The following is a 144,179-nucleotide window of genomic DNA, read 5'->3' as shown; positions in this document are numbered from 1 at the left end:
ACAACTTGTTGATTTCATTATATATACATATATTTTAAGTTAACCTTTTTATAAGTCAAAGTTATTGTGAATTTTTGACCAATACAATCTAATGCTACAAAGAAATAAACTTAGTTATTTTTAAGAAACTAAACTTACTTTCAGATCACTCAAAAACTGGGATATAAAGAGGGACCCTGTCTAAATTTTGGTTTAGTATTGCTAGAAAATGATAAATTTGCTAAGAATTGTGATGTTGCTTAACTTTTGGGAAACCGCTTATGTATGATCTTCATCCCTCCCTCCCTTCCTCAACTCCCCTCTCCTGGAATAGATGATAGATAATCAAGTTGAAAACCCTCTTTCCCCAACTTCCAACTGAAGGAATGATGCCCTGATCAATTAAGATTTGATTTACTGTGAAAGTCTTAAAACTACCTAGTCTCCTTGCCAGATACTTCACATTGTCTTCAAAATCTTCCTAACAATTCAGTGTGGAGTAGGTTTAGTACTTTAATTTTGAAGCTAGCAGAGGAAGATTCAAAGAACTTAAATTTAAGCAATGGTTCTTACCTGGGGTGCAACTTAATTTATTTCCTTTGTAGTCTTACGCATTTTCCTTTATGCATGCAAAATCATTCTTAGAAAGCTTCAATATAGCTGAGATTCAAGCCCAGATCTGTCTGGTTCTGAAGTTTGTATATGCTCATTTCTCTTATACCATATTGGTGGGAAAACCCTCATCCAAATCTGGGTTGGGTTTGAGGTTGATGTGATGTAGGACAGAAGAAAGACTAGCCAGTTTAGGGGAGATATCACAAGATCTGGATTCCATGTCAAAGGAAACTGAAAGGAAAATGGGCAGTTTCTGAACACCTCTCTGAAGGACGGTTTGACTGCCATGATGGACGGGATACACAGAACCAAGGAGAGACAGTACATAGGGCCTTGTCATACAGTAGATACCTGCATACTTGCACTTAGTCTTTAATAATGGCAATGTTAAAATTAGCCTGCTATACCAAAGTACGCAGCTTCTCAGGAAAAGTTGCCTTGGGAGTTAGGGATGCACATTTTGAGTGGGTCTTAAATTTCATTGATTTAAAAGATTGGTATTCTATAGCCATAAAACTGGAGAAAGTTTGGGATGAGGCTGGGGTATATCAGTTGGGAACTTCCTGCCTTCTAAGTGGATGAGAAACAAGTTAGAGCCCAATTCAGAGAGAAATTTATTCCTTTAGCAAGTATTTGAGTACTGACTGGGGACTGGATACCAGTGAAGTAAAAATGGTAAGTAAAAGCAGATACAGTCTTGACTAATTAGAATTTATAGTATGTCCCTCAAATAACCACAGATAAATAATTCACAATGTGGGTAAGCACTAGGAAGGCAAAGTATGGGGTTTTGAGTGCAACTAGCAAGAGGACCTCTCTTGGGAGAGAGAAGGGCTCTTTGGTAAGGGAAGGCTTCTTTGAGGAAAGGATTTTTGAATTGGGTTCTGACAGATGAATGGAAGGTAACTAAATGTTTTTTTTTTAATTAAAAGGTTAAAAAGGGAGATAACAGTTGTCTATGAAATTATGAACAGCGTTCATAGGTTAACTCTTTGAAACCAAAAATGAGAGGCTTCTTTAGTAGGAGGAGGAATTTAAAATCGAATGAAAATAGTGGTTTTTTTTTACACCAACTACAGAGGGACTTTATTGTGTATCAGTTAAAATACAGTAACATGTAAAAGATTAAAAAATTAAGGGGTAGCATATTCATAATGAGTTAAGGAAGCTAGGGTGTTTTGGTGACCTTTGAGGTTTTGTGAATGATTCCTATTTCTTGGTTACTATCAGAGACACACTTTTTGATTGAATTCTTTTCTTTTTGTCTTAAAATACACAATTGTAAGGACTTTTAGCTTTAAGGTTAAAAGGTGTTTTGGCAGGCCAGAGCCAGAAAACTTCAAAATTATTTGGAAAATGGTAAAGAGTAGTTTAACTTTCCTGTAAGAGGCTAGAAGTAGTTTAGGAAAACTCTGGGGTCATTTATCAATTGTTTCTATATTTAGTGTAAACTAGTCTTCAGACTCCAAACTGAAGTAAATTTCCCAGTTTATTCAACTTGAAGGGGCATTGAGGAAGTGCTATTAGACTAAATCCTGCTGATACCTGAGGGACTTAAAAGCAAGAGGTAGATTGTGGTGGTGGGTCCTCTTAAGCCCACAGACAACGTCAACAGAGATTTACAATGCCATGCAGTAAGCACTTCTTTTGGGTTTCACATTTCTGTCTTTGAATTCTCACACTCTGAAATCTACTTAACATACATAAAACTTATTGGGGGTTCTTTGCTGAATGGGCTTCCCAGAGTTTACTTTGAGGATAGAGACTGGCTTCCAAAGCCCTTGACTTCTGCTTCCCAGAATGGTTTGGGAGCCAAAGCTTGTTTAGACTAACCTTTCTGGGTAGTTTGTGGGCTATGAAGGGAAGTAAGAGAGCAGCAAAGGGAAACGGCACATTCAGATAAAAGATTTGAATAAAATAGTATGGTATAATTCAACCTTGGGCATTTTTCATGTTCATTTTTGTTAATCAAATCTGCTTTTATCCCAAATCTGTCTGTCTAGGTGTGTGTGGAGTTTGACGGGGAATCTTGGAGGAAGAGAAGGTGGATAGAAGTCTATAGTCTTTCAAGGAGAGCATTTTTAGTAGAGCATAACTTGGTTTTGGCTGAACGAAAGCCTCCTCAAATTTCTGAACGAATTGTTCAATGGCCTGCCATTGTGAGTAAAACTCAGACTTACTGAACTCATAAGAAAGAGGGTATTTCATTCAATATGAGTGACACGAGGAAAGTACATATGTAACGCATATATTTGTCCACCACTCTGGAAAATGATAATATAGATATATGATAATGTAAAAGAGTCAGAGAGCACCCAGGATCTCCTGTGCTAGGAGTTCTGCAACTCTGGGCCCTTGACTGTCTTGAGCCTAAGTTTCTTCACTTCAAAAATGGGGATGGAGGTAATGTGGGGAGTATCTAGGTCAGAGGTCAGAAACCAGCTATATACAGATATACAGATCTGTTTGGTTTGACCCTTACAGTGTTTTAAAAAATTCTCTATTAACTTTCTACCTTAAAAAATGTGGAGAGTACACCCATAACACTAGATTTCTAGTTTTTCTAGAATAATCTGCAAGATATGACAATACTGGAGCCTTGTAGCATTTCCTTATTGTGACAGTAGGCTGAAGCTAAATAATAGCTATTGCCTGGCCCCTGATGGCTTCCAGTCTTGGTCTCATGGTCTCTAAGATTCTCTCTGGCTCATAATATTCTTTGGCTCTAAAGATACTGGCAGTCAGTATATGACTGTGCCATTTCTACTTTGTAAGTCTGGTGCTGTTAAAGGAGAAGAATGGTCACTGTGTCTAGAGGGGACAGTTCAGACTTTATGAGACATGAGCTGGGCTTGAAGGAGGAAAACACCAGATTTGGGTAGTCAGAAAGGCAATAAGGATGATTGAAAGGCTGACCAGATTGCGAAGGGCCTTGCGTGCTATGCTGGCTAAGTTAAGATCTTGCCCATGGGAGAGAAGACCTGCTGGCGGGTTTTGAGTGATTCAGGGTTGAAGTTAGAGTTGTATTTTGCTCTTTGTATTCCTCCCACCCCCACCCCAGCTATTAAAAATTTGCTAAAAGCATGGTCCTGTCTCCCCAGGAAAATGTACATATAATTTTTGCATAAATTTTGGGAAGCCCTGCATCTGTGGGCCTGGACCTATATGTTATAATGACTCCCAGTGTCATTCTGTATCTAGTTTAAATTTCTGATTTTGGTTGGAATTGTGTGATATTGTTGTATAAATACTTGTTATTTAGATACTGGCAATAAATAAAAACCTTAATGGCTTTTATATCTGTGTGTGTGGAAAATCGCCAGTCCCTATTTTCAGAATTGTGCTAATGGTTATGATGCCAAAATATTTTCTTTTATTTTGTTTTAGATGTACAAACCGCTGTTGGACAAAGCTGGTTTGGGATCCATAACATCTATTCGCTTTCTAGGAGATCAACAAAGAATATTTCTTTCTAAAGACCTTTTGAAGCCCATACAGGTAAAACATAGAAACAATATTGAACTCTCAAAATGGGAATACAAACTCCTTTAACTTAAGAACTACAATATTGATGTTGATCACTCTAATTCACATGCATAACAGAGACAAGGACTCACTCATCCCATCAGTAGTTAGGCATCATCCATCCCTCACTGTTAGCCTTGGCTTGGTGCTGTCTGTCTGGGGTTGGAAGGACAAAGATACTACAATTGATGGTGTGTGTGTGTGTGTGTGTGTGTGTATGGAAACACCTAGATGATAAAAAAAAATTTAGATTGGCTAACATGCATATATCTACATATATGTCCTCATTATTTATAGATTATATATTTGGGGATTTGGCTAGTTGTTTAATTACAAAGTCAGTACTTTGGTACTTTCACAGTCATTTGCAAATGTGAAGAATGTTGAAAAATTTTAATTGCCTGACACATGTTCCCAATAATATTCTGCCGCCTTGTTTAAACTCTCCTCCTGTAAACAAGAGTCCTTTTCCAGATGTATTTAGTGCTGAATTTTTGTGCTTTCTGTTGGTGATTTCAGTGTTTTAAATAGCCCCACGGTAGTGAAGTGCTGCCTAGTGTCCTAAATGATAAACTTCATTCAGCCATGTATTGCAGTGTTCTGGGTCATGAGTTCAAGGTTAATAATGCAGCAATATATACTAAATAATGTGTCTTTCAACAGAAGCACACATAAAACAAGCTTATATATTGATTGGTTGATGAAATTATGACCAGAGGCTCAGAGGAACGTAACTCTATCTTTCCCCAAGGAGCAGTGGTTCATATTAATTAATTCAGTGTTCACGGTGACTTAATAGAACATACCTAGCATGAATAATGAGAATTGAGTGTGTGTATTCTTCAGTTTGCCAGACTAGCTTGTAAAACTCCTACCTTTTCCTTCACAACATTTAGACTCTTGGGTTGTGCTCATCTGTGATTTTTTTCTTACTATGAAAATGTTGGGAGGGAGGGGAAGAACACAGATTATCTCCAGATTGTCTTGGGAATAATGTCAGTTTTATTATTATATTCATCTTTTAGATGTTATTTATGAAGCTTAAAAAATCCCCTTTATCTACTTTTGTGACCTGACTCATTTTTGTGGTCTGTAGAACAATTAAGGCAGTTTAGAGCTAATGGTCATTGCCATTGATGGGCCAATATTGGAAAACCCAAGACACTAGCTTTCTCTGTACTCATCTCATGTTCATTTCCATGTCCTGCAAGTGAGTGAAAACCAGGTTCACACTTGAACTTCATTTTACAATGTTTAAGTAAATGAAACAGAGGAAGATACTTTTACTTAAGCTAGTTCCAGACAGTGGTTACCTTCACATGTCAACTAGGCATCTGGATATTTTTCCTTCCTTAAAGGAAGAACTGCTTGCTTTTGAAGACTAAGGAACATGTAGGAGAGGTTGGATATCTTGCTTCACTGAGTGATAGAGTAGTTTTTACTTCTTAGCATTGTTTTCTTCACAGTTCTGTTTTATGTATTTCATGTTTCCAAGCTTTTCAATTAAAATAGAACTCAATTTTGTTTCGAGAAACGTCTTTATTAGTAAGTTTTTAATTGTTATCAGAGAATTGCACCATAGGCTGTCAATGAGAATGTTGTTAATAGTGTATTAATTGAGGGAAACTATGATGTGTGCTCTTGACTTTTACTTGTTGGTAATAGTGGCCAGAGTATGGTGTTAGGGCATTCTCTGTAGATAGGGACGATCACATCAGACTTAAATGGTATGAAACTATGTGGGCACATGTGATTACTACAATAGGACACTTGTCCTGAATAATGCACAGAGAACCTGAAAATCATTTGGCATATGCAGAAGGTGGAATAGAAACTTAAAGGCTCTTTTGGATTGAATTTGGTGCAGTTATTTGTAGGTAAGAAAAAAGAGAAAGTATCCAGATTGGCTCTCTGGTACTTTTGATGAGCCCTAAAACTCTCCCAGGCTGAGTAGAATTATTTTACCTTACTTAAGAGCCCCGTGGACTCTCCCCATTAACATGCTGTTTTATCTTAGAGTAGGAGCTGAAGAATACATTTACAGTTTTTGAAATTGGAGTAGCATGAGAAAAACCCACCCACCCATGGCCTATTCTGGTAGTTGATGTTGAGCTCTCATGAAGACCTTAGGTTAAATCTAATGTTACTTGGCTGAAGAAGTGTGTTTTCCAGCATAGTCTCTAAAAAACTACTCTTCCCAATGGGAGAAATGGATGAACTCTTTCTGGGCATTATGTATCTATTTCTCAGTGGCAGAAAAGCAGGAAGGCCTGATAATGGAAGAGCTTCTGTGCTCTGTGTAGTCTGAGTTTGGCAGGGTATTCCTATTGACAGTTTCTGTACACACTTATTTGTAACTGAGTGTACACACGAAGCCAGAAGATTATGGAATAGTGCCCAAAATGGAGCTGCTACCAGGAATTGAGTGTTTCAAAACTGGCTTGCTGAAGATTTAGGCTATTCATTCACATTTGTCTCTCCTCATACTCCCATTTACCTTTGTAAGATGAATGCATTTGGGATTCTAGTTAGGTTAAATGAATCTGTGTGAAATGATTTGTTATAAACAGCAATTTCAGTGAATTGATACTACGGGTCTCTGTGTTTCTATATGTATGTCTTTTGCCCCTTCGATTTGGATTTGAGATTTCTCTAATCCCTAGTGTTGGGGATACAGAGTGTTTTTGACATGGAACGACCAGCTAGTTTGTTTGCTTATGTGTCCCAGACTCAAAATTTAAAATGTAAATTTTAAAACTATGCTTTGAGCCATTCTTAGTATTTGTCATGCTGTTAGAATGGGGGGCCTTCACTTGAGCCTGGCTTACACCTGTGGTCATTTGATGCTTTCCTACTGTGTGGCCTGTCCAGTTCATTGGGGTTGTAATGGTTTGGTGCCATTAAATAGCTAATGATACTATTTTAACCCCGCTGATGATAAACTGATTGAAATATCCACTGGAATTGAAGTAACTCATTTGTTACCTTAAAATGTAATGATCTTCCATTTTTCAGGATGTGAACAATCTTAGACTTTCCCTTATGGATAATCAGAACATCAGTAAAGAATTTCAAGCTTTGATTGTGAAACACTTGGATGAAAGCCATCTTTTACAAGGTATGTGGATTATCTATTGGTGATAGTTCATGAGTTGATCAGTGTTTAGCTTATAAGCATCTCATTTTAGCCCTTTTCATTCATTCTGTCACTGAAATTTCTAATTTTTTAGAAATTCCTTTGCTGATTCCCCATGCAACTAGGTGATTGAAGGACTTGTTATATTCTATAATACATTCTAAAGCCTCTGGAATTTGGAAAGCTCAGGGATTGTGTGAAAACTGTTAAAGTAAAGTAGATACCTTAAAAGCTTTGCTGTGTTTGAAATTTCAATCTTATAAAATTGGTAAATTGTTAATTTGGTAATCCTGATATTCCCACTTAACTATTGCTGAGATTCTTGGTCAAATTCGCAGACTTAGCAAATTCTGGGACCCTCAGTTTGAATCCTCTAAAACTGCACAGGACAGTGTGTTAGGTCTCAGTGAGTTATCAGTATTACTTTATCTGATACAAATGCTAGAATAAATATATTGTCACTCTGAGTCAATAGGAAAATGAAGCTTAAAGGTAAAAAGTTTGAATTTTCTCCTAGCTTTGCTGAAAAATGTCTGTCTTCTTGTGTCTTTATTAATACATTTTATTGTTTACTTTTGTCTACTGCATTTTTTAGAGAATAGGGGAAAGATTATCTTGTTAATATGTGTTGGGTTGTAATGCAAATTGCTCTAAGGATTTTCTTTTCTTTTTTTAGGTGACAAAAACTTAGTTGGTTCAGAAGTAAAAATTTATAGCTTGGACCCATCTACTCAGTGGTTTTCTGCAACCATTGTAAATGGAAACCCAGCATCAAAAACTCTTCAAGTCAACTGTGAGGAGGTAAAGATGATGATAAATGCATGTAAGACAGCTTGACAGGAGAGCATTATCAAAAGGAATTATGATACAGGCCTGAGCACCTTTATTATTTTCTATTAAAATATTAGAATAGAAAGAAATACTGCAACTGTCTTAAAAATAAATTATTTTTAAGTTGTTCCTATTGTTACATTAATAGGGCTAATTTCTGGGTATGTTCCTGAGCATTCTTAAATTTTCTGGTATCCTTTACTTATTTTTAAGATCCCAGCACTGAAAATTGTTGATCCATCACTGATTCATGTTGAAGTTATACATGGTAATTTTGTGACATGTGGTAAGATACTAAATATTGCTTGATTAAAACCTTTGTTCACCTTTTTGTTTTTCCCCTTTCTCCTCACGTTAATAAAAATGGGAGCAAACTCACCTATTTTTAAATATTTTAGGTAATTCTACAAGAATTGGAGCCGTGAAACGCAAGTCTTCTGAAAGTAGTGGAAGCCTGGTTTCCAAACAAGCAAAATCTTGCTCTGAGGTAACCTTGATTTGTTTTTGCATTTGTGTAATGCTTTCCTTATCTCTAACAGTATATGGCCAGGTTGTCTAGTGGTTTTAAAGTTGTCTACTGTGCTCTGCTGTGCTGTCTTGTCTGCTCTTCTTTGCTAATTCCAGATCTTGGCCATAATTTCTACATTCAAGCAGATGGAGATAATATAAGTTTTCTAGTTCACTATTTCTTTGTAAAAAATGTTTTATTTTTTATGTTTGCTGAAAATTCTCAGTAGATTGATGATTTCACCATATGGAGATGTTTTTTTTTTTATTTTTTTTATTTTTTTTATTTTTTATTGAAGGGTAGTTGACAACAGTATTGCATTACATTAGTTTCAGGTGTACAACACAGTGATTCAACATTTATATACATGATAATTCTAGGTACCAGGTATCACCATACCAAGTTGTTACAATATTTTGACTATATTCCTTATGCTATACATTACATCCCGGTTACTTATTTATTTTACAATTGGAAGTGTGTTTATATATATATATATTTTGTGAGGGCATCTCTCATATTTATTGATCAAATAGTTGTTAACCACAATAAATTTCTGTATAGGGGGGTCAATACTCAATGCACAATCATTAATCCACCCCAAGCCTAATTTTCATCAGTCTCCAATCTTCTGATGCATAACGAACAAATTCTTACATGGAGTACAAATTCTTACATAGTGAATAAGTTACATGGTGAACAGTACAAGGGCAGTCATCACAGAAGCTTTCGGTTTTGTTCATGCATTATGAACTATACACAGTCAGTTCAAATATGAATATTCATTTGATTTTTAAACTTGATTTATATGGAGATGTTTTTGAAGGTAATTTGAGTTGTGTTTATCAAATTGGAAGAATGCCTGGCATGAGAAGAGGGGAAGAACCTTAGAATTCTGAGTAGATTTAGTGTTGAAACAGAACTTCAACATCCTCAATAGAGAGGTTTGATTGGTCATTTGTGATGGGGTAAACAAACATTACTAGTGCTTTGAGGGAAGTTGCTGGTGTGCCACTACTTTCTGCCCAGAAAAGTATAGGCCTCTATGAATGCCACTGCAAGTTCAAGTACTAAATTTAATTCTTTTTTGAAATAAGATTTAGGTGAAGAAACTTAAAGCTGTTTCAAAATAGGATTTAGATAGGAAACTTAAGGCTGTTCTCTTTTAGGTGAGTCAGATCTTCAGGACCTATTCCAGTAAAAATAACTTTTTCGCAACTTACATATCCAGATGCACTTGTGTTACATGGATAGTTTCCTCTGTTATAAACACCTTTATGATGCTGTGCTCCAGGCTGCAACTGAGAATTTTAAAACTGACCAAGTTGATATTAAGATTGCTGGCAGCGCTTTAGAGGGAACCTTGGGATCTGGTGGAGCAAGGCAAGGAGAAATGGCATGGAAGTGGGCCAGGGTCGATGAATGAATCTAGGGTTCTGGGTCAGGGCAGACTGGACTATGACATCACCCAGCACCAAAGCAAGCCCTGTGCTACACAAATATGTATTAAGAATCTGAGGAGCTAGGATGATTGTCTTTCCTGAATGGTAAGCCTATGTACAGGCAACAGGAATTTGATACTTAACCAAAAAGTTTTGTAAACCGAGGTATCTAAAACCTCTGTCTTTCAAGTGTATAAGCCTTTCCTCACACAGGAAAGAATGAAGAGGTGATTACTGGAAGTATATATTACCAACTTGCACTGTTGCCTTGAGGTTTACAGAGGGTCAGTAATGTGGTAAGGACCAAGAAGTGAGGATGCCAAGCAAGTAATAATTGCATCTTAGAGTTAAGCTTTCAGAGGAGATGGTCAAGTAATCCACAGTGTTAGAAACGGAGAGAAACAGTGGATTAATAACCTGTCAGGTATGGCATTGGTTACTTTGTTAGTGATCTTGGGTAGAGGTACCAAAGGCCAGTTTGGAGAAGCTGCTTGGGTATTGGCTGTCATGGAGAATGCACCAGTGTAGTGTGATGAAAAGGAGGGGCACCTGAGGTTGTATGGGGGAAAGGGCCATGAAATAAGAATTGGCATTCTGATGGATCGTGGAGGAATCAATCTGGGGTACAGTCAGGCCTGGGAGACCTTCTGTGGAGGAAGGTCAGGACAGGTAATTGAGCAAGTGATTTTATAACATTTAAGGAGGTGCTTGTGAAGTGTGTTGACATACACATATCTAAGTGACCCTGTCTGTGAGATCCACTCTTTTGAGTGTCAGGGAGCATGACTCTGTCAGCTTATGGTCCAGCTCAGTAGGTTTGTGGGCTACTAGCTGATCACTGGGCACAGTAGAAGCTATTTTTTTTAAAAGCCTGAGCTTTGACTGGCAGATAAATCCATTAACCTATTTGATCCTTAACTTCTGCATCTAAAATGAGGAACTAAATTTGATGTTTTTAAAATGTCCGTTTCAGCTCTTAAGCCCTATACTAGTCATCTTCTAGTTGGAGATTGTAGATGTTATCTGTATTGGCTCTTTTATAACCTCCTTGAATATTTTTCCATATCAATAAATATTCTTCTTTATCCTGGGTGATTCTTATACTCAGGCAAGTTTTGGAAACACTGGCCTGGCCTAGATGCTTAAGAGAGGTGAAGAGGTAAAGGAAGAAGTAGGGAAAGAGAGTTCATTTAAATGAGTGAAAGGTGAGTACAGTAACACACGTGGTGCGTGTCTCATTGTGTTTGCACCTCCCACATGTGCTGGGCTGGCACAGAGCTTACTTTCAGGGTGGTCTTTGGATGACAGGCATTTGGGTTTAGATGAGACTTGATTGCCTGATGAATACTTTTGGATAAGACGAACCTGTTTGCCAGCACTGTCTGGCTCCTTGAAGGTCTTCTCTGCCTAGCAGACTATTCCTCAGAGTTAGGATGTTGCTTGGTTAATTGGGAGAGTCTGCCGAGGACTGTGAGCCAGCAGTGTCCTTTTTAGAATACCATCATACACTCAATTATATTATCTCCGTCTGCTGGCAGGGAGGAACTATTGCCATGACTGGTATAGAAGACCTTCAGGGAAAACTCTCCAGGTAAGAAGAAACTTTGACCCTTGTTAAGTCAGAGGCCAGTGCAGTGTGTGCACAGGAAGATGGGTTTTGGAATCGGAGCCCTACCCCTGTTGAGTTTAACCCTTAGGAAAGGTATAGAGTGATAAACTTCAATTTCTTAAAGGAAAAGCCTCCTAAGTTATGCTAACTCTAACATGGAGTGACTGAACTGAAACATTTCCTTAGTTTTCTGCTTTGAGACAGAAAATCTATGTGCCAGTACTGTGGTAAAGCACAGCCCTCTGAAGTATGCTGCATTACTTTCATTTTACATTTGAGGAACTGAAACTTAGGCTGAATAACAGATACACTAGGAAGTGTCAGAGACCGATGCAAACCAAGGTCTAACACCAAAACCCAATCAATACTCCTCTAACTACTGTGCTCTTGTTGCCACCCCTCCTCATCTTTTCCTTGGGATGGTAAGTCACTGTTGTAAAAACAGCAGAGTCCTCCTTCCCTCCATCCCTCTTCTAGCAGATACTTAGTGAATTATTTAGAGTGTGCTAGATATTGGTGAGCATTATTGCGTGGCCCTTAGGGTAACTCATAAGACTTAAAACTGTTTCAAAGCATTAAGTGCTAACAGCATTCATTCATGCATGCATGCATTCCAGCAGTCTTATGTACCGAGCATCTACTGTGTGCTTCGTAAGGTAGAACAGTATAAACACAGTAGCAGGTCTCTGCCATTGGAATGCATGTTTCATTGTGAGGAGACTGATGATAAAAAAGCAGTTTCAGTAAAGGTACTTTCACATTGTGATTGTGCAGTGAAAGTTATAAATACGCCAGTAGGCTGAAGAGTAAGGGGGTGGTTTGTGGGGCATGGCAAACCACATTTGGAAAGAGTGATCAGTGATTCTGAGGAGGTAATAGTTGAGCAGGTTTGTAGGGGAGGGGATGGAACCAGACAGGCACATGAGAACTATCCAGACAGAGGGAGTAGCAAGTATAAGGGCACAGGCAGGAGAGAGCTTAGAACATTTGAAGTCCAGAAAGGTAGCTGTTTGTAGTTGGAACACTGTGAACAAGCAGCATGAGATGCTTGGAGGAGGAGGCTGGCAGAGACCAGACCACATAGAATTCTTGTAGGCAGTGGAGAGCCTTGATCTGATTGATTTTATATTTTATAAAGATTGCTGTTTGGTAGAATTAATTTTGGGTAGGAGGCAGAAAATTCAGGCAAAAATGGGAGGAAGTGAGGCCAGTTAGGAAATACACAGTAGCCTCAGGGAAAGGTGGTAGTAGTGGTGGCATGGAAAGAAATGAGTAGAGTCTGCAGAGATTTTGGAAATAGAGGCAGGATTTACTGGTTACTGATTGGATGGGAAGTGAGTTGGTGGGGTTCTTAACTCAGGCAGCTCAATGGCTATTGTACAGAATAAAATTTCTGCCTAGGTGCTAAGTTTCCTAAGGAACTCTCGGGAGAGTAACTTACAGAAAGGTACATTGTGTTAGTGCACTAGCTCTAACTATAATTCAGAAGGTGCTTAGTAGAAGTGAGCCTTAATTAGCATTTTGAAAAGACTTGGCAGTTAAAACTTTGTGAGGCTTTTAATAGGTGATTACCAGAGAATTGTAAAGTAATTCGAAAAGGACTTCAGGAATAAACTTACCTAATTTTCTCATTTTGAAGATTAGGAAACTGAGGCCCAGAGAGGTAAAATTGATTTTCCTGAGGATATTCTTAGAATAGCTGAAGGCTTCCTCCCAAGAATTCTTCTGGGGAACATTAAGCTAGTACCTAACCAAAATTAAGTTGACTAAAATGTTACAACACATGATCAGATAATTTAGTTCTTCCAAACAGTTTGAAGCTTGCCAAAACTTTGATAGTGATAAAGTAAATTCTTATTTTTAAGATATTTCTCTTCAGCCTATGTTAGACAGTTTTCTCAAGGCTACCAGAGTAAATGTCTGAGAAAAAGATTCATGGGTAGACTGTATAAATATGCAGAATTGTGAGGTTTTAAGAACTTGCTAAAGGGAAGTCTACATCAGATTTTAGAAACTAATAGCTAGAAGATGAAGAACCTTTGAAGGTTCTTCAGGTTTAGATTTGGTGGTGAGGTAAACGTAGAGGTTGTGGTGTGAAAGGGGCAATTGAGAAGGTATGTGACTTAGTTGCAGCACATATGAAGGGGCTGGTGAAGGTGGTGAAGGCATTTCACCTGGTTTTGCCATAGACTAGTTGTCTGGAGTTGTTTAACCTCTTCCTTTTTTTCCATGGTGGGAAGTTTATTTTTGTCAGTAGCATAAACTGGGAAGAAGTAGACCCATTATTTATAAAAACAAAACTACATGAAAAGGGAAAAGGACAAAGTGTCCCAACTTTGTCCTACAGCCTGTCATGACTTGGTATTTTTCATAGTTTGGGATGACCTTTGTGACTTGGTGAGCCATATATGAGTGAAAACTGTGTCCTCCACCTTTAGTGCCTTGTAAAGCCTTATCTGGGTACCCAGTAGGCATCACTGCCTGTGAGAGTCCTATGTGGTCTGGTCTCCTGCCAGCCTCCACAATAAATGTGGTGGGCACTCAAATCATGTTAAATTGAATGTGTGTGAAGCTGCCACCATTTGAAGACTGTCGGTTAAAAGCTCATTTCTGTGCATAGCATCATCAAAGTACTTGCCACGTGGCTTCATTTTCCTGGCATAAAGATTCAGAGGTCTGTAAAAGATCAGCCTGTGATCTTCATAGGAAGACTCAGGTTTTGTGAAAAGCTGGAGTGACTTATTTAACAGCCTTTAGGTATAAATCCTTAATCTTGTGATTTATGACTTGTTCTCCTGTCTTGTTCCTTGTATTTGGTGATGGTATTGTGCTTGTTCAGTACTAAGCCAAGCAAATAAACTTGACTCTTGCTAACACTTTATAATTCCCCAACTAGGGACTTTCCTTTTACTGTCTCTTGGTTTGGTATCTTTTAGGCTTCTCCCATGTGTCCTGTGCAGTCTGTTCCCACAACAGTTTTTAAGGAGATCCTGCTCGGCTGTACTGCAGCAACTCCGCCTAGTAAGGACCGAAGACAACAGAGTACTCCTCAAGCTGCCAACTCCCCACCTAACTTTGGAGCAAAAATTCCTCAAGGGTAAGTAGTTGTTTGTTAAAGAATTTCATCAAAATGCTAAGAATTATTCTGGCTATGGTTCATCCTGTCTGAGCTTAAATTGCTCAGGTGTCAAGACTTAGCTACATTCAGTGTTTCACAGTAAACTAAGTAGCTAAAATTTGGCGTAATGACCTGCTGTTTTTTGTATTTCAGGTTGTCCAAGGAAGTTTTTCATTGTTTCCAGATTAGTCAGGTCTCTTCAAAAGTGAAAAGTATAGTAGGCATACAGAACATAGGAAACATTAAAGAAGTGAAGGGGGTGTGAGGTAAGAGCAGCTTGTTGACTTGATATAGTGAGAATAGTAAATTGAAATGCCAGACAGTTGAAGAATAGATGTCTGCTTTCAAGGAGAAGGGAGCAAATTGGTTGTATGTGGAAGATTGACGTCAGTGCGGGTATGGAGAAGAGGGAGACATGGTTACAGTGAGTGGTTTTCATCAGCCCAGATACCAAATATAGGTGAGAAATGCAGTGGTAGAGAAAATACTGTCAGAAAGGAAATAATAGCGAGAGGAGGTTTAGTTACTAATTTATAGATGATGAAAATAAGTAAGAAATGTAGTTGAACTGGAGATTTGAAGTGGTTACAAGGTTAAAGAAGAATTTAAGGGAAAGATCTCTTTTAGGAGGGGTGGTGGCCTGGGCAGGCAGTTGATAAAGACTAAAGATATGGGTCAGAGAGACTGTTTGGTTTGGGAGACTACTACAACAAGGTGGGAGTGTGGTTGAGCACACTGATTCACTGGGAGGGAGCTGGGCTGCTGGGATAGAGCTTGGAGGATGGCCACAGAGCAGTCAGGCAGAAAGAGGAGCATCTTCAGAGTAGAAAGAAGGAACAATAAGGAGCTCAGTGAAAGCGAAGCCTAGGTGTGTAATATGAGCACTTAAATGAGAAATTCTTCTCAAGGATGAAATCCTTTGTTAGAGGCAGGAAAGGGGAACTTTGTTTTTCTGGGGAAAGAACTTCAGGATGCGTTTCAGAGGAACAAAAGTTCTTTAGGGATACCCCTAATAAGTTAGGGCATTTGGGGAATACCAAGTCATTCTGTGAAATAATTAGTCAGCTCTTCTCTTTGCTTTGGGTCCTGATCACTGCCAGAGAGGGAGATGACCCAGTGTTAGGGCTGGTTACACAAACCTTGTTCATAGCCAGGCAGGGTTTTGTGTTGTGGCCGGTTTTGGTTTCCCATGATACTGATTTGTTTTGAGGAAAAGTATGGTTCATTATGCTGTAAGAAGTAGAACTAAGTCAAAGCAGTTAAGGATCTATGAGAACATGCAGATTGAGCATTTAAGTATTTTTGCAGAGCCAGTGACTGATTACTTTTAGACTTTAAACTCTAGCTTATGGAAACTATCCTGAATTCTCTAATATAAGCAATTTTCTTTTCTTTTTTCATACTGGCTGCCTTAGGGAACCAGACAATTGTTTTTAGAAAGGAGGGGAGAGAGGCAAGAGCCCTATAGATACTAGTGTTCCATATTATCTTTTTCAGATGTCATAAACAGATTTTACCAGAAGAACTTTCTTCCTGTCTAAATACAAAACCTGAAATACTGAGAACAAAACCAGAGGTTGTCTGCAAAATGGGGTTGCTCTCTTCAAACTCCTCTCAGATTGGAACTGGAGAATTGAAAACCCTGAGTGAACCAAAAGGTAGCTGTACCCAGCTGAAGACAAACACGGATCAGGAAAACAGATTGGAATCTGTTCCTCAGCTATCGAGTGGCCTCCCTAAGGAGTGCTTACCTACTAAGGCAGCTTCTACAGCAGAATTGGAACTTGCCAATACTGAACTGCAGAAGCATCTAGAACGTGCACCTTCTGCATCTGATGTCCTTTCAAATAAACCAGAAGAAAAAGCAGATGTCAACAGAAATAGTCCTCGTGGTTGTGCAGTAAAAAAGGTAGAACCCTCAATTTTAGGTTGCCTGCGATCACAGAATTTAAAGGAATCTTCAGTAAAAGTAGACAGTGAAAGCTGTTGTACTAGAAGCAACAATAAAATCCAGAATGGTGAGTGTTTCTGTATATCTTTATTAGTAGAAGGTAAGCAGTAGTAGTGGGTACATATATAGCTTCTCCTTACCTTATGAGAAAAATAATAGGAAAATGTAGAAAAAGTTTATACAATCAGAAAAGTTCAAAGAAGAAAGGAAAATCCCACAATCTCAGAAATGGTTTCTGTTAATATTTTGGTGGAACTGGTTCCATGTATAACAGATCAACTGTATCACACAAATGCGTTCATACCAATAATTTTACTCTGTGAATTAGTGTAGGTGTGTTATCAACATTTTAAGGCTCAAGGATTCCATTATATGCATTTACCACATGACTTAACTGGTTCTTATTAGATGGGTAGGTCTCAATTTTGGTTGTAAGAAAATAATTTTGAAACAGAATTTAAAGTACTCTGATGATTACCTTCAGCTCATCACTGATCTTTCTGTAACATCCAGATTGGAATGGAAGAGGTGATTGATACTTTATTCAGTTTAGATCTGAAACTTTTTTTAAGATAGAGAATTATAAATCACCATCTCCAGAAAAGGGACTTTTTGTTAAAGAATTTAAGGATAGGGCTGAAACACCAGGCAGAGTTTCTCTGCTTAAGGGGAGGTTCCACTGCACTACAGTTTAAAACTAAGTACTCTTACAGAGAAAATGGTACCCTGTATTTCATACTACTTACATTCAATTTGAGATGTATTCCAATGATGGTAGTTAGTAGAATTAGTAAAACTAAATGGCTTCATTATGTCAAAAGGTTTGAGGCTTAAATTGATATAGCTGTTAATTTGCATAAAATTGCGTAAGATTATACTGTTCCTGAGGAGTTATGTAACTCCCAAAAGAAACTGAATATTCATAACCATATCCCTGCTCTGTTTCTTCATTTCTTTTGAGTATTCAGCCTTCACATTCAGCTAGTTTTTGAGGCAAACTAATATGTGAAGAAACATTAAAAATTCTGGATCAGTAAGCACATTGTGGGTACATAGGTGAGTTACAGAGTGCAGCTTTGTCTCACTTAATATGTTGTGCAGCTATGCCCCAACTAAAATGATTTTAAGGGAAAAACTTACTAGTGTCCTCCTGATGCATGTTATCTACTGGGACTTTTGACTGAGGAGTGAGAGTGATCAGAGGCCTACCAGGATCTCCGCGCTGTTTCCACTAGTGTTGCTTGTGGGGTGGAAAGACTCAGCTGATTGCTGTTCCTCGTGCCTTTGTTGCACTTAGGGGCTAGAAAACAAAAGCAAGCTGGAGTTGAAGAGCTGCCTTTTTTCTGTTGGATATATGTGTGTCTCCTCAGAAGTTGGCATTGCTTTTTTCTCTTGGCTCTGCTCTGAATTGAGAGAATCTTTGATGAGTCAACTATTGCTCTCCTTATTAAAGAGCTAGCTTTATAGTTCAACTTGCTTATTTCTAGATATTTCCTCTTTTAAGCCAGGGCAGAACAGATAAGATAACCTTTGGAGGATTTTGCCCATCATCTTTGAAAAACCTGATCTACATCAAAGGATGATGTTTTTCCAATATCTGAGAAAATAAGATTCCATCCTTGAACTAGTGAGCTCTTTAGTTTTCCCTCCTTTCTTACTTCACCTTCTCGTTCACTATAACAATCAGAATGTTCAGGGATCAAGGGATGGCGGCCTGACAGCATCCCTGTAGCATCTTATAATGTACCGTAGTCCTGCTGTAAAAAATGGAAGATTGGAACAATTCTAAGGTAATTACTAAAGATAGTTTATTTAAAGCTGCCTTGGTTTTGAGATCTTCTAATTTATTGCAAGGCTGTGAGGCTCTCCCACCTGGTTCTCAAGTGGTTCCTCAAAAATTGTTCTTTGCTTTTGTTTTTATTTGCCTAAGAATCCTTTGGATACCAAGAAAAAGTCTTTTCTATATATTGAATACTTTATATGAAGTATTTCTCAAGGCTCTTGGTTTACAGATAGGTTCCTTTCTGCATTATTTGGCAGACAGTGGTTGCTCTTTCCTGTCACATCCCTACATTTCTTCCTCTTTTTTTTTTAAGGATGAAACCATGTTAACACTTCCTCTTAAGTTCACCTGCCGGTTACGAACTAAAACTTTAAGTACTGCATTTACTTAGAATCATAATCCTGTTTCTAGCCACCGCTTTTAATCCTGAATGGAACAGATAGGTAAAGGAAATTGAGGACATGTCAAGGGTTAAATAATATCTCTTAGCAGCATCTAGAAGATAGTTCTTTTTTAATAAATCAAGGGGCCTGTACAGGAAAGCTATTTGGTTTTTATTATATGTAGAACAGTTAGTTTTTTAAGAATGCTTTAGAAAACACATCTTAAGCCAGTCTTTTTTGAGTGTGAAAAGTGACAGAATTGCCTTTCACACAGTTCTCTGTGCATTGAGGTGAACCCATTTTTGTGCATTGCTAATGCTACAGCAAGTGTGACATTTCTGACTTAGAAAAAGTCTTCCTAAAATAATAATCTAGGGCTCTGAATAGAAGTATATGCTAACTTGAAACTGTAAATCTGGTTGTTGAATTTGGGGTTTTTTTTTTTTTTTGAGAGGGCATCTCTCATATTTATTGATCAAATGGTTGTTAACAGTTAACAACAATAAGAATTTGGGGTTTTATGTTGCCAAGTGGATTTACCAAATGAGAATTATTTTATAAGGAGATTTAAACTTTCCAGTTGTTCTGACAGTTGTCTTCTGTTAGGCCATTTTTAGAAATTATAGTTGAACCAGTAGTTGATAAGAGGAATTCTCCCTTTGAGGAAACTGGCCTTTTAGATAGAATTTAGCCAGACATTGATATTAATTTTAAAAACCTGAGGTCCCATTTCCTCAATCGTTTGTTTTCCTAGCCCCATCCCGGAAGTCGGTTTTGACAGACCCAGGCAAACTCAAGAAGCTACAGCGGAGTGGTGAGGCCTTTGTGCAGGATGACTCTTGCGTGAACATTGTTGCACAGCTGCCCAAGTGCCGGGAGTGTCGCTTGGACAGTCTCCGCAAGGACAAGGAGCAACAGAAAGACTCTCCTGTGTTTTGTCGCTTCTTTCACTTCAGGAGGTAAGATGTTTTGGGAAAAGCTCAGATAATCTTGGTCCTATAACATCCTTTTTCCCCCTTCTATCAACAGTAAATTTAGAAGTAAAAAGAAATGAGATTGAATTTTTAATCTGTGGGTTTGGGAATCTAGATCTTACTACATATTATTTGCTTCTTATTCTCCTTTTCAGTTTTTTTAAGGAAAGAAGCTTACACAATACAAACTTCTGTTTCTAACAATAGGCATTATAGAAAAATGCACCTGAAACCACTAGAAACAACTGTGGTTAACTTTTCAATGCATCTTAATGTTTATATGGTTGTAAATATATTCTAGCATATGTAGTTGGTGTACTATATACAGTTTTTAATCTCATCTCTCTAATACTTCCCCAGTAATAGTAGGAACCATCTGCTCATATTAACTTTTTTTTTCAGATAGTTTTGAATAACTATTTAAGAGCCCATTATAACAGTGTTTGAAAATTCACTTAACCAATTCCCTTGTTGGTGGTAAGATTATTTGTATTTGTTGCCACTAAAAGTAATATATAAACGGTTATCTCCTCGTCTACATCCGACTGTTTACTTTGGAAGGGTTAGTGGAAGTGGCATTACTGGCCAGAAGGGGTGAGTGTTTTAGGGCTTTGATACGTACGTTCTGCCAAATGGCCCTGCACGGCTGCCAGCCCCATGTCCATGTCCACTGCCAGGGTTCATGCATTCCTGTCACTTGTGGGCCTTTGCCATCAGGAAGAGGTGTACCTTTACAAAAAGCTTTTCTAATTCTATAGGTAAAAACTTTCATTTTTACACTGTATTTTTTCAGTCCAATTAATTTTCTTTAAATTGTTCTATCACAAGTGAAGAAAAAGGCAGCCTTCTGTTTCTCATACCTTCATGAATCGTGGTGGTCTGCATGTGGATGGACTTCAGATATGACTTACTTTCTCAGAAAGCTAGACACTTTGAGGCTCAACTTGTTCTAATCATAAATGGAAGTTTTAACTTCAGTTGCTTTCCATTCTCTTCCTCCGTTTTAGTTTTATCAAGATTAAAGATTGCTAATTAACTGAATTTATGCTAGTATTTTAGGTCATTATTTATATCTGTCCTGGTAACTTTCAGATGCAGGCTTATTTAATAAACTACAGTTCTTTAGATGTTAAGTTTGCTCCATTTCCTGAGTCAATTGTGAAAGCACCACAATTGTGTGTCTGGCATTTGGAGCTGTGGTAACCGCTAACATGTTAACACACCCATAAATTAATACATATTCTGAGTAACACCTGGCCCAGAAAAAGGTTTCTCAATAAAGGTTGGCTCTGTTTTACTTCCTTTCTAGAGAATTGTGTTTGTTTGTTTGTTTTTACTGAGGGAAAAGTATGTTAAGATTTGTGGACACTTCTATATATTTTGAAGGGCACACAATGGTTAGGCTTTGTACAGATGTATGTCTCTGTGATTGGCCTGATTTCACATTCTGGCTTCTTGGCTGTGAAAGGTGTAACTGGACTGTGTGAGAGATTGGTTTGGGTTTAGGCTGCAGAGGTATTTTAGGGAGGGGAGAATTAGTTTTTTTTCCTTTTGAATATTACTAGAGCTTTTTATTATTATTATTATTATTAAGGTACTATTCATATACACTCTTATGAAGGTTTCACATGAAAAACAATGTTACTACATTCACCCATATTATAGAGTTCCCCCCCCATATCCCATTGCAGTCACTGTCCATCAGTGTAGTAAGATTACTAGAGCTTTTTTTAAACTGCTATTTTGTAACTGTCTAGAAATCATTGATTTTATGACTCGACTATTTTTCCATTTTTGACCTATTTGAAGGGGAAAGTGCCTTTGCTTAATGCTACTTACATAGTAGAAACTGAAACAAACTTAACTTCTTTGTTAAAAAGAATATCATAGTTTAAACAGCCTTTTTTTCCTGATGTTTAGAGTAAAGATTGAGGCTGTCATTGACTTCCTTGTTAGCTTCTCCAGAAATTCTCCTGCAGATAAAATAGGAAGGAGTAGGGCTTCAGTGGTAAAGCTCAGTTGCCAGATCCTGTTTGCCATGTTCTCCCTCTTTAAAATGGCTTCCAAGTTCATTTTTTAGTATTATGACTCTTTCTAATTTGGGCTATTAGTTTAAAAACTTGCATCTCTCCTTTGGACTGCTTGGAATGAATTTTGCATCTATTCAATTCCCAGTGTCTTTCTAGTTCATTCTACACTCTCATAGACAAACAGGTTTTTCTGAAATACAATTTCATGTGTGTCCCATGTGCTCAGACTTCTGGTAGCTGCCCAGTGACTAGTGAAGAAGTCAAGGTCCCTGCATTTTTCTTGCTTTTCTATGAAATATTGTATCCTTGCCATGCCATCTCTCACCTAAGGTCTACCTTTTCTTGCAAGGCCAAACTTAGTTACTGTCTCTACCATGAAGTCTTCTTCATATTAGCCCTACAAAATTCATCTTCAGCACTTTCTTCTTTGGTTCTTGTGATTGTTAGTGGTAATTAAATCACAGGTAATTTTTGATACCTGTCATATCCTTCTTCATTGTGTTTTTGATGTCTGCTTCTCTGTCTCCAACTAGATTGACATACATTTGTTGTGTTTTAAAATATTCAGAACTAATACATAGCTTAGAGAAAACACTCAAGTGTCAAAGGTACTGAAATAAAATGCTGAGAATGTATCCTGCCTTTTGTTCCACCTTCTAAGTTACTGAGGCCCATCTTAATGCTGCCTCTCACCTCTGAAGCTTACACAGTCATTTGCAGCTAGGATTCACGTGGGTGCCGAATATGTTGTGGGTCTGTGTGGTCATGGCTTCAGTGGCCATCTGGGGTGGTTAGCCTTCCCATTATTCTTGAAGCAGTAGTTGTATTCAAATCTGATCAGATTGTCTGTCACCTTCTATTTGTTATCAGTTTACTTCTGTGGTGACTTGTGATTGTCCTTTGCTATTAAATATCCAAGTCCTGGAAGATTCAACAACCGTCCCTGGAGACAGTATGATTGGGTCTTGGCTTGAGTGCATAGGCTTCCTTCACCCTTTTCACTTTCTCTGGCATGTATTTTAAGGGAAAACTAGGAAGTTTTTTTTTCTTTCTTTCTACTAACATTGTCAAGTAACAATTGGCTGTAAATAGCTACCATGAGTATAGAAAACTGGGAAAAAGTTTGCTGATGTAAATAGCAACTGAATATGTAAATCAATTTTGTGTGTGTGTATAACATACTTTTTTCTCTTCTACTTCCTCTTAGGTTACAATTCAACAAGCATGGTGTGTTGCGTGTAGAAGGCTTCTTAACACCAAACAAGTATGACAGTGAAGCAATTGGCTTGTGGTTGCCGTTAACCAAAAATGTTGTGGGGACTGATTTGGACACAGCAAAATATATCCTGGCCAACATTGGAGACCACTTCTGTCAAATGGTGATTTCTGAAAAGGAGGCTATGTCAACTATTGAGCCACACAGTAAGAGCATCTCTTAGGGGGTAGGATTTTTGAGTCCAACTTGATTTTTGCTCCTAAGTGACACCCAAGTCCTAAATGCATGGGTTTCATTTTCACCCAGAAGTTTAGATGACTTTGGTATAATGAGGTTGCATTTTTCCTTTTGTAAAAGATCTTGCCTATTGGGCTTAGAGTCAGTCACCTATCTCTGGAGTTTATTTTGGGGCAGTTACTAAAGGAATAAAAATTCTTTTTCGTTAAGGAAAGTAAAGATGGGATCATGGTAGAATTTGCACAGCCTTATCAGCAGGGTGGGTTCACCAGAAGCGGATGATGCCTCAGGTTAACTTAACATAAAGGTTCTTGATCAGGAATACAATTCAAAGAAAATAAGAAGGAACAGACTCTTTCTAGACTCACTGAACCAGAGACTGGGGAATAGGGTCTCAGGCATTAGAATGGGAATAAGCTCAGATGAAAAGCATTCTGTTAGAGTCAAGATTTTAAGGGAATACTTGGAGGTTTCAGCTGGGTATGTGTGGAGTCCTTCACCTTCTGAGAGCGCTATCACAGTGATCTGGAGCCCAGTAAATCACAGTGATCCTTGTGGCTTTCACATTAGAGTGAGATCTCCTTCATGACATCTCAAGGTCATATCTGGGAGGACAGCACATCTCGCTGTCTAAGTGTGTGCATCTGTAGAAGTGAGATGTCAAGCCAGAAGCACCAAGGGGCATCTGTCTTTAAGTCTCGTATTTTCTTCCATGGTTTTTGTTTTTTCAGAATGGTTGCAAGTTAAAAGTGAAGCCTTTGCATTCCCTGGTAGAAATCTTTTCATACTTTGCACAAATATGTTTCAGCACAATCATCTGCACACATACTAGTCTTAGAAACTTTGGCTGTAGGTACCAGAAGCTAACTGAAGCTAACTTAAGCACAAAAATAGTTGATAGTGATGGATACTGTTACATCTCAGAATCCAAGGAATGGGAAGTGTGGCATTCCCAGGAAGATGAATTCAGGGCTAGGTGGGGGATGGGATCATGAGCCTCGGTGGGGTGCCAAAGTTATAAACGTGAAGCAAAGAGCAGCTTTAGAATCACTCCATTCTGTTGGGAGTAGTGAAGATTCATATAAAACAAGAGTCTATTAAAGTTGTTCCTGTAATCTATTTAGGACAAGTGATGCTGGTTTTCCATTTTCAGTAGAGATACAAAGTTTCCTTATTATATACACTTAAGTAAAAGTAGTAGATTTAAAGAAAAACTTTTAAGTAACTGGTGTAGAGGTAGTAGATTAATGATTGGAATGTAGAAACACTTCTTTGGAATATATATTAGTCACTTCACTCCTGAGCCAGCAGAGTTGTTTTTAAATTGCTCAAGGTGAGTAGTCTGAAAAATTTCTTTTTCCGTACAGAAGGCAGTATACCTAGTTGCCTTTTAAGAGTATAGTTAAGAAAATCTGTCCTTGAAAATTTAAATGTGATTAACCTTTCTTCCTCGCATGTTTGATTATCCTGTTCCTCTGTTTCCTCTGTGACAAGCTGATCAGTTGGAAAGAGGAACTCACTGTGAATGATACTGAAAGATGCCACCACAGGTGTTCCTCGGGCTTATACCCTCTGCTCCTGAGATTAGGAAGCAGGTCTCAACCTTTAGATGTTGATTCTGTCTTATCAAAGACATCATTAAATGGGTGGCTGAGCGATCTAAGAATACTCTGTAATAAACAGTCTTATCCAAATGACCAGGATGAAGTTTATGAAATCTCGTCTGTACAGTGTCTAAAGCGCTCCATATTGTACATGTTGTAATGAAATGGAGTAATCCACCCTGAGTGGGTCCAGGGCATCTGTGAATGACCTGACACACTCTATGCTGGATGTTTGTATATCTGAGTCAGTTTTTTTTGCCTTTGGCCAAAGAATGGTCCTTGTTGCCTCCAGATTCCGCAAGGGGCTCGTGTCCCAAAAGGTGAAGAACCACTTCCGTGTGACACCTGTGCCTGCACTCCAGCTCATGTAACCACTGCTGCGTTTCCCATTGGTTATTTTCAATTGGACTTAACTATGCACCGGTGGTGTGCAGAGCTTGTTGGCGGGGCCGGGGGTGGTGGCAGGGCATAGCCCAAGTAGGGATTCTGCTTGTGTGGAGCTCAGTTCCCTAGGTGGAAATTAGACTGCATCTGACTCTGTATAGTGGGAAGAGGCTCCAGTCCAAAGTACGAATATAAGTTGATAGGAGTGCTGAAGGAGTCCAGGGGAGCTTCACAGTAGGGGTTCGGGGGGATGTTGAGATTGGCTGTGAGGTAGATCAGTTAATAGGACTCCAGTGAGAAGGAGGAATGATATCAACTCCCCTCCCAACTCATGCTTTATTTCAGAGGCCCTCTCCTCCCCAAGACTAAGTGATTTATTGATTTTTATAGGACAGGTTGCTTGGAAACGAGCTGTCAGAGGTGTTCGAGAAATGTGTGACGTGTGTGACACCACCATCTTCAACCTGCACTGGGTGTGTCCTCGGTGTGGGTTTGGAGTATGTTTGGATTGCTACCGGATGAAGAAGAAAAATTGCCAACAGGGTAAGAACCAATTTGATTCTCCTCAGAGCCCCTCACACACTTACATTCAGCCTTGCATTGATTTGTGGTGGATAGATTTCTGAAGCATTTTGGCCCAGAGTCCACGAAGAGCAGTTACTACAGATGGGCTCTTTGCAGGTGCTGCCTACAAGACTTTCTCTTGGCTAAGATGTGTGAAGAGCCAGATACATGAACCAGAGAACCTAATGCCCACACAGATCATTCCTGGAAAAGGTATTTCATGTGGTGCAACGGTAGTTTCCCGTGTTTTGGTTACCTCAGAGGGGCTGGTGGTTTGGTTTTGCTTTAATGGTATATAGTTACTTGTTAACTTATTTTAGTATATACTATAAATTGTCCAGAAATGTATCAAATTATGCCCCCAGAACTTCTTGATTGGTGTCTTGTAAATAGTTTTGTGAAAGGAAAGAACATGATGCATGTGGGGGAGGCATGCTAGGTTGAAAAGGTGTAAGCAGTATATGCTGCTAAAAACAGTAATCCTATTGGAAATACCAGCTTCTCCTTTGGAATGCTGCAGTGAAAGTACCTAATATCCTTACTCAGATGTTTGCCCTTTTTTAAGCCCTGTATGATGTTGGAGACCTTGTTCATTCCATAAGAGCAAAATGGGGAATAAAGGCAAATTGTCCCTGTTCAAGCAGGCAGTTCAAGCTCTTTTCAAAGCCAGCCTCAAAGGAAGACGTAAAACAGGTATTATTACTCTTTATGCTAGATTCAACAGTTTTATGATTGTTATCTGTTGTCAAATAACCGAAGGATTTCTGTAGTGCATTTGAAAGGATGTGGGGACAGTTGTCAGTGGAGAGAGAGATTCCTTTCGTTTCATGTGATACACATAGGCCTGTTGACTCTTCTCACGTTATTTTTGTGGACTTCTCTATAGCCTCTTTTAATACATTTTTAACTTCTGTTTATCGAAAAAGGAAAATCTCTTCTTTACAGTCTGCCTAATAAGTTGCTCTCAAATTTGTATGGGTTTTTAAAATTTCTTAGGTTTTGCAGTTGAAATATTGCAGGTTAGCTTTACAATTTTTTGAATTACTGAATATATTTTACTTATAATGCGTATGAAGAGTTGAAGGAAACAGTACTGAAATGACCCTGTATGTAGTCATCACTTGACTTAAAAAATGTGCGTTTCCATCATGCTTGGACTTCCTTTTTCCTGCCAGCATCCCCTTCATCTGCACCATCGAATCCACCCCCAAGACTGCCTTCCTGTCCCTCACCCCAGTAATCATTATCCATTGTGGTTGTAATAATCAGAAATTCTTTGGTTTTCATACATCTCAGGGGTCAAAGGCAGCATGGATAGAAGAGTTGGGATCTTTGGAGTCAGAACTAAGTTTGAATTCTTTTTTACTACTTTCCGTGCATAACTTTGGCTTAAATAAACTGATTTATATGTGCTTCAGCTTCTTCATAAGTAAAAGAGGAATGATAAAACAGTATTGATAATTGGGTATCACAGAATTATATCACATGTAAAGGGAGGGTTGGGACCACAACAGGAATTAGGTTATTCTTTTTCCATCTTAAGTATGTGTAAACTTATCAGCTGAGTCGTCAAAGCAGTTTTTTATGTAACAGAAAAATGAGTTGTGTGCCCTGTCCCTTTTTTTTTTTCAGTTTATGTTTGAGTTCTTTTAAGAGCTGTTAATCACATTTTAAAGTATACTATACTATGCTAACTCAAAATAACATTTTCTTTTCTCTGCCTCCCATTTCCTTCTGAAATCACAGCTGTACCTTTCCTGCCCTGCCTCATTTCTTCTTTGAGCAGCCAGATTTGAGTGCCTATTTAGGGTACTGTGAGTTCACAGGGAAGAGAGGCCTTAAGCTGGTCATGTTAAAGTAACCTAGTGGGTGGAGTGGTAGGGATGTGTGTGAGCATCCCTGTGTAATTTTTCAGCTTGTATAAAATTCTCCTTTTGCACTCAACACAGATTTCCTTAGCTGGAGAAAAGCCTACTCTTGGTGCACTGAACCCCTCAGTGACGGAGCCAGTGGCTCTAGGTGGAGAAGCTGCCTCCAAGCCAGCCAGCAGCACGAAGCCTGCCTGTGCAGCTAGTACATCTCCTTTAAACTGGCTGGCAGACCTAACCAGTGGGAATGTCAACAAAGAAAACAAGGGTGAGTATTGCCTGCTTTCCTGTGGGTCACTGAGAACTTGGACTGTTTGCAGAGGGGCTTGGTAACTTCAGTTGCCGTGAGAACAGAGTAGTTAGAAGGCTCGTTAGAATGGGTTCCCTGTAAACGCCCTGAGAACTGGCATGAATGCGGTTGTTTTCAAGATGCAGCACCAGAGAAGACTTCTGCTGTTAGAATCCTAGGTAAGGCTGAGATTGTTTTTAGTAAGAATGGAGTGGACTGAGATTTGTTCATTTCAGTAAGTGATTTTTTTGCCTTTCTCTACTTACCTGTGTACAGTTCCTGTTTTGTCCAAATTGGAATGTTCTGGCTTCTGTTATTTTTTTTTCATCTCTGCTGTTGTCTTGGGATGTGGAATTAGGTAGGTGGATGAGAATTTAAGTGATTTGCTTTCTGGCTGTCTTATAAAGAAGAATTACAGGTCAATTTCATTCATGCAAAGATCCTAAGCAAAATTTCAGTGGATCGAATTAAACATATAAATGAAGGAATTACACAGCATGATCAAGCAGGGCTTCAGAAATGCAGGAGTAGTTTTTAAAAGAGAAGTGTCTGTGGCAAGACACAGAAAAGTAGTAAAATTCAATACCTTTTCATGATAAAAAGCAAAAAACAAACTTAAATTAGGAACAGAACGGAATGTCCTTACCTGTTGAGTTTCTACAATAAAAAAGATAGCAAACATCATAAATAATGACTGAATATTTTTAATAGGTTGAGTGTTTTGTTTTTTTAACAGTTCTCTGTTCAGGAGATGAGGATGTCTATCTCACTGCCTCAGTGAACTGTGTGAGAAATCCTGCAGCAAGGCAGACAGACAAAAATGTTAGGATTGGAAAGAAAGAGAAAGCTATTGACAACTTTATCAGCAGTAGATGATCTGATTATACACGTGAGAAATCTAAAAGAATCTATGTTTAATAGAAACATCTATCAAGGTTGCTAGTTACCTTAATGTTAATTTACAAAAATCAGTTGTATCTTGTATAGCAGGAACAAATAGAAAATATAGGTCTAAAAAATATTATTCACTGTAGTACCATCTTAGATATTGGATATTTATAGTTTTAATGCCTGTTGGAAATCCTTGTCTACATCAATAATGTCAGTCGTGTTTATCCTCTTTTGTTTTTTGGTTCCAGTAAATGAAAACCAAGTTCCTAGTAAGGAAAATAATAAAAGCCTAGTAAGGGATTTGCCTTTCAGAATGCTTTTCCATCTGGATGTTTTGGTTTTGTTCTTAGAGAAACAACCAACGATGCCAATTTTAAAGAATGAAATCAAATGCCTTCCACCCCTGCCCCCTTTGAGCAAATCCAGCACAGTCCTCCACACCTTTAATAGCACAATTTTGACACCTGTAAGCAACAATAATTCTGGTTTCCTCCGAAATCTGTTGAACTCCTCCGCGGGAAAGGTATGCTTTGTTTTACTGTTTGTACTTACCTTGTAAATATGGGTAGAGGCAGAACAGGAAGAAACTAGAGAAATTGAAACAGTAGAGAGAAGGATATGAGTCCCCTGCTTTCCTTCTTTGGAACAGAAAGCTGTGTCATTGGCAGGTGGGCTTCATAGGATTGTAGTACTGGGCTGGGCCATTTTCTCCTGTACACCTTTTCCTATAGCCACTTCTATGTTTTGTGATCAGGTGGGGGAAAGGAATGAACTTACCCACTGTCTAGGTCCTCGCTTAGACTGTCTCTGGGATATGTAATGTGTACTCATCCTACTGTTATAGGAATGGATTCCCGGATGGTAGAGAATGACATATTTAAGTCTTGTGTTCTTTCTAAAATTCAGACAGAAAATGGACTCAAGAATACACCCAAAATCCTTGATGACATCTTTGCCTCTCTGGTGCAAAATAAGACCTCCTCTGATTTATCTAAGAGGCCTCAAGGACTGACGATCAAGCCCAGCATTTTGGGGTTTGACACTCCTCACTATTGGCTGTGTGATAATCGCTTGCTGTGCCTGCAGGATCCCAACAACAAGAGCAACTGGAATGTGTTTAGGGAGTGCTGGAAGCAAGGGCAGGTGAGAGGGGCCTCCGTTCCCACAACCCAATTCAGATCCTCTTTCTTGGCTCCTTTAGTGAATTTCTGAGAACCTTCCACCCCCCCGCCCCCTCCCAATTACAAGACGTATATACTATATCTCTTTTGTGTGTGTGCTTTTTTGTTTATGGTGAATACAGTTAGGGCAAAACATGGTTGTGAGTCTTACTTCTACAGTAGACATTCCTGAGCTCTTTTCCAGTAAGGTTTGGATTGCTGCTCACCCTTCATCATTGGATTTTGATGAGAGCATTCTGGGCTGAATGATTGTTGTGTGATATACCCCTACTTCTCCAGTTGAGGTTTGTCTTGGCTGATGGGGTTGGGGGATTAGACAAATATAAAAATCATGCATCCCTCTTCCATGAGTTAAAAACCTTGTGCTGAAGGCTATTTCAGGTGGGCTAGAGCTATATGGCGTCATCTTGGAATTGGTGTGTAATCTCTGAAGGGGCCTGCTTTACAAGGGACAGCATCTTTTGATCTTAAGTTTTGGTTCACAGTGTAGGAGATGCATGACTTTATAGGCCTGCTCCCCTGCTTTCTTGTTTTGGTTTTTGTTTTGTGGATCTTTGTTTGGCTTCTCTCCTGGGCCAAATGGAGTCCTCACTAAAGGAACGCTTTACTCTTAGACAAGGCCAGAACTTGAAGAATTGCTAAATAGAAAAATACATATATTTAACAGAAAAAAATTCTGAATTTTTTTCAGCCCTTTGTACTAATAAAGTTTGCTCATGACAACAGTAATAGACTAAATACAGTCCACCAACATGTTTTGTTGGGGTTACATAATGTTTAAGAAAAATCAAACTGGTTGCCAGTAGCCAGGCTATTTCACATAATGATCAGGATTTCTGGCTTGCCTTGGCTAACCAGAAGATTTGGCAACCTCACATCTATTTCTGCCTGGCACCATCAGACCCTCTTTGGACAGGACATGCCCACCACCCTGCTCTCTCTGCCACGACCCCCGCCTAGCCCTGAGCCTCAGTGTGGGTGTTTTGTGAGAATGAGGATCTGAGTTGGAAGGTGTGACCCTAGCGCCTGGAAGCTTACAGATGTACTTTGAGAGCAGATGAATGGTAAAGACAAAAAATGCTATGGCAGCTTAGAGGACTAAGCAGTCCCTTTGGGATCTGAGACTGAGGGCCAGCCACAGAGGAAATTCAGCAGCTGTTTGAAAAGTGGCTGCTACAGGTGTGAGGACTGAGCTGGGCAAGATCAAACTAAAATCTTCATCCTGAATCTTTTCAGCCAGTGATGGTGTCAGGAGTGCATCATAAATTGAACACTGAACTTTGGAAACCCGAGTCCTTCAGGAAAGAGTTTGGCAATCAGGAAGTCGACCTAGTTAATTGTAGGACCAATGAAATCATCACAGGAGCCACAGTAGGAGACTTCTGGGATGGATTTGAAGATGTTCCAAGTACGTATTCAAGACCTTTGGGGTTGAGGGTGTGAAGGAAGGGGGCACAGGAGTAACCGGAGTCTGAGGCCCTTCAGGCAGCAACAGCATTTTCCATGATTTGGAGTCTACATTTAGTGTCTTACATCCTCTTCCCTTTCCTTCTCCAAAGTTCATGCGTTTGAACTAAGGCACATTCACCTTGTAGTACCTAGAGAGCTGAGGTTTGGTTATCTGTTCTTTGGGTGGCCCCACGTCCATCATGACAGAAATGCTGTGCTTGCACTTGAGTCCAGATTGGGCCGGGGGCACAGCACGAGGAGAGCCAGGGCTTGTAAATCAAGGCTGGTGGCTTTTCATGTCTTACCTTCATATATCCTTGTAATTTCTTTAAATTTTAACTATTGTTAACAAGAGAAGCAGATCTGAAGGCATCCAGGGAGCATGAGTTCATTTAACACAGGGTATCCTGGCCACTGCCTACTGCCTCCTTATCTGCTCAAGGGAGATTGTGGAGCAGCCAGTTCACACTGGGCCCTGGGGGCTCACATTGGCACCACACCTGCCCCCCAGCCCCAGCCCCACTGGAGGGTTTGGCAGTTCATTCTTTAGACTCTCAGTAATTCTCACTCATTCATCACTCATTCTTTTCAGACATACTTCCACCTTTTAATCTCCTGCTTCCTCATTCCTTGTTACCCACATTTACAGGTTATGGCCTGTACTTAAATTAGAGTTAACTCTTATGTGAGGCATGATGGCATTTTCCCCAAGTAGATGCTGGGATGGAGTTTCAGATGGAAGATGTTTACCCTAGAAACAATACCTGTGACATGAAGGCAGAAGCAGGAGCGGGCGGCAAGCAGAGGCAGCCGCAGTGCACACTCCGCAGAGCCTCGGGCAGCCTGGCGGGGAGCACTGGAGCAAGCAATGCCCCGCAGTGTCTCAGACTGGCTGACGTGGGAAATGTCGGGGCCTTGATTGCCCTACCTCTCTCAGTCTCTAGACCTGGTGCCCCAGGAAGGAGGTGACCTGACAAGGCAGCTTTCTGTAGCCAAGGTGGACCCTAAAACCTGTTGGGCAGCAGGGCCTTTGAAGGGAATCTGGCAGCACGGCTACCACAGTGTGCTTTCCAGTTAAGGCCTGGGTTCAAAGCTTGACTCTTGATACGTTCTTGCATATATGAGCTTGGTGACTGACGTTTGCTGGGGTACATCTCAGGGCTGGTGCACCCACTGCAGCTTGTCTTCTCTGTGCTGCTGATTCTCCGTGCATATGCAGCATACCTCCCGCAGTGACATGCTGCTGGGGTTCTTCTCTTTGCTGCCTCCTAGACTGTGTATCTGCTTAAACTAGGTTATGAGACTACTTGATTGACTAAAACATGATATAAATACTATTCCTCCAGAGTACAAGGTCTGAAATCAAACGTAGGTTCCGTTTCCAGTTCTGCCACTTAATAGCTAAATGACCTTAGGCAGTTGACAATTTCCTCATCCAAAAATGGAAATACTAAATAGTGCCTAATCTCATTGGGATATTGGGTGTAGTTCTAAAGATTAAATGGTGAAAACAACGAGCAGATACTGGAACACATCGAGAAATGAAGTCACAGTTGTCATTACTGTTAATCATAATTGTCAGCATATCTTTTTTAATGAAGGCTCATCGATTCTCAGTTCCCTGGCATTGCCTGCAACGGGTACCATTTCTGTTAGAAGAAAACAGTTCGGCCTGACCCCAGTGGGCCCTCTTGGCCCTAGTTGTCTCTGGACAGAACATCAGGTAGTGTCTTGCTCAGAGACTGAAAAAAGTCATTTCTGTTTCATGCTTTCCTCAGAAAACCAGGTTTACTAAACATCAGTGGCCTTTGATTGTTAAAGTGAATTGCTCATTTTAGTTGGTGAGCTGCTCACTCCTTCCAGAACACTGTATAGACAGAGGACACCAGACCTAAGAGGGACAACTGTCAGAACACCACCCGTGTTGTGTGTAAAGGGACAGAGAGAGCACCTGAAATCTCAGAGAACAGGTAGCAGTTTAATAATAAGCATCTAGAAAAGACAGCACTTTAAGACAAATTAGTTGGTGATCTTTATTTTTGCTACCCCTTGCTGCCTCCTGGGTACAAATGAATTTATTGGCACTGCAGAAATAAAATGGTTGGCAGTTGCTCAGAGGGGACTATTAAAGAAAAATATTTGCATGCTAAATGCATCAGCGTATGAGCTTTTTTCCAAGGTAAGTACATGTTACTTGCACTGTAAGGCATAAAATGCTAATTGCCACTTATTTTGGTCTGTTTCTGAGTTGTGAATAGTAACTATTCAGTAATTACGGCTATTTTTCAGACCGCTTAAAAAATGAAAAAGAACCAATGGTGTTGAAACTGAAGGACTGGCCACCAGGAGAGGATTTTAGAGATATGATGCCTTCCAGGTATGTTTACGGAATGGGGAAGAGATGATTTTGTCTTAACTTAGTAAGATGAATTCCTTTTGAGGTGACAATAGTTATACCATAGTTTTAATGGTGCTGGTTTTTCATCTCTAGTCTATAATCACTGGAGATGTGTATTTTTAAATGAGATAAAGAAGTTACTGACTTTCAGATGGGACAGACTAACGAAAGCTCCAGCCATTTCCACTGTAGTGCTCTGCCAGAGAAGAGGCCAGCTCAGACGTGCAAGCTCTGATTGGGAGGCAGCAGTGGGATCAGGTACTGCAGGGTTCAGTGTGATGGAGTGATACTGCATTAGACAACAAGACAGCTGAATTGGTAGATCAGAACTAAAGAAAAATGTATCCTTGAGTATCACCTACCAGGAATTTATTGCTCAAACCTTTTGTCTAAAATTATTTTGATACACATGTTCTGTAGGAAAGAAAGAAGACATCTTTGTTTATAACTACTATAATTCTTATCTTAAATATTGTTAATGACCACTGTGTCTACCTTCGTCAATGCATATATTTGTGTTTGTTCCTTTTGATGTAGAAAGAACAAAACTAATTACACAATGATGGATTAGAAAGGCATGCTTTGTTTGTAAAGTTTTTGTTCTCTTGTCCTAGGTTTGATGATCTGATGACCAACATTCCACTGCCTGAGTACACAAGGAGGGATGGCAAGCTGAACTTGGCGTCAAGGCTCCCAAACTACTTTGTTAGGCCCGATCTGGGTCCCAAGATGTATAATGCTTACGGTAAGGAAGAAATGGCTAACTTGAGAAAAACATAACAAATAAAGCAAGTCAAAATGTTTGGAAAATTGATTTTAGAGGAGGGAGAGTTGGAAAAACCCATATTTCTAACACTTTACACAGCAGGAGGCTTCACTTTTGCATATTTCCTTTCATTCCATGGCGTAGGTGTGTATTTCCTTCCCTTATTTGTAGGTGTAGGCGATGTACAATTCTTAATTTTTCTCTTTTCTACACCTGATAGTATATTGTAAAATTTTACATGTTGCTTAATGTTTTTTAGTATGATAATTTTTAATGACTTCATGGTACATCATCAAATGAATGTAATTGATCATTTAATGTTGCTGGACATTTAGGCCAACCTGCTAGCAGCTATTTTAACATCCACACTTAAATTCAGTGTTGTGTGTGTGGGTAGTAGTTACTTAAGTTAGTATTGAAAGGGACATGACATACTAAACTGTCCAACAAGGAAAATTGCTTGGGATAGAAATTGGTTTCCACAATTTCCAGAGTAGTCTTCCATCATTATTACTGTGACCTTGACCAATTTTATGTAGGGTCTTTATTTCAGGTCTCAGTTACAGTAGGCTGTTTTAAAGGAATTACTGATGAACTGATTGATGATCAAGTTTCAGTTGTTTGGATCATTCAGTGAATTTGATTTAGTCTTTTACACTATTTGGCCTCTATTTTTCCAGTCCTTTTAGAAATTTAGAAATTGCTCCTTTGATTTTATTCCTTCCAGAAGTACTCCCACCTTTGAGGCAAGAGGGCGACAGCCCTACTGAGGAAAGGAGAGTCTTACGAGTCTGCCGTGTTCTCCAGAGACTGTTGGGGGAGAGGAGGAGTGAGGGCTGAGACCTCAGCCCCACAATTCCTCTTTTAGATGGAGTGCGGTCAGGGAACGTGACGAGAGGGGAATTTATGTTGGGAAGCTCTCACGGTCTCGATGTCCCTGATCATTTTTCCAGGGCAGACAGAGAAGTGGTGTGTGGGAAAGAGGGCATGGCAGGCAGGCAGGCAGGCAGGCATCCCCTTGCCTTTCCCTTTGCTTTCCAGGTCTCAGTTTAGAAAGCCCTTGCGTATACTGTGGGTCTCCAGTATATTCCCTTGCTGAGTTCTCGTCCCTTGAGCCCTTGATTCAAAGCAGCTACATGGCCAGTATCTCGGCATATTCTCTTCACGATGGGGATTTACTGTGAACTTACATAAATCATTTTTTCACTGAAGTAAATCATGTAATGTTGCATAGTGGTTAGCCCTGCTTTGTAGAAATCAGGACTTTATAGGGTAGAAGTGGTTATCTAAGATGTTTTAAAAACAGTCTGGTTTAAATAGCTTGGCAGCAAATCTTTCTCCCAAGACACCAATAGATAGATGGCAGTGTTACTCTATAAAAGCGTATGACAAAATTGTTTCATCTAGAATAAGCAGGTAAGGATTGAAAATAATGCAGATATGTTTATCTTCAAGCACCTTATACCTTATTATAAACATCATTAAAGAGTGGTCATTGTACCAAGGTTGGATGGTTGAGCTGTGGTTCCTCTGTCAGACCAAGTGGAGTGAGTGAAAGGCTCTTTAGGGAGATGATAGTCGATCTCTCTCCATTTCCACCACCATCACCACCACCACCACCACCACTAGTTTTATAAATGGGGACCAAGACTTCAGGACATTAGAAGGGACACTGACCAGCTCAGGATCTCTTTAAGGGGCAGGTAGGGGCAGCTGTGGGACTAGGACTGGGGCCTCCTGGTTTCCAGGCTAGAGTCAGGCTCCATATTCCCCCACCAACCCCAGTGCTATGCTGCCAGGTAGCCCCAACTGGTCCAGGTTTTGTCTGTGTTGTTTGTTCAGGAATTTCTATTTTCTGGACATCTTTTCCCTGAGACCATTATATTTTTGTAACCTGGGTTCCATCTGATTTGAGGCCCCCTCTGTGTAGAGATGGGTCTCATGAGTGTTCAAGCGCCTGCGCTGGGGTTGGGGGGATTTCTGTAGGTGCTGTTCCCTTCTGTCTTTGCCACAACTCTTGTTCCTCAGCCTGGCTCTGGCCGGACCAGCAGGCAGCCTCTCTTGAGGCTCTGAGGCCTGGGCACCTTTCCTCACACTTTCCCGTCTCTGTCCCTTCCTTGCTCCCTCAGTGGTAACCGCCATCCTGCAGTTTGTGCTTGTTACTCCTTTAGGTTTATAATGTTGCCATATATATTTGTATTCTTGAAGAATTTTCTTTCAGTTTTTAAATAGAATCAGACTTTGGGATAGTCATCCATGCTGTTGTATGTAATTGTTTATTGCATTCATTTTCCTTCTATAATGTTACTGGACTTTTTTCTTAAGCGTTACTTGTTATAAATAGAAATATTTTTCAGAATATACAAATAGAAATATTTTCCAAGTGTACTCAAAATTTGAGAGTCTAGTACCGTGATCCCCCATATACCCATCACGCAGTTACAACAGCTGCCAATTTTTTTGCCATGATTGTTTCCTTATTCCTTCCCTTTCTATTTTTCCTTTGCCATTTTAAAGAAAATCTCATATATCCTATGGCTTTACCCTAATAACTAGGGCTGATATTTCAGCAAATTGGTAAGCATATAGGGCCCTTGGACCACAGCCCTGGGTTGCAGTTCTAGGTGTCCTCCTGCGTACAGCTGCTCCTGTAGCCATGGGCCCCTGCGAGCTGGGGAGAGTCCCTTGGCGTCCTTCAAATAAGATTTGGCTGTTTCAGGGCCTGGCAGGTTAGAAAATGGCCTATGCCTGCCTCCCACAAGCTATGTTTCCCTCTGCTGCCCAGTCAAGAAGTAGAATCCTCATGGCGGGCTGGGCTGTCCAAGGTGGCTGCAGGGCTTGGTGAACTGCAGGGTGACCCCTGAGGAAGGTGAGCCTTCTTCTGGGGTAAGAGATTAGAGCCTCAGACTGAGCACCAGCAGGCACCTAGTGTCTGACTCACCCCTTTGCTTCACAGCTGAGAGATCCAAGGAACGCAGGAGGTAGGGATCCTCTTACTAAGTATGTAACTGTGTGGTGCCCCAGTTTTATGTATGTGAGGGGAGTTTCTATTAGACTCTCCTCTTGAGTGGACCCTAGAGCTCTCCTAGGCTGTGACAGCCGAAAGCTTGAGCTTACTGGTTGAGTACAAATGTCTTTTTGCCAGATCCAGCTTAAGTGGTCTGCTTTATCATTCCTGAGTCCTGCTTTCTAGTTTTTGGCATTTGAATATTTACTTTTTTATTGCCAATACATTGATTTATTACTTTTTCTTTCCAATAATTTCATCCAGGAACTTTTATTTCTCAGCAGGAGGGTCTGTCAGGAACCACGAACAGAAGACCTAGTATTAGAAGTTGATTTCTAATTCTTATAATTATTTAATAAAATATTGTTTTAAAGTTGAAAGGATAAAATAATTTAATAGTAAATATTCTTCCCTTACTTTCACATGATAAGAGAGGGAACTTTTAAATTTTGTGGCCAGGTATCCCCCAGAGTATGTGGAGAAGTTTGCCAACCTTTGTCTCAGTAAATTTAAGGAGTTTTCTGTTTGCAGGATTAATTACCCCAGAAGATCGGAAATATGGAACAACAAATCTTCACTTAGATGTGTCTGATGCAGCTAATGTCATGGTCTATGTGGGAATTCCCAAAGGACAGCGTGACCAGGAAGACGGTAGGGTGCTGAGCATGCAAGTGGGGCTTATACTTTGAGCTGGGAGACCATGGGCTCACATGTGCTTTTTCTCATTCCAGAAGTCCTTAAAACTATCCAAGATGGAGACTCAGATGAACTCACAATAAAGCGATTTATTGAAGGAAAAGAGAAGCCAGGAGCCCTCTGGCACATATATGCTGCTAAGGACACAGAGAAGATACGAGAATTCCTTAAAAAGGTGTGCTCCTTACTCATGGCATGTGAAGAGAGGCTTGGAGAATAGCAACCTGAAAAACTATGTCAAGAACTGATGAGCTTGCTAGGGAATGATACAATCTCAAAAGTTAAATCCATGCATGTTGGGTTGGATAGGCTGAAGTTGGTCGCTAAGGACCAAAGGTTTCTAAATGATTAGGCTCATAACTCTGCAAAGAGGCAGCCTTGTCTTTTGTGTTTAACATTATAATGCATATGGAGATTTTTGTGTTTTACCTTCAGGTTAGTTCCCCTGATCATTTTGTTAGCATCCTTTTGTTTTTCTTACTACCTTGAAAATCTAAGCAGTACAGAAGTTGATGTATCATTCATCGCCCTGATGGCTGTGTTCTGAGTGAATTACTGAGGTGTTTTTTGCCTGCTCCCACCTCAGTCCCCACACCCCCATGTCCCCACATTCCCACATCCCAGCAGTAGTAGGTCAGGTCAGCCTCAGGCCTGCTTGTGACCGTTAGCTTGTGAAGGGTCATTGGAAAGGGATGTGGAGGTTTAAAGATTCCCAGGTTTCTACTAGTTGGCTGGCTCGTCAGCAAGGGCTCTGTGTGGAAGTTCCAGGCAACTAGAAAGATAGATGTATTCAGGTTTGTACCTGTTCATCACTGAGGCTGCTGACTGCAGCCAGGTATATGTGGCTGACCATGAGGAATGGATGTGAACACTCCTGACTTGTTGTCTGGTACCAAGTTGGTTCTTAATCAGCATTTGTTTGAATCAAATGTTTCTGGCTAAGAATCATTTTACTCTTCCAGAAAGCCTGCTGATCATCATAGTATGTTCCTTTGATGGTGTCATCTTGAGTCTGTCCTGCCACATACTGGGTCTAGAATAAACAAGCTTAATCCACAGCTATCTTTGGAACTGTTTCATAATTCTAGTTGTTAAAGGGATCCAGGGTTTTAAAAACTGCAGGTCTAAATACAGCAAGTCGGTTTCAAAGGAGCTTAAGCCTACTTAAACTCAAAAGTCTAGAGCAAACTGTCCAATACAGCATTTACAAAATAGGCAGATTGCCAGTCATGGTGAGGAAGCCACATTTTCTTTCAGTCTCCTGTTGGTTCATTTAATTAATGTCTTTGAATACTACATGTTTCTTTCTGCCATCAGGAGCATGTGTTAGAGAAGGCTTGACATTTACTGACTGCACACGCTCTTGAGGGGGCAAAATGCCCTCATTGGGCCTCAGCATGTTGCTCATTTCTGTAATATTTTGAATGTATTCTAGGTGTCAGAAGAGCTAGGTCAAGAAAACCCAGCAGACCATGATCCCATTCATGATCAGAGCTGGTATTTAGACCGATCACTAAGAAAGCGTCTTCATCAAGAATATGGAGTTCAAGGCTGGGCAATTGTACAGTTTCTTGGGGATGTCGTATTTATCCCAGCAGGAGCTCCACATCAGGCAAGAATCATTACTTTATTCTTTATTCTCTTTACACTGCGAACTTTCATGCATGCTACTGATGTGGCTTGGTGTTTTCCAGGTTCATAACTTATATAGCTGTATCAAAGTGGCTGAAGATTTTGTTTCTCCAGAGCATGTTAAACACTGCTTCTGGCTTACTCAGGAATTCCGTTATTTGTCACAGACTCATACCAATCATGAAGATAAATTACAGGTAAAACTAGCCGATTCTTGGCATTCTCTGACTCTGGCTTAATGGCCCGTTACTGACTTACAAAGTCAGTGAACTTGGCTGTATACACCTGGTACAGTGTGTTGATGAACTGGCTTTATGTCTGGTTGCACTTTCCATTTAGGCAAATGAAGAACAGAGAAAAGTGTCACCTTGGTTAGTTATTATTTAAACTCTGTAAGGGACTGGGCATAGTCAGTATTCAGGGTATTAACTTCATACATGTTAAGCCCAAGCCTCCTTTGCTCATTTTCTCTATTCCGTGATGCTACATGGCCCCAAAGTAAAGTAAAGTTCACTATAACAAAAAATATAAAGACAGCCACCATGAACAAGAGTCAACAGGAACCTCCTATTGAACCTCCATATTAAACCTGCAAAGTTTACAGATTCCGGAATGATCCAATACTTGATATTCTGAAATGTTTAATATGGTTAGTATTGAAAATGAATAGATCTGACTTCTGATGCTGGCTTAGCTGGCAGACAGAAGTCTCAAATGGAGACCTGTAGTGCTGTAATGTTCTCGGCCTTGTGTGGAGCAGAATAGGCTCTTTTGGATCCAAAGATCACTGAGAGGGTGGATTTTTTTTAGAGGCTTTCCTTAGTGAATTATGTAACATACAACTTCATGTTTGGAGAAATAAGGGAATATATAAACACTGAAAAATAAAACTGTACCCTGGGACTTGCGTCTGCCTGCAGTAACCAGTGGTGGGGCCGTGTAGCATCATGGAATAGAGAAAATGAGCAAAGGAGGCATGGGCTTAACATGTATGAATACTGGTCAGGAATTACCCAGGGGCTTTTCAAGTATTGACAATTCACATTGAATATGGAGTTTTAAATTCTGAGAGAATGGTGATAAAATTGGTAGGGGAAAAGTTTGTTCTTAGTGACATTTTAGATTTAACAGCAATCATATTTTCTCCCTTTCTTTCAGGTAAAGAATGTTATCTACCATGCAGTAAAAGATGCTGTTGCTATGTTGAAAGCCAGTGAGTCCAGTTTTGGCAAACCCTGAGGGTCCCAGAGACGCCGTAACCCCTGCACATTGGAAGTGAATTACTGGCAGCTGTTAAAACTCTTGAGGCAGGATTCCTGTGGACTTCGAGATTTATGTTACCTCATCTTCTTTTTTAAACTGTACCCAACTGGTAAAAGGGTACTCTGTCTAATGTATATATCGAGTGTTTACAGACACTAAATGTGTATATGTAGTAACTATTTACATAATATGCATCCTTAAACTGTGACTTCTCACCTAGTGCAGAACTTCTATCAAGCTGTAAAAAACAAAACCATATCAGCTTTGTTATTCCCCAGCTGTTTGGTTGGAGAGCTTAGTTTTATAACTACTAGGAATCTCACCGTGCAGTTTCTTTGGGTTGTGTTTTGTTTATGTCTGTCTGAGTAACCTCTCCCCCCACCCTTTAGAGTTCAGAAGACAATGGAGGGAATGACAGCTAACAATGCAGTTCCTACTGTATTGCATTAGGACTGGCATATAGCAGAAATCAACTACTGTATAATTCTTGGGGTTAACCTCTTTAGTTAAATGGAATCTAATTTAAATGAAGCTTTGCTTATTTTAAGTGTTAAGCATTTTACATTAAAGTATTCATATAATATGTTGACTTGGTCTATTGGCATTAAACATCTGGTTGTGGATTCAGCGTACCTTTCATCAAAGGTTATAAATGTAAGAGATTGCCTTGGAAGCTTTCTTAAAAGCAAAGAAATTAGATGCTGTAGTGATATCTGAGTGATTATTACAATGCTGACATGCAAAGAATTTTCTCCCTAGCCAACTGGAAGCCCTGTTGTACTTTTGCAAAGAAATATCACCAATTAACTAAATTTAGAAATGGGCATTAACCAGAAAAATAAATAGTGACTAGTTAAATGGTTCTAAATGGTAAGAGATAGAAATACTTTGTCTCTCTCTTCTGGCCTTTATTTACAAAGGAAAATGAGATTATTAGAAGTTTTAGAACAGTAGTATATAAAATAGTCATTTCTATGAAGAAGAAAATTCATAAAGAAGCCACTTGTGTGTAGCTCCTTGATTGTCCTAGACAGCTTTAGCTGTACTGAAAGGAATTAAATTAAAATTAAGTAGAATGGACACAGCCTCAGCTGGGTTGTTACCTGTGGGCTCAGAGTAGAAGGTGAAGAGGTCGCTGCCAAATGCCAGTCTCCTTCAAGCAAAAACCTTTAAGGCTTAACATTCAAAAACAACAAATTTTCCTGAAAGAGAAATACCTGCCTATCTCAGTGGAAAACCTCTTCCTCGGAAATTTCTTAACAGAATCTAAGGAGGTTTGGCTCAAGAATTGACACTGTTGCTCAGAAATACCCACTAAGCCTAAAGAGTAGGAAAAACTTGTATCTTCTTTAGAGGGAACAACCTTCAAGCCAGGCCTCAAAGGAGTCCCACAGGCAGTTCCAAGGACAGTTTCTCACAATAAAGTTCACTTTAACAACAAATATAAAGACAGCCACCATGAACAAGAGTCAACAGGAACCTCCTATTGAACCTCCATATTAAACCTGCAAAGTTTACAGATTCTGGAATGATCCAATACTTGATATTCTGAAATGTTTAATATGTTTAAAGAAATCAGAGTTTAGGAATATGAAAGAATGAATATCAGAAATGTCCAGATTTTTGAAAGAAGCTAAATAGTATTTGTAGAAATGAAACAGTTAAAATTACAAATGCAGCAGATGAGTTAAAAAACTTATTTTATGAACCAGGAAATTGGTAACAATATACAATATAGCACTGAATAACAGGAAATTCATGTTAACTCAGGGCACACAAAAAAATTAAAGGTTTGATAGGCAGTGAGTAAGAATAGTGGAGGATGGTGGTCTTCAGAGACTGAAAGTTTTCATGTGCTGATCAGATTGAAGAAACCCAGCCTTATCAAGCAAGATAAAATCCTCACCTCCATAGTATTTAATAGTAGTAAAAGAATCCCCCCAAACAAATAGGTGCTTAAAAGCAATTAGGCAAAATATCTTCAACAGAGTGCCAGACTAACCCAACAGCCAACTTCTTCAACACCCAACAGTGGAAGTCCAAAGAAAAGCAGACGCCATTCTTACTGTGCTGGAGAACACGAGAAAGCAAAAGTCTAGACCCAGCAAAATTCTTTGCCCTATTCTTCATGGACACTTTCAGACAAAAAAAGTTTATTTTAAGACTCTTGCTGAAGGAACTTCAAGGGATATCCTTAGCAAAGAAAATTAACCCCTCATCGTACAAGAAAAAATTGTGTACCAGGGAAGTTGAAAATTCCTGGATAACTTAACTACAGTGATATGAAACTTTTTAGAAGTCTGGGTAAAAGGTCCTCAAAAAGTTAAACACAGAATTATATGATCCAATTCACTCCTAGGTTTACACTAAAGAGAATTGCAAAGCAAGGATTTAAATATATTTGTACACTCACATTCATAGCAGCATTCACAAGAACCAAAGGTGAAAGCAACCCAAATGTCTTTCAAATGATAAATGGATATACAAGATGTGGCATATACATACAATGGAATAGTTTTCACTCTTAAAAAGGAAATTCTGAGACATGCTACAACATGAATGAATTTTGATGACATGCTAAGTAAAATAAGCCAAACACGAAAGGACAAATTGTATGATTCCATACATGAGGAATAGTCCTATTCTTAGAATAGTGGAATTTCGTAGAGACAGAATTATGGTTGCTGAGGCTGGGAGGCAGGGGGAAGGGGAGTTAGTGTTGCATGGATAGAGTTTCTGTTCATGATGAGATGTTCTGGAGATGGATAGTGGTGATGGTTGCACAACATTGTAAGTATACTTACTACCGTGAATTATGTACGTAAAAGTGGTTAAAATGGTCAACTTTGTTTTGTATGTTTTACAAAAATAAACCAAAATAGGAAAAGCCTTTGTAATTGAATGAGAAAATGACATTCTTTTTTTTTTTTAATTGTTTAGAAGGAATGAACAACTGGCACTTTTCTAAATACTCCAGTTGCAAGTAAAAGAAGGTCTGATGGGATTAAATAAGACTCAGTTATATACATGGAATATATACATATTTATGGAAGATACAGTTTGACTCTAGATTAAAAGTATAGAAAAAAATTAGACCATACAAACACTTATCATATGAAAGCAAAAGTATGGCTATGTTAATATCAAAATGATTTTAATATAAAGGGTATTACCAGAGAGAAAGTTTTGTCATGAAAGAATCAACTCACAGGAAGATAAAATAATCTTAAATTAGGTATGTACCTAATATGAAGAAAAATTTGACAGAATTCAAGGGGAAAATAATACACAGTCATGGAGATTCTAAGCAGCCTTTCTATAACTGATAAAATAAGTAAGACATAAACCCAATACAAAGTATTTGTACCTGTCAAACAAATTGATCAAATTGACATTGATAAGAGCACTAAGGGCCAATGACTACAAAGTACATGTTCCTTTCAAGTGCACATGGATTTACCTGGAAAGCATACCATCGACAAAAAAAACAACGGTAAATTTCAAAAAATTATGTAAGTTGAAATCATGTAGAATGTGTTCTATGACAATGGAATTTAATCATTAATAACAAAGATAACTATAAATTCCCAGATGTTGAGAAATTAAGCAATGCACTTCTAAGTAACCTATTGATCAATGAAGAAATCACAATAGAAATTAGGTATTTGGAACTGAATAATAAAAACATACTTTGAAATGGTGGGGTTCACTTATAACAGTGCTTTATAGGAAATGTACGGCTTTAAATGTATGCATAAGAAAAAGAAGGCTTAAATTTACATGTGTTGTAAGTAATATATTTTGGAGGTATTTAGATCTTTGTTAATGAATGATACTGGTCTGTAATCCTGAGCTGTCCTTATAATATCCAGTTGTCCCAAATTATAACCTCCTAAAACAAGTGTTCATGTAATCTCTGCAAATATATATATATATATATATATATATATATATATGTAATACTTATTTTTAAATGGTTAGTAGAAGCGTTTAATTAAAATGTGGGGTAAGAAGATTTTAAACTGGATCCAGTTTAACAAACATAGGACTACTAAGATTTCATATTTTTATTTGGATTTAATTTTATCTTAGTTGTGGGCTTGTCATCTATGACCTTAGTTGTGTTGATACACATTCACTCTATACTCACTTTTTAAAATTGTAAATGGATGTTGAATTTTGCCATATGCTTTTTCTGAATACAGAGATGATCATACAATTTTTAGCCTTCATTTTGTTAATGTACTATATAATACTGATTGGTTTTAAGAGGTCAACCATCCTTGCATGCCTGAATAAACTGCATTTGATCATGGTGTATGACCCTTTTAATGTACTGTTGCATTAAGTTTCCTAATATGTTGAGGATTTTTGCTATGTTCATCAAGGATATTGGCCTGTATTGTTTGGGTGGTTCCTTGTCTGGTTTGGGCATTCAACTAATGCTGGTGTTATAAAATGAGTTTGGAAGTGTCTCTCTCTTCTAATTTTTGGGAGTTTGAGGATTGATATTATTCTTTGAATGTTTGATAGAAATCACCAGTGAAACCATCTGGTCCTAGAATGTTGTTGTTGGGAGATTTTTTATTACTAATTTGATCTTACTAGTAATTGGTCTGCTTAGATTTTCTATTCATGACTCAGTTTTGGTAGGTTGTATGTTTCTAGGAATTTATCCATTTCTTATAGGTTCCCAAATGAGTTGATGTGTACTTGTTCATAGTAGTCTCTTAGGATCCTTGTGTTGTATCATTTGTAATATCTGTTTCATTTCTGATTTGATTTATTTGAATCCTCCCTTTCTTGGTGAGTTTAGTAAAATATATGCCAACTTTGTTTATCTTTTAAAAGTAGCTTTAGGTTCATTGATTCTTTCCATTGTCTTTTAGTCACTTTTATTTCTGAACACTCTGATCTTTGTTCCTTTCTTCTAACTTTGGGTTTCATTTGTTCTTTTCTTAGTGCATTGAGGTATAATGCTGGGTTGTTTGAGATCTTGCCCTTGTATTTTGATGCATTTATCACTGTGAACTTAGAACTGGTTTTCCTGCATCTCCTAAGTTTTGGTACATTGTATTTCCATTTTCATTTGCTTCATGGTGTTTTCTGATTTTCTGTTTGATTTCTTCTATTACCCATTGTTTAGTAGCATATTTAATCTCCACATATTTGTAAATTTTCTAGTTCTTATACTTGATTTCTAGGTTCATATCAATGTCATCAACAAAGATGTTTACTATCAGATTTCAGTCTTACTAAATTTATGAAGACTTGTTTTGTGGCCTAACACATGATCTACCATGGAGAATATTCCACTGGCACTCAAAAAGAATGTGTATTCTGTTGCTTTTAGGCAGAATGTTCTTTATATATATATCCATTAGGTCCATCTGCCTCAATGTGTTGTTTAAGCCCCACAACACCCCAATTTTCTGTTAGGTGGATCTGTTTGTTGGTGTAAGCAGGATATTAAAGTTCCTTAATACTATCATTTGGATTAACCACTTCATTGAGTAATACCCTTCTTTGTCTCTGATTATAATGTTATTGTATATTTTGACATGGTAATTATATTTGTATTCTGTGTATGTGTGTGTAAAGGGTAATGTGACCCTGTGGAGTTAAACCCAGAAATGCAGTATTGGTTTAATGTTTAAAAATCATACTGAGAGTTTGAGGGATTAAAGATGGCATCATGAGAGGTGAGACAAAAACCTCCTCCCAAAGCCACATATAATATGAAAATATAACAAATATATCAAAACCTGAAAGAGCAACAGGAAAGAAGGCTGCAGCAGACTGTCTATACCTGGGGAAACCAGCAGACCTCAAGGAAAAGGGTAAGGTACCAAAGCCGTGATCCAGAGGGAACCTAGCCCTTTCCCCACCCCAGCTCCCTGGAGGGAGGAAGAGAAACAGCAGGGAAGGGGTGGAGGCCTACGACTGCTAAACACCCAGCAATGGAGATCTGCCCTGAGAGCATGAACCTACATTACATGGTATTCTGGAAATTAGTGGGGTTGGAAAGTTGAGACAGGCCAGAATACTTTGAGACACTGAGATCCCAGCCACTTATGGTAAATAAGGACCCACACCCGGCCGCTCTGGGACAAAAGAAAGGCGGGCAGTCTGAGACACTTCTAACAGCAAGAAGGCTGCTAAAGGAGAAAGCATTGCACAGAGCTTGCTGCTCACAAGAAAGGACAGGTGGACCAAATTGTCTGGGCATGCTCTACCCAGCAGCTTGGGAACTTGAGGAGCTTCAGGTGCTCCATCCCCCTGGGGACATCTCCAAGGCCCCCAACCATGATAGGTAGCCTGCTGAACCTTTCTTCTAGCTCACATCAGCTCACAAACCATTGCCCAAGGCCAGGCAAAGGGCAGCCCTGCTTATGGCAGCTACAAGTGCAAAGCATAGATGCTTCTCCCAGCATGCTCGGCCCACTGGGCCTGGTAATGGAGACAGGCACTACAGCCGGGAAGCAGGAAAGACCTCACCACCTAACAGGCACCAGCACTTCTCCCCTCCTACCCGCACCATAGATCCAGAGGTTGAGCAGCTCCAGAGAGTATACAGCTTCTGGACACTAGAGGGTGCCACCTACAAATATGAAACATTAAAGGAACCTGGTTCAAACCAAAATCCCACAAACACCAGAAAGAGGGCAAGTGAAACTGAACTCATCAACCTTCCTGAAACAGATTTCAAAATAAAAACCATAAACATGCTCACAGCGCCACAGGAAAATATTGAAGAACTCAGGGATGAATTCAGGAATGAGATACAAATATTAAAAGAATACAGTATCGGAAAAGAAACATATAATGGAGGAATTTAAAAGCAGATTAGATGACAGTAAATGAAATTAGAGAAGAGGAATACAAAGAAGCTGAGTCACAGAGAGAAAAAAGAATCTCTAGGAATGAAAAAATATTAAGAGAACCGTGTGACCAAACACAACAATGTTCGCATTATAGGGGTATCAGAAGAAGAGAAAAAGGGATTGAAAGTGTCTTTGAGGAGGTAATTGCTGAAAACTTACCCAGGCTGGGGAAGGAGATAGTCACTCAGGTCATGGAGGTGCACAGATCTTCCAACACAAGGGACTCAAGGAAGGCAACACCAAGACATATAATAATTAAAATGGCAATGATCAAGAATAAGGACAGACTATTAAAAGCAGCCAGAGAGAGAATTAAGATCACATACAAAGGAAAGCCCATCAGACTATCATCAGACTTCTAAACAGAAATGGTACAGGCCAGAAGGGAGTGGCATGATATACTTAATTGCAATGAAGCAGAAAGGCCTTGAACCAAGAATGCTCCACCCGGCAATATTATCGTTTAAATTTGAAGGAGGGATTAAACAATTTCCAGATAAACCAAAGCTGAAAGAATTTACCTCCCACAAACCATCTCTACAGTATAATTTAGAGGGACTGCTATAGATGGAAGTGTTCCTAAGGTTAAAGAGTTATCACCAGAAGAAATAAAACCTTAGTAAAGAAAGTAATAAACCAATTAATTAGTTAGCAGATGTAACTCAAGTCAACCACTCCCAAAGTCAAGTCAAGGGATAGATAGACAAATGATACCTAATATATAAAGAATGGAGAAGGAGGAAAAAAAAAAAGAACCTTTAGATTGTGTTTGTAATAGTATACTAAGTGGCTTAGACTGTTAGATAGTAAGGAAGTTACCCCTGAAACTTTGGTAACCACGAATCTAAAGCCTGCAGTGGCAATAAGTACATATGTATTGATAATTACCCTAAATGTAAATGGACTGAATGCATCAATCAGAAGACAGAGTCACTGAATGGGTAAAAAACCAGACCCATCTACATGCTGCCTATAAGAGACTCACCGTAAACCCAAAGACATACACAGACTAAAAGTGAAGGGATGGATAAAGATATTTCATGCAACTAATAGGGAGAAAAAAGCAGGAGTTGCAATACTTGTATCAGACAAAATAGACTTCAAAACAAAGTGACAAGGACATTACATAATGATAAAGGGGTCAATCCAACAAGAAGATATAACCATTATAAATATCTATGCACCCAACACAGGATCACCTACATATGTGAAACAAATACTAACAGAATTAAAGAGGGAAATAGAATGCAATGCATTCATTTTAGGAGACTCCAACACATCAATCACTCCAAAGGACAGATCAACCAGACAGAAAATAAGTAAGGAGACAGAGGCATTAAGCAACACATTAGAACAGATGAACCTAACAGACATCTACAGAACTCTACACCCCAAAACAGCAGGATACACATTCTTCTCAAGTGCACATGGAACATTTTTAAGAATAGATCATATACTAGGGCACAAAAAGAGACTCAGTAAATTCAAAAAGATTGAAATTGTACCAACCAGCCTCTCAGACCAAAAAGGTATGAAACTAGAAATAAATCACGGAAAGAAAACAAAAAATCCCACAATCACATGGAGGCTTAACAACATGCTGTTAAATATTATCAATGGATCAGTGGCCAAATAAAAACAGAGATCAAGCAATATATGGAGACAAATGAAAGCAATAATTCAACACTGCAAAATCTGTGAGATGCAGCAAAGGAAAGGGAAGTATATTGCAATACAGGCCTACCTCAGGGAAGAAGAACAATCCCATATGAACAGTCTAAACTCACAATGAAACTAGAGAAAGAAGAAAAAATGAGGTCCAAAGTCAATAGAAGGAGGGGCATAATAAAGATTAGAACAGAAATAAAATCAAGAATAAGACAATAAAAAGAACCAATGAAAGCAGGAGCTGGTTCTTTGAGAACATAAACAAAATAGATAAGCCCCTAGAGAGATTTACCAAGAAGAAAAAGAGTCTACACAAATAAACAGAATCAGAAATGAGAAAAGAAAAATCACCACAGACACCACAAATACAAAGAATTAATAGAGAATACTATGAACAATTATATGCTAACAAACTGAATAACCTAGAAGAAATGGACAACTTTTTAGAAAAATATGACCTTCCAAGGCTGACCCAGGAAGAAACAGAAAATATGAACAGACCAATTACCAGCAATGAAATTGAACTGGTAATCAAAAAACTACCTAAAAACAAAACTCCTGGACCAGATGGCTTCACCGCTGAATTTTACTAAACATTTAGTAAAGACCTAATACCCATCCTTTTTAAAGTTTTCCAAAAAGTAAAAGAGGAGGGAATACCTCCAAACTCATTCTGTGAGGCCAGCATCACTCTAATACCAAAATCAAAGATACCACAATAAAAGGAAATTACAGACCAATATCACTGATGCACAGATGCAGCAATAATCAACAAAATACTAGCAAATTGAATTCAAAAAGACATCAAAAAGATCATCCATCATGATCAAGTAGGATTTATTCCAGAATGCAAGGATGGTACAACATTCGAAAATCCATCAACACCATCCACCACATCAACAAAAAGGACAAAAACCACATAATTATCTCCATAGATGCTGAAAAAGCATTTGACAAAATTCAACATTCATTCATGATAAAGACTCTCAACAAAATGGGTATAGAGGGCAAGTACCTCAACATAATAAAGGCCGTACATGATAAACCCACAGCCAACATCATACTTAACAGCAAGAAGCCAAAAGCGTTTCATCTAAGATTGGTAACAAGACAAGGATACCCACTCTCCCAACTTTTATTCAACGCAGTACTGGAGGGCCTAGCCACAGCAATCAGACAACACAAAGAAATAAAAGGCATCCATATTGGCAAGGAAGAAGTTAAACTGTCACTGTTTGCAGATGAAATGATATTGTCCATAAAAACCCTAAAGACTCCAAAACTACTAGAACTAATATCTGAATTCAGCAAAGTTTTGCAGGGTACAAAATTAATACACAGAAACCTGTTGCATTCCTATACACTAACGATGAACTAGCAGAAAGAGAAATCAAGAAAACAATTCCATCAAAAAGAATAAAGTACCTAGGAAAAAACCTAACCAAGGAAATGAAAGACCTATACCCTGAAAACTACAAGACAGAGAAATTAAGATACCAATAAATGAAATACATACCATGCTTATGGATAAGAATTAATATTGTCAAAATGGCCATCCTGCCTAAAGCAATCTACAGATTCAGTGCAGTCCCTATCAAACTACCAATGGCGTTCTTCAACAAACTGGAGCATATAATTCTAAAATTCATACGGAACCACAAAAGACCCTGAATAGCCAAAGCAATCCTGAGAAGGAAGAATAAAGCTGGGGTGATTATGCTCCCCAACTTTAAGCTCTACTACAAAGCTACAGTAATCAAGACAGTTTGGTACTGGCACAAGAATAGACCCATAGATGAGTGGAGCAGAATAGAGAGTCCAGATATTAACCCAAGCATATATGGTCAATTAACATAGGATAAAGGAGCCATGGATATACAATGGGGAAATGACAGCCTCTTCAACAACTGGTGTTGACAAAACTGGACAGTTATATGTAAGAGAATGAAACTGGATTATCGTCTAACTCCATACACAAAAGTAAATTCAAAATGGATCAAAGACCTGAATGTAAGTAAAAAACCATAAAACTCTTAGAAGAAAACATAGGCAAAAATTTCTTGAATATAAACATGAGCAACTTTTTCTTGAATGCATGTCCTCGAGCAAGGGAAACAAAATTAAAAATGAACAAATGTGAGTACATCAAGCTAGAAAGCTTCTGTACAGCAAAGAACACCATCAGTAGAACAAAAAGGCATCCTACAGTAAGAATATATTTGAAAATGACATATCCGACAAGGGGATAACATCCAAAATATATAAAGAACTCACACACCTCAACACCCAAAAAGTAAATAACCCGATTAAGAAATGGACAGAGGATATGAATAGACAGTTCTCCAAAGAAGAAATTCAGATGGCCAACAGGCACATGAAAAGATGCTCCACATCACTAATCATCAGGGAAATGCAAATTAAAACCACAATGAGATACCATCTCACACCAGTAAGGATGGCCAACATCAAAAAGACTATGAAGAATAAATGCTGGCGAGGGTGTTGAGAAAGGGGAACCCTCCTACACTGCTGGTGGGAATGTAAACTAGTTCAACTATTGTGGAAAGCAATATGGATGTTCCTCAAAAAACTAAAAATAGAAGTACCATTTGACCCAGGAATTCCACTCCTAGGAATTTACCCAAGGAAAATAAGATCACAAATTCAAAAAGATATATGCACCCCTATGTTTATGACAGCACTATTTACAATAGCCAAGATAAGGAAGCAAACTACGTGTCCATCAGTAAATTAATGGATAAAGAAGATATGGTACATATACACAATGGAATACTATTTGGCCATAAGAAGACAACAAATCGTACCATTTGCAACAAGATGGATGGAGCTATAGGGTATTATGCTCAGTGAAATAAGCCAGGCAGAGAAAGACAAGTATCAAATGATTTCCCTCATTTGTGGAGTGTAATAATGAAGCCAAACTGAAGGAACAAAACAGCAGACTCAAAGACTCCAAGAAGGGACTTGCAGTTACCAAAGGGGAAATGTCTGGGAAAAAAACACAATAAGGAAGAAAAAGTAACCTCAGTATACAGAAAGAAGAGAGTAATAAAAATAAAAGCAGAAATTAAGAAATGGAAATAATAAAAAGCTGACTTTGAAAATTAGTAAAAACTGGGAAGACTGATGAAAAAAGTGCAAATGAACAAAATTAATAAAAATCCATTATAAATATAGTCGAGATTTTAAAAAATCATTAGTGAATATTATATAAAAATTTAAAAATGAACAATATAGAAAAATTATCAAAATTGAAAATCTGAATATTATTAAAATAATTGAATTGTTAATAAAAAATCCCTGCACCACTCATACCCTCCAAAAGGTACCAGGCACAGACGATTTTACAAGTGAGTTTGTGCCAAACAGAAAACAGTCAATTTTTACTTTATGCAAAGTAGTCAAGAGGAGAGAAAACTGAAAACTCACTGGATTTTGTAAGACTAGTACAGTTGAGCCCCAAATCTGACAAGCACAGTATAAGAATAGGAAACTAGAGGCCAGTATTAAACTTTTATGCATACTTGGAAAAAGATAAGATGTTGGCATATTGAAGTCCAACACTGTATTAAAAAATGGAATGTCATGTCCAAAACAAACTGAGGAATATATTGCTAGTTTCATATCATATTTATCCTATTAACAGGTGAAATAACCATGTGGTTGTCTCAAATATTCAAAAATAATAATTTAGTAAAATTAAACATTTATAAATTAATTTTCATAAAAAATATCAAAATGTGCTACTTTAACCATTAAAAAAATTTTTGGTATCATTAATATACAATTACATGAGCAACATTGTAGTTACTATATTCACACATATAATCGAGCCCCCCACCCCCAACCCCATAGCAGTCACTGTCCATCAGCGTAGTAAGATGCTATAGAGTCACTACTTGTTTTCTCTGTGCTATACTGTCTTCCCCGTGATCTCCCTACATTATGTGTACTAATCATAATACCCCTTAATCCCCTTCTCCCTCCCTCCCTACCCATCTTCCCCAACCTCTTCCCTTTGGTAACCGCTAGTCCCTTCTTGGAATCTGTGTGTCTGCTGCTTTTTTCCTTCAGTTTTGCTTCGTTGTTCTACTCCACAGATGAGTGAAATCATCTGATACTTGTCTTTCTACGCCTGGCTTATTTCACTGACCATAATACCCTCTAGCTCCATCTGTATTGTTGCAAATGATAGGATTTGTTTTCTTTTTATGGCTGAATACTATTCCATTGTGTATATGTACCATATCTTCTTTATCCATTCATCTACTGATGGACACTTAGGTTGCTTCCATTTCTTGGCTATTGTAAATAGTGATGCAGTAAACATAGGCGTGCATACGTCTTTTCCAAGCTGGGATCCTGCATTCTTAGGGTAAATTCCTAGGAATGGAATTCCTGGGTGAAATGGTATTTCTATTTTTAGTTTTTTGAGGAACGTCCATAGGTTCCCCTTTCTCTGCATCCTCGCCAACATTTGTTGTTGTTTGTATTTTGGATGGTGGCCTTCCTAACTGGTGTGAGGTGATATCTCATTGTAGTTTTAATTTGCATTTTACTTTAACCATTTTTAAGTGTACAATGAAGTGGCATTCATAAGTCTGTGTAACCATCACCATCATCTACTTCTAAATCTTTTCATCACCTCAAACACAAACTTTACCCATTAAGAAATAACTCATTTTTCTCCCCAGCCCAATAGGTCTCTAACCCATTAATAGATTTGTATATTCTAGGTACTTCATAAAATTGAATCATACAATATTTGTCCTTTATTATCTGGTTTACTTCACTTAGCATAATGCTTTCAAATTATGGCTGAAAATTATTTCAGTGTTTGTGTGTGTGTGTGTGTGTGTGTGTGTGTGTGTGTGTGTGTACACCCACATTTTGTAAATCCATTCATCTAGTGATGGGTATTTGGGTCATTTTCACCTTTTAGCTATTGTGAATAATGATGTTATGAACACTGATGTACAACTTTCTGGGTCCCTGTTCTCAACCCTTTGGGGAATATACCTGGAAGTGGTATTTGTAGGTCATATGGTAATTATATACTTAACTTTAAAGTATATCCTCCTAGTAGGTGTGAAGTGTGCTCTCACTGTGGATTGATTTACATCTCCCTAATGATGTTGAGCATCTTTTCATGTGCACATTGTCCATTTAAATATCTTTGGAGAAATGTCTGTTCAAGTCCTTTGCCTATTATTTATTTATTTATTTATTTATTTATTTTGGTATCATTAATCTACAATTACATGAAGAACATTATGTTTACTAGGCTTCCCCCTTCACCAAGTGCCCCCCACATACCCCTTCACAGTCACTGTCCATCTGTGTAGTGAGATGCTATAAAATCACTACTTGTCTTCTCTGTGTTGCGCAGCCCTCCCTGTGCCCCCCCACGCACTATACATCTTAATTGTAATGCCCTCATTCTTTTTCCCTGCCCTTATCCCTCCCTTCCCACCCATCCTCCCCAGTCCCTTTCCCTTTGGTAACTGTTAGTCCATTCTTGGGTTCTGTGATTCTGCTGCTGTTTTGTTCCTTCAGTTTTCCTTTGTTCTTATACTCCACATATGAGTGAAATCATTTGGTACTTGTCTTTCTCTGTCTGGCTTATTTCACTGAGCACAATACCCTCTAGCTCCTTCCATGTTCTTGCGAATGGCTTTGCCTATTTTTTTTAACTGGGTTGTGTTTTTGTTGACTTACAAGAGTTCTTTATATACTGTGGACATTAAACCCTTACAGATATTATTTGCAAATATTTCTTCCATTCTATGGCATTTCTTTTCACTCTGATAGTGTCCTTTAATGCAATTTAAAAAAATTTTAATGGTCTAATTCATCTCTTCTTTAATTTTTGGCTGTGCTTTTGGGGTAATATTTAAGAAACCATTGCCAAATCCAAGGACATGAGATTTTCTCATTTTCTTCAGGGAGTTTAAACTCTTAAATTTAGTTTTGATCCATTTTGAATTAGTATTTGTATGTGGTATAAAGAATGAAACTTCATTTTTTTTAAAATAATGGGTATCTAGTTTTCTAACCCTGCATGTTGAAAGGATTGTTCTTTCCCCATTGAATGGTCTTGGCATTCCAGATGTAAAGGTTTCCCCTTGGCCCCTTCTCTGTTTTCCTGACACAATTTCTTACCCATTCTAGACAACTATAAAGGCTGTTTATTTCTCAGAAAGATTAACTCTGGGCTCCATCTTTCATTTTCCCTTGTAATCCCTCAGCTTTTCTTCCCCCAGACTTCCAACTTCCTGCTTTACCATCTCCCTAGATTTTCAGTGTTTTGTTAAACAGTTTCTCTTTCTCTAGTGCCTGAAGCTGGGAGATTTTTTTTCCTAAAGAAAAGAATTTGATCACTTAACAAGTGTACCTATGTAAGAAGATGCAAGAGGAGTCACCTAGTTCAGGGGTCCAGAATAACTGGTCTGACAGAAATCAATAGCAAGGTTTTAAAAAAGTTCTTCCTCACCTCAATTGTAAAAAACAGGGAACAGATGCTTACTGTGAACTAAATGCTGCACTGAACACTTTTTCATGTTATATCATAATCCTCCAACAACTTAAAGCAGCTGGCATTATTTCCTCTTTTAGAGATGAGGATGTACAGCCACTGGATCTTAGTTTTGTTGCCTGACCCCAGCTTTTTAATTGTTATTTTACCTTTTGACCCCCTTTACGTATTTCTCACAAATAGCCCTGCCCCCCCCCACCTCTGGCAACCCTAATCTGTTCTCTACACCTACAAGCATGTGTCGTTCCTCTCTTTTCACCTTCCTCATGAGATTATCTTTCTCTGAGGCATAAGGCCTTCAAGGTTCATCTGTGTGTTGCTGCAAATGGCAAGATTTCATTATTTTTTATGGCTGAAGAATATTCCATTATGTATATGTTTATTGTAAATAATGCTACAATGAACATGGAGGTGATACATTTTTTTGAGTTAAGGTTTTCATTTTCTTTGGATAAATACTCAGAAGTAGAATTGCTGGATCATGTGGTAGTTCTAATTTTTTTGAGGAATCTCCATACTGTTTTCCATAGTGGCTACACCAATTTACATTCCTCCCAACAGGGCATGACTTTTTTTTTCTTCACAGTCTCACCAACACCTGTTATTTCTCTTTTTGATATAGCCCTTCTAACAGGTGTGAGGTGATATCTTTGTTGTTTTGATTTGCATTTCCCTGATGTTGAGCATGTTTTCATGTGCCTACTAGCCATTTGTATACCTTCTTTGGAAAAACGTCTATTTAGATGTGCCCGTTTTTAACTGGATTTTTTTTTTTTTGCTACAGAATTATGTAAGTTCTTTATCTATTTTGTATATTAACCCCTTATGAGATAACAGGATTTGCAAATATTTTTTCCTATTCAGCAGATTTCCTTTTTATTTGGTTGGTTTCCTTTGCTGTGCAGAAGTCTTTTATTTTGATGTAGTCCTATTTATTTACTTTTCCTTTTCCTTTTGGTGTCAGATTCAAAATACCATCAAAACCTGTGTCAAGAGGCCTGTTTTCTTCTAGGAGTTTTGTTTTCAGGTCTAATGTTCAAGTCTAATCCATTTTGAGCTAATTTCTGTGTATGGTGTAAGGCAATGGTCCAGTTTCATTCTTTTGCATGTGGCTGTCCAGTTTCCCAACACCATTTATCGAAGAGACTGTCCTTTCTCCATTGTATATTCTTGGCTTGTTTGTGACCTTAAGTGCAAAGTTTTCAGTTTTTCACTGCTGAGTATGACATTAGCTGTGCACTTTATATATATATATATCCTGTAACACATTGAAAAAGTTGCCTTATATTTCTAGTTTGAGTGTTTTCTATCCTGAAAGTGTGTTGGATTTTTTCAAACGCCTTTATGCATCAATTGAGATGATCAGGTGTTTGTTTGTTTCCTTCATTCTATTAGTATGCTGCATTACTTTGCTTAATTTTCATATGTTGAACCACCCTTAACATTCCTGGAATAAATTTCACTTGGTCGTGGTATATTCCTTTTAATATACCACTGGATTTAATTTTCTGACATTGTGTTGATGATTTTTCAGCTATGTCCATAAAGGATATGTGTAGTCATTTCTTTTCCTGTGGTATCTTTGTCTGTCTGGCTTTGGCTTTGGGGTATTGCTGGCCTTATAGAATTATTTAATGTTTCCTCCTATTCAATTCTTGGGGAAGAGTTTGAGAAAGATTGGTGCTATTTTTCTTTAAATGCTTGGTAGAATTTCACCAAAGAAGCCACCTACCTGGTCCTAGTTTTTCTTTGTTGGGACTTTTTAAAAATTCATGTTTGTCCCCTTGTTATAGATCTATACAGATTTTCAGTTATTCAGTTTTGGTAGTTTTTGTGTTTCTGGGGATTTTCTCATTTCTATAGATTTTTCCCATTTCATTTCAGTTATCTAATTTGTTGACATATAGTTTTCGTATTACTTTCTTATAATCCTCTTAATTTGTGTAATACTGGTAGTACTGTCCTCTGATTTTAGTAATTTGAGTCTTCTCACTCTCCTCCCCTTTTTAGTCAATCTAAAGATTAGTGTTGTTGATCTTTTCATAAAACTATCTTTTGGTTTTGTTGATTTTTCTCTAATGTTTATCTGTTTCCAACTTCACCTATTTCCACTCTAATCTTTTCATTTTCGTCTGTTATCTCTGGATTTAGTTTGCTTTTCTTTCTTTAGTTTCTTAAGGTATAGTTATGTTACTGATCTGAGGTATTTTTCTTTTTTAATGTACACTTTCCATTTTATGTACTTTATTATTTACATTAATATATTTTTTAATTTAGTACAGATGTAAGTCTCCCTCTCAGCAACATTTTTGCTTTATGCCCTATGTTTTGACATATCATCTTTACATTTTCATTCATCTCAGTATATTTTCTAATTTCTGTTGATGTCTTTTCTTTGGCCCTTTGGTTAAGATTATGTTAATTTCCACATATTTGTGAGTTTTCCAGTTTCCCTCTGTTAGTGATTTCTAGTTTCATTACTTTGTGATCAGAAAAGATACTTATTATGATTTCAATCTTTTTAAATTTCTTGAGACTTGTTTTTAGGGCCTTACATATGGTTCATCCTAGAGGATGTATCATTTGAAAACAACATATATTCTGTTGTTCACTGTAGTATTCTGTAATTGTCTGTTAGGCCTAATTGATTTAGGTTACATGTGTGTATGTGTATTCCTTTGTTTAATACAAATGCTAACTTACTATACATGTTGATCTGCCCTTTTTTCACCTAGAACTTTAACTTGGCAATTTAACTTGAGAAATACTATATAGTGTTGTTAGTCCTCTATTTTCTTGATTGTATGCTTGACTGTTCTGCTTAATACTGAAAGTTTTATTGTAGAACTATTTCTCTTCAATTCTGACAACCTTTGCTTCATATATCTTGGAGCTCTGTTGGTAAGTGCATATATGATTGTTATATCCTCTTGGTGGACTGACCCTTTTATTAATATTTAATGTCCTCATTTGTCTCTTGTAATATTTTTTTACTTAAAATCTATTTTGTCTGATAACAGTATAGACACCCCAGGTCCTTTAGATTACTATTCCCATAGAATATTTTTTCCATCTTTTTACTTTAAAAATTTTGTCTTTGTATCTTTGTCAGCATATAGCTGGATTATATTTATCTTTTCTCCCAATCTCTGCCTTTTAATCGGAGTTTTTATTTGATTACTCATAAGGACTTCTCTTGTTTAGCTATTTGTTGTCTGTATGTTTTTTGTTCAATTCCTCCATAACTGCCTTTTTTCATATTTAGTTGAAACTTTAAAGTATACAATTTTGATTCCCATTTTTTCCTTTTCCATACAAATTTTAGTTATATTCTTAATAGTTACCTTAATAGTTACAACTAACATCTTAAATTTAAAATATTCTAGTTTGAATAATACTAATTTTGCTTCAATGGTTTAAAAACTCCACTCATACATTTCAGTCCCTCCTCGTTTTTGTCTTAGCTTCTATCTGTATACATTGTGTGCATATTAATATGGATTTGTAGTTATTTTTGTATGCATTTGCCTTTAACTCAGATAGCAGAAAGAGAACTTACAAACCAAAAATGCAATACTGGCTTTTATTTTTACCAATGTAGTTACCTTTTCTGGTGTTAATTTTTTCATATGGCTTTAAGTTACTGCCTAGTGTCCTTTCATTTCAGCCAGGATGCCCTTTAGCATTTCTTTAGGACAAGCCTACTAGTATGAACTTTAAAAATTTTTGTTTATCAGGGAATACCTTCATTTTGCTTTCATTCTTGAGTTTTGTTGGGTATAGAATTCTCTGTTGACAGTTATTTCATTCAGCACCATAAATATGTCATATCACTGCCTCTGGCTTCCATCAGTTTCGGATGAGAAATTAGCTGTTAATCTTACTGAGGAGCCCTTGCATGTTAGAAGTTGCTTCTCTTTTGCTGCTTTTAAGATTCTCTGTCTCCATTGTTCAACAGTTTGACTGCAGTGTGTCTCAGTGTAGATCCCTTTGATTTTTGTGCAGCTTCGACTTTACTGAACTTCTTGGATATGTAGATTCATATCTTTCAGATATGGGAGGTTTTGGGTCATTATGTCTTCAAATACTGTTTCTGCTCTTTTTCTATTCTCCTTCTGGAACCCCCATAATGCATATGTTGGTGAAGCTGGATGTTTCCCCATAAAATCCTTAGGCTATGCTCATTTTTCTTTCTGCTCCTGATGGCATCATTTTAGTCATTCCATCTTCAAGTTCACCAGTTCTTCTGCCTACTCAGATCTGCTGCTGAAGCTCTATTTTTTTCATTTCAGTTATTGTACTTTTTAGTGCTATAATTTCTATGTGGTTCCTTTTTTATTTTTCTTTATTGACATTCTCATTTTGTTCATACATTGTTTTCCTCATTTTCTTTACCTCGAGCATATTTAAGATAGTTTAAGTGTTTGTCTAAGAAATGAAATGTCTGGGCTTTCACAGGGATGGTTTCTTTAAATTTAATTTTTCCATTGAATGGGCCATGCTTTCCAGTTTCTATGTTTGCTTTGTAATTTTGTTTAAAACTGGACATTTTAATATTCCAGAATAATTTTGGAAACCAGAATCTCCCCTTTCCCCAGGGTTTGCTGTTTTTAATTGTTAAAGATGTAGCTGTGTGCAGCCAGTGTTTTTGAGAGATTTCACTAAATGCCAGAATCTTAAAACAGAAATAACAAAAAACACCTGTCCGCATCTTTATGGTCTGGCTCTGTGCCTGAAGACTCTCTAAATACTTAGACCATTTATGATTCTGCCTCAGCTTTCTTTTGCTGCTTGCATCAAATATACATCAGCCAGTGGTGAAAGGTGGGGTCTTCTCATGTCTTTTCTGAGTATACATCCTGTCTTGGGCATGCATGTGTTTTCTAAATTCCCCAATATATACAGATGCTTTTGAATGCCCTGATATCCCAAAGAAACCATCTCCTTGGCTCTCCCTCCTAGGTTTTAAGCATTTTATTGTACATCTCAGCTGTAATCTTTCACCCCAGGTGGTTGTGTATTTTATTTCCTTACCATATTTTCAAGCAATACCTGCTACTTTTCCATCCTGAGTTAAGTTCCAGTGAAGGCACACCAGAGATGAGCACCTTGTATTCATCCTTCAGTATGGCCCCTAGACAGGTTAGGGCAGACAAACATAATTTGTGGGTAAGATCTGCTCTGTCCCCCTGGAAAAAGGGACCAAGGTCTCATACTGAGATTGTGGGCTGCTGTCCTCAAAACTGCTGCCAAGGCAGGAAAAGTTTGGCAAGGGTAAGTAAAAATGCCACAAAGCTTTCTTGTTTTTGCTTTTTCTTAACATAGCAATTACTTGGCTGCTGTAAACTTTTCTTTTCCAGAGTTCTGACAAAATTGCTTCTGACAGTTTCTGGTAGTTTTTCAGTGTTTCCCTGGAGGCATGGATGTTTGGAGCTGCCTACTCCACCACTTTGTGACATTACTCTATGACTATTTCTTTTGAAATTGTAATTATGTGTAGAAAAAAACCTCCTTAGCTTAAAAAAAAATTATTTCCCTATTGTGGTTTAGACTTGCATTTCTGAAATGGTTAATTTGTTAGAGAATGTTAATTCTGGCTCCTCAAAAGACAACTGTCTCAGTCAATTAAGTTTGGAGAAAGCATGGGAAAGGCTATGAAAAGTTTTAAACAAACCTTTATGGTTATTTTAACTAAACATTTCCCAAGTTTATGTCACTTAAAGAGTCTTACTGTAATATAGATTAGCATTTGAAGAGCATCTGTCACTAAAATAAGACAAGAAAAATGGTCCCAGTTCTTCAAGGCTTTGAAAGCTTTAGGACTTTTCAGTTGTTGCCATAGCCATAATTATGTGGGTGTCAGAGAGACAAGCAGAGGCAGAAACGACTAGTACTATTTCAGAATAAATATGAGTCATAACCCCTTCTCTCCAGTAGTTTTGAGACACCTGGAAATGTCCAAGACATGGGAGCCTAAGGCCATGTGAGCTGTACAGCTGTTGTTATGTGCTCAGGAAGGCATCTTGAACAGACAACATGGGGAGAGCGGCGAGGGACAGAAGGGAGGTCACTACCTCCCTAGAGTGAACTCTGGGTAATCACCACAAGCTGAACAGTGATTTTGAGAGTAAGCTGTGTTTAAAAGCAAAACAAAACAAGTACCTTTGAAATTGATTGTAAGGCCATCAGGAAGATTCAGTCTGTGGTTGGGGTAGCAGGAGAGGGAGCTGGTGCCACTAGTACTGGACCTAAGTCAAGGGCCTGATGATAAAGGAAAACTTTTACTACAGGTGTGTTTATACCATTATTTCCCCTCCTAGATTGTGGATTTTTACAGGGCCAGGAGAGTACCTGACTCACCTTGTTCCCAATGGTGCCCAAAGAGTATCGATGGAAAATGAGATATATGACATGATAATGAGTCAAAAAGGCTTTTTCCTTAGCCTGAAAGCAGAAATGAAGAAAACAGGACCTCTTCTAACAATTAAAACAAATCAGCTCTACATTTGGATCATTTTATTTGATGGCCAGAGGGTAGTTGTCATTATTCTGACTGTTCATCCATCCACTTGGATAAACTTGATTTTCCACATAAGAACAGAGATTATGGGCATCCTTTTAATTCTGTACCATTCTATGAACAAACTTGCCAGATAGATGGAATCTTAAAACTATATCCTAATATGTCATTCTCAACTTGATTTATAGATTCAAAGCCATACCAATCAAAATCCCAGCAAGTTATTTGTAGATATTGACAAATTCTAAAGTTTAAATGAAGAGGCAAAAGACCCAGAATAGCCAACAAAATATTGAAGAACAAAGTTGGAGGACTAACGCTACCCAACTTCAAGGCTCACTATAAAGCTACAGTAATCAAGACCATGTGGTACTGGTGAAAGAACAGGCAAATACCTAAGTAGAACAGAATAGAGAGCCCTAAAACAGGCTCACATAAATATAGTTGACTGATCTTTGATAAAGGAGCAAAGGTGATACAATGGAGTAAAGATGAGTCTTTTCAATAAATGGTGCTGGAACACCTGGACATCCACGTACAAAAAAAATAAACCTAGATACATACTTTACGTGCTTCATAAGAACTAAATAAAAATGGATTAAATACCTAAATGTAAAACGCAAAATTACAAAACTTTTAGAAGATTACATAGAAGAAACTCTAGGTGACCTTGGGTATGGTGATGACTTTTAAGATCCAACACCAAAGGCATGGTCATGAAAGAAATAATTGATAAGCTGGGCTTCATTAAAATAAAAAACTTCTGCTCTGCAAGAGACACTGTGAAGAGAATGAGAAGACAAACCACAGACTAGGAGAAAATATTTATGAAACATAAATCTGAAAAAGGACTATTATCCAAAATATACAAAGAGCCCTAAAATCCAACAATAAGAAAACAAGCAACCCAGTTAAAAATTCTGCTGACGACTTAAGCAGACACTTCACCAAAGATTTATACGTGGCAAAAAAGCACATGAAAATGTTCAACATCATTTGTCATTAGGGAATCACAAATTGAAACTATACCACAACACAACTGTTAGTCAGAATGTGAAACATAGACACCATCCTAGTGAAAATGAAGCAGTAGGAATTCTCATACTTTATTTTCTGGGAATGCAAAATGGTAGAGCCATTTTGGAAGAGTATGGCAGTTTCTTACAAAACTAGACAACATACTCTTACAATCCAGTAATTGTGTCCTTGGTTGTTACCCAAAAAACTTGAGAAAGACCTGCACACATTTACAGCTTTATTCATAATTGCCAAAACTTGGGTGCAACAAAGATGTCTTTCAGGAGGTGAATAAACAATGGTACATCCAGACAGTGGAATATTATTCAGCACTAAAGAGAAATGAACTATTAAGTCATAAAAGACATGGAGGAACCTTACATGCATGTTATTAAGTGAAAGAAGCCAGTGTTTAAGGGCTACATATTATATGATTCCAGTGACAAATGTATTTCTGTGGTATGGGGTGTCAACACAAGTTGGGGAGACTACATTTGCCAAACTAAGAGGTATTTTTTGGTATTTTCTGCTCAGCTGTACTGTGAACCTAAAACTGCTCTAAAAAATCATGTTTACTTAAAAACTATCTCCTTAAGATGAATTCTGTAGTAACAGGCTATCCTCTGGATTCAAGATTGCCATTTGGCATGATTAGAGTGGAAGGAAATCATTGCAGCAACATCTGAGACATCAGGATTTCTCTACACAATCTACAGAAACCAACCTGTGAGAGAGCGGTTGGGCTGTTTCCTGCCTGGTTAATTAGTGCATACAGGACTTAGACCAGAAGGATCTCGGTTAAACTCTAGCTCTGCCACTTCCTGACTCATTAGGACATGTCACTTTAGCTAGCTGAGCTGTTTTGAGAACACTTAAGATCACATATGTCAAAGACCTTTATAAATTGTCAAATACACCCAAATATAAATTGCTACTGCTGAATTATTTATACATGTAGTATAAGAAGAATGTGTCAGATGCGTGAAAGTTGTTTATAATGCATGACCACACAGTTCTTCTCACTGGTTGGCTCCTGGCTTTGAGGAAGCACTGATGTATGGGCCTCTATCCCATGCATCCAAGAGAACCAGCTCAAAGCAGGTAAAGGTTCTCAGAGGGTGGAAGAGCCCTATCTCACAGCTGTCTGCTTTGGGAGCAATTTGGGCATAGGAAGGACAGCTATGCACACATAGCTCAGGACATAATACAGCCATCCAGCCAACAATGTAAGATTCCCAAGCACCTGTTGGTTAAACAGATGACCAAAAGCAAAAGAGTCGTTCCCACACCATGTCTGTGAAGGCTAAGGAGCAAGCGCCCACAGCCTTTGGAGAGCCTACAAGTCCCGTGCCTGGCTATAGCACCTCCTCTCTTCCCAAGGCCAACATATGAAATAATTTGGAACAGCAAGCATCTTGAAAGTTCCTGCATGTGACAATCTACAATGAGACCAAGTGTTAAAGCAGACATTTATTACAATCCATTTATATAGTGTTTTACACACACACACACACACACACACACACACACACACACACACACACACAAATGCACAGTCCTCGACATTCAGGCAATCAAAGCTATTCTCAGAAAGGCTTTGTGAGAAGACAGATAGATTACTTTGCCCTTCCCCCAAAAAGACACTTGTTTATACTCCTGAAAATAATGCATTTATTATACCACCTCTCAAGAATAATCCTGTTGAGATCCCAAAACTTCTGCAGAGAGTATAGAGATACTAGCAGAGCACTCTCCAGAATGCAGTGCCTCATACCCAGAGGTGTAGTGCAAGAGACACAAACAGCAGCTGCTTCAGAGGAGTGTGTGCATACCCGGTGGGTGCGCCATGAAAAGGGCCCAAGGGCCCAGCTGGGTGGCCCCCTAGCTGCGGAGCGTGGCCAGCCGGGACTGCATGGCCTCCAGAGCCTCCTCTTCCTCCTCCTCCTCTTCTGATGCAGCCATCGCCCCTGGAGGTTCAGGCTCCGGAAGGGCGTCGGTCACTTTACTGGGTGCTTTGCCCAAGGCCCCTAAACACAAACAAGAGCAAACAGCAGATGAACAAAACATTGGCTGAAAAAAGTGATCCCTCATCTTGCCTGCTTTTCATATCAGGATCCGTCTGAAAAGGGGTGACCCAACAAGCTGCCGGGGGGAAGGTGGGAGGTGGTGGGGGATGGGGGCTCTGGGGGGATTTGCTCACTCTGACAAATGCACAAACTCCGACTCACTGTACTGATACCACAGCGGTAAGGATATGAATTTAAGTTTGGTTCTGAAGTCATGATGTAAATTCCTAAACTCCATATTAAATATTTAATTTTCAAGATTCATGAAAATGTTCACTCAGTAAAACCTGTAAGTCTTCACAAAACATTTTCCTGGAAGAACTAGTCTTTCTCCCAATTTAAAGCAAACAAAAGTTAAATCTCACCATTTATACTTTCTATTAAACATAAAACTCAGAAAATCCAGAAGTAAAAATGAAGTTTAAAACCTCATAAACTATCAGTCAGATAAACTACTATTTTTACTTATACCCCTCCCAGACTTTTTCTCTAGGCATGCTTTTTACACAAACATGTATTTCAGTAACAAGGCTTTTTTTCACACAATATATTGGGAACATCTTTATCTTTGTTTTTTAACAGATGGTTATAGGCACTGTTCTTATTTTTTAAGAAAAAACTTCATCTAAAATTTTAAATATAGAAGGAAATTACAGCCTAAGAAAAAAGCTACTAGATAATGTAGTTTATGTGGGAAGAAAGCCATAAAAGGAAGGGGAAAACAGGAAGAATTTCAGGGCCATACCTGCTGTAATTTCAAACAGAATTTTGTCAATTTCCATTTCTGCTGCTTCTTCCATTTCCTCCTGATCGTCCATGCTTTCAAAAGTGTCCTCTAACATCTCTTCTATGATCCCAGCCTAAACACAGAATAAACCCTGTCATTTCCCTCAACTGTTAAATCTGTTAACAACAACCCCTCTGCGGATCCAGCACCAACCAAGTTCTAATGTGTCCACGTCCAGTCCACCCTCTCGAGGGCTAACATGCAGGAGAGACGGCCACAGGAAACCCTGGATGCTGCCTGTCTTCTCTGCAGAGGCAAAAAGCCAAAGGGAAACTGCTCTCCAAATATAGCAGCAAGACTGGAGGGTGGTGTTGCTAGCAGCAAAGCTTCACAGTCACCCAGACTAGAGTGGCAGCAGTTGGAGACAGCTGACTGACAGCCGAGGGTTTGCCCTGAGCTGTCTTGGGAAGCATTTGCCCTAACATTACAAATACAATCTGTGAGTGCAGACTAAAACACAGTACGAAAATTGGTTGGAATCATAGTAGAAACTAGAATAACAAGTACTGAGAGCGGGGTGGGCTCCACGAACCGGGGAAAGGCCTGCAGGGCACTCCAGCAAGTGCCTGGTACAGCTGCTGGTGCAGGGTCGGTCTGGTGGGTCTAGCAAGGAGCACTCAATCCACTGAAGCTGACCATCTACTCCTGAGTGAACTGCTAAGACAGCACTTCTGCATCCAACCAGCTAACGCCCACAGTCTACAGGAGCCCTGTGCCTGGCTGCCTGAAACCAGCTAATCAGCCTCCTTAGTACTCAGGGTAGAATGGCACCACTACAGGGCACAAGAAAACTTCTCCAGCACTGGCCAACACAAGCAAGCCCTGCAGTCCTCCTTGCTGAGCAGTGTCCTCAGATAAGGCCCTACAGTTTTTTTGTTTGATCTTGAAGCAAAAGGTCAGAATAGCAACTTACAGTGTCAAAAAGAAGGCTGCTGGCATCCCTGGGGAGAAGAGATAGGAAGGCACTGAGTGGCTGTGGTGGGGGGCAGAGGGAAGGAATGGGTTCAGGCTTCTGAGAAGCTGCCAGAAAAGAAAAACCCTGACTGCTTTGCAACCTGCAAGAACTGAGTCCCTTGCTTTCTACCTTGATATTCCAGTGATACAAAGAAGAGCAGGTCACATGTGGCAGCACCAGCCCCAGCTGTCCTGCACTCAGCCAGGGCATGACTCTCCCTGACCACATCAAGCAATCAGGTTGAAAGGGAGCCCTCTCCTACCTGCCTCTCTGCTGTTAGATCACTCAAGTGCCTTCTAACGACGTGAACCTAGCTAGTACCAGATTCTGCCAACTCTCAGATCTTTTCCTCCAACCAAAATGAACAAATAAATTCACATTCAAGGTCACATGGGTGGAGCCCTCTGGCCTGGGCTGTCATCCTAGTGCTAGAGGCTACTGTAAAAGAGGTTCAATACATATAAGCTGACTAGCTAAAAAGCCCACAGAACCCTGACTGTAACAGCCCTCCACATCCTGGAGGTAGATATCATTTACTTATTCACTCATTCAATCAGCAACCCTTCATGAAATGCCTGCTCTGTGCCACACAGGCCAGGATCAGGACAAACAGAATGACTTAAGGTCGTCTCTTGACTTGAGGAGCTGGGTTCCCATCAGAAACTTCAGTTTATACCCGGGCATGCATCCTGGGGTGAATTCAGTAAATATTTGTTATCTACTATGTGCAGGCCTTCCTCCAAATCTGTATTATTTTCAGTATTCAGAAACTATTGTGGAAAAGATCCCAGAGTCTAAAAATGGCTTCCCCTCAAATCCTGTGACCACGGAAGTGAGAATGAGCAGGACTGAAGTTACTCCACGTATTACCTCTTTAACCATTTCTAGGTGGACAGTCTTTGCAACGTGGGGAAGAGATGTCCTCGTGCCACTTTGAAAGGACATACCCCCCAACCTGTTCCCTCCTTACTGCTGCTGCCCCAGCATTCCTCATTCCAAGCACCTGGGCTCTGGGCTGTTTGCTTTTCTTTTCCACTGGTTTTCTTCTCCAGTTCCTCTTTCCTATGCCCTAGAACCCTGTATATAATTCAAGTTCAAAAATGAAATGCCCTAGGAGAAAGGGAGGCAATTTCTATGCACAAGCTATTTACAAGAATTTGAGGTGGACAATCTTGGCTCTCAGACCACAGGTTCGAAGCAGGGAACAGCACCTGGGTGAGGCTCTTCCTATCACTCTCTCCTCTGAGGCAGCTCAGGCAACAAGTCAGACATCTGTGCTCAAACCCCAGACCTGTCACATACTATACACCAAGGTCACTTAGGTAAAGCTACCTGGCAACTTGAAGACTCAGTTTCCTCTGGGGGAAAAACACCTATCTGACAGGGTCATGAGAAGGACTATACTAGGGGACAGTATGGGTGATGCACACTGGCTGGAGGGGGCCCCCTAACAATGGCTTCCTGAGCCCTGTCCCAGAAGACCCCAAGTACAGGTCCTTGCTAGGCCTTGGTCCTGGGGGGTGGTGTGTATTTACTGCTTTCTGTTTGGCTCTCAGTCTTCTTTCCTTTTCTAGTCTTAAACAGGTCAGCAAAGTACAGCCTGTGGGCCAAATCTGGTCCACTGCCCATTTCTGTAAACAAAGTTTTACTGGAACACAGACACTCATTTGTCTACATATTATCTATGGCTGCTTTAACACTACAAAGCAGAGTTGAGTGGTTACAACAGAGATTTATAGTGTAAAACACACTATCCAGACCTTAACAACAAAAAAAGGGCAAATCCTTGGTTGAGAACAACTTCCCTCACCAGCTTCACTAACACTCCCCTCAAGTTGACAGAGGAACCCAGTATTTTTTCTGTCTCCTTGCTCATGTTGAAGCCCATAAACCCCAGTTCCCTAAATCCTAAGCTGTTGTTCCCTGGATATACCACTTCTCCTAGAGCTCTGGGTACACCGTTACTTCTTCTAAGGAACACTCTAGCAAACTGACCCAGCTTCTGCCATGCTCAGCTCACACAGTTTCATTCATTGTTAACAGCTGCTCCTTTGTCTTCAAAATCATCATTTGGGAGAGTGGTCGGCCCTTCTTTCCCATCCCTGCCATACAGCTGAGAGGGGCTCTTGGTTGTTTGGAATGGGGTAGGGTTAATCCCAGGTCACCTTCATCATCTCTTTGGACAGCTCCCGCATCGTGGCCTGGATTTCTGGGATCTTCACAAGACTCTGCATGGCCTTCATCACTTCTGTGCTCTTCTGCAGGGAACCAGCCACACGCAAAACCGCTGAAAAGGAAAGGTAATAGTATTATTCAACAGAATGTGACACAGGATGGAATAAAGAGAGATATAAAATTATAAGCTATTCCAATACAAGACAGCAGAAGTAGGTGAACTCCTGAAGCTATTCATGTACCTGTAGAATATATTACTTTACTGTGCTAGCTGGCCAAGAGAAGGACTTTTCTAAATTCTTTGTTACTTTGGGTACAATAGGTACCAGTTCTCTGAGCACATACACCTGGAGTGGACCAAAGGCTTATGTCTGAACTTAAGGGAAGGAAGCCAGCTAAGAACAACTGTAACACCTAGGACAAGTCACATATGGGAGGAAGAGCTCTAGACTTTGCCAAGGCCACACCAGAAAATAGAAGGCTTTAGGCTCTCCAACAGTACTCCCACACATCAGCCTATAGGTGGCAGCTGCTCTGTGGGGTACCTGTCACTGGCCCTCAGGAAAACAGGAGAAATCAGGTAAGATATAGTGAGTATCCGTGCCAGTGTAAGGTGGTTACAGTTCCTTGCCATGACAAAACTTCCTGAAACCTGAGATCATAGCATGCTATAGATTTTATAAGAAATCACGGTAGTAGCAAATTATCATTTCCCTCCCCACACTCTTTAATAATACATCAGAATAAAGAGTTGGCAGCCTTCCAAATTGGTCTTGGCATTTCATGACACTAGAGTTCTCAGCAACTGCTATAAATCAAGCTGTTCACTAAGACTGGCACACAGTCCTCCTCCAGCACTGCAGTGCGTAGCTAAGCCAGGAGTCACAGCAGATTCACCTCTGTCTGCATCCAGGCTCTAGGAAGCTTTCACATCTAAGGGAAAACAAGAGTCAAGGAAGTAAGAGTAACTAGGCAAATGCCTGTCTCACAGCGCATTCTGTGATTTTAATAAAGGAGTAAGGAAGTTCACTAGTTGCAGAGAATACGTCATTTCCCTTACCATTGGAATAGGAAAGTAAAATATTTATTGAGATTAGTATAATTATAAAGGAAGTGTCAAAATCTGTGTGGCTGAAATAAGCAATATAATATAGGTGCCATTAAATATAAAAACAAAGCAAAACAGAAGGAACAAAACAGCAGTAGACTCAGAGACACTGGGAAGTGGCTGGTGGTTACCATGGGGGAGGGATTGGGCAGGTGGCGGAGATGGTGAGGGGATTAAGGGGCACAATAATTCACAACCACAGTGTAAGCTGGTCACTGGGACAGTAGTACAGCATGAAGAATATAGTCAATGATTCTGTAACATCTTTCTACATTGATATAGTAACCACACTGGGGGGGGTGAGGATTGAATAATATGGGGAACTGTTGAACCACTGTGTTGTACATTTGAAACCAAAACAAGATTATATATCAATAATACTTCAATTTTTTTAAAAGCTGGCAATAGAAACCTACCTTGACACACTTAGGAAGAACTAATACTTAATGAAAGAGTACTTGGAAGATCGTGGAAATGAAAGGGAGGGAGATATAGATGTATGTGCACAGATACAGATATAAATGGATGTGTTAATAAACCAGACCAGAGGCTCCTTTCCAAATGTGTATATATGTATATGAAATCTTCACAAAGTATACTTCAAACATCTTGCATTTTTACTTGTAAATTATACCTCAATAAAAGCAGAAAAAATTTAAAAAACAATATAGATGCCATCATAGTGATATAAAAAAGATAAATTGTAAAATGTTAAAAGTTACAACTGGGATTAAAGATGGCGGTGTGAGAGGTGAGACAGAGGCTACCTCCTAAAACCGCATATAATATGAAAATATAATTATTTCAGCTAAACCTGAAATAGCAACAGCAAACAGAACTGAGTCAGACTGCATACACCTGGAGAAAAGAGCAGACCTCATGGAACAGCATAACATACCAAGCTGTGGCCCAGCGTGGGACCCAAGCCCTTCCCCCACCCCAGCTCACCAGCTGGAGGAAGAGAAATGGAGTGGGGAGGGAGTGGAGCCCTGGGACTGCTGAATACCTAACTCCGGAGATCTGGTCTGGGAGCACAAACCTACATTTCATGGTGCTTGCATGATACTCTCGTGATTAGGGGATTGGAAAGCTAAGAGAGGCATAATTCCTGGAGAGACTGATTCCAACTGCTTGTGGAAAGCAGGGATCTATATCCGGCTGCTCTGGGACAAAATATAGGCAGGCAGTCTGAGAGACTTCCTAACAGTGAGAGGGCTGCTAAAGGGGCAAGGATTGCACAGAGCTTACTGCTAAGGAGAAAGGACAAGTAGACAAAATTGTCCGGGTGCACACTACTCAGCAGGTTGGGAGCTTTCACGATTTTTCAGGTGCTCCAGATGAACCAGACAGAAAATAAGGACACAGAGGCACTGAACAACACATTCGAACAGATAGACCTAACAGACATCTACAGAACTCTACACCCAAAAGCAGCAGATTACACATTCTTCTCAAGTGCACCTGGAACATTTTCAAGAATAGATCATATACCTGGCCACAAAAAGAACCTCAGTAAATTCCAGAAGACTGAAATTGTACCAACCAGCTTCTCAGACCACAAAGGTATGAAACTAGAAATAAATTACACAAAGAAAATGAAAAATCCCACAAACACATAGAGGCTTCACAACAGGCTCCTAAATAGCCAATGAATCAACGACCAAATAAAAACAGAGATCAACAGAGGGGTGGAAGATGGCGGCATGAGTAGAGCAGCGGAAATCTCCTCCCAAAACAACATATATCTATGAAAATATAACAAAGACAACCCTTCCTAAATAAAGACCAGAGGACACAGGTAAATATCCAGACCACATCCGCACCTGAGAGAACCCAGCGCCTCGTGAAGGGGGTAAGATACAAGCCCAGGCCAGGCGGGAGCCAAGCGCCCCTCCCCCCAGCTCCCGGCGGGAGAAGAATAGGCAGAGCGGGAGGGAGACGGAGCCCAGGACTGCCGAACACCCAGCCCCAGCCATCCGGGCCAGAGTGCAGGGCCCTCGATACTAGGAAAACAGGGCAGCAAGAACAGTGAGCAGGCACTGGAGGCCGGGCGACAGAGGACATAAGAAAAGTGCGCGACCATTTTTTTTTTTTTTTGCTTTTTTGCTGTTTTGGTGAGCGCTTTTTGGAAGCCTTAAAGGGATAGGGACCCCAATACTAGGGAAACAGGGCAGCAAGAACAGTGAGCGGGCACCGGTGGCCGGGCGCAGGAGGACACCAGAAAAGTGAGCGCCCATTTTTTTTGACAAGCGCTTTTTGGTAGTCTTAAAGGGATAGGGACACCAATACTAGGGAAACAGGGCAGCAAGACCGGTGAGCAGAGGCCTGAGGCTGGCACCGGAGAATAAAGAAAAACGAGCGACCACCTTTTTTTTTTAATTAAAAAAAAAATTTTTTTCTTTTCTTTTCTATTTTTTTTTTTGGTGGTCGTTGTTTTGTTTTGGCGGGTGCTTTTTGGAAGTCTTAAAGGGGCAGGGCGGGTCACTTAATCCAGAGGTAGGGAATCCGGGATCTCTGGGCACCCTAACCCCTGGGCTGCAGGGAGCAGGGAAGCCCCTTACGGAGATAAATAGCCTCCCAGCAGCTCCTGCTCCAACGCGACTCCACCATTTTGGAGTAGCTGCCCGAGCCAGGCCACGCCCACAGCAACAGCGGAGATTAACTCCATAGCAGCCGGGCAGGAAGCAGAAACCCTGTCTGCGCGCAGCTGCGCAGCACAAGCCACTAGAGGTCGCTGTTCTCCCAGGAGAGGAGGGCCACAAACCAACAAGAAAGGAAGTCCTTCCAGCCGTCACTCGTCCCAGTTCTGCAGACTATTCCTATCAGAATGAAAAGGCAAAGCTACAGGCAGACAAAGATCACAGAGACAACACCAGAGAAGGAGACAGACCTAGCCAGTCTTCCTGACAAAGAATTCAAAATAAGAATCATAAACATGCTGACAGAGATGCAGAGAAATACGCAAGAGAAATGGGATGAAGTCCGGAGGGAGATCACAGATGCCAGAAAGGAGATCGCAGAAATGAAACAAACTCTGGAAGGGTTTATAAGCAGAATGGATAGAATGCAAGAGGCCATTGATGGACTTGAAATCAGAGAACAGGAACGCATAGAAGCTGACATAGAGAGATACAAAAGGATCTCCAGGAATGAAACAATATTAAGAGAACTGTGTGACCAATCTAAAAGGAGCAATATCCGTATTATAGGGGTCCCAGAAGAAGAAGAGAGAGGAAAAGAGATGGAAAGTATCTTAGAAGAAATAATTGCTGAAAACTTCCCCACACTGGGGGAGGAAATAATCCAACAGACCACGGAAATACACAGAACCCCCCAACAGAAAGGATCCAAGAAGGACAACACCAAGACACATAATAATTAAAATGGCAAAGATCAAGGACAAGGAAAGAGTGTTAAAGGCAGCTAGAGAGAAAAAGGTCACCTATAAAGGGAAACCCATCAGGCTAACATCAGATTTCTCAACAGAAACCCTACAGGCCAGAAGAGAATGGCATGATATATTTAATACAATGAAACAGAAGGGCCTTGAACCAAGGATACTGTATCCAGCACGACTATCATTCAAATATGACGGTGGGATTAAACAATTCCCAGACAAACAAAAGCTGAGGGAATTTGCTTTCCACAAACCACCTCTACAGAACATCTTACAGGGACTGCTCTAGATGGGAGCACTCCTAGAAAGAGCACAGCACAAAACACCCAACATATGAAGAATCGAGGAGGAGGAACAAGAAGGGAGAGAAGAAAAGAATCTCCAGACAGTGTATATAACAGCTCAATAAGCGAGCTAAGTTAGGCAGTAAGATACTAAAGAGGCTAACCTTGAACCTTTGGTAACCACGAATTTAAAGCCTGCAATGGCAATAAGTACATATCTTTCAATAGTCACCCTAAATGTTAATGGGTTGAATGCACCAATCAAAAGACACAGAGTAACAGAATGGATAAAAAAGCAAGACCCATCTATATGCTGCTTACAAGAAACTCACCTCAAACCCAAAGACATGTACAGACTAAAAGTCAAGGGATGGAAAAACATATTTCAAGCAAACAACAGTGAGAAGAAAGCAGGGGTTGCAGTACTAATATCAGACAAAATAGACTTCAAAACAAAGAAAGTAACAAGAGATAAAGAAGGACACTACATAATGATAAAGGGCTCAGTCAAACAAGAGGATATAACCATTCTAAATATATATTATATGCGCCCAACACAGGAGCACCAGCATATGTGAAACAAATACTAACAGAACTAAAGGGGGATATAGACTGCAATGCATTCATTCTAGGAGACTTCAACACACCACTCACCCCAAAGGATAGATCCACTGGGCAGAAAATAAGTAAGGACACGGAAGCACTGAACAACACAGTAGAGCAGATGGACCTAATAGACATCTATAGAACTCTACATCCAAAAGCAACAGGACATATATTCTTCTCAAGTGCACATGGAACATTCTCCAGAATAGACAACATACTAGGCCACAAAAAGAGCCTCAGAAAATTCCAAAAGATTGAAATCCTACCAACCAACTTTTCAGACCACAAAGGCATAAAACTAGAAATAAACTGTAAAAAGAAAGCGAGAGCCTCACAAACACATGGAGGCTTAACAACACGCTCCTAAATAAGCAATGGATCAATGACCAAATCAAAATGGAGATCCAGCAATACATGGAAACAAATGACAACAACAACACTAAGCCCCAACTTCTGTGGGACACAGCAAAAGCAGTCTTAAGAGGAAAGTATATAGCAATCCAAGCATATTTAAAAAAGGAAGAGCAATCCCAAATAAATGGTCTAATGTCACAATTATCAAAATTGGAAAAAGAAGAACACATGAGGCCTAAGGTAAGCAGAAGGAGGGACATAATAAAGATCAGAGAAGAAATAAATAAAATTGAGAAGAATAAAACAATAGCAAAAATCAATGAAACCAAGAGCTGGTTCTTTGAGAAAATAAACAAAATAGATAAGCCTCTAGCCAGACTTATTAAGAAGAAAAGAGAGTCAACACAAATCAACAGTATCAGAAACGAGAAAGGAAAAATCACGACGGACCCCAGAAAAATACAAAGAATTATTAGAGAATACTATGAAAACCTATATGCTAACAAGCTGGGAAACCTAGGAGAAATGGACAACTTCCTAGAAAAATATAACCTTCCAAGATTGACCCAGAAAGAAACAGAAAATCTAAACAGACCAATTACCAGCAACGAAATTGAAGCGGTAATCAAAAAACTACCAAAGAACAAAACCCCCGGGCCAGGTGGATTTACCTCGGAATTTTATCAGACATACAGGGAAGACATAATACCCATTCTCCTTAAAGTTTTCCAAAAAATAGAGGAGGAGGGGATACTCCCAAACTCATTCTATGAACCTAACATCACCCTAATACTAAAACCAGGCAAACACACCACCAAAAAAGAAAACTACAGACCAATATCCCTGATGAACGTAGATGCAAAAATACTCAACAAAATATTAGCAAACCGAATTCAAAAATACATCAAAAGGATCATACACCATGACCAAGTGGGATTCATCCCAGGGATGCAAGGATGGTACAACATTCGAAAGTCCATCAACATCATTCACCACATCAACAAAAAGAAAGACAAAAACCATATGATCATCACCATAGATGCTGAAAAAGCATTTGACAAAGTTCAACATCCATTCATGATAAAAACTCTCAGCAAAATGGGAATAGAGGGCAAGTACCTCAACATAATAAAGGCCATCTATGATAAACCCACAGCCAACATTATATTGAACAGCGAGAAGCTGAAAGCATTTCCTCTGAGATCGGGAACAAGACAGGGATGCCCACTCTCCCCACTGTTATTTAACATAGTACTGGAGGTCCTAGCCACGGCAATCAGACAAAACAAAGAAATACAAGAAATCCAGATTGGTAAAGAAGAAGTTAAACTGTCACTATTTGCAGATGACATGATACTGTACATAAAAAACCCTAAAGACTCCACCCCAAAACTACTAGAACTGATATCAGAATACAGCAAAGTTGCAGGATACAAAATCAACACACAGAAATCTGTGGCTTTCCTATATACTAACAATGAACCAACAGAAAGAGAAATCAGGAAAACAACTCCATTCACAATTGCATCAAAAAAAATAAAATACCTAGGAATAAACCTAACCAAAGAAGTGAAAGACTTATACTCTGAAAACTACAAGTCACTCTTAAGAGAAATTAAAGGGGACACTAACAGATGGAAACTCATCCCATGCTCATGGCTAGGAAGAATTAATATCGTCAAAAAGGCCATCCTGCCCAAAGCAATATACAGATTTGATGCAATCCCTATGAAACTACCAGCAACATTCTTCAATGAACTGGAACAAATAATTCAAAAATTCATATGTAACCACCAAAGACCCTGAATAGCCAAAGCAATCCTGAGAAAGAAGAATAAAGTAGGGGGGATCTCACTCCCCAACTTCAAGCTCTACTATAAAGCCATAGTAATCAAGACAATTTGGTACTGGCACAAGAGCAGAGCCACAGACCAATGGAACAGACTAGAGAATCCAGACATTAACCCAGACATATATGGTCAATTAATATTTCATAAAGGAGCCATGGACATACAATGGTGAAATGACAGTCTCTTCAATAGGTGGTGCTGGGAAAACTGGACAGCTACATGTAGGAGAATGAAACTGGACCATTGTCTAACCCCATATACAAAAGTAAACTCAAAATGGATCAAAGACCTGAATGTAAGTCATGAAACCATTAAACTCTTGGAAGAAAACATAGGCAAAAACCTCTTAGACATAAACATGAGTGACCTATTCTTGAACATATCTCCCCGGGCAAGGAAAACAACAGCAAAAATGAGTAAGTGGGACTATATTAAGCTGAAAAGCTTCTGTACAGCAAAAGACACCATCAATAGAACAAAAAGGATCCCTACAGTATGGGAGAATATATTTGAAAATGACACATCCGATAAAGGCTTGACGTCTAGAATATATAAAGAGCTCACACGCCTCAACAAACAAAAAACAAATAACCCAATTAAAAAATGGGCAGAGGAACTGAACAGACAGTTCTCCAAAAAAGAAACACAGATGGCCAACAGACACATGAAAAGATGCTCCACATCGCTAATTATCAGAGAAATGCAAATTAAAACTACAATGAGGTATCACCTCACACCAGTAAGGATGGCTGCCATCCAAAAGACAAACAACAACAAATGTTGGCGAGGCTGTGGAGAAAGGGGAACCCTCCTACACTGCTGGTGGGAATGTAAGTTAGTTCAACCATTGTGGAAAGCAGTATGGAGGTACATCAAAATGCTCAAAACAGACTTACCATTTGACCCAGGAATTGCACTCCTAGGAATTTACCCTCAGAATGCAGCAATCAAGTATGAGAAAGATCCGTGCACCCCTATGTTTATTGCAGCACTATTTACAATAGCCAAGAATTGGAAGCAACCTAAATGTCCATCGATAGATGAATGCATAAAGAAGATGTGGTACATATACACAATGGAATACTACTCAGCCATAAGAAAAGGGCAAATCCAATCATTTGCAGCAACATGGATGGAGCTGGAGGGTATTATGCTCAGTGAAACAAGCCAAGCGGAGAAAGAGAAATACCAAATGATTTCACTTATCTGTGGAATATAAGAACAAAGGAAAAACTGAAGGAACAAAACAGCACCAGAATCACAGAACTCAAGAATGGACTAACAGGTACCAAAGGGAAAGGGACTGGGGAGGATGGGTGGGTAGGGAGGGATAAGGGGGGGGAGAAGTAGGGGAGTATTAAGATTAACATGCATGGGGGGTAGGAGAAAAGGGAGGGCTGTACAACACAGAGAAGGCAAGTAGTGATTCTACAACATTTTGCTATGCTGATGGACAGAGACTGTAAAGGGGTTTATAGGGGAGACCTGGTATAGGGGAGAGCCTAGTAAACATAATATTCGTCATGTAAGTGTAGATTAGTGACACCAAAAACAAAAACAAAAAAAAAAAGGGCAGTTCCTGTGTGGTAACCTCCAATGAGTTCTACACAAGGGTATAAAGGGCATATAAAAGTGTAGGCAGAGAGTCTGTTTGCGTTTATACAGAAGGTCAAAGCCTAATTGGGCTACCCCGAAAATGAACTAAGATACGATATGAAAGAGAACTTGCAACATCAGCACTCTTGGGAAGACTCATGCCAGAAGATGAACATCAAAAAACCCCAACAAAGATCCACGCACTGCTACAGCTGTAGATGCACTCATCCCACCAGCTCCTGGACTTGCCATGGGAATGAAGGAGATACCTAAGCTGGCCTGTGCATACAGTAAAACAACAAATTTGACTGGATCTATACTGTTGGAACTCAACCAAGAATTAGGAGAAGTGCAAATTGTAGCGCTCCAAAATCTTACAACTACAGACTATTTACTGTTAAAAAAAACATAAGGGATGTGAACATTCCCCAGGAATGGGTTGTTTTAATTTGTCTGATTTCTCTCAGACTGTTCAAGTTCAGTTGGACAATATCCACCATATCATAGATAAGTTTTCACAAATGCCTAAGGTGCCTAACTGGTTTTCTTGGTTTCACTGGTGATGGCTGGTAATTACAGATATGCTTTGGTTATGTAACTATACTCCTATTATGTTAATGTGTGTGCGCAATTTAAGTAGTAGCTTAAAACCTATACATGCTGAAGTTACTCTACAAGAAGATATGTCAAAGAAATAATCAATCTTCCCATGTTTTCTTCCGCCTGCTACTTCTATAGCTTTTCTTCTTCCTTCCTAATTACAACCCTTAAATAGAATTCGTGCCTCATATCAAATTTACCGAGTATCATAATTCTTCCAAGTGGTAAAGATACCTCAAGACAAATGCTGGGCATAGAAGCTACAGGGCATAAATCTGCAAAGAAGTAAAAAGCTAACCTTTTCAAACAATAAGGCTTCTCTCTCACTTACCAACTTTACATTTCCCTGTATGGCCCCGGAAGATGACTGGTTAGCCAGAGACGGGTAAGATTCCTCAAGGGAGGAACAACCTAAGACAGGCACAGTCGCAGGGGGGCCATCAGGTGAGAAATTGGGGATCAACAGAGGTGAGGCTTAGAACCTCACCCCCCCTATTCTTAGAGAAATCTTCTGCATACGTGGATGTTTTATTGCCCTTGTCTAGCTTGGATTAACACATAGTCTACAGGCACACACCTGATCATCTACATGTGCTCTCTTACAACACTAAACTATGTTTTCTACCTTTATCTTGTATCTACCTACCACTTCAGCATTTTATTAAAAATAATAATAATAAAGAGAGAAATGTGGTATCCACATATAAATCAAGTATAAAAACCAAATGAGTATTCATATTTGAACTGACTGTTTAGAGTTCATAATGCATGAGCAAAACCGAAAGTTTCTGTGATGGCTGCCCTTGTACTGTTCACTATGTAACTTATTCATTATGTAAGAATTTGTTCTCCATGTAAGAACTTGTTTGTTATGCCTCAGAAGATTGGAGACTGACGAAAATTAGGCTTGGGGTGGATTAATGATTGTGCATTGAGCATTGACTCCCCTATACAGAATTTTATTGTCGTTAACAACCATTTGATCAATAAATATGAGAGATGCCCTCACAAAAAAAAAAAAAAAAAAAAGAAGGACAGACTTCCAATGGTAAAATAAATTAGTAACCGGGATGTAATGTATAGCATAAGGAATATAGTCAAGATATTGTAACAGCCTGGTAGGGTGATAGCTGGAACCTAGAATTATGTATATAAATGTTCTACCACTGTGTTGTACACTTGAAACTAATGTAATGTAATACTGTGCGTCAACCACCCTTCAATAAAAAATAATTATCTTAAAAAAATAAATAAATAATTATAAATTTAAAAAAAAAACATAGATCAAGCAATATATGGAGACAAATGACAACAGTAATTCAACACCACAAAATCTGGGGGACGCAGCCAAGGCTGGGCTAAGAGGAAAGCAAACTGCAATCCAGGCCTACCTCAAGAAAGAAGAACAATCCCATATGAGCAGTCTAAACTCACAAGTAATGAAACTAGAAAAAGAAGAACAAATGAGGCCCAAAGTCAGTAGAAGGAGGGACATAATAAAGATTAGAGCATAAATAAATAAAATCGAGAAGAATAAAACAACAGAAAGAATCAATGAAAGCAAGAGCTGGTTCTTCGAGAAAATAAACAAAATAGATAACCCCCTAGCCAGACTTATAAAGAAAAAAAGAGTCTACTCACATAAACAGAATCAGAAATGAGAAAGGAAAAATCACTACGGACACCACAGAAATACAAAGAATTATTAGAGAATACTATGAAAAATTATATGCTAACAAACTGGATAGCCGAGAAGAAATGGACAACTTTCTAGAAAAATACAACCTTCTATGGCTGACCAAGGAAGAAACAGAAAATCTGAACAGACCAATTACCAGCAACGAAATTGAGACGGTAATTGAACAAAAAATCTACCTAAGAACAAAACTCCTGGACCAAATGGCTTCACCACTGAATTTTATCAAACATTTAGTGAAGACCTAATACCCATCCTCCTTAAAGTTTTCCAAAGAGTAGAAGAGGGAATACTTCCAAACTCATTCTATGAGGCCAGCATCACTGTAATACCAAAACCAGGTTAGGACACCACAAAAAAAGAAAATTACTGACCAATATATATCCCTGATGAACATAGATGCAAAAATACTCAACAAAATATTAGCAAACCAAATTCAAAAATACATAAAAAAGATCATCCATCATGATCAAGTAGGATTTATTCCAGGGATGCAAGGATGGTACAACGTTTGAAAATACATCAACATCATCCACCTCATCAACAAAAAGAAGGACGAAAATCACATGATCATCTCCACAGATGCTGAAAAAGCATTTGACAAAATTCAACATCCATTCATGATAAAAACTCTCAACAAAATGGGTGTAGAGGGTAAGGACTTCAACATAATAAAGGCCATATATGACAAACCCACAGCCAACATTATACTTAACAGCAAGAAGCTGAAAGCTTTTCCTTGAAGATCGGGAACAAGACAAGGATGCCCACTCTCCCCACTTCTATTCAACATAGTACTAGAGGTCCTAGCCATGGCAATCAGACAACACAAAGAAATAAAAGGCATCCAGATTGGCAAGGAAGAAGTTAAACTGTCCCTGTTTGCAGATGACATGATATTGTACATAAAAACCCCTAAAGAATCCACTCCAAAACTACTAGATCTAATATCTGAATTCAGCAAAGTTGCAGGATACAAAATTAATATGCAGAAATCTGTGGCATTCCTATACACTAACAATGAACTAGCAGAGAGAGAAATCAGGAAAACAATTCCATTCACAGCTGCATCAAAAAGAATAAAATACCTAGGAATAAACCTAACCAAGGAAGTGAAAAACCTATACTCTGAAAACTACAAGTCGCTCATGAGAGAAATTAAAGAAGATACCAATAAATGGAAATACATCACATGCCCATATATAGGAAGAATTAATATTGTCAAAATGGCCATCCTGCCTAAAGCAATCTACAGATTCAATACAATTCCTATCAAAATACCAACAGCATTTTTAAACGAACTAGAGAAAATCATTCTAAAATTCATATGGAACCAAAAAAGACCCTGAATAGCCAAAGCAATCCTGAGAAGGAAGATAAAGCGGGGGGCATTATGCTCCCCAACTTCAAGCTCTACTACAAAGCCACAGTAATCAAGACAATTTGGTACTGGCACAAGAACAAAGCCACAGACCAGTGGAACAGAATAGAGAGCCCTGATATAAATCCAAGCATATATGGTCAGTTAATATATGATAAAGCAGCCATAGATATACAATGGAGAAATGACAGCCTCTTCAACAACTGGTGTTGGCAAAACTGGACAGCTACATGCAAGAGAGTGAAACTGGATTATTGTTTAACCCCATACACAAAAGTGAACTCAAAATGGATCAAAGACCTGAATTTAAGTCATGAAACCATAAAACTCTTAGAAGACAACATAAGCAAAAATCTCCTGAATATAAGCATGAGCAACTTCTTCCTGAACACATCTCCTTGAGCAAGGGAAACAAAAGCAAAAATGAACTCATGGGACTACATCAAACTAAAAAGTTTCTGTATGGCAAAGGATACCATCAACAGAACAAAAATGCATCCCACAGTATGGAAGAATATATTTGTAAATGACATATCCCACAAGGGGTTAACATTCAAAATATATAAAGAACTTACATGCCTCAACACCCAAAAGCAAATAACCCGATTAACAAATGGGCAGAGGATATGAACAGACACTTCTTCAAAGAAGAAATTCAGATGGCCAACAGGAACATGAAAAGATGCTCCACATCACTAATTATCAGGGAAATGCAAATTAAAACCACAATGAGATATCACCTCACACCAGTAAGGATGGCCAGCATCGAAAAGATTAAGAACAACAAATGCTGGCAAAGATCAGGAGAAAGGGGAACACTCCTACACGGCTGGTGGCAATGTAAGCTTGTTCAACCATTGTGGAAAGCAATATGGAGGTTACTCAAAAAACTAAAAATAGAAATACCATTTGACCCAGGAATCCCACCCATTGGAATTTACCCAAAGAATACAACTTCTCAGATTCAAAAAGACATATGCACCCCTATGTTTATTGCAGCACTTTTTACAATAGCCAAGAAATGGAAGCAACCTAGGTGTCCATCAGTAGATGAATGGATAAAGAAGATGTGGTACATATACAGAATGGAATACTATTCAGCCATAAGAAAGAAACAAATCCTATCATGTGCAACAACATGGATGGAGCTGGAGGACATGCTCAGTGAAATAAGCTAGGCGGAGAAAGACAAGTGCCAAATGGCTTCCCTCATTTGTGGAGTATAACAACAAAGCAAAGCTGAAGGAACAAAATAGCAGCAGACTCAGAGACTCCAAGAAGGAACTAGTGGTTACCAAAGGGGAGGGGTGTGGGAGGGCAGATGGGGAGGGAGGGAGAAGGGGATTGAGGGGTATTATGTTTAGTACACATGGTGTGGGGGATCACAGGGAAAACTGTGTAGCACAAAGGCGGCACATAGTGAATCTGTGGCATCTTACTACACTGATGGACAAGGACTGCACTGGGGTATGGGTGGGGACTTGATAATATGGCTAAATGTAGTAACCACATTTTTGTCATGTGAAACCTTCAGAAGAGTGTGTTTCAATAATACCTTTAAAAATAAAAAAAAAAAGATAAATGATTTACAATGAAACATCTAACATTATTTTTGAAAGGAAATGAAGACAGCACAAACATTCTATAATAGGGGGAACCCAAACCAAAGGCCATAGAAGGGAATTAGAGTCAGTCATAAAGAAGCACTGGAACCGTACACATTTGGGAAACTTTCAAAATTTAAAGTCAAGTTTATTTATAATGTATGTTACCACTTGAAAAAATAATTTGAATTTATCTCTATTAAAAAAACATACAGCATGTATGATAAAATATAAAAGATCAGAAGGATGAGTGGGTTACACAGACGTAGGCCTGAGTGTCTCAACAATGGCATGATGAACAGTTTGCTCCAGGTAATTTTCTGCTGTAGGGGCTGTTGTACTCACTCTAGGATATGTACCAGCATCCTTGGTTTCTACCCATTAGATGCCAATAGCAACAATATGCCACCCCACCCCAGTGTGACAACCAAACATCTCCAAACATTGCCAAATGTCCTCCCTTGGGAATCACTGACCTAGAGCTGCTGCAACTGAGAGTTAATTTATCTTTGAGCATCTCAACAGATAAGGCACAAAGGGTGACAATGATTTGAGCTGCAGGCCAGTTCCCTGGTAGAAGTACACTGTTTCACTGGGAAAAATGATTTTTTTCCAGCACTAGGTTCTAAGATAAATTTTGTACCACAATCTTTACTGATTACCGGCAACTGTGTAGAAATTATAGAAATATTCTTCATGTAGCTGTTTCTGATCCATTAAAAAAAAAAAAAGCTATGGAAAATTATGAGAACACAGTTCAGGAAAGGCAGTGTGTGAGAAGCAACGCTGGGGGCAGTATGAGCCTGAGGCTGCCTGGCAATGCAGGTTGCTACAGGGCGGACCTACCAGGACGACAAGCGTCACTCTCCTCTGATGCCGACTGTGGGTTCCTACACTACCTTCACACCTGACTGAAGTAAGTATTCATATGAATAATGACTAAAATTAAATATGAAATAAATGGAAACAATCAATTTGTCAGTGAAGTAGTTGTTTTTCACCCTAAGATTTCTAATAATACTATATTTGTACAAAGAAAAAATATTTCATTTGAAAACCACATTTTATAGATGAAGGCAAACATTTAAAACCACTGAACATCTACTATTATGGAAGATACATAATACATACAGTTGACCCTTGCAGAAAGTGGGGGTTAACGGTGCCAACCTGTGGTGTATTAAAAAATCTGTGTTTAACTTTTGACTCCCTCAAAACTTCACTAATAGTTGACTGTTAACTAAAAGCCTTACCAGTAACATCAACAATCAATTAACATATATTATGTTGTTATAAAAAAAGAAAATCATAAGGAAAGTATATTTACAGTACTGTGTTATAGTTATCAATACCATAAGTTTATGTGATCTGTTTACAAGATGAATTATCTATCAGTATTGTCTTACATGATGTCTTACATCAATGTTGTCTTACATGATGTGAACACTGATGTCATATCTATTACTAAGACTACACACAAAAGATGAAAAGATAATGTGAGAAAAAGTAGCAGCAGTGCTGCAGCCAGTGTAACTGACGCAGCCATCCTATGGCAGCCTGGCCTATTCACTAAGGGGATGACTCGTTATGGAATTTTCACGGCATATTATTGCAGCCATATATATAATATGGTATTGGAAATGTTACATTTTTTAAAAAATCACTTGCCTGTGATAACCTAATACACAGTTTCTCCAATTATGAGAGTGTATTCTGTATGGTAATGTTATTCTTTGAAGACAAAGTTAGGAAACAGAAGAAAACTAACACGTTATTAATTTTATGTTAAATATCACTCACCTTATGCCTGTGTAAGGATGGGTCATCCACTTCCATACAAGTCTTGCACAGGATGAATACTTAGGTGATGACGACACAAAGTCTCTACAGTTCTTGCTGTATAGTTACTTATTTTCATACAAAGATACACATGCACAACAGGTAAGTTTATGATCTACTGCTCATTACGTAGAAACATCACATAAAGGTCTTCCTCAATGAGCAGGCTGAGGTGGAGGAAGAAGGGTTGGTCTTGCTGTCAGGGGGTTGGGTGGGCAGAGGTGGAAGGCAAGGCAGGAGAGGCAGGCACACTTGGTGTCACTTGCAGAAATACATAATCATTTATGTCGTCTGCTTTTCATTTCTCTGAAATCGTTTCTACACAGTACTAGTCCTGCTGCTGTGTTAGTTTCAGTGCCCATCACAAAAGGATCCATGTCATACAAGAAATCAAAAGCAGTCTTGAATAATCAGAACCACTCTGCCAGATCATCTAAATGTCAGTTTGTTTCCTGCCACTACTTCTACATCTTCCTCATTGTCTAGCTCATTGTTCATAGGCATTCATCTCCATCAAGTCACCTTCTGTTAATTCCTCTGATATGGTTGGTGTCTATCAGCTCTTGAATTTCTCCAAGATCCGTATCTCAAAACCCTTCACCCTCTACCTTTTTTTTTTCTTTTTTTGCCATATCCAGATCTCTTTCATGATTTCCTTGATTTTCTCTGTTGTAAATCTTGTGAAGTCACGCATATCAGCTGGACAGTTTTCTCTGGCAGGAATTTATTTCAGGCTTGATGGCTTTTTCTATAACAATGGCTTACTGATTTTTTTTTTAATGATGGCATCTTCAGTGGTGTAATCCTTCCAGACCTTCAGGTTTTCTTTCTCTTTTGGAGTTCTCTTCCCTAGTGTTGACAGTCCTTTCCAGAGAGTATTAGAAGTCCTTATGACCCTCTGATTTAGGGGCTGTTAGAGACCTTGCCAGTGGGGGAAGTAGACTTGGTGTTGAATTTATGCAGTTCTGGGTGGCCAGGGGTATCATCCAGTATCAAAATAACTTTAAAAGGCAGTCCCTTACTAGCAAAGTACTTGACCTCAAGGACAGAGCATTGATGGAGCCAATCCAGAAAAAGGGTTCTTGCTATCCAGGTCTTCTTGTTGTACAGGCAAAAGACTGGCAGTTGGTGTTTATCTTTCCCCTTCAAGGCTCAGGCGTTAACAGTTTCATAGGTAAGAGCAGTCCTGACTATAAACCCAACTGTACTTGCAGAAAACAGGAGAGTTAGCCTATCCCATTCCTGCCTTAAATCCTGGTGCTTGCTTCTCTTCCTTACTAATAAATGTCCTCTGTGGCTTTTTTCCCCCAGAACAGGACACCTGCGCCTGCCCTAAAAACCTGAACAGGTGGACATCCTTTTTCCTCAATGACATTCTTAATGGCGTCTGAGAAGTCTGCTGCCTCTTGGTTGGGAGAAGCTGCTTCTCCTGTTATCCTGACAATTTTTTAAGCCAAGCCTCTTTCTAAAATTATCGAACCATCTTTTGCTGGCATTGAATTTACCAGCTTTCAAACCTTCACCTTCCTTTTGCTTTGTCTTGCAACAACTACTTTTTCCTTGAATCCTATTAAGAGTCTATAGGTGTGCCTTTCTTACAGCAATCCTGCACCCACATAAAAGTTACATTTTCATTACAGGATAAAAAGGTATTGTACATAATCTGCAAGGTTTTTGAGACTGATGGTGTAGCTGCAGTGACAGTTTCATGAATTCTTTTTTTTTTTTTTACAATGGTCCTTATGCTAGATTCATTTATCTTGAAATGTTGGGCAACCACAGCTGCAGTTTTCAACCAACAATATCAAGCAATTCAACTTTTCCTTGTACTGTCCTGACTTCTCTGCTTCTTGGGACCACTTTCAGCATCAGTAGTAGCACTTCATATAGGTCCCATGGTTTCTTACAGTATTGCACTAAACATCACCTTTTACTGTGATAAATAATTTACCGAGAGATGAACGGCTCACACAGAGATGATCTGTGTCACACAGTGTTTTACACGGATAGTCGCAATACTTAAGCTCACCATAATACCCTAGGAAGTGGCTACGAAATTACTACAGGAACACAGTATGAACCAGTTACTTTTATGCAGTTATGATTTAAGCTGCATCTTTACATTGGCTTACATTTCTCTCCACAGCAAATGGGGCCATGTACTGTCTTTATGTGTGTGTAAGTTCTGATCAATTTTAACTTTCTGTAATAAATCTGTATATTTTATGGAAGTAAATGATAAACGCAGGTTAGTAGCTACATGTATTTTACACATTTATTTAATATTTCAATATTTTGAGGCTATGAGGTTCATCTGTGAGTTTTTCAAATTCTCACAAATCTCAAAAAAATTTCCAATATATTTTTTAAAAATCTGCACATAAGTAGAGCTGCACAGTTCAAACCTGTGTTGTTCAAGGGTCAACTGTATATTTATTTTAGAAGATTACTTCTGTTATTAAGTAAGCCTTAAAGAAAGTTAATTTTAATCTTGCATATGCTAGGTAACAGTTAAACATTAAATGCCAAATAAAAAGAAAAGTCTGCTCTTGTTTGTTTATTGAAGGGCTTGGACTGGGTAACAAATAAATGTGTGTGTGTGTCTACCTAGCCATCTATTTATATATAATGACATATTGTTAGAGTAAAAAAAAGCAAACTGCAGAACAGCCCGGATGGTACTCTAATAGCAACTGCCAGTGGATACAAGGGCTGTGGCCAAGACAAGAGAATCGGTGAACACTTACTTGTAATTTGATTATCTTTCTGTAGTTTATTTTCTCAGTAAGCCCGCATAACTTCTAAGTTAAAAATACTAAAAAGTTATGAAAAACATGTCTTGATTCGCTATTGGTTTAAACTTCACAAACACCTCAAAGACTTCAAGTATGCCAATCAAAGCAAGAGAAAAAATAAAGAAACAAGACAAAGAAGGAAATCACAACAGTGTCTAGCCTGGCACCCCGCCACCCCCTTTTTACTGCCTTTCTTGCCCCTCTAGACACGCTGCCCCTACCACCCAAGGGCTTACAGTTCCCATCCAGTCCCTGCCTCCTGGACCCCACCATGGCTCAGCAGCCTGCCCCCACCATTCTTTTTTATTGTGGCAAAATACGTGTAACACAAAATTTACTGTTTTAACATTTAATTAAATTTAAATGTAAATTTAATGTTTACATTCACATTGTTGTGCAACAATCACCACCATCTACCTCTAGAACATTTTTCATTTTTCCAAACTGAAATTCTCGTCCCTACTTTCTGTCTGTATGAATTTGGCTATTATAGGTACCTCACAGAAATAGAATCATAGAGCATTCCTCCTTTTGTGATAGCTGTATTTCACTTAGCATAACACCTTTAAGGTCCATCCATGTTTTAACAAATGTCAGAATTTCTTTCCTTTTTAACTGAAGGCTAAACAATATTCCATTGTGTGTATAGACCACATTTTGTTTATTCGTCATCCTTCAATGGACACTTGGGCTGTCTTTACAGTTTGCCTATCATGAATAATGCTGCTATGAAGGTGGATATTCAAATAATCTGTTTGAGTCTCTGCTTTCAATTCTTTTGTCTATATATCCTCAAGTGGAATTTCTGGACCACACGGTAATTCTGTTTTCTGCTCCACCTTTGAACCTCTCTCTTAACTTTCTCCCCTAATTAAAATATACTCATCTCTTATTCTGCAAGAAGCTGCTGTCAGAAAGTTATCACTTGGAAAGCATCCAATTATGACAGTGTATTAATAGCTGACAAGGTTTAACATATTACACTTCAGAGATATCTGCATATTAAAGGAGGAACACCTTAAGCAAAAGCAAAAACTTCATCAAATGGTGGCTTTTCAAAGCAGCAACAGCCTGCGGGTGGGATAGGGGACCTCCAAAGGCAAGACGGACGAAGCCCTCTCAGGAACTCTCTTTACTTACTCTCGAAATGTAGGCTCCTCTCTCTTACTCTGTCCCAGACTCTATCCTCAGTTACTTTCTCTGCTGTATTTAATTTGCTATAAACTCTCTCAACAACCCTCCCTGGGGAATGCTCCCACCAAGCAACATGCTTAGGTGCTGGGGAAGCAGGGTGATCCTCATGGACCAAGTCTAGACAGTCCCAGATGGAATCTCCTTCCTTTCTCAGGTCTGTTCTTTTCCCTGGGTTTCCGGTGTCCTTCTGTGGCCCTGCAGTCTTTTCAAGCTCACAGGCTTGGAGGATCTCAGGCTTGTTTATACACTAGATCCATTTACTCTGCATTCAGAAGAGTTCTTCATCATGCTCTCTCTTCCACCCCATCCCATTAGACTACTCAGGCCCTGCCTGTTACCTTTCAGGCCCCTTGCCCCCATCTTGCCCCCTCGACCCCTCCCTGTGCCTGCAGTCTATGTTCACAGTGTGTCAAGGTGCTCCACTACCTATGAAATGAAATGACAACTCCTAAGCTTACCTCTAAAAATTCTGACTCCAACTACCTTTCTAGCTTTACCTCCCACTCCCCCACTTAATGCACTCTTGTCAAACTGAAGCGAGTGCTGTTTGCTGAACAAAGCCTGAAATATTTCATCTGTGCTTTTGTGCCTCTACTCACATCTTTCCCTGATTCTCCCTGAAATACTTTTCCTCTCAGTTTGAACTTGTCTCTGAAAACCCCTGCTCTCTGAAAGGATAAAAACTGTCTTTACCTCCCTGGCTCATCCTCTATGGCCATTCCTTCCTCATGCTCTCAGATACCCCAACCTCTGAGAATTTCCTTCAGTGTTTGAAGTGCATAGATTCTTTGTGGCCCCAGGGCCTTCGCACGTGCTGGCTGGCACTCAGGCTGGAATACCCCCTGACCTACACTCAAAATCACTCGTCCTCCTTCAGGTAACAAACATCAGTGCTTGCAAGGAGCCATCCTTGACTGCACCTTCCCTTTTACAGTTTCCCAGTGCTTATCACAGCTTGCAATTTAGATATCTATTTATTTGACGATGAATTTTATTATGTATTTTATTAAACTCATTACAGTATTTGCTTTTCATCCCAGACTTAGAGGGCAATGACTGTGTCTGTAATATTCACTATTTTATCTCCAGTGCCCAGTAATGTATTTGGCACATAATAGGGGCTAAAATAAATCTATCTGTTAAACTAAATATCATTTTGCTCTTTGTATTTTAGTTAGCCTGCCTAAGAAGACTGGGAAAGGTCCTCATGAAGCCTACACTTAATCCAGCCTCTCAACTCCCTTTCCTCCCTTTTTATTTCTTTCTTAAAAAAGAGGGAACAGGTTTAAGGATGGTGGCATGAGAAGTAGGACAGAAGCTTCCTCCCAAAACCACTTATAATACGAAAATAAAGCAAATAAACGAATTCTGAAAGAGCAACTGGAGAAAAGACTGCAACAGACTGCCTACATCTGGGGAAAAGAGAAGACCTGACGGAAAAGGATAAAGCAGCAAAGCTGCGATCTGGCAGGACCCGAGCCCTCTCCCCACCCCAGCTCACCCTCAGGAGGAAGAGAAACGGAGCAGGGAGAGGGAAGAAACCTAGGAGTGCTGAACAGCCAGTCCTGGAGATCTGTTCTGGAAGCATGAACCCATACATGGTGTTCTGGAGATTAGGCAGGATACTTGGAGAGACTGAGATTCCATCCACTGTGGAGAGCAGGTACCCACAATCGGCTGCTCTGGGACAAAAGAAAGGCAGTGCTTTGACAGAGTTCCCAACAGCAAGAGGGCTGCTAAAGGGGCAAGGATTACACAGAGCTTGCTGCTCAGGAGAAAGTTCAGGTGGACAAAATCATCTAGGCACACTAGCCCAGCAGGTTGGGAACTTTCAGGAACTTCAGGCACTCCATCCCTCTGGCTTAGAGACGCACACCAAGGCCCCTGATGGTGTTGAGAACTGCTTGGTGTAAGTATATGTGGGAAGACGCCCTCCCACATATTTATACACACTGGAATCGGGTCCAGGTACCCAAATGAAGTTATACTACTACTACTACTGTGTATAATATTGTTACTGTTATACATATACGTAGGGAAAAAATACACTATTACATTTGGTGTTGAACGAGTGGGAATCACAGTAAGGAAGCATAGATAGAGAGTCAGAGATAAGGCAGAAAAGCAGGTGGGTGAAAGCCAAAGACAAACTTAACCTGCTACAGAATTCTGCCTAGGGCAGCTCTGGGCTCTGGACAGAGGCAACTCTTTTCTTCAGACTCACTGTAACAAGTAGGCCTACTTCTTACTCCTATGGCCTAACTCTCAGTCACTTTATAACTGTTCACATGAGAAACTATATTCTAAATTCTACACAAAGCAGATTTATATCTAAATGTTGCCATTACTTCAACACTGGCAGAAGAATAACAACAAAATAAAAATGACAGCAGTAATTATATTTTCATCTGTATAACACCCCAACTAAGACAATACAAACAATAAAAACCAGAGCTGTAACTGTTCAAAAGAACGCCAGCAGTATTGGGGTGGCTGTAAGGTAAGTGCTGTCTTACCCAGCTGGTTCTTCATCCCCATGAGCACGGAGTTCATGTGAGCTTTGGATGCATACAGCTTGCTCACAGCCTTCCTTGACCTGATCATCTCCTTAGCCAGGACCACACAGACATCCTTCTGACCCTTCTTGGCAGCATCTTTCACAGATCGTTTCACTTTTTCTTCTTCTCTCTGGATATCTGTTTTAGATTTTGAATATAATACAAAACACCAAAAAATTAAGGGTAAACCAGATTTACTGGCATTGTCAAATTTGTTCTTACTGTGGTCTAAATGTGTCTAGGAAATAGGAAAACAGACAGGAGGATATAAATGAAAGTAAAATAATTCATGTGGTGAGTATTATTTCCAGAAACGACAGCAATCTAAAAGTAAAAAGAAAAGTAAACCCTATTATACTCGAAAAAATTTCCAAACTTTTTGTGAGTCTACTCCAACATTTGTTGATACTGGTGTTAAGGTACTTTAAAAATACTGTAAATGAATTCCAGAGCTTGCTCTAGTAATCACAAAAGTACTATTTCCCTAACTATGGGAGTATAATCTCTATACATTCATTAATGATTTATTAAAAACCTGTAACTTAAGGAAAACCTGAACATATTAGAAGTACCATGATAGCATCAACTAGAGGTAAGGTATGTCTATATTAGGTGTTTTAAGAACAATAGAGAATATTTTTAAAGTAATTTTTAATTAACTTTAAAAATTAAATATTTTTTAAACTTTTCAAAGAATATTTTTTAAAGTACACAGAATGCCAGATTTACCATCTAAATCATTTTTAAGTACACAGGTCAGTGGTATTAAGTACATCCATATTGCTGGGAATCATCACCACCATCCATCCCCAGAATTCTTCTCAACTTGCAAACCTAAAACTCAAACCCATTAAATAACAACAACTCCCCACTTCCTCCTCCCCCAGCCCCCAGCAACCACTGTTTAACTTTGTCTTTATGAAGCTGACTATTCTATGTACATTATACAGGTATAATAATACAGTATTATTTTTTTTGTGCCTGGCTTATTTCACTTAGCATAATGTCCTCAAGGTTCATCATGTTGTAGAATGTATCAGAATTTCCTTTCTTTTCAAGGCTGAATAATATTCCATTACATGTGAATACCAAATTTTGCTTATCCAATCCTCCATCAGTGGACACGGGTTGTTTTCAATCTTTAGCTATTGTGAATAATGCTAGTATCAACACGAGTATGCAAGTATCCTTTGAGTTCCTGCTTTTAAATCTTTTGTGTATGTACCTATATTAACATAGACTGGGTACCTTAAAACAACCTAAATGTATTTCTTGTAGTTCTGGAGGCTGGGAAGCTCAAGACCACAGTGCCAACAACCAGTGCGGCTCCCACGTCCTGGTTTGCAGGTGGATGCCTTCCTGCTGTATCCTCACAGGGCTGAGAGAGGCATCATCTTTTGTGTCTATTCTAAGGGCACTATACCCATTCATGAGGGCTACACTCTCCTAATGTGATTACCTCCCAAAGGCCCCACCTCCAAATACCCCACTTCACACTGGGATCATGGCTTCAACAAAGGAAGTCTGGGGACACACAAATATTCGGTCCATAGCATCCTGCCTCTGGCCCCCCAAAGTTTATTTTCTCACATACAAAATGCATTTGTTCCATCCCAACAGCCTCAAAAGTCAACTTGTTCCAGCATCAACTTTAATTTCTAAAGTCCAAAGTCTCAACAAAATATCTAAATAAGATATGGGTGAGTCTGAAGGTATGATTGATCCTGAGGCAAAATTTTTCTCCAGCTATGAACCTCTGACAGGCAAAGGACAGATATTACCATTCCAAAAGGGGAAAATAGGAAAGAAGGAAGGGGTGACAAGTCCTAAGCAAGCCCAAAACTCAGCAAGGCAATCTATGAGATCTTATGACTCTTAGGCTTGATACTCAGAACCTACTGGGGTGGCAATATAATCCCACGGCTGGCAGAGCACCACCAAGCTTTGACTTTCTGTGGGGTCCCTCTCAAGCTGAGGCTCTGCTGGGCAGTGGGGCTACAGCCCCTGGGCTCTGTCAGCCACCCTTCCAAACAGCTTTGATTAGCAGCCATCTGGCGCATAGGAACTGAGGTGCTGGCACTGACACTCTCTGAAGCACTGTTAGGGATATTTCTTCCTTTCCTTGAAGTGTTGTGCAAATTCAAAGCCAAATGTTTTTATAGTCCTATCATTCAGAATCTAAGAAGTCTAACAAGCCTTCCTTCATTCCAACCTGTATCCATCTCCTTCAGTTCAAACTGGCAGTGAGCTAGCTGGATTCCAATCTCTTTATCAAATGGTTGGTCTAGCCATACCCTTGGTGTCTTTTGGACATGCCTTCTCATCTTTTGCAATATGGAAAGATAAGGCTATTCCAAATCTTTTTGCTTAACAATACTTTCTTCAACACACTTCTCTCTCCTCTCATTTTACTATAAGCCATCAGGAATACCCAAGCCACCCCTTCAACACTTCACTTAGAAATCTCAGTAACTATACAATTGTATTGCGTGCAAGGTCTAGCTTCCACAAAACACTAGAAACCAAACACAGTTCAGCCAAGTTCTTTGCTGCTGTGTAGCCAGGACTGCCTTTTCTCCATTTTCCAATAACATGGTTCTCACTTTCATTTGAGACATCATCAGAATGGCCTTTCCCATCCATATTCTACCCACATTCTGTATATGGTTACTGATGTGTTGTTCTCTAAGAAGATAGAGTCTTGACTCCAGCATCCTTTTTTTCCCTAAGCCCTCACCTTAAAAGGTCCATTTTTGGCAAAGTAGGCTTTTTCTAGCATGCAACTCAAAACTCTCATAGCCTCTACCCATTACCCAGTTCCAAAGCTGCTTCCACATTTTTAAGTGTTTGTTACAGCAGAACACCTCTTCTTAGTACTAATATCTGTATTAATCAGTTCAGGCTGCTAAACAAAAATACCATAGATTCAGTGAATTAAACAACAGAAATTTATTTCAAATATTTCTGGAGGCTGGAAATAGAAGATCAAGGTGCTGGGCAATTCAGTTCCTGATGAGTACCCATTTCCTGGTTTGAAAATGTAAACCTTTTTGCTGTATCTTCACATGATGGACAGAGATTGTCTTTCTAGTGTCTCTTCTGATAAAGGTACTACTCCCATTTCCTAGGGCTCCTCCATCTTCATGGCTTTTTCCTAATGCCCCCCTCCAAATACATTACACTGGGGATTAGAGCTGCAACACAATGAATTTTGGGAGAGACACAAACTTTCAGTCCACAGCAATATTCGAAAGTGGGATTGCTGGACCACATGGTAATTCTATTTTAACTTTCTGAGGAACAGCCATGCTGTTTTCCACAGGTACTGCAGTTTTACATTTCCACCAACAATGATCAATGGTCCCAATTTCTCCACATCCTCGTCAACACTTGTTATTTTGTTTTGTTTTGACTGATAGCAGCCAACCTAAGCAGTGTGAGATGGTATCTCACTGTGGTTTTGATTTGCATTTCCCTGATTAGTGACCTTGAGCATCTTTTCATGTACTTATTGAGCACTTATTATCTTTTTGGAGAAATATTCTATACACTCAAAGGTCTAGTCAAGTCCTTTGTCCACTTTTAAACAGGGGCTTTTTTTAGTTGTTGAATTTGAGGACTTCTATATATATTCTGGGTATGAATTCATTATCAGATATATGATTTGTAAATATTGTAAAACCCGTTCTGTGGTTGCTTTTTTGCTCCATTCACTCTTTTTTTTAATTTAATTTAATTTTTATTTTGTTATCATTAATCTACAATAACATGAAGAAAATTATGTTTACTAGGCTCCCCTCTTCACCAAGTCCCCCTCCATACCCCATTACAGTAACTGTCCATCAGTGTAGTATGATGCTGTAGAATCACTACTTGTCTTCACTATGTTGCACAGCCCTCCCCATAATCCCCCCATATTATACATGCTAATTGTAATGCCCCCTTTCATTTTCCCTGCCCTTATCCCTCCCTTCCCACCCATCCTCCCTAGTTCCTTTCCCTTTGGTAACTGTTAGTCCAGTCTTGGGTTCTGTGATTCTGCTGTTTTGTTCCTTCAGGTTTTCTTTGTTCTTATACTCCACATATGAGTGAAATAATTTGATACTTGTCTTTCTCTGCCTGGCTTATTTCACTGAGCATAATACCCTCTAGCTCCATCCATGTTGTTGCAAATGGTAGGATTTGTTTTCTTCTTATGGTTGAATAATATTCCATTGTGTATATGTACCACATCTTCTTTATCCATTCATCTACTGATGGACACCTAGGTTGCTTCCATTTCTTGGCTATTGTAAATAGTGCTGCAATAAACATAGGGTTGCATCTGTCTTTTTCAAACTGGGCTACTGCATTCTTAGGGTAAATTCCTAGAAGTGGAATTCCTGGGTTAAATGGAATGTCTATTTTGAGCTTTTTGAGGAACCTCCATACTGCTTTCCACAATGGTTGAACTAATTTACATTCCCAAGAGCAGTGTAGGAGGGTTCCCCTTTCTCTACAACCTCACCAACATTCGTTGTTGTTTGTCTTTTGGATGGTGGCGATCCTTACTGGTGTGAGGTGATATCTCATTGTGGTTTTAATTTGCATTTCTCTGATGACTAGCGATGTGGAGCATCTTTTCATGTGCCTGTTGGCCATGCGAATTTCTTCTCTGGAGAACTGTGTTCAGCTCCTCTGCCCATTTTTTAATTGGATTCTTTGCTTTCTGTTTGTTGAGGTGCATGAGCTCTTTATATATTTTGGTTGTCAACCCTTTATCAGATCTGTCATTTATGAATATATTCTCCCATACTGTAGGGTACCTTTTTGTTCTATTGATGGTGTCCTTTGCTACAGAAGCTTTTCAGCTTGATATAGTTCCACTTGTTCATTTTTGCTTTTGTTTCCCTTGCCCGGGGAGGTATGTTCACGAAGAAGTCGTTCATGTTTATGTCCAAGAGATTTTTGCCTATGTTTTTTCTAGGAGTTTTATGGTTTCATGACTTACATTCAGGTCTTTGATCCATTTCGAATTTACTTTTGTGTATGGGGTTAGACAGTGATCCAGTTTCATTCTCTTACATGTAGCTGTCCAGTTTTGCCAGCACCATCTGTTGAAGAGACTGTCATTTCCCCATTGTATGTCCATGGCTCCTTTATCATATATTAAATGACCATATATGTTTGGGTTAATGTCTGGAGTCTCTATTCTGTTCCACTGGTCTGTGGCTCCGTTCTTGTGCCAGTACCAAATTGTCTTGATTACTGTGGCTTTGTAGTAGAGCTTGAAGTTGGGGGGCGAGATCCCCCCCACTTTATTCTTCCCTCTCGGGATTGCTTTGGCTATTCGGGGTCTTTGGTGTTTCCATATGAATTTTTGAACTATTTGTTCCAGTTCATTGAAGAATGTTGTTGGTAATTTGATAGGGATTGCATCAAATCTGTATATTGCTTTGGGCAGGATGGCCATTTTGACAATATTAATTCTTCCTAGCCAAGAGCATGGGATGAGTTTCCATTTGTTAGTGTCCTCTTTAATTTCTCTTAAGAGTGTCTTACAGTTTTCAGGGTATAAGTCTTTCACTTCTTTGGTTAGGTTTATTCCTAGGTATTTTATTCTTTTTGATGCAATTGTGAATGGAGTTGTTTTCCTGATTTCTCTTTCTATTAGTTCATTGTTAGTGTTTAGGAAAGCCACAGATTTCTGTGTGTTAATTTTGTATCCTGCAAATTTGCTGTATTCTGATATCAGTTCTAGTAGTTTCGGAGTGGAGTCTTTAGGATTTTTTATGTACAATATCATGTCATCTGCAAATAGTGACAGTTTAACTTCTTCTTTACCAATCTGGATTCCTTGTATTTCTTTGTTTTGTCCAATTGCCATGGCTAGGACCTCCAGTACTATGTTGAATAACAGTGGGGAGAGTGGGCATCCCTGTCCTGTTCCCAGTCTCAGAGGAAAAGCTTTTAGCTTCTCGCTATTCAGTATGATGTTGGCTGTGGGGTTATCATATATGGCCTTTATTATGTTGAGGTACTTGACCTGTATAACCATTTTGCTGAGAGTTTTTATCATGAATGGATGTTGAATTTTGTCAAATGCTTTTTCAGCATCTATGGAGACATTCATGTAGTTTTTGTCCTTCTTTTTGTTGATGTGGTGGATGACGTTGATGGATTTTCGAATGTTGTCCCATCCTTGCATCCCTGGGATGAATCCCACTTGGCCATGGTGTATGATCCTTTTGATGTATTTTTGAATTCGGTTTGCTAATATTTTGTTGAGTATTTTTGCATCTATGTTCATCAGGGATATTGGTCTGCAGTTTTCTTTTTTGGTGGGGTCTTTGCCTGGCTTTGGTATTAGGGAAATGTTGGCTTCATAGAATGAGTTTGGGAGTATTCCCTCCTCTTCTATTTTTTGGAAAACTTTAAGGAGAATGGATATTATGTCTTCTCTGTATGTCTGATAAAATTCCGAGGTAAATGCATCTGTCCCGGGGGTTTTGTTCCTGGGTAGCTTTTTGATTACTGCTTCAATTTCTTTGCTGGTAGTCGGTCTGTTTAGATTTTGTGTTTCTTCCTTGGTCAGTATTGGAAGGCTGTATTTTTCTAAGAAGTTGTCCATTTCTTCTAGGTTTCCAGCTTGTTAGCATGTAGGTTTTCAGAGTATTCTGTAATAATTCTTTGTATTTTTATGGGGTTCATTATGATTTTTCCTTTCTCATTTCTGATTCTGTTGATGTGTGCTGATTCTCTTTTACTCTTAATAAGTCTGGCTAGAGGCTTATCTATTTTATTTATTTTCTCAAAGAACCAGCTCTTGGTTTCATTGATTTTTTCTATTGTTTTATTCTTCTCAATTTTATTTATTTCTTCTCTGATCTTTATTATGTCCCTCCTTCTGCTAACTTTAGGCCTCATTTGTTCTTCTTTTTCCAATTTCGATAATTGTGACATTGGACTATTCATTTGGGTTTGTTCTTCCTTCTTTAAATATGCCTGGATTGCTGTATACTTTCCTCTTAAGACTGCTTTTGCTGTGTCCCAGAGAAGTTGGGGCTTTGTGTTGTTGTTGTCATTTGTTTCCATATACTGCTTGATCTCCAGTTTAATTTGGTCGTTGATCCATTGATTATTTAGGAGCATGTTGTTAAGCCTCCATGTGTTTGTGGGCCTTTTTGCTTTCTTTGTACAATTTAGTTCTAGTTTTATTCCTTTGTGGTCTGAAAAGTTGGTTGGTAGAATTTCAATATTTTTTAATTTACTGAGGCTCTTTTTGCAGCCTAGTATGTGGTCTATTCTGGAGAATGTTCCATGTGCACTTGAGAAGAATGTGTATCCTGTTGCTTTTGGATGTAGAGTTCTGTAGATGTCTATTAGGTCCATCTGTTCTAGTGTGTTGTTCAGTGCCTCTGTGTCCTTACTTATTTTCTGCCTGGTGGATCTATCCTTTGGGGTGAGTGGCGTGTTGAAGTCTCCTAAAATGAATGCATTGCAGTCTATTTCCCCCTTTAGTTCTGTTAGTATTTGTTTCACATATGCTGGTGCTCCTGTGTTGGGTGCATATATATTTAGAATGGTTATATCCTCTTGTTGGACTGAGCCCCTTATCATTATGTAATGTCCTTCTTTATCTCTTGTTACTTTCTTTATTTTGAAGTCTATTTTGTCTGATATTAGTACTGCAACATCTGCTTTTTTCTCCCTGTTGTTTGCATGAAATATTTTTTTTTCCATCCCTTGACTTTTAGTCTGTGCATGTCTTTGGGTTTGAGGTGGGTCTCTTGTAAGCAGCATAGAGATGGGTCTTGCTTTTTTATCCATTCTATTACTCTGTGTCTTTTGATTGGTGCATTCAGTCCATTTACATTTAGGGTGATTATTGAAAGATATGTACTTATTGCCATTGCAGGCTTTAGATTCGTGGTTACCAAAGGTTCAAGGTTAGCTTCTTTAGTATCTTACTGTTTAACTTAACTTGCTTATTGAGCTATTGTAGACACTGTCTGGTGATTCTTTATTTCTCTCCCTTCTTATTCCTCCTCCTCCATTCTTTATATGTTGGGTGTTTTATTCTGTGCTCTTTTGTGTTTCCTTGAACTGCTTTTGTGGATAGTTGATTTTATTTTTTGCCTTTAGTTAGTATTTGGTTGGTCTGCTTTCTTTGCTGTGATTTTATTTTCTCTGTTGACATCTATTTAGTCTTAGGAGTGCTCCCATCTAGAGCAGTCCCTCTAAAATACCCTATAGAGGTGGTTTGAGGGAGGCAAATTCCCTCAACTTTTGCTTGTCTGGGAATTGTTTAATCCCTCCTTCATATTTAAATGATAATCGTGCTGGATACAGTATTCTTGGTTCCAGGCCCTTCTGTTTCATTGCATCAAATATATCATGCCATTCTCTTCTGGCCTGTAAGGTTTCTGTTGAGAAGTCTGATGATAGCCTGATGGGTTTTCCTTTGTAGGTGACCTTTTTCCTCTCTCTAGCTGCCTTTAAAACTCTGTCCTTGTCTTTGATCTTTGCCATTTTAATTATTATGTGTCTTGGTGTTGTCCTCCTTGGGTCCCTTCTGTTGGGAGTTCTGTGTACTTCCATGGTCTGAACGATTATTTCCTCCTCCAGTTTGGGGAAGTTTTCAGCTATTATTTCTTCAAATAGACTTTCTATTCCTTTTTCTCTCTCTTCTTCTTCTGGTACCCCTATAATGTGGATACTGTTCCTTTTTGATTGGTCACACAGTTCTCTTAATATTGTTTCATTCCTGGAGATCCTTTTATCTCTCTCTGCATCAGCTTCTATGCGTTCCTGTTCTCTGGTTTCTATTCCATCGATGGCCTCTTGCATCTTATCCATTCTGCTTATAAATCCTTCCAGAGATTGTTTCATTTCTGTAATCTCCTTCTGGACTTCATCCCTTAGCTCTTGCATATTTCTCTTCAGCTCCATCAGCATGGTTATGACCTTTATTTTGAATTCTTTTTCAGGGAGATTGGTTAGGTCTATCTCCCCAGATTCCTTCTCAGGGGAGGATGTCTGGGTTAGTCTGGTCTGTATCAAATTCTTGTGCCTTTTCATGGCGATAGAGGTAGTTGTGGGGAGCTGGTGCGTGTGTTGGCTGGGAGAACATCCCTTCTTGCTGGTTTGTGGCCTTCCTCTCCTGGGAGAACGGCAACCCCTAGCGGCTTGTGCTGGGCAGCTGCACACAGATGGGGTCTCTGATTCTTGCCTGGCCGCTGTGGAGTTAAGCTCTGCTGTTACTGTGGGCGTGGCCGGCCTCAGGCTGCTACTCCACTATGGTGGAACGGCATTGGAGGGCAAACGGGTGGGAGGCTGTTTATCTTTGTGAGGGGCCTCCGAGCTGTGCTGCCGCCCAGGGGATTAGGGCGCCCAGAGTTCCCCGGGATTCCCAGGTGCTGCGCTAAGTGTCCCGGGATGCTTCCATCCAGCTGTGGGATTTAAGTCTTTCAAAAAAGCACTCGCTTTTCTTTGTCCCAGGGGCACCAGGTGCTGGGACCCACTCACAGGTCTTACTGTCCTGTCTCCCTAGTATCCAGCACCTCATGTACTGTGTGTCTGTGGTCCGGTGCGGATGGCTGGGGCTGGGTGTTTAGCAGTCCTGGGCTCCCTCTCCCTCCCTGCTCCGACTCCTCTCCTACCACTGGGAGCTGGGGTGAGGGGCGCTCGGGTCCCGCCAGGCCACAGCTTGTATCTTAGCCCCCCTTCATGAGGTGCTGGGGTCTCACAGGTATAGATGTAGCCTGGCTGTTGTCCTGTATCTTCTGGTCTCTCTTTTAGGGATAGTTGTATTTGTTGTATTTTCAGAAATATATATGGTTTTGGGAGGAGATTTCCGCTGCTCTACTCATGCCGCCATCTTGGCTCTGCCTCCTCCATTCACTCTTTATATTGTGTCTTTTGATTCACAAAAATGTTTAATTTTCATGAAGTCTAATTTGTCTATTTTTATTTTTGTTGTTGCCTATGGCTTTGGGGTCATGTCCAAGATATCACTGCCAAATGTAATGCAAAGCTTTTGTCCTGTTTTCTCATAAGAGTTTTATACTTTTACTTTATATTTAGGTTTTTGATGCATTTGGAGTTATTTTTTATATATGGTACTAGGTACGTGTGACATAATAAGTTATACAAAATACATATTTGGTCATTCATACAACCAAATATTTATCTCTCAGGTATATTTGGTTTTCATCCACAGTTCCTGAAAACACTGCAGTCTTAAAGGTGAAATGGGTGTCTTGTCATATCATTGAGAGACTTGTGGACCCCCACCCAAGGGCAGGGGCTAGAGGCTGAATCAGCCAATGGCCAGCAATTTAGTCATTCATGACTATGCAGTGAAGCCCTCACAAAACCCACGAGAAGAGCTCACTTGGTCTCTGCTCTGCTTTGCCTGCTCTCCTCGGCTGAGTCCTGCTTCTTGGTCAGAGACAGAACTTCTATGCTTGGGAAACCAGGATGCCTCCATGTGCCACCGTGCCAGGCCCCAAGCTCCAGGAGGACAGAAGCTCCTTTATTTGGGACCTTGCCCTATGTCTCTCTTCATCTGGCTGTTAACTTGTATCTTTTATGGTACTCTTTACTAAATTGGTGATCGTTAAGTGTTTTCCTGAATCTGTGAGCCGCTGTAGCAAATTAATTGAATCTAAGGGGGAGGTCGTGGGAAGCTGCAGTCTGCAGTGGGTAGGTTAGAAGCACAGGAACTGCCTGGGGCTTGCGACCAGGGTTTGGAGTAAGGGGTGGAGGGCAGTCTTATAGGATGGAGCCCTTAACCTGGGAATCTGGTGCTGTCTCTGGGCAGATAGCATCAGAATTGAGTTGAGTTCTCCAACACCCTCCTTGTGTTCCAGAATTGCTTGGTGGTAGTATGTATGGGAAGACCCCCTCCTACATACTTACACAGATTGGAATTGGGTCCAGGAACCCGAATGAAGTTATACTATTACTGCTGTGTATAATATTGTTAATGTTATACATATATGTAGGGAAAAAATACACCACTGCATTTGGTGTCAAAGGACAGGGAAAAACAATAAGGATCGAAACTTATTCTTTGGCATGTGGAAATCTAGTTTTCCCAGCACCATTTGTTGAAAAGACTGTCTTTTCCCCATTGAATGGTCTTGGCACCCCTGCTGAAAATCATCTGACCATATGTTTATTTCTGGGCTCTCTATTCCATTTCACTGGCCTTTATGACTGTCATCATTGCCAGGGGCACATGGGTTTTGCTGTCACAATTCTGAGATTTTTAACAGAGCTCGATAGTTAATTGATAGCAATTAACCTGGTATTGTTAAGACTCCAAAACTCAGGACCTTTTTATAATACATGTTAGAGTTAGTTAACTAATAAATTGTTATGAATGGGAAATAGCAGGAGTAAGGCTTGAATATCATTTAACAAGATAAATGAGCTATGGATGTGAGAAGGCATACAATGAACAAAGTATAAAACAGCATTAATGAGGCTTGTGGGACCCTAACTAAATTTATGAGGTTTCTAAAAATCACACTAATCAATTGTTTGTGCTACTATTGTCATACAGTTTATTTACTTCTACATGTTAATGTTATAAGCCCTACATTATTTTTACTTTAAACAACCAATTTTTAAAATAAATTTAAAAATATATATATTTATGTATATACTTGTTATTTCCAGCATGCTTCATTCCTCTAAGTAGACCTAAGTATGTACCTGGTATGGTTTCCCCTTAACATTTTCAACTTCCTTTAGCACTTCTTGTACTGTAGATCAACTGGTGGTAAATTCTCTTTTGTATAAAAATTTCTTTACTTCACCTTCATTTTCACTGGATACAGAATTCTAGGATAATGTGGGGGTTTTTTCTTTCATCAGTATGAAAGATGTTCTGGTTTGCATCATTTCTGATAAGAAATTTTTAATCATTCTTTTTGTTTTCTATGTATAATGTGTCTTTTTTCTTCGACTGTCTTATTTCCTTATTAATTTTCAATAATTTGACAATGACATGCCTGACTGTGGTTTTCTTTGTGTGAATCTTGTTTGAAGCTCACTGAGTTCCTTGGATCTGTGGGTTTACAGTTTTCACCAGCCATTGTTTCATGTGAGCCTATCCTGACTCCTCTCCTTCTGAAACTCAAATTACACATTAGACCACTTACTCTTCCCCAAGTTACTGGACTGGCTGTTCATTTTATTTCACTTTTTTCCCCTCTGTACTACAGCTTGGACAGTTTGTATTACTATCTTCAATTTCACTGATATTTTCTGTAGTGTCTAATCTGCCTGTTAAACCCATTTGGTGAAGTTTTCATCTTATTTCACTTCATTTTAGATCTTTCACTTCTAGAAGTTCCATTCTGTTCTTTTCTGCATCTCCTATTTTTCTCATTATGTTCATGTTTTCTTTTAAATTCCTCAACATATTTATAATAGCTGTTTAAAATCTTTATCTGCTTATTAAATTTCTTTTTTTTTCTGGGTCTATTTATATTGCCTGATTTTTCTCCTGCTTCTTCCTAGTAATTTTTCATTGGATGGTGGACACTTTGAATGTTTCATTTTTCATTGTCTGAATTTTTGGTCTTCCTTTAAGAGCATTCTGCTTGATTATGGCAGGCAGTTAAGCTAACTGTAGATCAGCTTTCAAGACATCTTTTTAAACTTTGTTGGTATGGGTTTACAACAGCTTTTAATTTAGGGCTAGTTTAGCCTTAATATTAAGGTATGACCTTTCTGGGGTCTCTACTGAATGACCCAGATGTCCAATAAGTCTCTTTACTGTATGTGATCAGAACTCTACCATCTCTCAATCTTTTGTTAGCTCTGGGAATTGTTCAGCTTCTAGCTTCCTGGTAGATCTTCTGTACCCAGTAACTGTTCTTTGTCCTACTTCTTAAAATCTCATTCTAAGTATACACCATTTAGTATTTGGGTAAAGATACTACTGGACCCCATGCAGATATCTAGAGCTCTTTCTCTGGGTATTGCCTTTTCTTTAATACTCTGCCCCACAAATTCCAGCCACTGCAGTCTTCCAGAATCCTGATATCTTTATCCTCAACTTGAGACCACTATTTTCTGCTTAGAATCCCTGCCATATACTACGATCCAGAAAGTTTCGCCAGGCAAAAAAATCATGGCCATATAAGGGCTCTCACCCTTTGTTTCCCTCCTCTCAGTGATCAAAATCCCCATTGCCAACTATTCAATGTTTGAAAACAGATGTTTCATAGATTTTGTCCAATTTTGTCTTTACAATGGGAGTGCCAGTGCAAATCTGACACCATTACTCCAGCAAGGCTGGGAATAGAATTGTCCTTCTAATTCTTTTTTAAAGGGAATAATACTGGGTATCTTTACAGTATTAATCTTTCTCCAATCATGAATGTGTTAAAAATCATGCAAGTTTTAAACATCACTATCTCTTTGCAAATTACCTCAATTTTAAGTGGTACTAGACAACAATTTTATTTGGAAATAAATTTTCCTCAATTTATAGCCATGCTAAGATAAACTAGAGTAGTGAAAATGGAATTCATTCTTTACAGATGCACAGTTTATTTAATTTGAATTCCATAAAATCACTTCTTTAGAAGTAGGAAGAGGTTCCTTTAGTTCTTTTTTTTAATGGCTTAAAACAACACAAGTTTCCTCTTTTACAATTGTGTTGGTCAGAATTCTAGTATCAAGGTGATGAAAGGGCTGAATTTCTTCTAGAGGCTTCAAGGAAGAATCCATTGCCTTTTTTAGCTTCTAGAGGTCATATATTCCTTGGTTCATGGTCTCTTCCCCCATCTTCAAAGCACATCAGTCCAACATCAGGTTTTGTGGTCACATTTCTTTTTCTCTCACTTTTTTCTCAACATTCTATCTCCCTCTTATAAGGACTCTTATGATTATGTTGGTCCCATCCAAATAACCCAGGAAATCTCCCCACTTCAAGATCCTACATTTAATCATATCTGCAAATTCCCTTTTGCCATTTAAGGTAACTTAAGGTATTCACAGGTTCTGGGGATTAAGAAGTGGACATCTTTACGAGGCCATTATTCTGACTACCACAGTAGATGAGCACCTGCTTTGTTTCCAAAACCAACCTGGGCTCAGGAAATCAGAGATGAATGAACACAGCCCCAACCCCTTGAATAGCTAAATTCCAGACCAGAGGAAAGATTTAGTTCTTATAAAATGTAAAGTTTCTCTGAGTTCTTTACATCTTGTTTTTCATAGTGACTAAAAAGCAAAATAATTAGGACAGCCATAAATAATTAATGTAAGAATAAACTATGTCTTACAATATATAGATGCAGTTATTTTTATGAACTAATGCAAAATACACCAAGAAGGTGAAGAACAGGAGACATAAAATAATAATTTACCTCTTATTTGCCTGTCAACAACTCTCATTTCCTTTCTTATCTTCAAGGACCATTCATTGACCTGGGAAAAAATTTCAGAAAAGGAATTACAAGAGAAGCCAATACTTCTAATTCAGTGAATTTTAAAGAATTGTATATTAATTCTACATTTATTCCAGACAAAATCCACACACAAAATTAAGCCATTTTCAAAGAAAGAGCTTTAGGGCCACATTCTATTTTTTTTTCATTCTTTTCTTTCCTTTTTTTATTCACAGTACATAGAAGCCCTAAGCTTTCAAGGATTCTTATCAGAAGACGGGCAGTAAGAAGCACTTTATACAGGATCTCAGAGAGAGTACATTAAGATTTTTCAAGAGGTACAGGAGCATAGGTATGTTTCAAGGGCATCAGAAGATTTTCAAGTTCTACATATTATTATTTCAAAACCTGTTCTTCTTATGTCATGAGAGTTCACCTTTTCTATCCCCAATGCTTTTCCATTTTACAGAAGATTTTCTTCTAACTTATATCTTTTACTACCATGATAATATTTCCCTGAAAGGCAAAAACCTTTGAAGCACTAAACAGATGGCCAACTAGAAATACTAGTGTAGGGTTTAAGAAAATAATAAAATGCTAATGATTATTAAATTCCTATGCAAGTGCAGTGTTTTCCAAGTCTTTTGTTTCAAAAAAACAAAAGTGAAAATCAGAGTTGTCAGCTGATAAACCATTAAAACTACTATATGCTTTATGGCATATGACAGTAAATTACTATGTGCTTTTTGGCATATGACACAGAAGTGCAAAGAACTGGGTGACACTGACCTAGCAAAACTCTTTCCCTACCATCTACTCATTTATAATAATAGTTTCTCAGCACTTCAGTCTAAAAAAACATAGGGTTTTCTCCCAGTTACAGCACCTCGTGATGCGGATCTCTTCTACAGCTGCAGCCACGTCGTCCAGTACAGGGTCTTCAGATGCAAGATGGCCATAGGCGTGGCACACTGCATATGAGGCAATAGCCTCAGTAGGTGAATGGGTAACCCTTGGCGATGATCTAACCATACACGTTGCTATATAAGCTACTGGAACCTGTTCTGCTTCTGGGCAAGGAGCCTTAGCTGGCTTGGACCTCTTGTGTCTATATGAAGGGTGTGGTCATGTGGCCCAGTTTTACACATTCTGCTAGTCTACCACCAAAGCCCTGGTAGTCTACCTCCAAAGGTCTGTGTACAGGCTTCCAAAAGAGATCAAAGACATCCTCACCCAATATGACTGGACCACGCTGGTAGCTGACCCCCATTGCTGCAAATCCAAAAAGTTTGGAGACCCTGGTGCTCGAAATCACTACCAGAAATCCTACCTATAAGCCCATCATAAGGATCAGATTACACCTTTACAATAAACAACGGTTGTGGGATTTAAGATAAAAAATAACAAAATAAAACAAGAATAGAATTAATGCTGAACCCTTTAGCATTCATCTATAGATACGTGGATTAAATGACATACAAATTATACCATTAAGAGACATATTTCCAATAAATTTCACTTTTAATGATTTAAGTAAAATAATTATTTAACAAAATCTATAAAACATTTGTTATGCAAGAACTGAAACTCTACCCATAACAAGTATAAAAGCACCTAAATTTAAAATTGTACAGTTATACACTTTAAAAGTAAAATTCATGTAACATACAATTAGCCATTTAAAAATGTACAATTCAATAGCATTTAGGGCCTTCACAATATTGTGCAATCACCAACTCTCCCTACTCTCAAAAATTTTTTGACATGACAGGAGAACACAGTATACCCTTTAAACAATCTCTTCCTTGAGCCCAGAAATAAACCTACATTTATATGGCCAATTAGTCCTCAACAAAAGAGGCAAGAATATACAATGGAGAAAAGACAGTCTCTTCAATAAAGTGGTGCTGGGAACACTAGACAGCTACATACAAAAATATGAAACTGGACCACTGTAAAAAGTAAATGGTTCAATAAACTTGAAATGGATTAAACACTTAGTTAAATATAAGATTTTAAACCACAAAGCTCCAAAAAGAAAGCATAGGCAGTAAACTCTTAAATATTGGCAGCAGCAGTTTTTTTCTGGATAGGTCTCCCTACACAAGAGAAACAAAAGGAAAAAAACAAGTGGGACTGCATCAAACTAAAAAGCTTCTGCACAGCAAAGGAAACCATCAAAATGAGAAGGCAGCCTACTGAGTGGGAAAAAAATGTTTGCAAAAGATGTATCTGGTAAGGAGTTAACATCCAAAATGTAAAGAGAATTCATAACTCAATCCCCTCCCTCCAAAAAACCCACAAATAATTTGAATAAAAAATGGGCAGAGGACATGAATAGACATTTTTTCCAAAGAAAACACACAGATGGCCAACAGACACAGGAAAAGATGCTCAACATCACTAGTCATCAGGGAAATGCAAATCAAAACCACAGTGAGATATCACCTCACACCAGTCAGACAGCTAGTATCTAAAAGACAAGAAATAACACATGTTGACAAGGATGTAGAGGAAAGGAAACTGTCATGCACTGGGAGTAGAAATGTAAAATGGTGCAGCCACTGTGGAAAACAGCATGGAGATTTCTCAAACAATTAAAATATTCTATGACACAGAAATTCCACTTTTGGGAATTGACCCAGAGAAAACAAAAACACTCATTAGAAAAGATACATGCACTCCAATGTTTACTGCAGCATTATTGACAAGATATGGAAGCAACCCAAGTGTCCACTGATAGATGAACCGATAAAGAAGATGTTATATAAATTATTTTAAATGCAGATTCCTGGGCTACTTAAAACCTAACAAACTGGAATCCTAGGGGATGGGACTAATAAATCTGCCTTTTGGACAAAAAAAAAGATGATGCTACACACACACACACACACACACACACACACACACACACACACACACACCTGAGCCATAAAAAAAGAATGAAATCTTGTCATTTGTGACCACAGAGATGGACCTACAGGGTATCATGCTAGGTGAAATAAGCCAGACAGAGAAAGACAAATACCATATGATTTCACTTCTATGTGGACTGTAAAAACAAAACAAAACAGCATTAAACTCAAGACACTGAGAAGTGACTGGTGCTTAACATGAGGGACAGGGGTGGGGGTGGGAAAGGAAATAAAGGGGCACAAAATTCTCAATCATAATATAAGTTGGTGATGGGATGGTAGTGTAGCATGGAGAACATTAGCCAAAGGTTCTGTAACATCTTTCTATGTTGACAGATAGTAACTGAACTAGTTGGGATAAAGATTTAATGATATATGTAACTGTTGAACCGCTGTGTTTTATACTTGAAACCAATATAATATTATATATCATCAAACTTTCGAAAAATAAAAATAAATAAATAATAAAACAAAGGAAAAAGGCAAAAAGGAAGGAAGGAAAGAAGGAAGAAAAGGAAGGAGTGATGAAGAAACAACAAAAAAGTGTAACAAATAGACAACAGTTACAATACCATATTAATCCAGCTATATCAATAATCATTTTAAATGTGAATGGTCTGATTAAACCAATTAACAGTGTCAGAGAAGAATTTTTTAAAAAAAGATCCAACTATGTGTTGCCTACAAGAAACCCATTTAAATATAAAGACTAAAGTTAAAAGTAAAGGAATGGAGAGATACACTATGCAAACACTAATCAAAACCAAATCTACTCCTCACACAGTATATAAAAATTAGGTTAACAGGAATCAAAGACCGAGATAAAGGAGCTAAAACTTGTTAAACTTTTAGAAGAAAACACAGGGAAAAATCTTCATAACTTTGGATTTAGCAATGAGTAATCAGAAATGTCCCAAAGCATAGGCAATAAAAGGAAAAAAATACATAAATTTAAACCTCAAAAATTAAAAACTGTGCATCAAAAGAGATTATCAAGAAAGCAAAAAAGATAACCTATAGAATGGGAAAAATATTTGCAAATCATATATCTAGTAAGTCTACTATTAGAATATATAAGGAATTCATTCAATAATAATAAGCCAATTAAAAAATAAAAGACATAGACATTTCTCCAAAGGAGATATATAGCCAATAAGCACATGAAGATATTTAACACGATTGGCAACATATTGGCTACAATAAAAAAACAAATATTGGCAAAAATGTAGAGAAACAGGAACCCTTGCACTTTGTTGGAGGGAATATAATATGGTGAAGCCCCTGTGCAAAAGAGTTTTGGAGTTCCTCAAAAGGTAAATCAAGAATTACCATAAGACCAACAATTCTACTTTTAGGTATATACCCAAAAGAACTGAAAGTAGGTACTCAAATACTTGTACATGAATGCTCATAGCAGAGCTATTCACAATAGCCAAAAAGTTGAAACAATTCAAATGTTCATCAATGGATGAATGAATAAATACATTTGATGAATACAACAAAATTACCATTAGCCATAAAAAGAAGTACCAGCTACATCAAGAATGAACCTTGAAAACACTGTAGTAAATTACAGAAGCCAGACATAAAAGGACATATATTGTAAGAGTCTATTTATAAGAAATATTTAATAGGAAAGCAGATTGGTAGTTGCCAGATACGGGGGAAGAACAGAATGGGTAGTAACTGCTCAGAGGGTATGGGGGTTTTATTTTGGAGTGATAAAAATATTTTGCAAGTAGACAGAGGTGGTGGCTGCATAATGTTATGAATATACCAAATGCCACTGAATTGTTCAGGGTAAAATGGTTCCTAGGTTGAAATCTAATCCCCAGTGTGATGAAATGTATTTGGAGATGGGGCCCTTGGGAGGTGATTAGGTCATGAGGTTTAAAGAGGTGATTTGAATAGGTTTAGTGCCCTTATAAAAGAGATCCCAGAAAGCTTGATTCCCCCATCTGCCATGAGAGGACACAGTGAAAAGATAGCTATCTATGAACTAGGAATCCGGTCCTCACCATACACCATATCTGTGGGTGCCTTGAACTTGGACTTCCCAGCCTCGAGAACTGTGAGAAATCAATTTCTGTTGTGTATAAGCTACCCAGTCTATAGTACTTTTTATAGCCGCCCAGACTACAACATGTATAGTGAAAAGTATGTTCCCCTCCCACTTTTGACCCTCAGCTACCTACCTCCTCTCCCTGAAAGCAATCTCCATAAACTAGGATTTTGTGTATCCTTCAAGATTTAAAACATACATACAAATAGAAATTAGCCAAAAACAACAACTATAAGTGAACTTAGGTCAAAATGCCTGTTATGATCACTGTCATGTTGCAGTCGGGGACTGTAAAGAAACTGAGAAACTGAGTAGAATGATGTGTTAAGCAGAGGGCTTAGACTTTCTCGAGAGACTAAGCACCAAGTCAGCACTCCCCTGCACTTTTATTAACTTACAGCATCCAAAAAGACAGGTATCGATTAATGATTATAGGATGAGTTTTTTCATCAAGTTAAAGAACTGCAAGCTAATCACCTCTTAAAGTTTCTCTTAAGTCTCATCAAATCATCCGGCCACGTGAGTCTCATGGTGTGTTCCTTATCTGGGTTTGCCTCAGAAAGAATCATGAGAAGAGTTTGCAGTCCTTGTCACACTACTCATGACTGGCACCAGATTCCAAGAGGCAGTACCTATTGTTCTTTTCTCTTAGATTAGTTTTGGCTACAAATCATATTGTTCTTTCTAGTACAGAAGGCTAACTGCTGGGGTATCTACACTGTCAGATGAATATACAGAAGATGATCAATTAGGCTACACTTAAAATGTGTAATCATATTCTCTTACCATCTCTCCTTCTATTTACCAAGCAAATATTTGATAGGCACCTTACTCTTACTATTGGAGTTCAACACTATTCTGGCCCAGTAGATGATAAAGAAAAACGTGAGCCTTGCTCTCAAGAAGCTTACAATTTTGCTGAGGAGACAAAGCAGAAAAGAAAAATATTCTTCCAAGATAACTCTTCCTCTAATGTCTTCCCTGGTCTCCTGAATTCTATTTAAAATGGACAGAATTCTGTCTAAAACTTCAGTGGCTCCTTCTCCTCCACCATCATCATCCCATCAAACCTGCTCTTTTCCTGAATTCTCTCATTTCAACTCATGGTACTGACACTCAGGGGGACATATGCAGATCTGACAGGGGTAAGATTAAACAAAACCTAAAAACCATCTTTGCATTCTCATCCCACATCCGGTAGATCAGCAAATTCTGACTACATATGCTAAATATTTCTAAAAATCATCCTAGCCTATCCCCATTTCCACTCTTATTTAAGACCCACATCATCTCTCACCTGGGCCACTAATATGCCTCCATACCTAAGTCTCTTCCTCCAATTCTTGCTGCAAACCACTATTCTTAATACTCACCATCCTTAGTAGACATGACATACATGCTTTTGATAATCTGGCCTCTTCTCCAATTTTACATCTTAAAACTGCCATCACTACTACGGTACCCCAATCAGATAAAACTCATCCTCCAACCACTCTGAACTTTTTTCTAGTTCCTCCAACCTATGTTCCACACTACCACACCTTACTTTGTTTGGAATGTTCCCCCACCCTTTTTTTCCTAATCTTATACCAAGCCACTTGGCTAGCCTCTTGTGACAAGATCCAGATTCCTTGACCAGGTCACCTTCCTTACTCTGAACAGCTAATTACTCCTTGTCACGTCATAGATCTTGTACTTACTGCTCTTATTTACTCTAAAATGTAAGTATTTGTTCACATGTTAGTCTCCCCCAATAAACTTGGTATTTTTTGAAGTTGGCACCCAGTGTCTCATTTTTGTAAAGCTGATATCCAATGCACACCAATACATCTCAGGAAATGTTTGTTGTATGCATTAAGTGAATGAAGCATTCTCTTTTTCTCCATCTCCCCTCATTCTCTTTACCGTTCTGATAACACCCCACAACCATAAGTCATGGCCCTAAGGATATAAGTTAATCATATGATTTAAGAATTCTGATGCCATGGAAGGTGACTACTCTACCCAAAGGCTAAATCTCAATCAGCAAAGTCCTTAAGTAAGGGCAGTACCCATTTTCCAGCAGAACCTGAAGTCCAAAAGAAGATCTCTTTCATGTCCTCTTGATTCTCATCCAAAGGTTATCACAGGTTTCTAAATGGATTACAAGGCTCCCTCCCTAAGCAGGCCGAATCTAGTCTTAACTTAGACTCTTTAAGAAAGTGTCACCACTAAGATGTCTCCATCAAAGTATCTGACATGTCTAAATAACCTAATACTAAAACCCTACTAAACTGTCCAGAACCAATTCACAGGCAGAAGTTATGTGGAAAGCATAACAGAAGACCAAATCATTTCTCAACACCCTGCCCTCCAAACTCCTATAACTGTGTATATGGTACCTGGGCCAGACTTGCTCCAGAAATGCTTATCTTACTTTCTAGACGATGCATCCCTTGGCTGCTTCTTTCATCTTTATAATATTCCTCAGGCAGACATATTTTTAAAACCAACCTTGTGCATCAACCCTGTGGTCTTCTGATATTACTTTCCCTACTGGAACGGTATGTTGACATCATGTTCTCACCAATTATATTTCCCAGAATCTTAACTCACTTCATGAATGGCAAAGCTATGGCCAATCACTAAAGTAATAATTTTTGCCTAACATCAAAAACACACTTCTGTAATAACAAGCATCTCAGAATACATACATCACAAAATCTGCACCTATGTAATGCTCTACAGTTCGCAAAGCAATGTCACACACTCTTACTTCCTTCAAAATCCAGTTTTTATTTTACCAAGGAGTAAAATTGAGTACGTTTCCAGAAGAAACTAATATTGAGTACCCACCATTTAGGACCTATGATTAACAAATAAAATCAACATTAATACACATATTGTGTGCTAGCAACTTCATGTTGCATGACATTAGTTTTATTTATTTATTTTCTTTTTTTTTATTAAAGTACCATTGATATACACTCTTATGAAGGTTTCACAAGAAAAACACTGTGGTTATTACATTCACCCTTATTATTGAGTCCCCCGCCAGACCCCATTGCAGTCACTGTCCATCAGTGTAGTAAGATGCCACAGAGTCCCTATTTGTCTTCTCTGAGCTACACTGGCATGACATTAGTTTGAAAAATATCACTTATTAGATGATAGCTTTTAGGGGTTTTCTCATTACGGATAGTAATGGGTGTTGTAAAGTAATGTTTCTCAAACTTTAATGTTCATACTAATCACTGGGGACCTCGTGAGAAATCAAATTATGATTCAACAGATCTTGAGTAGGGCCCAAGATTTCTAACCATCTTCCAGATGATGCTGACGCTGCTGGTCTCCATCTGGGCAGCAGGGCTACAGAAAAGGAATTAACTCTAACTAGCACGGCTAGCTGAAACGTTACATCCTGTCATCTACAATGACTGAATCGATACTGGTATTTTTATTTGACAGATAAACCTCCTAAGGCACAGAAGAATGAACTTTCCCTAGATCACAAAGCTGGTATGTGGTGAACCAAGATTCAAATTTAAGAAGCCTGACTCTTCAGGGCACTCTTCACCCGGCACATCAGACCAACACTCTCTCAGCTAACAGGCAGATCCAGCCTTCGAGTCCGAGTCCAGAGCTGTCTTCGGCAACACTCTTCCGAGTCGGGTCCTTGTTCTGACTGATGTGCCTGAGGTCAACGTACTGTCGTTGTAAGGTAGGGGGAAAAGGAAACGAGTGCTTCCGAACAGAGCGCGATGGGCGGGGAAAGGGCGGCAGGGAAACCGCTCTTCTCGCGGAAGAGGCGGGCTTCTCTGGAAAAACGCCCAGAGCCACCAGTTGCCGGAGGCAGGGATGAGGGCGGGGCCTGCGCCAAGGGAAGGTTCGGGCGGGACGTACCAACGCGCTGCTGGGACAGGGTGTTCAGGTACCAGGGTCGCATTGCTACCTCCGCGCCCCGTGCGGAGAATGAGGAACTCTACCCGGCCCTCGGCTCCCTTGTGGAGGGCTGAGGTACTGGGGCTTTCTCTGGCCACAGCCGTCTCTGTAAAGACTCTTCCTCCGGCCCCTCCGTCGAGTGGGAGGCTCCGGACAGGGGGCTGAGCGGTACCTGGCCAACCCGTGAGGAAAGAGGTTCCGGTCACCTACCAAGTCCACTCAGCCCCCTTGCAAATCCACCCACTCACTTGCCGCCGCCGTAGCTCTTACCAGCTCTTTGGGCGGCTTCTCCTGGGTTTTTCCAAACAGCCCCATGGTGAATTCCACTCGTCTTGCCCCTTCCGGCTTTCCGTTCCCTGCGCCCAGGCAGGTCACGGGCAGCCGCCTGGGCGGGGCCGGTGGGAGGAGAGGAATCCTGACGCCCAAAGGAGGGAGGAGCCGCCGTGAGGGTGGTGCGCATGCGCTAGGCGCATGCGCAAAAGTGGATTAGGCAGGTTTATCAAAAAGGTGACGCAATTGAGCACATTTTGGGAGGGTATTTACACACGGAGGCGTCGTATTAGGGTTTTGGATTGAGGTGTGCAAGTGATTCTTCCGGAGGTTGCGAATTTATTGACTACACTTGGTAATTACAGCTGCTCCTGAGCCTGTGTTGTTGCACCGGAAGTCTATCTCCAGCCAGACAAGGTACATGTATGACCGCTTCCCGAAAACCTTCATGTCCCTTAGGCACCTCACAGTCAGCAAGTCAGAAATGACCCCTTTTGCCTCCTGCCAGACCTACTCCCCTCCTCCGTCGTCACCACCTTGTCAATAAAACCTGAGCATCATCTTCTCCTCCTAGCAAGTCCCAACAATTGTAACTTCAGTGTTTGAATTGCAGCCCTCTCCTTTCCATCTCAGGTGTCACAGGTTTTGTTCGTTGTTCAGTCCATCGCCATTTCCAGTGTGGATTGCTACCTGTCACTTGTGCGCGAGTGTGTGTGCGCGCACCTGTGATCCTGCACTCCACTTGGGCCATAACCTTTATTAGTCAGAGGAGTCTGTGGCTAAAAAAGGCTGGCCGCTTTTTATCCGGGCAGTTGAATCTACACGGTGAGGCTGCTCTCATTACCTCATCTCATGACGGTGAAGACACTACTCATTTAGTGCCTCCATCCCACACTCCCATCTCTGGTGGGAATGTAAAGTGCACAACCACTTGAAAAGATTTTGGAAATTTCTTAAAATGCTAAACATAACCTGTATTATGCCATCCCCTGCTGGCTATTTACCAAAGAGAAAAGAGCGTTATGTCCTTACAAAGATTTGTACGTGAATATTGATAGCATCTGTAGACCTAAAAGAATACTGTCAAAGGCAAAACAAAAGTTTTCATTTGGACATTTGCAATTGGGAGTCAGGGAGGAATATGAATTGTGCCCCCGGAACAGCAAACGGCTAGAGATTATAAAAGCAAAAACTACAAAAAACTGTGTTAGAGAAAAGTCTGTAATTGGTTGATTATTAGATGAACAGGCAGAAATGTCCATCAGTCTTAACAGTTACAGACAGGTTTTTATCAGCAGGAATTGTTCATCAGTTTCTGTAGCAGCAGATGCTAGCACCTCCTGGGAAAATTTTACAGTTTGTATTCCCAAGTATGGGGGTGGCTAAGATCTGTACTTACTTCTCTGCTCACATCCCCTCACCCTTGTTAAACATTTTTTTCACACCTTTATTTGTGATAGTCAAAACAATCCAAATGTCCATGAACAGGTGAATGGATAAACGAATTCTGATAGATCCATACGATGGCATACTACTCAACAATAAAAATAATCTGATATGGCAACAACATGTATTTGCAACAGCAAAATAATTATGCTGAGTGAAAGCCAGAAAAAAAGTACATACTGTATGATTTCATTTATATTACATTCTAGAAAATGCAAACTAATCTATTGTGACAAGAATCAGTGCGGGGGTTGGTTAGGAAAGAGGCAGTAAAGGAGGGTCTACTAATGTCTTTATCAGTTCAAGTGAAGTATAGAAACCTAATCTCCCTTTAGGCCTCTATACCCTCCCCCATTTATAATATAATTGTCTTAAGTATTTCCTCTCTGTACATTTAGAACCACATTACACAGTGTTATAATTTTTGCTTCAACCATCGAAAATATTATAGAAAACTCAAGAGAACAAAAGCCTATTGTATTTATCCATCTTTCTGCCTGCTCTGCTCTTTCTTGCTTCCTAGTGTTCCAAGATACCTTCTTGTTTCCTGTTAAGAACTATCCTTTAAGTTAGTTTTGACAAATTATCTTAGTTTTTCTTCATCTAAGAATGTCTTGTCTTTCATTCCTGAAGAATATTCTTTAGGGATATAAGTTTCTGGGTTGACAGTTATTTAATTCTAGCACCTAAAAAATATTGTGCTACTTCCTTCTAGCTTTCATGGTTTCTGATGAAAAATACACTGTCATTTGAATTGTTTTTCCTATATGGGTAAAATGTCATTTTTCTCTGGCTGCTTTTGAGATATTTTCTTTGTTTTTAGTTTTCAAAAGTAATTAAAATGCACCTGAGCATGAATTTCTTTGGATTTATCTTTGGAGGTTGCTCAGCTTCTTGAACATGTAGGTTATGGCACTTGTAAATATGGAGATGTTTTCAGTCATTATTTCTTTTCTTTTCTTTAGCTATTATTTATTTGAATACTTTTTTAGTCCTGCCTTCTTTCTGTTCTGCTTCCATGACTGTGATAACACAAATGCTGTGTCTTTTGTTATAATTCCACAGGTCTCTGAGGCTCTGTTTGTTTTTCATCTTATTTTCTTTCTGTTGTTCAGATTGGGTAATGTTATTGTTCTGTCATCCACTTCACTGATTCTTCCTTCTGTCTTCTCCATTCTACTATTGAGCTGATCCGATGACGTTTTTATTTTCCTGTATTTATTTTTCAGTTCTAAAATTTCTCTTCAGTTATTGTCTTTCTTCCATTTCTTTCCATCTTCCATTTCTTTGCTGAGACTTTCTCTTTTTTTTTTTTTTTAAATAATTATTTTTTATTGAAGGGTAGTTGACGCACAGTATTACATTACATTAGTTTCAAGTGTACGACACAGTGGTAGAACATTTATATACATAATTCTAGGTTCCAGCTATCACCCTACCAAGCTGTTACAATATCTTGACTATATTCCTTATGCTATACATTACATCCCGGTTACTTATTTATTTTACCATTGGAAGTCTGTCCTTTTTTTTTTTTTTTTTTTTTTGTGAGGGCATCTCTCATATTTATTGATCAAATGGTTGTTAACGACAATAAAATTCTGTATAGGGGAGTCAATGCTCAATGCACAATCATTAATCCACCCCAAGCCTAATTTTCGTCAGTCTCCAATCTTCTGAGGCATAACAAACAAGTTCTTACATGTAGAACAAATTCTTACATAATGAATAAGTTACATAGTGAACAGTACAAGGGCAGTCATCACAGAAACTTTCGATTTTGCTCATGCATTATGAACTATAAACAGTCAGTTCAAATATGAATACTCATTTGGTTTTTATACTTGATTTATATGTGGATACCACATTTCTCTCTTTATTATTATTATTTTTAATAAAATGCTGAAGTGGTAGGTAGATACAAGATAAAGGTAGAAAACATAGTTTAGTGTTGTAAGAGAGCAAATGTAGATGATCAGGTGTGTGCCTGTAGACTATATGTTAATCCAAGCTAGACCAGGGCAATAAAACATCCACGTATACAGAAGATTTCTCTCAGAATAGGGGGGGTGAGGTTCTAAGCCTTACCTCTGTTGATCCCCAATTTCTCACCTGATGGCCCCCCTGCGACTGTGCCTGTCTTAGGTTGTTCCTCCCTTGAGGAATCTTACCCGTCTCTGGCTAACCAGTCATCTTCCGGGGCCATACAGGGAAATGTGAAGTTGGTAAGTGAGAGGGAAGCCTTATTGTTTGAAAAGGTTAGCTTTTTACTTCTTTGCATATTTATGCCCTGTGGCTTCTATGCCCAGCATTTGTCTTGAGGTATCTTTACCACTTGGAGGAGTTATGATACTCGGTAAATTTGATATGAGGCACGAATTCTATTTAAGGGTTGTAATTAGGAAGGAAGAAGAAAAGCTATAGAAGTAGCAGACGGAAGAAAACATGGGAAGATTGATTATTTCTTTGACATATCTTCTTGTAGAGTAACTTCAGCATATATAGGTTTTAAGCTACTACTTAAATTGCGCACACACATTAACATAATAGGAGTATAGTTACATAACCAAAGCATACCTGTAATTACCAGCCATCTCCAGTGAAACCAAGAAAACCATTAAGGCACCTTAGGCATTTGTGAAAACTTATCTATGATATGGTGGATATTGTCCAACTGAACTTGAACAGTCTGAGAGAAATCAGACAAATTAAAACAACCCATTCCTGGGGACTGTTCACATGCCATATGTTCTTTTAACAGTAAATAGTCTGTAGTTGTACTTTCTCTTTTTTTAATATTTGGTTCAATCATGTTTTGTTTATTAAAGCTTTTTTTAAAATCATGCCTGTTTAAAAATCTTCATTAGGTAATTTTAACCTCTGTCATCTCATTCTTGGCATCTGTATTACTTTATTAGGACAGCCATAACAAATTACCGTAAACTAGGTGGCTTAAAACAACAGAAATGTATTCTCTCATAGTTCTTACGACTAAAAAGTCTGAGGTCAAGATGTGTTGGCAGGGCCATACTCCCTCTGAAGGCTCTAGAGCATCCTTCTTTGCCTCTTCTAGTTTCTGATAGTTGCAATCTTTGGTGTTCCCTAGCTTATAGATTCATCACAATATCTTCCTCTGCCTCCACATGGTTTTCTTTCCTCTGTGTCTGTATCCAAACTCCTCTCTTCTCATAAAGATATCAGTTATATTGGATTTAATCCTGTATGACCTCATCTTAACTTGATTCATCTGCAAAGATCCTGTTTTCAACTAAGGTAGACATGAATTTTGGGGAGATACTGTTCAACCCAGTAAAGCATATATTGATTATCTTTTTTCATTTAATTTGAGATTTTACTGTTTCTTGGGATGATGATGGATTTTAATTTGAAAACTGGACACTTTGCATTATTTTGAGGTTCTGTATCTTATTTAAATCTCTGTTTCTGCTAGCTTTCTCTGACAATGCTTTGGTAAGAAAAGTGGAGGTGCAACCTCATTACTTAAAGATTGAGGTAGAAGCCAAAGCTTCCTATGCAGCCTCCAGTGAGACCCAGGAGGAATTCCTCTTTAATATCCAGCAGAGGTGAGAGTTCCAGCTCCCCATATGGTCTCCACTGACACTGTGGTGGGGGTAGTCTCATTATCACTGGTTGAAGGTGAAAGTCCTGAGTCTACTAGGACTCCCCTGATACCACTCTGGTGAGGAGGGGGAAAGGTGGGGTGCCTTGTAACTACCAGGTGTGGTGGGAGTGCAGACTCCTCAATATCTACTAAGGTTTCTTCTTTGACTTATGAGTTATTTAGAAATAAGTTTTCACATCTCCAAAAAAATTTTTTTTTGTTTTTTTTGTCATGGATTTTTAACCCAATTGACTTGTGGGCATATAATGTGATGTGTATTGTGTATCCAAATGGTTTCTTCACTTGCTTTATGTTCTAGTATACAGTCCATTTTGGTAAACATTCTCTATGGTTACTTATTCTCTGTTGTATATAGGATATGACAATTAGATCAAGTGTGTCTTGTTTTCACATCTATATTGTCTTCTTGATCTATCACTTATCAAGGTGAAGTTAAAATTTCCCTCTGTGATGTTGGTTTTATATATTTCTTGAAAGACTTTTGCTTTTTTTTTTTGACTATGATTAGCCTATTGGTTAACTTAAATTTTTATCATTATGTAAATAACCTCTTTACCCCTAAAAAGTAATTTTGCCATAAAAATCTATTTTATCTGATAATAATATAGCTATAACAGTTTTATTTTTGTTAATAATTTCCTGGTAAATATGTTCTTTTTCCAGATCTTTCTTATTTCCAGTCTTTCAGTTTTCTATGTTGCAGTTCTGTCTCTTAAATAGCTTAAAATTAGATGTAAAAACATCCAGTCTGAAATATTTTTATGGATGTAGTTTAGTCCATTTCATTATGAATACTGATGCTTCTTTATTCCTACCATTGTTTTTCTGCCTTCTACATTCCCTGACTTTTCTACCTTATTTAGATTAATATTCTTAATTCAGTTTTTTCCTCTACCATTTTGGAAGTACTGCTTTTATATTAGTGGTTATCCTTAAAATTCTAACAAACTTACATAAAATCTAAAATTATTCAATATCTTTACTCCTTCCCAAAGAATATTAGATCAAGTGTGTTTTTAGGACCTACGTGCTGTGGGGAAATAAGGGAAGGTATATGAGTTCCATGTGATCTTTTAACTGTAATGATTTCCCACTCATTTTTTCACATTATTGTAGTGGGATATTTTAGTTTTATCTCTTAAACCCCCAAATCCAATATTATTATTATTTATTCAATCAACTGTTTTTTTTAAGTTAACCACATGTTCACCAAATTGTCATGCTTTCTTTTTGTATCTAAGGCCTTCCATTGGAGATCATTACTATTATTTCTAATACACATTCATTTGAATTTTGTTTAGTGTTGACCTATTGGTTTTTTTGGTCTGTTGTTATTTTCCCTTGAAAATGTCTTTATTTTGCCTTCATTTTAGGCTGATATCTTAGCAGGGTATACAATTATAAGTTAATAGTTGTTTGGGGGTTTTTTTTCAGCACTCTGAAGAAATTCTTTTGCTTTTTATCCTCTTCCTTTGTGGCTACTGAGAAGCGAGCTATTAGTCTATTTTTCTCTTGTACATAACCGTTAATTACTTTTAAGATCATCTCTGTTTTTCATAGTTCTCAGTGACACTATCATAGGTAGCTGTTTATATTTATCCTGCCTGTGATTTATGTACTTCTTGATGTTAACATTAATATCTAATATGTAGGGAAATTTCTCAGCTATAATTATCCTTTCAAGATCTTTTCTCTCCCATTTTCTCATTTCAGTCTTTTTGAAAATTGAATTAAACATATAATGGATATCCAAATTCTAACATTGATGTCTTATCTTTTTCTAACACACTCATGTCTTAGATTCTTTTCAAGGCATTTTGGATAAGTGAGATCTATCATCCTCTTCACTTATTCTCTCTTCAGTTTTGTGTAATCTGCTGCTTAATTTATTCATTAAGATTTATTCAGTGACTAAGCTTTTTATTTCCATTGAATTTTTTAACATCTAGAAATTTTTGCATATTTTTCATTTTATATGGTCTCATTTCTTTCAAGTCCTTTTATTTCTGTGAACATACGTGTAACTTTTTTTAGGAATTCTAATATCTGAAGTGCTTTGGAGTTAATTATGATTCCTTTTAAATTAACTCTTGGCCTTAAATGTTTTTTTCCTTGTGCGTTTGGTAATTTTGGTTTATCTTAATCTGTAGGAATACCACAGGGCCTAGATTTTGGGTATGTTCCTTCAAAATGAGACTACAATGCTTCTGCCAGGGATCCATGATGTTATCAACTTAGGAACAGTTTAAATTAATATCTCAGTTTGCGATTTCCAGCCCTACGGAATATTATAAACTTTTTAAAATAACATGTTCCCAAGCAACCTAAGTGTCCATCAATAGATGAATGGATAAAGAAGATATGGTACATATACACTGGAATACTATTCATCCATAAGAAAGAAACAAATCCTACAATTTGCAACAACATGGATGGAGCTAGAGGGTATTATGCTCAGTGAAATAAGTCAGACAGAGAAAGACAAATACCAAATGATTTCCCTTATTTGTGGAGTATAACAACAAAGCAAAACTGAAGGAACAAAAGAGCAGCAAACTCACAAACTCCAAGAAAGGACGAGTGGTTACCAAAGGGGAAGGGTGGGGGAGGACAGTTGGGGAGGGAGGGAGAAGTGGATTGAGGGTATTATGATTAGTACACATGGTGTGGGGGGAATGATGGGGAAGACAGTGTAGCACAGAGAAGACAAGTAGTGACTCTGCAGTGGGGTGTGGGAGGGGACTCGATAATATGGGTGAATATAATAACATTGTTTTACATGTGAAACCTTCATAAGAGTGTATATCTACTCTTGAACCTTTGGTAACCACAAATCTAAAGCCTTCAATGTCAATAAGTACATACCTATCAATAAACACCCTAAATGTAAATGGTCTGAATGCACCAATCAAAAGTCATAGAATCACTGAATGGATAAAAAAAAAAACAAGACCCATCTATATGCTGCCTACAAGATACTCACTTCAAACCCAAAGACATACATAGACTGAAAGTAAAGGGATGGAAAAAGGTATTTCATGCAACTAATAGGGAGAAAAAAGCAGGAGTTGCAGTACTTGTATCAGACAAAATAGACTTCAAAACAAAGAAAGTCACAAGAGATAATGAAGGACATTACATAATGATAAAGGGGTCAGTCCAACAAGAGGATATAACTATTTTAAATATCTGTGCATCCAACACAGGATCACCTACATATGTGTAACAAATACTAATAGAATTAAAGGGGGAAACAGAGTGCAATGCTTTCATTTTAGGAGACTTCAACACACCACTCACTCCAAAGGACAGATCAACCAGACAGATAATAAGTAAGGAGACAGAGGCACTGAACAACGTATTAGAACAGATGGACCTAACAGACATCTAGAGAACACTCCATCGAAAAGCAACAGGATACGCATTCTTCTCAAGTGCACATGGAACATTTTCAAGAATAGACCATACACTAGGCCACAAAAAGAGCCTCAGTAAATTCAAAAAGATTGAAACTGTACCAACCAGTTTCTCAGATCACAAAGATATGAAACAAGAAATAAATTACACAAGGAAAACGAAAAGTCCCACAAACACATGGAGGCTTAATAACATGCTCCTAAATAATCAATGGATGAATGACCAAATAAAAACAGAGACCAAGCAATATACAGACAAATGACAACAATAATTCAACACTGCAAAATCTATGGGATGTGCTAAGAGGGAAGTATATTGCAATATAGGCCTACCTCAGGAAAGAAAAACAATCCCATATGAACAGTCTAAACTCACAATTAATGAAACTAGAAAAAGAACAATAATTGAGGCCCAAAGTCAGTAGAAGGAGGGACATAAAGATTAGAGCAGAAATAAATAATATCAAGAAGAATAAAACAATAGAATCAATGAAAGGAGGAGCTGGTTCTTTGAGGAAATAAAACAGATAAATCCCTAGCAAAACTTATCAAATTTTTCTTTTTTTTTAAAAAGTGTCTATACACATAAACAGAAAAGAAATGAGAAAGGAAAAATCACTACGGATACCACAGAGATACAAAGAATTACTAGAGAATACTATGAAAAATTATATGCTAACAAATTGGATAACCTAGAAGAAATGGACAACTTTCTAGAAAAATACAACCTTCTAAGGCTGACTCAGGAAGAAACAGAAAATCTGAATAGACCAATTACCAGCAACGAAATTGAACTGGTAATCAAAACACTACCTAAGAACAAAATCTCTATACAGACCAGATGGCTTCAATGCTGGATTCTATCAAGAATTTAGTGAAGACCTAATACCCATCCTCCTTAAAGTTCTCCAAAAGTAGAAAAGGAGGGAATACTACCAAACTCATTCTATGACGCCAACATCACTCTAATACCAAAACCAGACAAAGACACCACAAAAAAAGAAAATTACAGACCAATATCCCTGATGAACATAGATGCAAAAATACTCAACAAAATATTAGCAAATGAATTAAAAAATACTTCAAAAGATCATCCATCATGATCAAGTAGGATTTATTCCAGGGATGCAAGGATGGTACAACATTCGAAAATACATCAACATCATCCACCACATCAACAAAAAGAAGGACAAAAACCACATGGTCCTCTTCACAGATGCTGAAAAAGCATTTGACAAAATTCAACATCTATTCATGATAAAAACTCAATGAAATGGGTGTAGAGGGCAAGTACTCAACATAATAAAGGCCATATATGACAAACTCACAGCCAACATCATACTTAACAGCCAGAAGCTGAAAGCTTTTCCTTTAAGATTGGGAACAAGACAAGAATGCCCACTCGCCCCACTTTTATTCAACATAGTTCTGGAGGTCCTAGCCATGGCAGTCAGACAACACAAAGAAATAAAAGGCATCCAGATTGGCAAGGAAGAAGTTAAACTGTCCCTCTTAGCACATCCCATAGATTTTGCAGTGTTGAATTATTGTTGTCATTTGTCTGTATATTGCTTGGTCTCTGTTTTTATTTGGTCATTCATCCATTGATTATTTAGGAGCATGTTATTAAGCCTCCGTGTGTTTGTGGGACTTTTCATTTTCCTTGTGTAATTTATTTCTTGTTTCATATCTTTGTGATCTGAGAAACTGGTTGGTACAGTTTCAATCTTTTTGAATTTACTGAGTTACTGAGTTACTTTTTTAATTACTTTTGAATTCACCTGTTTGCAGGTGACATGATATTGTACAAAGTAAACCCTAAGGAATCCACTCCAATACTACTAGATCTAATATCTGAATTCAGCAAAGTTGCAGGATACAAAATTAATACACAGAAATCTGTTGCATTCCTATACACTAACGATGAACTAGCAGAAAGAGAAATCAGGAAAACAACTCCATTCACAATTGCATCAAAAAGAATAAAATACCTAGGAATAAACCTAACCAAGGAAGTGAAAGACCTATACCCTGAAAACTACAAGACACTTAAGAGAGAAATTAAAGAAGATACCAATAAATGGAAACACATCCCATGCTCATATATAAGAAGAATTAATATTGTCAAAATGGCCATCCTGCCTAAAGCAATCTACAGATTCAATGCAATTCCTATCAAAATACCAACAGCATTCTTCAACAAAGTAAAGCAAATAGTTCTAAAATTCATGTGAAACCACAAAAGCCAAAGCAATCCTGAGAAGGAAGAAGAAAGCAGGGGGATTACGCTCCCCAACTTTAAGCTCTACTACAAAGCCACAGTAATCAAGACAAATTGGTACTGGCACAAGAACAGACCCACATACCAATGGAACAGACTAGAGAGCCCAGATATAAATCCAAGCATATGTGGTCAATTAATATACAATAAAGGAGCCATGAATATACAATGGGGAAATGATAGCCTCTTCAACTGGTATTGGCAAAACTGGACAGCTACATACAAGAGAATGAAACTGGATTATTGTCTAACCCCATACACAAAAGTAAACTCGAAATGGATCAAAGACCTGAATGTAAGGCATGAAACCATAAAACTCTTAGAAGAACACATAGGCAAAAATCTCTTGAATATAAACATGAGCAACTTTTTCCTGAACGTATCTCCTCGTGCAAGGAGCAAAACTGAAGGAACAAAATAGCAGCAGACTCACAGACTCCAAGAAGGGACTAGGGGTTACCAAATGGGAGGGGTGGGGGAGGATGGGTTGGGAGGGAGGGAGAAGGGGATTGTGGGGAATCATGATTGGTGTACATGGTGTGTGGGGGGTCACGGAGAAGACAGTGTAGCTCAGAGAAGACAAATAGGGACTCTGTGGCATCTTACTACACTGGTGGACACTGACTGCAATGAGGTATGGGCTGGGACTTGAGAATAAGGGTGAATGTAATAACCACATTATTTTTCTTTTGAAACCTTTATAAGCATGTATATCAATGATACCTTAATAAAAATAAATTAAAAATGTGTGTATCAATGATACCTTAATAAAATTTTTTAAATAAAAATAAATTTTTGATAGTGTAAAAAATAATAATAACATGTTCCTAATAGGCTGAATTTTAACAAGGTAGTAGAAATAAAATGTAATAGGAAATTTTTCCTCTGGTCATGTCCAGAGCAAATGAGAAACTGCATTCTAAAAGCCTTGGTAATAACCATTGGAATAGTATAAATTTAAGCCCATATAAGAGCAGCCTTATAACTATCATGTTTCAAAAACATCTACTTTTATTTTTTCACCAGAGCTGTAGCCTGAGACAAATATTTTCTTTTTGGCCCCCTTTGCTAGCAGATGGATTTTTTTCTCAGCCTGTGCTTTCACTGCAGGTGAAGTATTCAAGGCTCCCAGATTCAGGGCCATCTTAATTTTGCTTCACCATTTTGCCCACCCAAAATCCTTGCCTCCTGTCCTTCTGCCCCATCATTAAAACCAAGGATACTATTCGATTCTGTTTATGTGATGTTCAAGAAGAGGCAAAAATTACTTCCTAATCTATGGAAATAGAAGTCAGAATAATGGTTGTCTTTTGTGGATATTGGCTGGAAACAGGCAAGAATGAGCCTTCTAACAGTTTGGAAATGTTTTAAATATTGATCTACATTGTGATTTTACAGGCAACTACGAATGTAAAAAAATTCATCAGATCATATACTTAAGATCTATACACTTTACCATCTATAAGCTATAGCATAATTTTTAAAGTGTATTTTTATTGAAGTATACTTGATATACACTATTATATTGGTTGCAAGTGTACAACACAGTGATTCAATAGTTAAACATATTAATCTGGGAAGTATTTAAAAACATCAGGCATTGCGGCAAGTCAAGGGTATGCAACTGTTAATACTATTTTTCAGGGATCAGGAGGAGAATGCATATAAAACCCCTGAAAATGTGTGTGAATAAACGTGTATGTGAACATATGGCAAGGGAGTATGATCCTGTTAAACACTTGCTGTGCTTGGCAGGAGCAAAGAGCTACAATGCCTGCTCACTTAGTTTTCCCCACCCCCTCAGATGTGAATCTTAGCAGGTGAGAGGATCTGGTGCATGCTTCCTAAGGTCCATGGAAGAAGGCCAAAGTATAGCTGTACCTAAAGTTTTGTCCAATGCCAATGCAATATCAGGATATGACTAGAGAGTGTATGTTTCTCTGAGGGTAGAGCCTGGAAAATGCATGGAATATGCACAGTGCCCTTCCAGAGAATGAGGAACAATTGCACTGATATGTTTATAGCACTCTGTCAGTAGCTGTGGGCTCTGTATTTCATTGAGATGCCACATGCCATATCTAATTTTCCTCCATATTGACGACCAACTTTAGAACAAGTGCAGCTTTAGGAAATGAAATGCCTGTGGCCCAAAACCCTCACCAGGAAACAGAAAGGACTCTTTGGTACATGATGTTTCTTTTGCACTGTATGCTTTTATCTCTCTCCTAGCTCATCCTTTAGCTCTCAGCTTATATATTACCTGCTCGGGGAAGACTCACTGGTCACCATGTTCTCAAAAGTCAGAATTTTGCACTTTTTGTAGTAATTCACTCAGTTTTAGTTACCATTGTTTAATACCTGTCCTCACCAGATTGTATGAGTTTCTTTTTTGTTCACTCATTTTCCTAGAGCTATAGAATGCCTGACAAATGATAGACATTTGATAAGTATTATTTACTAATTGGAAGTCCAGTGTCCTCCTTCCTAAAGAACTGCTGCCTTAAAATTCATTCTCAAAAATAATAATAATAATAATAAGAGGGATATGGTGAAGGAGTCTTAAAAATACTTCAATGGATTTCTCATTTTCAAAGAGCTCCACATTAAAAAAAGGAAGGAAGGGAGACAATTCAATGGAAAATAGTAAAGAATATGAAAAAGCAATTCACAGAAAAACTTGAAGAGTCAAAAAATATATAAAAAGATGCTCATCCATACTTGAAATCATAGAAATGAAAATTGAAAGCATTATTTTATACCCTCAGATTGGCAAAAGTGTAAAATTGATAATATTCATTGTTAGCAAGGATTTAGGGAATAGAGTCCTCTCATAAATTTGGTAGTTCAAAACTGTGCAACTTGTATGTAATAAATTATATATATATATATAATGTATTACCTATAGCAACCACTAAAAAACTATACAGAGAAATATGCTAAAAAATGCCATAGACTTTAACCATCAGGGAAATGAAAATCAAAACCACAGAGATACCACTTCACACACAGTAGGGTGGCTATAATAAAACAGATAGTAACAAGTGTCACAGAAATTGGAACCTTCCTGTGCTGACAATAGGAATGTAAAATGGTGCAGTAATTGAGGAAAGCAGCTTGGCAGTTCCACAATTTAAACATAGAGATACTATATAATCTGGCAGTTCTACTATAGATGTATACAACCAAAAATGAAAATATATGTCCACACGAAAACTCATATACAGATATTCATAGCAGCATTATTCATAATAGTCAAAAAGTGGAAATAATCCAAATGTCCGTCAAGTGATAAATGGATAAATAAAATATGGTATATCTATATAATGGAATATTATTGAGTCATAAAAAAATAAAGTACTGATTTATGCTGTAATATGGATTAAAATTAGAAAACATTATGCCATCTGACAAAAAAAAATCCAACGGACACATATGGAATAGGCAAAAGTTCAGAGAGAGCATAGAGAAGTGGTTTCCAGGAAATGGGAAGAATGTAGAATTACATGTGATTGCTAATAGGTATGGACTTCTTTTAAGGGTGATGAAATGTTCTGCAACTAAATAGTGGTGATGGTTGCACCACTCTGTGAATATTCTAAAATGGGTGAATTACACAGTATGTGAGTTATTTAAATTATAAATTATAATTCATAGTTGTATCAAAGAAGAATTCTAAAAAATGCTCAAGTAACCATCAGGAAGACAGAAAAGGAAACAGAACAGAAAATATAAAAAGGCAGACTTAACCCTAATAATAGATCAATAATTACATTAAACGTAAATGGTCTAAATACAATTTTAAAAGACTAACAGAATGGATTTAAAAACCTAATACAACTGCATATTATACAATAACTTCAAATATAATGATATAGGCAGGATGAAAGTAAAAGGATGGAAAAAGATATAGCATGCACCATTAATCAAAGGAAAGCAGGAGTGGCTATGTTAAAATCAGATAAAGTAGACTTAAGAGCAATGAAATTCACCAGAAACAAAGACTCACACATTTCATGATAAAAGTGGCAACAAAAAGATACAGCAATCCTAAATATATATATATATATATGTACATGTACCAAAACAGAACTGAAAATATTGGGAAATAAAGACTGACCGAACTGAAATCAAGAAATAGACAAATCCATAATTACAGTTGGAGACTTCAACACCACTCTCTTAACAATTGATGGAACAACTACGAAAATAAGCAAGGATATAGAACACCATCAAACAACAGAATATGACATTTATAGAACACTCCACCCAACAACATAATAAACATTCTTTCAAGTGCCTACAGAACATACATCAATATAGATCATATCCTGAGCCATAAAAGAACCTCAAAAAATTTAAAAGAATTTAAGTCATACCAAGTATGTTTTCTGACCACAGTGGAATCAAACTAGAAATCAATAATAGAAAAATCTTCCAAACATGTTGAAACTAAACAACACATTTCTAAATAGTCAGTGGATCAAAGAGGAAGTTTGAGGGAAATTTAAAAAATAACATTGAGCTGAATGAAAATGAAAATACAACATGTCAATTTTTTATAGGACATAGCTAAATCAATGCTGAAAAGGAAATTTATTGCACTAAATGTATATATTAGAAAAGACGAAAAGTTTCGATCAGTAATCTGTTTCCTCCTTGAGAACATAAAAAGGCAAGCAGAAGGAAGGTGATAGTAAAGGTAAGAGCAGAAATCAGTGAAAGTGAGAATAAAGAAGCAATAGAGAAAATTCATAAAACAGAGAGCTGGTTCTTTGAATATACAAATTAAAATTAACAGACCTATAGAAAAACCAACAAAGAATAAAAGAGGATACAAATTACCAATATCAGGACTCAAACAGTATCACTACGGACCCTGCAGACACCAAGGGATAATGAGGGATGACATGGACCAATTTCCTGAAAAAAATTACTACAAATCACCCAAAATGAAATGGATAATACAATAGATATTGATAATAATGCGATAGATAGTATGATAGATAATATTCAATTAAGGAAATTGAGTTCATAATTTAAAACAATAACCAAACACAAAAAAATTATACAAAAAGATTTCTCCCAAAAAAGAAATCCCTAGGCTCTGTGAGTTAAACTGGAGAATTCCACCAAATGTTTAAAGAATAATTAACACCAACTATACACAACCTCTTCCAAAAAACTGAAGAGGAACACATATTTCCCAATTCATTTTTACAGCCAGCATTACCCTGATAACTAAACCAGAGAAAAACAGTGTAAAATAAGAAAACTACAGGATATAGACATAAAAATTCTTATCAAAATCCATAAAGAGGTGCAAAAACTCTTAACAAAATATAGCAACTAGAATGCAGTAATATGTAAAAATCATACACCATGATCAAGTGGGGCTTATTCCAGGGATGCAGGGCTGGTTCAATATTTGGAAATTAATCAGTGTAATCCACCATAATAACAGTCTAAAGAAGGAAAATCACATGACCATATCACTCAATGCAAGGAAAAGGGTTTGATGAATTCAATACCAGTTTATGAAAAAATAAATAACTCTTAAAAAAGTAGAAACAGAACCTCCTCAACTTGATAAAGATCTACAAAAAACCTACAGCTAACATTAAATTTAATGGTGAAAGACTGAATGCATTCCCTTAAGTTATGATATTCACTTTCAGTACACTTATTCAACATAATGCTGGAAGTTTTAGTCACTACAAGAAGATAAGAAAAGAAATGAAAAGATATGCAGATCAGAGAGGAAGAAATAGAACTCTTATTTAACTTGTTAGTAAGAAATTAACTGTTATTTCCAGATGACATGTTTGTCTAGTAGGAATTCCAAGAAATCAGCCAAAATATTTCTAGAAATAAAAATGAGTTCAGCAATGTCCCAGAGTAAAAGACAAATGTACAAAAGCATTTTATATATTCTAAATACTAGCAGTGAACATGACACCAAAATTAAAAATACAGCACCATTTACAATAAAAAAAATGAAATACTTAGGTATAAATCTAATAAGTATAGAACTTGCATGCTGAAAATTACATAACTGAAAGAATCATGAAAGAAATCAAAGATGTAAGTAAAATGGAGACATAATTTCATGGATTAGAAACACAGCACAGTAAAGATGTCAGTTCTCCCTACATGGATTTACAGGTTTAACACAATTCTCAGCAAAAAGTCTAATATACAAAAATACATTCTATATACAATCAGTAATTTAAAAATAAAATTTGCAGAACACTACCTTAAAAAAGAAATCAGGAGGTGGCAGAAGATGGCGGCGTGAATAGAGCAGCGGAAATCTCCTCCCAAAACAACATATAGCTATGAAAATATAACAAAGACAACCCTTCCTAGAATAAAGACCAGAGGACACAGGACAATATCCAGACCACATCCGCACCTGAGAGAACCCAGCACCTCGCGAAGGGGGTAAGATACAAGCCCCGGCCCCGCGGGAGCCGAGCGCCCCTCCTCCCAGCTCCCGGCGGGAGAAGAGCAGGCAGAGCGGGAGGGAGACGGAGCCCAGAGCTGCCGAACACCCAGCCCCAGCCATCCGGGCCAGAGTGCAGGGCCCTCGATACTGGGAAAACAGGGCAGCAAGAACAGTGAGCGGGCACTGGAGGCTGGGCAACAAAGGACATAAGAAAAGCGCGCGACCATTTTTTTTTTTTTTGCTTTTTTGCTGCTTTGTTTTGTCGAGCGCTTTTTGGAAGTCTTAAAGGGACAGGGACCCCAATACTAGGGAAACAGGGCAGAAAGACCGGTGAGCAGAGGCCTGAGGCTGGCACCGGAGAATAAAGAAAAACGAACGACCACCTTTTTTTTTTAATTAAAAAAAAATTTTTTTTTTTTAATTTAAAAAATTTTTTTTCTTGTTTTTTCTTTGTGGTCGTTGTTTTGTTTTGGGGGGTGCTTTTTGGAAGTCTTAAAGGGGCAGGGCGGGTCACTTAATCCAGAGGTAGGGAATCCGGGATCTCTGGGCACCCAAACCCCTGGGCTGCAGGGAGCAGGGAGGCCCCTTACGGAGATAAATAGCCTCCCAGCAGCTCCTGCTCCAACGCGACTCTACCATTTTGGAGTAGCTGCCCGAGCCAGGCCACGCCCACAGCAACAGCGGAGATTAACTCCATAGCAGCCGGGCAGGAAGCAGAAACCCTGTCTGCGCGCAGCTGCGCAGCACAAGCCACTAGAGGCCGCTGTTCTCCCAGGAGAGGAGGGCCACAAACCAACAAGAAAGAAAGTCCTTCCAGCCGTCACTCGTCCCAGTTCTGCAGACTATTCCTATCACCATGAAAAGGCAAAGCTACAGGCAGACAAAGATCACAGAGACAACACCAGAGAAGGAGACAGACCTAGCCAGTCTTCCTGACAAAGAATTCAAAATAAGAATCATAAACATGCTGACAGAGATGCAGAGAAATACGCAAGAGAAATGGGATGAAGTCCGGAGGGAGATCACAGATGCCAGAAAGGAGATCGCAGAAATGAAACAAACTCTGGAAGGGTTTATAAGCAGAATGGATAGAATGCAAGAGGCCATTGATGGACTTGAAATCAGAGAACAGGAACGCATAGAAGCTGACATAGAGAGATACAAAAGGATCTCCAGGAATGAAACAATATTAAGAGAACTGTGTGACCAATCCAAAAGGAACAATATCCGTATTATAGGGGTCCCAGAAGAAGAAGAGAGAGGAAAAGAGATGGAAAGTATCTTAGAAGAAATAATTGCTGAAAACTTCCCCACACTGGGGGAGGAAGTAATCAAACAGACCACGGAAATACACAGAACCCCCAACAGAAAGGATCCAAGAAGGGCAACACCAAGACACATAATAATTAAAATGGCAAAGATCAAGGACAAGGAAAGAGTGTTAAAGGCAGCTAGAGAGAAAAAGGTCACCTATAAAGGGAAACCCATCAGGTTAACGTCAGATTTCTCAACAGAAACCCTACAGGCCAGAAGAGAATGGCATGATATATTTAATACAATGAAACAGAAGGGCCTTGAACCAAGGATACTGTATCCAGCACGACTATCATTCAAATATGACGGTGGGATTAAACAATTCCCAGACAAACAAAAGCTGAGGGAATTTGCTTTCCACAAACCACCTCTACAGAACATCTTACAGGGACTGCTCTAGATGGGAGCACTCCTAGAAGGAGCACAGCACAAAACACCCAACATATGAAGAATCGAGGAGGAGGAACAAGAAGGGAGAGAAGAAAAGAATCTCCAGACAGTGTATATAACAGCTCAATAAGCGAGCTAAGTTAGGCAGTAAGATACTAAAGAGGCTAACCTTGAACCTTTGGTAACCACGAATTTAAAGCCTGCAATGGCAATAAGTACATATCTTTCAATAGTCACCCTAAATGTTAATGGGTTGAATGCACCAATCAAAAGACACAGAGTAACAGAATGGATAAAAAAGCAAGACCCATCTATATGCTGCTTACAAGAAACTCACCTCAAACCCAAAGACATGTACAGACTAAAAGTCAAGGGATGGAAAAACATATTTCAAGCAAACAACAGTGAGAAGAAAGCAGGGGTTGCAGTACTAATATCAGACAAAATAGACTTCAAAACAAAGAAAGTAACAAGAGATAAGGAAGGACACTACATAATGATAAAGGGCTCAGTCAAACAAGAGGATATAACCATTCTAAATATATATGCACCCAACACAGGAGGACCAGCATATGTGAAACAAATACTAACAGAACTAAAGGGGGATATAGACTGCAATGCATTCATTCTAGGAGACTTCAACACACCACTCACCCCAAAGGATAGATCCACTGGGCAGAAAATAAGTAAGGACACGGAAGCACTGAACAACACAGTAGAGCAGATGGACCTAATAGACATCTATAGAACTCTACATCCAAAAGCAGCGGGATATACATTCTTCTCAAGTGCACATGGAACATTCTCCAGAATAGACCACATACTAGGCCACAAAAAGAGCCTCAGAAAATTACAAAAGATTGAAATCCTACCAACCAACTTTTCAGACCACAAAGGCATAAAACTAGAAATAAACTGTACAAAGAAAGCAAAGAGGCTCACAAACACATGGAGGCTTAACAACACGCTCCTAAATAATCAATGGATCAATGACCAAATCAAAATGGAGATCCAGCAATATATGGAAACAAATGACAACAACAACACTAAGCCCCAACTTCTGTGGGACACAGCAAAAGCAGTCTTAGGAGGAAAGTATATAGCAATCCAAGCATATTTAAAAAAGGAAGAGCAATCCCAAATGAATGGTCTAATGTCACAATTATCGAAATTGGAAAAAGAAGAACAGATGAGGCCTAAGGTCAGCAGAAGGAGGGACATAATAAAGATCAGAGAAGAAATAAATAAAATTGAGAAGAATAAAACAATAGCAAAAATCAATGAAACCAAGAGCTGGTTCTTCGAGAAAATAAACAAAATAGATAAGCCTCTAGCCAGACTTATTAAGAAGAAAAGAGAGTCAACACAAATCAACAGTATCAGAAACGAGAAAGGAAAAATCACGACGGACCCCACGGAAATGCAAAGAATTATTGGAGAATACTATGAAAACCTATATGCTAACAAGCTGGGAAACCTAGGAGAAATGGACAACTTCCTAGAAAAATATAACCTTCCAAGATTGACCCAGGAAGAAACAGAAAATCTAAACAGACCAATTACCAGCAACGAAATTGAAGAGGTAATCAAAAAACTACCAAAGAACAAAACCCCCGGGCCAGAGGGATTTACCTCGGAATTTTATCAGACATACAGGGAAGACATAATACCCATTCTCTTTAAAGTTTTCCAAAAAATAGAGGAGGAGGGGATACTCCCAAACTCATTCTATGAAGCTAACATCACCCTAATACCAAAACCAGGCAAAGACCCCACCAAAAAAGAAAACTACAGACCAATATCCCTGATGAATGTAGATGCAAAAATACTCAACAAAATATTAGCAAACCGAATTCAAAAATACATCAAAAGGATCATACACCATGACCAAGTGGGATTCATTCCAGGGATGCAAGGATGGTACAACATTCGAAAGTCCATCAACATCATCCACCACATCAACAAAAAGAAAGACAAAAACCACATGATCATCTCCATAGATGCTGAAAAAGCATTTGACAAAGTTCAACATCCATTCATGTTAAAAACTCTCAGGAAAATGGGAATAGAGGGCAAGTACCTCAACATAATAAAGGCCATCTATGATAAACCCACAGCCAACATTATATTGAACAGCGAGAAGCTGAAAGCATTTCCTCTGAGATCGGGAACTAGACAGGGATGCCCACTCTCTCCACTGTTATTTAACATAGTACTGGAGGTCCTAGCCACGGCAATCAGACAAAATAAAGAAATACAAGGAATCCAGATTGGTAAAGAAGAAGTTAAACTGTCACTATTTGCAGATGACATGATACTGTACATAAAAAACCCTAAAGACTCCACCCCAAAACTACTAGAACTGATATCGGAATACAGCAAAGTTGCAGGATACAAAATCAACACACAGAAATCTGTGGCTTTCCTATATACCAACAATGAACCAACAGAAAGAGAAATCAGGAAAACAACTCCATTCACAATTGCATCAAAAAAAATAAAATACCTAGGAATAAACCTAACCAAAGAAGTGAAAGACTTATACTCTGAAAACTACAAGTCACTCTTAAGAGAAATTAAAGGGGACACTAACAGATGGAAACTCATCCCATGCTCGTGGCTAGGAAGAATTAATATCGTCAAAATGGCCATCCTGCCCAAAGCAATATACAGATTTGATGCAATCCCTATGAAACTACCAGCAACATTCTTCAATGAACTGGAACAAATAATTCAAAAATTCATATGGAAACACCAAAGACCCCGAATAGCCAAAGCAATCCTGAGAAAGAAGAATAAAGTAGGGGGGATCTCACTCCCCAACTTCAAGCTCTACTATAAAGCCATAGTAATCAAGACAATTTGGTACTGGCACAAGAGCAGAGCCACAGACCAATGGAACAGACTAGAGAATCCAGACATTAACCCAGACATATATGGTCAATTAATATTTGATAAAGGAGCCATGGACATACAATGGCGAAATGACAGTCTCTTCAACAGGTGGTGCTGGCAAAACTGGACAGCTACATGTAGGAGAATGAAACTGGACCATTGTCTAACCCCATATACAAAAGTAAACTCAAAATGGATCAAAGACCTGAATGTAAGCCATGAAACCATTAAACTCTTGGAAGAAAACATAGGCGAAAACCTCTTAGACATAAACATGAGTGACCTCTTCTTGAACATATCTCCCCGGGCAAGGAAAACAACAGCAAAAATGAGTAAGTGGGACTATATTAAGCTGAAAAGCTTCTGTACAGCAAAAGACACCATCAATAGAACAAGAAGGATCCCTACAGTATGGGAGAATATATTTGAAAATGACACATCCGATAAAGGCTTGACGTCCAGAATATATAAGGAGCTCTCACACCTCAACAAACAAAAAACAAATAACCCAATTAAAAAATGGGCAGAGGAACTGAACAGACAGTTCTCCAAAAAAGAAATACAGATGGCCAACAGACACATGAAAAGATGCTCCACATCGCTAATTATCAGAGAAATGCAAATTAAAACTACAATGAGGTATCACCTCACACCAGTAAGGATGGCTGCCATCCAAAAGACAAACAACAACAAATGTTGGCGAGGCTGTGGAGAAAGGGGAACCCTCCTACACTGCTGGTGGGAATGTAAGTTAGTTCAACCATTGTGGAAAGCAGTATGGAGGTACATCAAAATGCTCAAAACAGACTTACCATTTGACCCAGGAATTCCACTCCTAGGAATTTACCCTAAGAACGCAGCAATCAAGTTTGAGAAAGACCAATGCACCCCTATGTTTATTGCAGCACTATTTACAATAGCCAAGAATTGGAAGCAACCTAAATGTCCATCAATAGATGAATGGATAAAGAAGAAGTGGTACATATACACAATGGAATACTACTCAGCCATAAGAAAAGGGCAAATCCAATCATTTGCAGCAACATGGATGGAGCTGGAGGGTATTATGCTCAGTGAAACAAGCCAAGCAGAGAAAGAGAAATACCAAATGATTTCACTTATCTGTGGAATATAAGAACAAAGGAAAAACTGAAGGAACAAAACAGCAGCAGAATCACAGAACTCAAGAATGGACTAACAGAGGATCAAAGCCTAATTGGGCTACCCCGAAAATGAACTAAGATACGATATGAAAAAGAACTTCCAACATCTGCACTCTCTGGAAGACTCATGCCAGAAGATGATCATCAAAAAACCCCAACAAAGATCCACGCACTGCTACAGCTGTAGATGCACTCATCCCACCAGTTCCTGGACTTGCCATGGGAATGAGGAAGGAGATATCTAAGCTGGCCTGTGCATACAGTAAAACAACAAAATTGGACTGGATCTATACTGTTGGAACTCAACCAAGAATTTGGAGAAGTGCAAATTGTAGCACTCCAAAGTCTTACAACTACAAACTATTTACTGTTAAAAGAACATATGGCATGTGAACAGTCCCCAGGAATGGGTTGTTTTAATTTCTCTGATTTCTCTCAGACTGTTCAAGTTCAGTTGGACAATATCCACCATATCATAGATAAGTTTTCACAAATGCCTAAGGTGCCTAACTGGTTTTCTTGGTTTCACTGGTGATGGCTGGTAATTACAGATATGCTTTGGTTATGTAACTATACTCCTATTATGTTAATGTGTGTGTGCAATTTAAGTAGTAGCTTAAAACCTATACATGCTGAAGTTACTCTACAAGAAGATATGTCAAAGAAATAATCAATCTTCCCATGTTTTCTTCCGCCTGCTACTTCTATAGCTTTTCTTCTTCCTTCCTAATTACAACCCTTAAATAGAATTCGTGCCTCATATCAAATTTACCGAGTATCATAATTCTTCCAAGTGGTAAAGATACCTCAAGACAAATGCTGGGCATAGAAGCCACAGGGCATAAATATGCAAAGAAGTAAAAAGCTAACTTTTTCAAACAATAAGGCTTCTCTCTCACTTACCAACTTCACATTTCCCTGTATGGCCCCGGAAGATGACTGGTTAGCCAGAGACGGGTAAGATTCCTCAAGGGAGGAACAACCTAAGACAGGCACAGTCGCAGGGGGGCCATCAGGTGAGAAATTGGGGATCAACAGAGGTGAGGCTTAGAACCTCACCCCCCCGTTCTGAGAGAAATCTTCTGCATACGTGGATGTTTTATTGCCCTGGTCTAGCTTGGATTAACACATAGTCTACAGGCACACACCTGATCATCTACATGTGCTCTCTTACAACACTAAACTATGTTTTCTACCTTTATCTTGTATCTACCTACCACTTCAGCATTTTATTAAAAATAATAATAATAAAGAGAGAAATGTGGTATCCACATATAAATCAAGTATAAAAACCAAATGAGTATTCATATTTGAACTGACTGTTTAGAGTTCATAATGCATGAGCAAAACCGAAATTTTCTGTGATGGCTGCCCTTGTACTGTTCACTATGTAACTTATTCATTATGTAAGAATTTGTTCTCCATGTAAGAACTTGTTTGTTATGCCTCAGAAGATTGGAGACTGACGAAAATTAGGCTTGGGGTGGAATAATGATTGTGCATTGAGCATTGACTCCCCTATACAGAATTTTATTGTCGTTAACAACCATTTGATCAATAAATATGAGAGATGCCCTCACAAAAAAAAAAAAAAAAAAAGAAGGACAGACTTCCAATGGTAAAATAAATTAGTAACCGGGATGTAATGTATAGCATAAGGAATATAGTCAAGATATTGTAACAGCCTGGTAGGGTGATAGCTGGAACCTAGAATTATGTATATAAATGTTCTACCACTGTGTTGTACACTTGAAACTCATGTAATGTAATACTATGTGTCAACTACCCTTCAATAAAAAATAATTATTTAAAAAAAAAAAAAAAAAAAAAGAAATCAAATACCTAAAAATAAACTGAATGACAATATACCAGAAATGGAAACAAGTAGAAGTCAAGTACTGCTGATAGAAATTAAAGATCTAAATAAATGGAGAGCTATCCCATATTCATAGAATGAAAATAAATATTGTAAAGATCAATTGATCCCCAAAATGATGTACAGATTTAATGCAATCCCAATTAAAACCTCAGAAGGGCTTTTTGTGGTGGGTTTTGATAAGCTAATTTGCAAATTTTATGTGGAAATGCAAAATACTAAAGTTAGAGGATTTATCCTACCTGATATCAATAGTAGTATAAAATTCTAGCAACTAAAACTGGTATTGGTGCAAAATTATTACATAGACTAATGGAAAAGAATAGAGAGCCCAGGAGCAGAACTTTATATAAACACTGACAACTGATTTATAACAAATGCCACCACAATTTAGCGGAAAAAATTATATTCTTTCCATTAAGTTTTGCAAGGTCGATTTAGACATCCATAAGGAAAAAAACACCCTGAAATTTGATCCCTACCTCACATAACACACAAAAACTCATTTGAGATGGATCATAGATTAAATATGATACATAAAGAATCAAAGCTTCTAGAATAAAACATAGGGAGGGGCGGAAGATGGCGGCATGAGTAGAGCAGCGGAAATCTCCTCCCAAAACAACATATAGCTATGAAAATATAACAAAGACAACCCTTCCTAGAATAAAGACCAGAGGACACAGGACAATATCCAGACCACATCCGCACCTGAGAGAACCCAGCACCTCGCGAAGGGGGTAAGATACAAGCCCCGGCCCCGCGGGAGCCGAGCGCCCCTCCCCCCAGCTCCCGGTGGGAGAAGAGCAGGCAGAGCGGGAGGGAGACGGAGCCCAGGACTGCCGAACACCCAGCCCCAGCCATCCGGGCCAGAGTGCAGGGCGCTCGATACTAGGAAAACAGGGCAGCAAAAAGAGTGAGCAGGCACTGGAGGCTGGGCGACAGAGGACATAAGAAAAGCGCGCGACCATTTTTTTTTGCTTTTTTGCTGTTTTGTTTTGGCGAGCGCTTTTTGGAAGTCTTAAAGGGATAGGGACCCCAATACTAGGGAAACAGGGCAGAAAGACCGGTGAGCAGAGGCCTGAGGCTGGCACCGGAGAATAAAGAAAAACGAACGACCTTTTTTTTTTTTTTCTTTAATTAAAAACTTTTTTTTTTTTTTAATTTAAAATTTTTTTTTCTTTTTTTTTTTGGTGGGCGTTGTTTTGTTTTGGCGGGTGCTTTTTGGAAGTCTTAAAGGGGCAGGGCGGGTCACAATCCAGAGGTAGGGAATCCGGGATCTCTGGGCACCCTAACCCCTGGGCTGCAGGGAGCAGGGAGGTCCCTTACGGAGATAAATAGCCTCCCAGCAGCTCCTGCTCCAACGTGACTCTACCATTTTGGAGTAGCTCCCCGAGCTAGGCCACGCCCACAGCAACAGCGGAGATTAACGCCATAGCAGCCGGGCAGGAAGCAGAAACCCTGTCTGCGCGCAGCTGCGCAGCACAAGCCACTAGAGGTCGCTGTTCTCCCAGGAGAGGAGGGCCACAAACCAACAAGAAAGGAAGTCCTTCCAGCCGTCACTCGTCCCAGGTCTGCAGACTATTCCTATCACCATGAAAAGGCAAAGCTACAGGCAGACAAAGATCACAGAGACAACACCAGAGAAGGAGACAGACCTAACCAGTCTCCCTGAAAAAGAATTCAAAATAAGAATCATAAACATGCTGACAGAGATGCAGAGAAATACGCAAGAAAAATGGGATGAAGTCCGGAAGGAGATCACAGATGCCAGAAAGGAGATCGCAGAAATGAAACAAACTCTGGAAGGGTTTATAAGCAGAATGGATAGGATGCAAGAGGTCATTGATGGAATTGAAATCAGAGAACAGGAACGCATAGAAGCTGACATAGAGAGAGACAAAAGGATCTCCAGGAATGAAACAATATTAAGAGAACTGTGTGACCAATCCAAAAGGAGCAATATCCGTATTATAGGGGTCCCAGAAGAAGAAGAGAGAGGAAAAGAGATGGAAAGTATCTTAGAAGAAATAATTGCTGAAAACTTCCCCACACTGGGGGAGGAAGTAATCAAACAGACCACGGAAATACACAGAACCCCCAACAGAAAGGATCCAAGAAGGATAACACCAAGACACATAATAATTAAAATGGCAAAGATCAAGGACAAAGAAAGAGTGTTAAAGGCAGCTAGAGAGAAAAAGGTCACCTATAAAGGGAAACCCATCAGGCTAACGTCAGATTTCTCAACAGAAACCCTACAGGCCAGAAGAGAATGGCATGATATATTTAATACAATGAAACAGAAGGGCCTTGAACCAAGGATACTGTATCCAGCACGACTATCATTCAAATATGACGGTGGGATTAAACAATTCCCAGACAAACAAAAGCTGAGGGAATTTGCTTTCTACAAACCACCTCTACAGAACATCTTACAGGGACTGCTCTAGATGGGAGCACTCCTAGAAGGAGCACAGCACAAAACACCCAACATATGAAGAATCGAGGAGGAGGAACAAGAAGGGAGAGAAGAAAAGAATCTCCAGACAGTGTATATAACAGCTCAATAAGCGAGCTAAGTTAGGCAGTAAGAGGCTAACCTTGAACCTTTGGTAACCACGAATTTAAAGCCTGCAATGGCAATAAGTACATATCTTTCAATAGTCACCCTAAATGTTAATGGGTTGAATGCACCAATCAAAAGACACAGAGTAACAGAATGGATAAAAAAGCAAGACCCATCTATATGCTGCTTACAAGAAACTCACCTCAAACCCAAAGACATGTACAGACTAGAATAAAACATAGGAAAATATCTTGACTTTGGTAGGCAAAGTTGACTTTTAACAGGACACAAATTTTAAACAGCTATAAAAAAAAATCATAAAATTGAACTTCTTTAACATTAAAAACTTGTATTCATCCAA

General features: G+C 38.7%; 2 protein-coding genes, 1 long non-coding RNA gene and 1 other non-coding gene across 6 annotated transcripts in view; 1 reads left to right on the top strand and 3 right to left on the bottom strand.

Moving 5' to 3' along the window:
* KDM3A (lysine demethylase 3A) overlaps positions 1–41,912 on the top strand; it is a 46,936-nt gene extending 5,024 nt beyond the window's left edge. For both annotated transcript variants that reach the window (XM_036931058.2, XM_036931059.2), the window contains exons 3-26: positions 2,598–2,753; positions 3,982–4,092; positions 7,135–7,237; positions 7,932–8,056; positions 8,300–8,372; positions 8,485–8,573; positions 14,582–14,742; positions 16,261–16,781; positions 19,635–19,839; positions 23,092–23,306; positions 25,716–25,868; positions 26,007–26,102; positions 26,455–26,582; positions 27,839–28,025; positions 29,288–29,460; positions 29,844–30,080; positions 31,355–31,526; positions 33,857–33,944; positions 34,580–34,710; positions 38,270–38,389; positions 38,470–38,609; positions 39,870–40,046; positions 40,129–40,263; positions 41,225–41,912. In XM_036931058.2, coding sequence (XP_036786953.2) covers positions 2,598–2,753; positions 3,982–4,092; positions 7,135–7,237; positions 7,932–8,056; positions 8,300–8,372; positions 8,485–8,573; positions 14,582–14,742; positions 16,261–16,781; positions 19,635–19,839; positions 23,092–23,306; positions 25,716–25,868; positions 26,007–26,102; positions 26,455–26,582; positions 27,839–28,025; positions 29,288–29,460; positions 29,844–30,080; positions 31,355–31,526; positions 33,857–33,944; positions 34,580–34,710; positions 38,270–38,389; positions 38,470–38,609; positions 39,870–40,046; positions 40,129–40,263; positions 41,225–41,305 — 3,777 coding nt within the window. In that variant the 3' untranslated portion in view covers positions 41,306–41,912. The remainder of the gene's footprint in view (positions 1–2,597; positions 2,754–3,981; positions 4,093–7,134; positions 7,238–7,931; positions 8,057–8,299; positions 8,373–8,484; positions 8,574–14,581; positions 14,743–16,260; positions 16,782–19,634; positions 19,840–23,091; positions 23,307–25,715; positions 25,869–26,006; positions 26,103–26,454; positions 26,583–27,838; positions 28,026–29,287; positions 29,461–29,843; positions 30,081–31,354; positions 31,527–33,856; positions 33,945–34,579; positions 34,711–38,269; positions 38,390–38,469; positions 38,610–39,869; positions 40,047–40,128; positions 40,264–41,224) is intronic.
* Positions 41,913–64,199: 22,287 nt separating this feature from the next.
* Positions 64,200–116,535, bottom strand: CHMP3 (charged multivesicular body protein 3). Of its 2 annotated transcripts, XM_036931147.2 has the most exons (6): positions 116,381–116,534; positions 107,192–107,252; positions 92,778–92,957; positions 69,948–70,069; positions 66,786–66,900; positions 64,200–66,001 (listed from the first exon to the last, which is right to left on the bottom strand). In XM_036931147.2, exons 1-6 carry the CDS (start codon positions 116,423–116,425, stop codon positions 65,856–65,858), a joined length of 669 nt encoding a protein of 222 aa, XP_036787042.1. In that variant the 5' UTR covers positions 116,426–116,534; the 3' UTR covers positions 64,200–65,855. The 2 variants fall into 2 exon arrangements, with proteins under 2 accessions (XP_036787042.1, XP_057353019.1); XM_057497036.1 differs by lacking the exon at positions 92,778–92,957 and having other exon boundaries at positions 116,381–116,535.
* On the bottom strand, positions 115,607–116,363 carry LOC130682567 (uncharacterized). Its single transcript, XR_008995779.1, has 2 exons — positions 116,072–116,363; positions 115,607–115,876 (listed from the first exon to the last, which is right to left on the bottom strand). It is a non-coding gene; the product is annotated as an uncharacterized LOC130682567 (long non-coding RNA).
* Positions 116,536–127,985: 11,450 nt separating the features above from the next.
* LOC118935106 (small nucleolar RNA SNORA32) lies at positions 127,986–128,107 on the bottom strand. The gene has a single exon (XR_005033683.1). It is a non-coding gene; the product is annotated as a small nucleolar RNA SNORA32 (small nucleolar RNA).
* Between the last annotated feature and the right edge of the window lie 16,072 nt (positions 128,108–144,179).

The sequence above is a fragment of the Manis pentadactyla genome, chromosome 2 (assembly GCF_030020395.1).
Source record: "Manis pentadactyla isolate mManPen7 chromosome 2, mManPen7.hap1, whole genome shotgun sequence".
In the NCBI taxonomy this organism is placed as follows: Eukaryota; Metazoa; Chordata; class Mammalia; order Pholidota; family Manidae; genus Manis; species Manis pentadactyla.
This window is presented reverse-complemented; position numbering and strand designations above follow the sequence as displayed.

Bases quoted from the DNA above. Each gene is read 5' to 3' on its own strand.
- CHMP3 (XM_036931147.2), bottom strand. From the start codon at position 116,425: ATGGGGCTGTTTGGAAAAACCCAGGAGAAGCCGCCCAAAGAGCTG. The intron at 107,253-116,380 runs GTAAGAGCTACG...ATTTTTTCCCAG, and splicing joins AGAAGCCGCCCAAAGAGCTG to GTCAATGAATGGTCCTTGAA. The intron at 66,901-69,947 runs GTGACCTGGGAT...TTCTGTGTTTAG, and splicing joins TGTCCAAAGAGATGATGAAG to GCTGGGATCATAGAAGAGAT.